This window comes from Grampus griseus (assembly GCF_964374135.1).
Source record: "Grampus griseus genome assembly, chromosome: 5".
NCBI classification, from domain to species: domain Eukaryota; kingdom Metazoa; phylum Chordata; class Mammalia; order Artiodactyla; family Delphinidae; genus Grampus; species Grampus griseus.
The window spans coordinates 83,952,924-84,097,102 of record NC_138998.1 but is presented as its reverse complement, the minus strand read 5'-3'; the positions used below and the strand labels follow the sequence as shown (position 1 = coordinate 84,097,102).

At 37.9% G+C, this 144,179-nt stretch overlaps 3 protein-coding genes across 5 annotated transcripts; 1 reads left to right on the top strand and 2 right to left on the bottom strand.

Moving 5' to 3' along the window:
* Positions 1 to 3,529: 3,529 nt before the first annotated feature.
* USF3 (upstream transcription factor family member 3) lies at positions 3,530 to 48,057 on the bottom strand. Its single transcript, XM_082655703.1, has 7 exons — positions 47,951 to 48,057; positions 28,188 to 28,312; positions 26,705 to 26,769; positions 24,786 to 24,814; positions 22,603 to 22,685; positions 15,121 to 15,217; positions 3,530 to 12,492 (listed from the first exon to the last, which is right to left on the bottom strand). The coding sequence occupies exons 3-7, from the start codon at positions 26,749 to 26,751 to the stop codon at positions 6,062 to 6,064; spliced, it is 6,687 nt and encodes a 2,228-aa protein (XP_082511829.1). The 5' UTR covers positions 26,752 to 26,769; positions 28,188 to 28,312; positions 47,951 to 48,057; the 3' UTR covers positions 3,530 to 6,061.
* Positions 48,058 to 60,593: 12,536 nt separating this feature from the next.
* On the bottom strand, positions 60,594 to 85,286 carry NAA50 (N-alpha-acetyltransferase 50, NatE catalytic subunit). Its single transcript, XM_082654206.1, has 5 exons — positions 84,985 to 85,286; positions 66,184 to 66,320; positions 65,648 to 65,767; positions 65,144 to 65,210; positions 60,594 to 63,774 (listed from the first exon to the last, which is right to left on the bottom strand). The coding sequence occupies exons 1-5, from the start codon at positions 84,990 to 84,992 to the stop codon at positions 63,597 to 63,599; spliced, it is 510 nt and encodes a 169-aa protein (XP_082510332.1). The 5' UTR covers positions 84,993 to 85,286; the 3' UTR covers positions 60,594 to 63,596.
* Positions 85,287 to 86,064: 778 nt separating this feature from the next.
* ATP6V1A (ATPase H+ transporting V1 subunit A) lies at positions 86,065 to 139,939 on the top strand. Of its 3 annotated transcripts, XM_082655569.1 has the most exons (16): positions 86,142 to 86,170; positions 110,569 to 110,673; positions 111,303 to 111,397; positions 118,457 to 118,585; positions 120,396 to 120,610; positions 120,890 to 121,027; positions 122,293 to 122,444; positions 126,025 to 126,187; positions 126,716 to 126,824; positions 131,111 to 131,233; positions 131,327 to 131,441; positions 132,256 to 132,319; positions 133,799 to 134,002; positions 135,347 to 135,441; positions 135,824 to 135,995; positions 137,752 to 139,939. In XM_082655569.1, exons 3-16 carry the CDS (start codon positions 111,313 to 111,315, stop codon positions 137,842 to 137,844), a joined length of 1,857 nt encoding a protein of 618 aa, XP_082511695.1. In that variant the 5' UTR covers positions 86,142 to 86,170; positions 110,569 to 110,673; positions 111,303 to 111,312; the 3' UTR covers positions 137,845 to 139,939. The 3 variants fall into 3 exon arrangements, with proteins under 3 accessions (XP_082511694.1, XP_082511695.1, XP_082511696.1); XM_082655568.1 differs by lacking the exon at positions 110,569 to 110,673 and having other exon boundaries at positions 86,065 to 86,170; XM_082655570.1 differs by lacking the exons at positions 86,142 to 86,170; positions 110,569 to 110,673; positions 111,303 to 111,397; positions 118,457 to 118,585 and adding an exon at positions 120,247 to 120,295.
* The last annotated feature ends 4,240 nt before the right edge of the window (positions 139,940 to 144,179 follow it).

The window sequence follows — 144,179 nt, the reverse complement described above, 5'->3', positions numbered from 1 at the left end:
CTTTTTACAATAAATATAGAGGTGTACAGTTTACTCCAAAAATATAGCACTGATCATAATTATGATTTATCTGAGGTTGACTTGTTGATCAGAAACACAACCCCATGGGAAATGTGTCATGGTATCATTTTCAGACATTTTGGCAAAATTTAAAGATTACCTGAACATGAATCTTCAGTATGTAAGACAAATCATTTTAATACCAGGTTTGAAGCGGCATGGGCAATGATGAGAAAAGGCAGAATTCACAATGCAAAAATGCAAAGTTTATTTTCTTAAATAAAATACTATATTCATATCTATACAAATAATTATTACAACCATTAAAATGTTACATTTACCAATAAAAATTTCAAAACTTTAAACAAGAGCATGGTTCAGAATATTCACACCCTAATACAATGCATTTGTAAAAAGATGTCAAAATAAACAGGACCTATTCTTATTTACAACTGTAGGACAATCCTGACCATATTATACATATCTGCTCTGGATTCTATTACAAAACAAATTAGTTCCCATTAGAATTATAAACCAGGTAATTTACAGTAATAGGACACAGTGCACAGCAGATATTGCTGGCGTGAGAATAGTTACAAATATTACATACACTACTGAAAGCACTACAGTTAGATTTTTTTCTGGTGACTGCCCTACAGTAAGCTTCTCACCCAGTGTATCTATAAATAATTTGTGAAGGTAACTATGTTCTCAGATTTTTCCACCCACTTTTACTGAAATGAATATATATGTGTGTGTGCGTGTGTGTGTGTGTGTGTGTGTGTATATATATATATATATATATATATATATATATATATATATATATATATATAATCTCCTGTTGAAAGTGGAAGCAAATCTTTTCTTCACAGTAACACAACTGCAGCATTTTAAGCAACACTGTCTGGTCCCTTTCTTCTTGGAAGATCAACAGTTCAACTCCCCCTAAAAGTTACCAATATACTCATGTCCAGTGCCTCACAGATGAAAAACGGTTTTAAGACTTAGGGGATGGAGGAACAGAGGTCCAGAAAAGTGAAGAGGGGACTGACATGGAGTAAACTTTAAGTTCCTATGACATAGTATGGTGTATAGCTGTACACAACTGAGGGGAAAAAAATAATCATCTTTTCAAAAAAGTGTTAACAAATGAAGAGTTGTCTTCTATGTCTCATGAGATCCCTAGTGACAGGTTATGTGGTCATTCAAAATAACACCAATTTGGATACTATCCCCAATATTTTCAACCCAGGTTGGCTCATGTTTATGAAGCATCTGAACACAGGCATGTGCCAGAAAATGATTACAGTTGACAGGGTTTGTGCAAATCTAGAAAGAAGAATGTTGAATGGCCACCACATACAAGCTCTGAGTTTAAAAGGAGTCTTGCATCTAACTACTAAGTGTTTTACAAGATCGGCTTTAAAGATGGCTCAGAGAATGATAAGGCAACAGTGAGAAACATCAGCTGTACTTGTCGTCTAGGTGTTTGATTACACAGCATGGACCATCCCGGCCGGTCCTTTGCTGTAACAGAGGAGTGAGTGAGCAGTATGTTCCAATGGCTGGTCCTAGGACCAGAGGCACAGTTGCAGGTAAAGTGCAGTCTCAGGGTAGTGGCATGGGGGCACAACTAGAAGCTCTGTGTCCAAGAAGTTCCTCAACACTTCTTCCCAGAACACCTGGATGGCCTCAATCTGAACCTTATGTCCCCCACAGACTCTAGTAGAAACACTCTTAGGTTCACACAGGAAGTGTAGAATGCAGGGAGGATATTAAGTAAAAAAAGGACCCTTTTCTGTTGAACTCTGGAGGAAGGAGAAATGGTATCCTTCAGCCAAAAAGGTATCGGAGAAGAAACTAATTTCTGGCCATTAATTTGCATAAAGGTATCATAAAATCATCATTTATTATTGCCCTCTGGAAGTACACAGCCATAGGTCGTTATCTCTGGGCAAAGGCAGATTTAGAGAGACAACAGAATTAGAACAACGACTTCCAGGTTCCGAAGGATATCAACCCAAAGCCGTCTGATTTTGGTACCACATTTGCCCTTTCTTTACTCCTCCATGGGGGGAAACAAAAAAACCTCTCCCAAACAAGGGACAGAACTATATGGCACATTAAACATTTTCAGTCGGTCGTGAACTACTTTTGTTTTGAGAAATTCTTGTTGCCCCTTAATAGAATAGGAGATATAATGGTTTCCAAAGGCAGACATTTGGGAATCACTGATTTGGAAGTATGAGTCCCTATCACACGCCGATCCAATAGACACTGGACTCAATAAATGTTTCAAGGCAGAGGAGTAATCATCCTTCTGAGGAAATGACCAGATTCCCTGCCACCTGTTTGACATGGAGCAGACGGAAGAAAATAAGAGCCTAAGTACTCATGTATCAAAGGAAGGATAAAGCTAAGAAGATGCATATTAGTGAGTCTTTACCCTTCCTCAAATTTTAAAAACTTCACTCCCATTAAAATGTATTTCTACATCTTTTTGGGGTATAAATCTTAGCCTCTCCATGAAATGGCCAATGTTAGAAGGCAAGAGCAAGGCAAATGAATTATCTTTAAAATGTTTAAATAATTTTGTATATTAAGAAGCCTGATTTTTAAAAGTTGATCCTCATTGCAGTTCACCCTGATATGTGACTGAAAATCACTGAAAAAGAACATTCCTTCCTCGTCCTTCTCTCCCCAAAGTTCTGATACATTACATTTTATAAAGCATGATCACTCTGGAATTTGCATTCCTTACTTAGAAAAAGGGTGCCACCTCTGGTACACCCCAAAGGTCTTAAAATAAAAATAAACTTCCTGGAGCAGTATAAAACACCCCGAAACAATCTGTATGTACCAAAAAAAAAAAAAAAGAAATGACATCAAAGTTGATTTCTTTTATCCATGATTGACACATTAGAAGTTTTTACATGATGAGAAATCTGAAAATTTTCACCTCATCAGAAGTTGCTGTGTAAAATGTCTAGAGGAATCAACCACTTTCTGAAACTGATTCTATGTGATCAATAACACTACAAGAGAGAGAAACAATTTAATCAATGACTCTCACTTATGACTCCTACCTGTTAGTGTATTTCTAGAAATTACAAATTTATCTGTGGAAATGGATTTACATTCTATAGACATATATTAGCAAGCCATGAATAACATTAAATTTACTATAACAAAAATTGACTATGTTTTCTGCCATTCCTTTGCCAAAATTATATCCAGAGCTCGTTAGATATTAAATAATAAATTTCCTCCCCCAGATCATGTAGCTCTAATTATCAAATACTTAATACTGCTGGTAAATCTCATATACTCGCGCTTCCCCGGTGGCGCAGGGGTTGAGAGTTCGCCTGCTGATGCAGGGGACACGGGTTCGTACCCCGGTCTGGGAGGATCCCACGTGCCCCGGAGCGGCTAGGCCCGTGAGCCATGGCCGCTGGGCCTGCGCGTCCGGAGCCTGTGCTCCGCAATGGGAGAGGTCACAACAGTGAGAGGACCGCGTACTGAAAAAAAAAAAAAAAAAAAAAAAACCTCATGTACTCGTGCTTATAAATCAAGTAAGATTACTGTGCTCTGAACACTTTCAGAATTGAGTTTGTGTATAAAATGATCTCTTACATACATACATACATGTCTGTAAGATAATTAGAGCTATATGTAAGCAGGAGCCAAATTATTTGCAGATGCTCATATCTTTCCTCCAATGGTCAAATAAGCCTTACTTAGGGGGTAGAGACTCTTTCGGGATCAAAGTGTTATATTCCTGGAATGAAAGCTCTGAGGAATGTAAATGCTACCTCTGAACAGAGCTGAGCAGAAAAATACAATCGAGGCAACAGAGAAATATCTGCAAGTACCAGGCTTGGGGCCTTTCCACTGAATGTTCAAATCGAGCTTCTTCTTAGCCTGTTACCTTAGTTCCAATTCTAACAGTCCCCAGTTCTTCAGAACTCAACAGCCACTGTGTGTGTGTTGGCGGGTACAGGAGGAGGAGGGGGAGACAGAGAGAGAAAGACAAGGTAAGAAAGAGAGAGGGAGGAAGGGAGGGAGGGAGAATGAATAGCTGAACACATTGAAACCAGTCCTTGCAATTAGCAGACTGGACCTTTCAAGAACAAAGAAAAACTTGAATGTTAAAGCTTAAAACTCAGTTAGTTTTTTTTTTTTCCTTTTTTTTTTTTGCGGTACGCGGGCCTCTCACTGTTGTGGCCTCTCCCGTTGTGGAGCACAGGTTCCGGACGCACAGGATCAGCGGCCACAGCTCACGGGCCCAGCCGCTCCGCGGAACGTGGGATCCTCCCGGACCGGGGCACGAACCCGCGTCCCCTGCATCGGCAGGCGGACCCTCAACCACTGCGCCGCCAGGGAAGCCCCAGTTAGTTTTTTTTTTAAGTTATAGGCACAGATGACCCTTTTGCTGAGTCTTTAATAGAGGTATTCACTGGAGTTAACTGCTCTAACCAAGCCTTAGGAGGTTTTTTTTTAAGGAGAAAAACACAAAATTCTGGTCCGTGGGTTCACTTTGCTAACAGAGTAGACAGAACAGTTTATATCTCCCACTCCATCCCATTTTTGGCAGACTATAACAACAACGAAAATTAATGGGCTTGAGAATGTGAGTACATATGTTTTCTTAATTAAATTTTCAAAATTCAATTCATGAATTTTGAATATATTTTTAAAATTCATTATTAACTTCAGCGGGGCTTTTAAAAAACGCTACATCAAGTTCTTCTACACTTCAGCAGGTCTCAGGTCCCACTTCCTCATTTTCAGATGGCAGGCCTATTTTTAAAGAGCCAGTTTATACTTTAAAATCTATGTACGAGTACACACACGCTCACACACGTGGACATATGCAAAGACAAGGTTTTGAAGCACCATTTCCCATCTACCATCAGGAAAAATAATGAACCAATTCATCTTCTCATTGTAATTCTACTATGAAGGGTAATAATGCAATATACAATGCCATACTTTAAATATAAATATCAGTAATGAAAATACTGACAGAGCTTAAGACTCTGTTCAGAAATATTTTAAAAGTAAGGCTCAAATAACTGTGTAGATTCCAAACACGCTATTTACTGATCAGTCCCTAATGATTAAACAAATATAAAAGAACTTATTTCAAGATCAAATAAATAGAAGAGAATTCTACAACGAAACTCAATGGATCAAACAATCTTTAACTGAACACATGCAAAACTCCACAATACAACTGCTTTTATCCTTATGGCCTGATGCAAAATGCAAGTACAAAATGGAGAACATCTATGTACTCTGCTTTTTAGCTTTCCGCTTTTAAGGCTACTTGTTTAAGGAAGACCTTTGCTTTTACAGGATCTTGGCACATTAAAGGATAACATGGCTCCCTAATTTGGAGAACAAGACACGACATTCAGATAATTTATGAATTGTTATAATTAAGAAAGAAGCCTCTACCTAAACCAAACCTTGGGAACACAGGTTGATTAAACAACTCATTTATTTGCTAACTGCTTGACTTGAATCATGGACATTCATTCTACATTAATTCAACACCTGCCATGGGTAAGAAACTGTTCTAGATGCTGACACTGGCCCGTACTTGGTTATGAGCCATTGTGTTACATCGAACTGTCTGTATTTTTGGAAAGCAACTCAATCAGCTCAACTATTTTACAAATTATCAACAATCAAGTTTAAAATTTAGGTTCCTTCCTACCACCCAGGACACACCAAGATGATCTCCCTCAACTTCCAGCCGATTAATATCTAGGGAATGTCAGATTACAGATCAAACTTGAAAATGTAAATCTGCTTGGAAAATTTAAAAAGTACACCATGCAGTTAAAAATGAAAGATAATTTGTTTTCGACGACCCAGTATTTGCCTCATCTCTGACACGGCTTCCCTACATTCAGAAGATAACTGACAATTGATTATACAAACACAAGGAGATACACTCACACACTCTCTCTCTTCCTGTGCACACGTGTAAATACACACACAAATACATTTGTAATCTCACCCATTACATTTATGTACAGTCAGTCAGTATTTAAACAGCTGAACTGCAATCATGACCTAAAATATGGCTTATGTTGTGGGCAGGTCTGTTTGAGGACTGCTTGGAAGAGTCCGAGGCAGAGGAGTTTGCTATCGTAAGCAAAGGTGACATTGCTGAGCCGTCAGGGAGAGCTGTAGCTATTTCTGGAAACAAAGATGTCATATTAAAATTGGATAAGTGAGAGTTGGTCATGTGCATTGGGGGCATGTCAGGGAGAAGAGGAAAACTTGGTTGAGCAAAACCAACAGGTCTGGGAGGAGATAAAATTGATCCAAATCGGTTATTCAAACTTCCACTGTTTACCTTCTCTGTGCTAGGATTCGAGAACATTTGATTAGAAAAATAGGGGATTGAAATATCATTGGACAGTGTAGGATGAGCAGGAGAGTACGGGGGATAGAAGGAGGGGAGAGTATTTTGGGGATCTACAGGGATGAGGGCTGGAGTTCGAGTGGCACTAGGCTGAGTAACCTGTGGAATGAAAGAAGTATTCGCATTTATTGGTGGATTCATGCCACCCTCAGGAATAAACGGAAAACCAAAATTTTGTGATAGTGTATGCTGGTCAGGCGCTGAATTATCATTAGGTACTTGTGGGCCATCGGGCATGAAACGAACAATACTTCCTCTCTTTTCTGTAGCGGGTTGTTGGCGTCCGAGAATCATACTGCCACTAGTAGACAGAGGAAGATGGGGAAGACTTGGATCAAAGACATTACTGTGTCTTTGGTTTCCAGAGCGATTCCTTTCAGGTTGACGAATTTTGGAACCGCTGCTGTCTTGCAAGGGATGCCTTGATCGCTGGGGAACTGAAGAACTAGTTTGACGTACAGGAGGCCCTTGGTCAGCATTTCCGTGAGACACAGACGGATGCAGCAAACCTGGCCTTGCAACCCCATGCATGTTGGTTGTGACTGGAGGGTTCATGTGGCCCTTGGTCCCGTGACTGTCAGTAATCCTCATGGGATTGGACTTCTGTACAGAAACGTTGGGACTTGTGTTTCGACCTTGAATATCTCCTGAGGAAGAAGAACTCGAAAACGGAATATTCAAAGTGCTGTTCCTGGTGTTAATTGCACCCAGGGACATGTCACAACTCTCCCTATTCTGACTCTCACTCTCTCTTCTAATATGGACACTTTCATGAGTTGGGGGACAATTATATTCGATTGCAGAGGAGGGACCACACTGTGTATTCCTCTGATGCTCTGGCAGTGATCTCTGGCTCCCAATGACCTGATCACCCAGGTGAGGGGCAAGTAAACTCTGCATGAAACTTTGGTGACATGTATTTTCACTGTCCCTTGGTGGGACAGCATTTCCTGTTGGGATGCTCTGAACTGGTGGGTAAGGTAATCTCTTTTGGCGGTCAATTGGTGGTGGACCAGGGTTTTGACTAATTCGAAAAGCCTGGGTCTGCATACTCCTCAAGGATGACACAGGGTTACCTATTTCATTATTTCTTGAAGACTGTACTTCAAAATTACTCTGGGGCTGCTGACTGGCTCCGCTTGGCTTAAATGTCTGACAGTCAGAAAGGCGGATATCTGAGGTAACAGTATGGTCCACACGACCCTGCATATTATGAATGGCCAAACTCTTATTTCTGGGAACATCAAGGTAGCTTCTCATTTCAAGCTGATCTGAAATTCTGGAACCCTGAATCGATATACCCATTCTCTGCTCTGAGTTGGAAGATGTCTTTCCAATGAGTGCCTCTGCAGAGTAACTTGAAACTCTATTTCTCTCTGGCCTGTGTGGAGTACAAGTCATGTCTGAAGGTCTCGTCACGATACTCGGTTGGGACACCATTTGCTGCTCTATGCCTCTTGATGTCAGAAGCCTCTGCATTGGATTATGCCCAGATACGTGTTCAGAAGAAAGCCCCGCACCTTGCTGCCGGCTTCCCACCTCCTGCTGGTGCATGATGTCTTGACTGAGATGGTTATGGTGACTGCGGCTTGTGGAAGGATTTTCACGACTCTTCTCTGGCTGGGAGCTTCCAAAGTGTTGCTGCATCTGTTGCTGCATCTGCTGATGGTGGGGGTGTGGCTGACCGCTCTTGGGTCGGGATTGGTCAGTTCCATGGTGCTTGGGTTGTAGAGGAAGCTGAGAGGCCTGAGTGCCCTGGACAAGAGTCCTCTTTTTCTGCATCTGGACTTCCTGTTGCAGGGTTCTCTGTTGGTGGACGTGGGGCTGAGAGTGGACAGAGCTCTCCGCGTGAGGTGCGTGATGCTGCAGCTGGTATAAGTGATGCCTCTCTCTTAACTGCCCCGCCTGCTGCTGCTGCTGCTTCAAGTAGAGATGGTTACTATGCAGGTGAGGCGCCCCCTGAGCTGGCACATGCTGCTGCAGGGCCTGCAGATGTTGGCTGGCCTGCGTTTGCTGCTGCTCAGCCACGGAAGGCTGCGAATTGCACTGAACCTCAGTTTGCCTCAACGCAGGGGCCACAAAGTTGTTACCAGGTGGGAATAACCGCGTAAGGCCGTCTCCATGTGCTGGGTTGCTAATAGGCACAACTGAGTTTGACGAGTTGGGAGGGATCTGACTAACCATCATTTGAGTTTGATCGGAAATGCTGTCTGGAGTTCGGCTCATCAGGGACAGACCTTCAAGCCGGAGGGGAGCCGGCTGACAATGCTTTTGACGTTTAGCTGAAGACAGTAAAAGGTCATCTTGGACAGCACGCTTAGCAGAGTTTTTACGGCTTTCGTGACTTGGCTTTAAGAGTGGCTCCTGAATCTGTGGATTTGGTATGGTACCGGCCATGGTACTGAGCTGTTCTTGGGAGTATTCGGTCATCAGAGATGGGCCAGGAGGCTGACTGCCATAGGAGCTGGATGAAACCGTCAGATTAACCGTGGCAGGAACAGCTGTTGGCTCTGAAGTCTGGGCTAAACCAGCGCAGCTGACCAGAGGATGGCTGATGCTGCTCTGATGGATAAGATTATTCACACTTAAACTGGTGATGCTTGGCGGCTGAGAAGTCGAAACCTGTAAAGAGGCATTTGATGTTTTCATCCCTATAGAACAACTTGGTTTTTCAAGGGGCCGACCCACAGTTGCTTCAATTGACTCCTGAGAATTAAATTCATTTGGTGTCGCTTCTGCCTGTCCTGGGCCATTCTCTTTAGATATCTGGGTTTTGAAAGGCTGGTCTCCCTCTAAAGAGGATGCTTCGGAAGGCTTTGAAGGAACTTCCCTCATATCAGCCTGGGCGCCAGCTCTTCCCTTCTCAAGGTTCTCCTGGTCAAAAATAGCTCTTGCTGCAAGAGCAACTATATCAGTTTGCTCTACAAAGGTACAGCTGTCACACGTATTAGTCGTTGCACTGCTGGTGACATCCTCTCTAGTTGTTTCAGGAAGCATGGATGCAACTGAGAAACTACGACTACTGCCAGAGCTGGTTGACATGGGGGAGTCAGCCTGCCTACTGGTGAGCAAAGAACCATTAATAACCTCCTGATCAGAGATGCAGGAATGATGCTGTCCTGGATCTCTGTCATCACTGCTCATCAGTAATAGCTCCTGTTTGGGATGTAAATCAACACTTGAATGGACTATTTTAGAATTTTCTGAAGAAAAGTCAGGATGGTCCACCTGGACTGAAAGAGGTGATTTCTGAGGGTCTTTTTCTTTAGCAAGACCAGAGAGCAGTGCAGTTAAACCCTGCCCCTTTAAGAGACCTGTGGTTTGCACTGTAGCTGATGAACCTTGCTCAGCCCTGCAAGGTTCAGCAATGACTTCTACCTCAGAAACACAGTCAGTACTTGCAGTGCTCGTGGCAGACGACAAATCAGAAACCTGAGAAACCAAAACGTGGGGATCGTTTGCAGACGAAATCAACACGTTGGCTGAAGTGCAGGATTTGGCAGCAGCTGGCAATGCCAAACTAGCTGCTGGCTTATCCTGAGATGTCTCTCGTTGCAAAACGGGGAGAGAATCTTTGGATTTTGCTGGGGCCATTGTAAAATGTTCACTTGTTACGGATTCTTGGGAGGATGAGCTAGACTCTTCTGCTGACTTAGATTTGGGTATGGACTCAGGTATCACTGATTCAGAATTCAGAACATCCAAAGAATGTGAGCCAGAAACACTTACACTATTTACCTGGGACATAGTGACCGATGGTAACACACCAGGGAGGCTGTCCAGGAGTCCATCATTACACGATGGCTCTGTGGAGCCTTCGGTGCTGGGGCAGTCTAACTTACCCACATCTCTGGCTGGATTCAGGGTGCAGGCTGACTTATTAGTGGCTATGTGTTTCTTGACACTCGGCTTCTTATTCAGCCTTTTGGGCTTCAGGTTAGGCAAACAAGCTACAGTGTTCATTGAGGGAGTGGTCACTAGATTATACGTACTGGGTAGTGTGGCTGAATTCTCCGTTGTCATGGGAGATGCTACAGCTGTTGTTAATGCAACACAGTTAGCTGGGGTGGTTTGACTATTTGCAGCAGTTTGAGGATTGGCAGGCTGGCTAACAGACAGTTGTACACAGCTTTGCCCAGCCATCTGCGATATGCTTTGATTGAGGCTGGCCAAAGCGCCAAATGTATTCAGGGCAACATTGGTATTTGGATCTTCGCTGGTGGTGGGTTGAATAATTTGCATAGGGGTTTGACTTGTAGTTCCTGATGAAGACATCACAGGCTGCAAAGCAAAGAGCTGTCCATTTAAAGAAATCGTTTGAGGCTGTTGTTGGTTTGACATGGTTACAGAAAAAGTCTGTGTTGAATTAGATGCTGATAAAGATGAAGGTCTTGGTAATATGTGGACAAGGTGCTTTCCTCCAAAACTCTGTGGGGTCGAAACATTTTGCACTGAATTGTTAGACCCTATGATAGCACTGGCTCCATTGACAGGGAGTCGAACAGAACCAGGAGGTGGAGCGGAGAGGAGTGGCAAAGGGTTCTGATTAGTTGCCTGTATGATTACTATCTGTTGACCTACTGTTTGGTTGGGAACCTCTGCCCTCATCATTGCTGGGCACGGGGTGGTGCTGGGTGGCTGAAGAATGATAACGTTTTGATTAGCAGGAGCTGCGTTAACAGCCGACCCAACTGGCTGAGCCATCTGAATCACTTGCATTGCTGAATTCAATGGAAGGATACTTTTTGGAGGCTGAGATTTAACTTGTGGCTGGGCAATCAGTGACTGCATAGGTAAAGGTGGACAAGAAGGCAAGGTTACAACTACTTGCTCAACTGGCTGCCCATCTGCTGGAAAGGAATTATTCAAGTTGACGCCTGTAGCCACACATCTACTGTGGTTGGCCGTGGTGGGGCTAGTACCAGACTCATTTAATACCGGAGTCACAGCAGAAGATGGTGTCTGGCTTAAGGGCTGAATAGTGTTTCCCGCCAGTTGCAAAGTAGTCCACGTCGTCTGCGTGTTTCCAGCTGAGGAAATTCGGGTAAGGCTATTCATGTTTTTCAAATCTGAAGCACTAACAGCTGAAGAAGGCAAAGAACAAGAAAGAGTCCAACCACTGTCCACAGGGTTTGCAGAAAGGGTGCTCACAGGGGTGGTGGTCTCCCCTCCTCCAGGGGCAGACGGGGCCACCACCGCAGTAACACTTGTCAAGTCTGCACCCTTGCTGATGCTCGCTGGACAAGAATCACCTGCAGATCTTGGAGGCTGGGAGCAGACTGTCGTGGTAACGGAAACAACAGAGGTGGTTTGAAAGTCACTTCTGCACTCCTGTACGCCCAGGCAGGACTTGCTTCCTTGGTGTCCTTTAGTGGCAGTTGCTGAGCAGCTGGGGGAGATGCTTGTGGCACAAGGGACTGTTTTCTTCAATAATTTGGGGCTCTCTTGCCCATTCTTATTTTCAGAAGAATTTTGATCCTTTAGACATGTGTGCAATGAATGATGCTGGGGTGGTACAGGCCCGACAGGGACAGTCATCAGTGAGCCACTGCTGGCACCAAGCATACTTGACTCGCTTTCGGAGGTGGAAACCTCAAGAATATTTTGAGCAGAAATGGTAGCAGGAAGACAAAGAGGAACAGGCTGGTTGGCAGCCAATGCAGAAACCGTGGTCTGATGCCATGGCTTGTTTTCAGAAGGGTAAACTCCAGAAATAGACACAGGAGTCACAAGATTGCAAGTCCTCTGTACTGGTACCACATTGGCAGTTTGCTTCTGTAAATTATGCCCAACGTTAAAGGTTATCCCCTGAACAGCTGTTCCCTGGCTATTTCCACCAGGCTGACTCCCGCTGGAATAAACAATGATATTCTTTTGAACCTGGTCACTGGGAATAACAACCGAGACCTTTGAGTTTTTAAGATTTCCTTTCCAGTGGATTGTGGGGTCGTCATATAAACATATGTCATTTGCTTTCAGTAATTCAATATATCGGCCATTTTCTTTTTGAATTTCTTCCAGTTGTTTACGTAGCTTTTTAATTTCTTCAGCTACAATATCAAAAACAAAAATGAAAAAATTACCTCTAAGTGTCAATATTTATAATAATTTAAGAAACAGCTGTATACTAAACTACTGAATACTAATTTTAGCATTCTAAATACCTCAATTGAGAATCTTCAGCTCTTTTCTAATATAAGTTCTTTCTTCTTTTTAGAATGGTGTCTCAAATTTCTATCCTAATCCTTTGAAAAGTATGTATCTTTAAAGGTCAACAATTCAAAGGTCAGAAATTACTCATAATGTAGAAATCTCAAAATTCCAAAATTCAAAATAGGGCAGCAAGGAAAGACATACTGATGTCATGGTAACATGCTAGGAAAATAACACTGAATATCAATATAATAGCATTTAAATGTTGCAATAACTAACATTACTTTATGGTGGTAACAGAGAGTTTTTTTGGCCCCTCTGCATGACTTTCAGGATCTCAGTTCCCCAACAAGGGACTTAACCTGGGACCACGGCAGTGAAAGCCCAGAATCCTAACCACTAGGCCACCAGGGAACTCCCGACAGTCTCTTTTATAAATGGCTTTAAACTGGTTTCTATCTTACCCTTTGAAACGACAGAGACCAAGCAGAACATGTAAGAAGTAAGATGGGAGAGTGCTGAAGAAAGGACCACTTTTTCCTTGGTAGGGCCAATGTGTGTATGCTAGTGAGTAATGAAGATGTCCGTGATGCCCTACACTGTTTTAAAGGAGACAGCCTCAACCACGGATACTAAGGGTCAGCCTTGGCTGTTGGTATGTACGCTCTGTGACCCTGTGCATCCCCACCTGCCGTGCCATAGTAGGTATTCTCCCCCATTCCCTCCGCCAAAGGCAGCCGATCCTCAAGGCCAGTACCTTATGAGGTAGCCTGAAGTAACAAGCTCTGTTCCAACACGGAGGAGCTGAGACTATCAGATTGTTTTTCTCAGCTATTTAAAGAAAGAGCCACAGAAGAAAGATGCCAATGTGCTATGGACATTAGAAATTAAAGGACAATTATCATGGACCAAATAATAAAGAAGATGGTTCTCACTTATTGTGCACTTACTCTATGCCTGGCGCTTTTCATTCACTGTCTCATTTAATGATAATAATAATAACAACAACAACAACAGGTAACACTTATCAAGTATTTACTCTTGTGCTGCGCTTTAAGTGCTTTACCTGTGTTATCTCTTTTAATCCTCATAACAACCACGAGATGGGACAAACACCTTTGTCATCATCACTTTTAGCTGTAAGAAACAGGTTCAGAGTAGCTATATAATTTGCCTAAAGTCGACTAGATAGATGCTATGATTATCCTCATTTTAAGACAGGGAAACTGACACTTGGAGAAGTTAAGTAACTGGCCAAAGGTACTGAGTGAGCAAAGGAAGTCAAGGCTCAAACCCAGGTGGGCCTGACTCCCAGGAGCACTGCTGTGGCCACTGTGCAAGACTGTCATGTGGACAGTGAGTATGTGGAGGAAGCTGCTGGGAAAAGAAGAGAGAGCAGATACAAAACAGAACCAAAGAAAGGATCATGACCGCGATGACAACACGGTCGGACTTAAGGGGCCTCGGGTGCTGCCCCAACCCCTGGCCTGGCTGTTCAGCTCTTCCTGAACCGCCTGCAACTTGTATTTCTTCAAGTTTCCCTTTTCCCTAGGGTAACTCGATTGCCTCAGATGCTGGACTGTGAAACCAGAGGAGCCCTCATTAGAAAAGTCTATACATCACTCTAGCCTTACTATCCCTTTTGTGGGTGCCTCAAAATGGTTACCGAATATTGATTATGTATCTAATTGCCTGACAGCATCATAAAACAGGACCTGGACCATAAAAGACAGCTGACTGAGGGAGGGGTAAGTTGTCAGCTAACTGAAAGTAAACAAGAATTCAGAATGCCGACCTTCTGGATGTGCTTTCCAGCACTTCTTACAATAAACACAGCCCAGCATTGCTCCCACATCAGCAAATTCTGAGGTTTGTCTCCTTTTAAGGTGACCTACTGAGTTGTCACAGGAGATTCTCATTTTTCTTTTTAGCTGTTACAAGGAAACCTTCTCTCCAATGCAAATGGGAAAAGAGAACTCATCTGATAGCATAAAAAAGTCATCTCTAAAAATCAAATGTTATTAAATGACCAGGCAGTCTCACGCACACATTACATGCAGTATAAACAATTATGAACTGAATGTTTTGGCCTTCGGAGTTAACTCCTAGTTAAGTCCTGGCACAGGCATATCTTTATCTGTTTTAAGTTACACTGAGCAGGACTCCCGCTGCATCCTCTTATGGGATTCCCCTAGCTGGAAGATCCACCTGGAAGGAAGGAGATCCAGTATTATTTGCATCATGATCCAGTATTATTTGCATCATGAGTTTAGCAAACATGAAGTACAAGAAGAGTAAAAAATCAAAATTGTGTATGCCTACGAGGTTAGAGTTGCTCAAAGAAGGGGGAAAAGAGGTCAACTAGGTTGAATTTATTTGCAACACTATTCTCACAGGCCAACCCAATGCATGATCTTAATGAACTGGGGCAAGAAAGCCTTCTGTATCCTAATATAAGTTGCACTGTGACACAAAGGCCTGAACATTGAAAAAACAACAGAAAGTAAGAATCTTAAAATCTTTACCTTGTTCATTGTTTCCTCCATTAAGCAGGAGTTCATCGTTTTGCCTTTTCAATTCTGTTATATACTTAAAGGCTTGGTCCAGGATCATATTCTTGCTCTGCCAAAGAAAATCAACCATTTAAAAGTTTCACTGAAGGGTAAGAACTTGCCACAATAAAGTTAAAGCTTTGGTTTCACATATATGTGATACGTATCTTTTCAAAATTTAAAACTGCCACCATATTCAAAACTTCTACTGTTCCTCTTTCATTTAGTAAGTATTTATTGGGGCTCTGTTCTAGGCACTGGGGATATAATAAACTAAAGGGACAAAGTTCCTGACCTTGAGGAATATTATTTATTTATGAGGAACTATTATAAATTAATATCTATTTATATTTATAAATAAAATTAGGTGGTGATAAATATTATGAAGAAAAAGCAAGTAGGGTACTTCACTCACTGTTAATCTAGTCACCTCCCTTGCCCGGTCTAGGTTTGAGTTTAGATGCATCTTTCTCTAGGAACTCTTCCCTGGGCCTCTCTGTTCTAGAACTCTATATTTCCTTGGCTAGATGGTAGGTATTATTCCCCTCTTACTATGATATTTACTGTGTGCTTTATTATTCCAGATCACAGAAGAGCATAATGGATGGGAGCGCAGATTCCCCCACTTAGCATTTCTGTAACTGGGGAAAGTTACTTAGTCTTTCTAAACCTCAGTTTTTCATTTGTAAAATGGGGATAATAAAAGTACGTACCTTGAAGGGTGTGGTAAGGATTAAAGTCTTTAATATAGAGAGAGCATGTAACACTCTGAGAACACAGTTAGTGGGGTATGGAAAGTGCTTAATAATTGCTAGCTTCTTGTAGCTACTGTTTGTCAGGTCCTATGTTAAGTACGTCAAATGCATTATTTCTTGGACTCATTAGAAGAACTATATTGTTTTTCCTTATTTGTTCAGCTTTATTGAGGTATAATTGACAAATAAAATTGTAAGATATTAAAAAAATAATAGTAAAGTAGGGTAAGGAGGGGGCCAGAGAGATGGCAGAGGTTACTCTGTACTGTGGACTGAATGTGTGTGTCCCCCTACAATTCATGTTGAAGCCCTAATCCCTGATGTGATGGTATTTGAAGGTGGGGCCTTTGGGAGGTAATTAGGTCATGAGGATAGATCCCTCATGGATGAGATCACTGCCCTTAGAAGAAAAGACATGAGAGAGGTGATCATTCTCTCTGTCATGTGAGGACACAACCAAGAAGAAAGCCCACATCAGGAACCGAACCCGGTGACACCTTGATCTTGGACTTCCAGCCTCCAGAACTGTGAGAAATACATAGTTGTTATTTAAGCCACCCAGGCTATGGTAATTTTCTTATAGCAACCCAAACTGACCAAGACATTCTGCTACAATCTATTTAATATAGGGAGGCTGGGGAAGGTCTCTCTGTAAGGTGATATTTAAGGAAAAATCTGAAGGGAGTACAAGAAATTATGCCCTGTGGATATGTGGAGGAAGAAGGCTCAGGTATCAGGATCAGCAAGGACAAAGGTCCTCAGGCGGGGCTGAGTTTGGCATGTTGGAGGAATAGTAAGGAAGTGAGTGAGACTAGAGTCAAGTATATTGGGAACAGTAAGAGGAGAGAGGCCAGAGCGAGTCTTCAAGACCATGGAAAGATTTTAGATTTTAATGTTATTCTTTACTCTGTCAACCACAACTACAAACTGTTGAGATAACAATGTCACTTGATTGAGTTTTGGTGTCATGCTCCCAATATATTCCATTCCTAAGTTTTCTCAAAATGATCGTATTTTAGGTCAAAGTTCCTGTATTCTTTACTTAAATTTTTAAAATTGAAAATATAATATATGCATATGGCAAAAATATGTAAATAATATGAAGAGATATATAATGAAAAGTACATTCCTTTTGACTTTAGCCCTCCAAACCCCTTTCCGGAGTCAACAACTGTAAGTTACTTATGTATCTTTCCAGAAATATTCTATACCAATACATATATATATATATATATAAATCTTTTCTTAAAAACCCAGATAGAAGGATACTATAAACAGTATGTTACATGGATGCAACTAGAGATTATCATACTAACTGAAGTAAGTAAAAAAGAGAAAGACAAATACCATATGATATCACTTATATGTGGAATCTAAAATACAGCACAAATGAACCTATCCATGAAACAGAAAGAGACTCACAGACATAGAGATCAGACTTGTGGTTGCCAAGGGGGAGGCGGGGAGGGAGAGAGATGGACTGGGAGTTTGGGGTTGGTAGATGCAAACTATTACATTTAGAATGGATAAACAATAAGGTCCTACTGTACAGCACAGGGAATTATATTCAGTCTCCTGGGATAAACCATAATGGAAAAGAATATTAAAAAAAAGAATGTATATATGTGTATAACTGAGTCACTTTGCTATACAGCAGAGATTGTCACAACACTGTAAGTCAACTGTACTTCAAAAAAAAATTTAAGTATGTTACATTATTTTGTTTTAATTTTCAAAAATATATTTTGGGGACTTCCCTGGTGGTGCATGGTTAAGAATCCGCCTGCCAATGCAGGGAAACAGGTTCGATCCCTGGTCGGGGAAGATCCTACGTGCCGTGGAGCAACTAAGCCCGTGCTCCACAACTACTGAGCCTGCGCTCTAGAGTCCACGTGCCACAACTACTGAAGCCCGCATGCCTAGAGCCCGTGCTCCACAACAAGAGAAGCCACCGCAGTGAGAAGCCCACGCACCACAACAAGGAGTAACCACCGTTTGCTGCAACTAGAGGAAGCCCATGTGCAGCAACAAAGACCCAGTGCAGCCAAAAATAAAATGAATTAATTAATTAAAAAAATATATTTATATATCTTGGATGGTATGGTCATTTTATGGATCTTTGAATCCTTGAGCATGGTATATCTTTCCATCTGTTTGTGTTGTCTTTAATTTCCTTCATCAGTGTCTTAAAATTTTCCAAATATAGGTCTTTTACCTCCTTAGTTAGATTTATTCCTAGGTATTTGATTCTTTTTGATATGACTAAAAATGGGATTGTTTTCTTAATTTCTTTTTCAGATAGTTTGCTGTTAGTGTATAGAAATGTAACAGATTTCTGTATATTAATTTGTATCCTGCAACTTTACTAAATTCATTAATGAGTTCTAGTAGTTTCCTGGTGGCATCATTAGGATTTTCTATGAAGAGTACCATGTGTTCTGCAAACAGTGACAGTTTTACTTCTTCTTTTCCAATTTGGATTCTTTCTATTTTCTTTTCTTATCTGATTTCTGTGGCTAGCACTTCCAGTACTATGATGAGTAAAAGTGGCAAGAGTGGGCATTCTTGTCTTCTTAGAGGAAATACTTTCAGCTTCTTACCATTGAATATGATGGTAGCTGCGGGCTGTCATATATGGCTTTATTATGCTGAGGTATGTTTTCTCTAAACCCACTTTGTTGAGAGTTTTGATCTTACGTGGATGTTGAATTTTGTCAAAAGCTTTTTCTGCATCTGTTGAGATGATTATATGATTTTTATTCTTCAATTTGCTAATATGGTGTAACACATTGATTGCTCTGCAGATAGTGAACCATCCTTGCATCCCAGGGATAAATCCTTCTTGATCATTGTTTATGAACCTTTTAATGTACTGTTGAATTCAACTTGCTAACATTTTGTTGAGGATCTTTGCATCTATGTTCATCAGTGATACTGGCCTGTAATTTTTGTGCTCATGGATTGGAAGGACTAATATTGTTAAAATGAGCATACTACCCAAGGTAATCTACAGATTCAATGCAATCCCTATCAAAATACCAATGGCTTTTTTCACAGAACTAGAACAAATAATTTTAGTATTTGTATGGAAACACAAAAGACCCCAAATAACCAGAACAATCTTGAAAAAGAAGAACAAAGCTGGAGGTATCATGCATGATTTCAAATTATACTACAAAGCTACAGTAATCAAAACAGTATGGTACTGGGACTTCCCTGGTGGTCCAGTGGTTAAGACTCCATGCTTCCAATGCAGGGGATGTGGGTTCAATCCCTGGTCGGGGAACTAAGATCCCACATGCCGTGTGGCATGGCAAAAACAAACAAACAGTATGGTACTATCATAAAAACAGACACATAGAGCAATGAAATAGAATAGACAGCCCAGAAATAAACCTATGCACTTATGGCCAATTAACCTATGACAAAGGAGGCAAGGATACTTTGGGAAAAAAGACAATCTCTTTATTAGGTGGTGCTGGGAAAACTGGACAGCTACAAGTAAGAGAATGAAATTAAAACATTTTCTCAGACCATATACAAAAATAAACTCAAAATGGATTAAAGACCTAAATGTAAGACTGAAAACCATAAAACTCCTAGAAGAAAATATAGGCAGAACGCTCTGACATAAATTGTAGCAATATTTTTTTGGATCTGTCTCCTCAGGCAAGGGAAACAATAGCAAAAATAAACGAAAGGGACTACATCAAACAAAAACTAAGACAGTGTCCTTTCATAAAGCAAAAGTTGAGACAAAGGCAGAACCTGATAATGCCCACCTACTGCACAGTGAATGAAACTATCAACAAAACAAAAAGGCTGCCTACTGAATGGGAGAAGATATTTGCAAATGATATATCCAATAAGGAGTTAATATCCAAATATACAAAGAACTCATACAACTAAATATCAAAAACCAAACAACCCAATTAAAAAATGGGCAGAGGATCTGAATAGACATTTTTCCAAAGAGGAAATGCAGATGGCCAACAGGCACATAAAAAGATGCTCAACATCAGTATCATGAGGGAAATGCAAATCAAAACTACAATGAGATATCACCTCCCACCTTTCAGAATGTCTGTTATCAAAAAGACAACAGGGACTTCCCTGGTAGTCCACTGGGTAAAACTCCGTGCTCCCAGTGCAGGGGTCTGGGTTCGATCCCTGGTTGGGGAACTAGATCCCGCATGCATGCCACAACTAAGAGTATGCATGCCACAACTAAAGATCACGCATGCCACAACGAAGATCCCATGTGCCGCAACTAAGACCTGGAGCAACCAAATAAATAAATAAATAATTTTAAAAAACAGAAAAAACAAACAAACAGAACCCAAAAACAACAAATAAGAAGTGTTGGCGAGGATGTGAAGAAAAGGGAACCTGCATGTCCTGTTGGTGAAAATGTAAATTGGTGCAGTCACTATGGAAAACAGTATGGAGACTCCTCAAAAAATTAAACATAGAATGACCATACAATCAAGCAATTCCACTCCTGGATATTTATCCAAAGAAAACAAAAACACTAATTCCTAAAGATATATGCATCCCTATGTTCATTGCAGCATTATTTACAATAGCCAAGATATGGACACAACCTAAGTCCTCATCAATAGATGAATGGATAAATAAGATGTGACATGTGTGTGCATATATCTATATCTACGCTATACTTTCTAAAGGCTGTATTTATTTTGTTTACCAGTCTATTACTGATAAATACTTAAGCTATGAAAGAAGAATTTCGTTTTTTTTATTCTTCAGCTTTTAAAAATGTTACAGTGAATGTTCAAGCTCTACCCAGTATTTATACTATTAACTATCTCCAGTACTTTATCTGATAGCTCTCTTCATGTAGGAGTCAGTGATTTAGGGCTTTGGTTCAGCAAGTTACAATTTTGGGTCCCTTAGGCTGGGTCCCATCAGAAATCCAGTATAACCCAGGAAACACCGTACTTTAGAGAAAGAAACTAAGATAGTGTCCTTTCTTAAAGCAAATGTCGAGACAAAGGCAGAACCTGATAATGCCCACCTACTGCTTCTCTACTGCAGATGGGGGTGGGGACATGCGGCAATAGTTAAGAAAATCTAAATCTATTCAGCTTCTGGAGACCAAATACTGACTTCCATTGCACATTCTAGGGCACCAAGAAAGAGAAATGATTATGGTTTCCTTTCAGATAAACTTGTAGGAATAAAAGCCAAGGGGAGGAACGTTTTATTGGGCAAACACCAGTGCTTAGTGAGCAGCTACTATACATTGATATGTGGAGAAAGAAAAACAATCAGAAGACATAGTACAGTACCTGCCCTTAAGTTTGCCTGTGTGTTAAGGAAACAGAAAGTACCTTTTTAAAAAGACTAAAAAAGCACATTTATGCAAGACTAGGTATCATCTTGTAGGGGAGAATGAAAAGAAACTGAATTGTAAGACCTTGCTGAGGGAGACAGTGTTGTGAAGTGAACACATTGATCTGGCCCTCCCCACCAAAAGCCTGGGATGGTTTGGGACTGGGAAGCTCCAGCTACCCCAGAAGGTGGGGTGAGGCATGGGTTAAAACTGAGGGGACTGATAGAAAGATTCTTCTTTTGCAGTAATAAGAACTACACACACTCACACACACACACACACACACATCCTATGCAGCTGGATGACTTCCCCTCTTCCCCAACCACAGGAGACAAGTTTATTTTCTGTGAAATTTGAACCAGAAGATTTCAGCCTCAAGGATACTTACTTGGCACAGAAGTGGACAAGATGAGGCTCCTAAATGAAAACAGGGAGGTAAAGTAAAATCCTGCCTTCTAGAGCATGAGACTCTCCAGCACCCCTTCCCCAGCCCAGCTCCCAGAAAAATGGCAATGAGCCTTATAGTTCTTTTCCCACCATTCCCACTCCTAGGTAGGGTGCTGAAGGATCCTTCTCCGGAAAATAAAAATTAATAGCTAACCCCCAAAGAAGAAATCTACAAATACTGATATTGTTTAGTTCAGCAACAATAACAAAAACATCAGCTCACTAGCCAATCACCGGACAGTTAGGACCACCAAACCACAAGCCTGTTCAATCAGCTTTTTAATGCCTCGTTCTCAAATATGAAAAAGACAGCTAAGTATCATTAAACATTTAAGGAATGTCTCCAAAAAGAAAGACAAAACATCAAAACAGAGGAGGGGAAAAGGAAATCAGAAGAAACAAAGACAATATAGAAAATAGAAGAAACATTTAAAAAAAACCAAAACCCTATATAATATTCTCAAAGCTGAGATGATATTATATCCATAAAAAAACATGTATGAAAAGGAACAAAGAGAATAAGAAAAAAAAGACTTGGAAATTAAAAATATAAGAGCTGAAATTAAAAACAGAAGAGTTGAAAGAAACCAACTAATTGAGATTGAAAAGGAAGGGTAGAGGGTTCCAGAAGTAAAGGTTCAAAGGAAAAATTGGGAACATGGAAATTATGTGGCAATTTGACCATATAGAAACTGTAGTAAGAGACTGTTGGAGGTGTGGAAAGAATTAAAGATAGGCAGGTATATAGAAAATTGAGCAAATGAAAAACAATGAGGCATTATTAACTCTAAAAAACCATTAATGGCAGAGAACAAAAATAATCATTCTGAGCACAGAAACAACTTAGGGAATTATCTGATCACAAGCAATTGGTGAAAGTATGAGTGCATTTCTTACCTGTTTCAGCGCAGGGGAGCATGGGATCAGCTCTCCTATTCTGTTTATCCCAGCATTGATTTTCTTCTTTCTATGCCTCTCCACTAGATAGAGGAAAAATTCATTTATCAAACCTTACAATACTACTGCCAAAGTGTCTCATTCTCCCTGGGTAAAGAAATTTTAGGTAAAGAAATACCTAAGAAAGTCTTATCAAATAGTATCTACTGAATACAAATAACTACAATAAGATTTCTAAGAATGTCATATTCTAGGTTTAGTGTTATAGAAATCAATATAAGCCATACCATTCATTAGGATTTAAAATAATGGAATCTATAATAATTAAATTCAAATTATAAACACAATGTGCTAATACTACATTACTCTTAGGCCATTATTATATTTCAAGTAATTATTAGAGATTCTAATGATAACTAAATTACAAGAACCCACTAGCTATGTTACTAGAAAGCTGCTTCTTTATAGCAAATGGGCAAATTAGACCTTTCTAGACAGATTAAAGAACTTTAACACACCTTTTAGGCTGACTAGAAGGCATTTTTGGAATAGAAACGGCTATTAGTTGTGACTTAAAATAGACAAGAAAAGGCATTGGTTTATTTTTTTCTATGGGGTCTGTGCTGTTCACTTTGGCCCATCTAAGAAACTGAACAACTGACAACTTCTCAATTAACTGAGCAATGTTCCAGGCTTCCGTGCTACAACTTTAAAAGTTGTATGAAAGGGGCAAGAAGATACAAGCGATGATCTAAATAGTTTTTCTATAAGACACTGTAAATAGAAAAATCAGTCTACTTTCTGTCAGTTTTCTAAAACCTTCCTTTTTACAAAGGACTTCAGCGCTTCTAAGAGGATGATCTTTCAGATATAGCATAAGTAGGTCTTGTTTTTCAAAATATATACTTTTTGCTTCATAATCTAGCAGTAAGAACATCCTTTCAATGACATCCATTTACTCTCTCTTAATAAATTACTATCAGGACATATTTATGGTCCTATGTGACATTTGATTCTAATAAAAAGATTTAGTTCATATGGCCAAAAAAATTAGATTTATTGATGTGGCCCAAAAAAAAAAACCCCACAAAGCAATAAACTATAGCTCACCTTTCTTCTGAATTCTCTAACAATAGTATTTGCTGTTATCTAAGAGCATATTTTTTAATGTGTGTAGATAAAACAACAAGAACAACAACATTAAGACTCTATCCACAGTGATAAAAGGGAATTCAAAGGTAGTAAACTCCCATTCTGGGGAACAGCAATGTCCTACCAGTGTTCAACACAACTTCCCATAGATAAAGTTTTCCCCAGGATTCTTTCCTTAGGGAAGGGAAGAGATTATTTATAGAGTAATAGAAATTGAGTCTAAAATATATATTTTTAGATCTGACTGTAGTCCTTGATGGAAAATAAAATGTTAAAAATGTACCAAATTGTCAATGTATGCATAATTACTTCTATAAATGTTTACCTGGCTGTGGCCTATAATTTTGATGTTTGAGATAAAAATCAAATATTTTTTTCTACATTTCTTCTTATAATTGAGAACTCCACAGCTTAATTTAAGACTGTTCACATTTCAAGTACCTTTAAGATTTACAGCTACTCCCCATTTCTTCCCTACTCCTGTAGGCAGCTAGCCCACTCTAGAATTTCTGCAGAGGTACATACTCTTCACTCTTTTCAGGAGGAGTATATCTGGAATTCCTCAGTGGGTGAAATCACTTAAAACACTAGCTCCAGGGGTATATTAATCCTTAAATTATTTAATAGACTGTGAATCAGAAAATGATAAGCCATCTTCATGAGACTTAGGGAGTATTTTGTCAACTAAAAACAATACAGAACAAATTATTTTGTATTAAATAAGTAAGATACAAGGGTGTATTGTACAACACAGGGAATACAGTCAATATTTTATAATAACTATAAATGGAATATAACCTTTAAAAGTTTGAATCACTATGTCATACACCTGTAATTTATATAACATTGCACAAGTATACTTCAATATAAAAAATGCAAAATAAAATAACCCAAACAATAAAGGAACACTTTCCTAAAATGTAATGAATAATGATTCTGTGCTTATAACATAAAAACACAATCAACTGCAGTATAATTTCATTTTGAATGCAAAAAGTGCTAACAAATAAAACTTAAATTGCTGTTTCTACCTGCATTGTGTGTCTCCCGATTTTTCTTTCTGAAACAAAAAGTACAGATAAAAGGAACATAAAAATAATAGGAAAACATTTTACGTTATATTTTGAGAACCATAAAAATTAATTTTATGAATTTGTATTTGTTGTATCAATGAGAAACCATTTGAAGGAAAATTTTCTTAATAATATATTATGGTATAAAAACCTAACTGCAGATACATCAATATAAAGTTAGAATTCACAATTTTCTCAAAGTAACTACAATTCTCCATTTTTCCATACCCAGAAGTCATTGGTTGGGAAGTAAGTCAATCCTTGAAAATCTTACCTATTTGAAAAATGTACTTAAGGGGCTAGTCAGCTCTCTAAGTGATGTGCCAAGTACAGCTGCCCCTTGAACAACATGGGTTTGAACTACACGGATCCACTTATACTTGCATTTTCTTCAACAGTAAATACTACAGTACCACAGGATCCACAGTTGGTTGAATCCATGGATATGGAGAACTGTGAACAGGAAGTCTGGCTATACCCCTAGCTACACGCTGTTCAAGCGTCAACTGTTGGTGATTTCTTTTTTTTTATAAATTTATTTTATTTTTTTTATTTATTTTTGTCTGCATTGGCTCTTCATTGCTGCATGCAGGCTTTTTCTAGTTGCGGTGAGCGGGGGCTACTCTTTGTTGCAGTGCATGGGCTTCTCATTGCAGTGGCTTCTCTTGTTGCGGAGCACGGGCTCTAGGTGCGTGGGCTTCAGTAGTTGTGGCTCGCGGGCTCAGCAGTTGTGGCTCACAGGCTCTAGAGCGCAGGCTCAGTAGTTGTGGCGTATGGGCTTAGTTGCTCTGGGGCATATGGGATCTTCCCAGACCAGGGCTTGAACCCATGTCCCCTGCATTGGCAGGTGGATTCTTAACCACTGCACCACCAGGAAAGTCCCTGTAGGTGATTTCTGATGTTTGCTCTGGCACCTGGCCAGGGGTAGGGATGAGTATGTACAGAAAACAAGCAATGGTACAGAAGAAACTTGTAATCCCCAGGGAGGGAAGTGTGGTAGTCACTAGCACTCACGCACTAACAACTGGCATCTGAGCCATCTTTTGCATTTATGTACCTTAGGTTATCCAAACTCTTACATTTTCTTAAAAGCTAATTACTAAAAACACCAATTTTCCCTTTTATGTACAATTACTCAATACATAAGAATTCTTTAATAGCTATTTGGTAAGGAAAGAAAATAATGATTTTAATATTTAATAATGGAAGTGTTGGCCATGCAATTCTAAGCAGAAACATTGCCCAAAATGCTAGAAATTTTGAAGGAGGTATTATACAAAGAACCAGAACTAATACTGTACTAATGTGCATATTGGCATTAATGGTTTGTAATGTCACAAAATGTCTGTTGAAACTGACTGCAGCCTAAGTGAACTTAGTATCCACCACAAAGACTAATATTGAATAAAAGTAAAAATTTCAGGAGAAACTAAACATTTAGCATAGATTAGGTATTATTTTAACTACTATTTTAGTTAAATAGTATTTAACTATTTTAACTATTTTACTATTTTAACTACTATTTTAACTACTGATAGTAGTTAACTACTAGTAGTTACTAGTAGTTACTAGTAGTTACTAGTAGTTACTACTAGTAGTACTAACTACTAGTAGTTAGTTAACTACTGATAGTAGTTAACTACTGATAGTCATTTTATTCCTTACAGTGCTAGTAGAATTTAAAGGACAGGTAAATTTTAATTATGTACCCCTTTCAGTAAATCTATTTATATTCATCCACACCTATTTTTGAAGAGTAATGGTTTTCTAGGCATCCAAATGAAAGTTCCCTAAAGGACTACCTATTTAGCAAAGTGGGGACTAATTCTGCCTCTTATCTGCCAAACTATTATTATTTTTGGATTGTGTCTTCATACCTGTGCTGCTTTTTTGTAGGAGTCTCATTCTCTGTCATTTCTGGCATGGTTACAGTGATAGGAACCTACAAGGCATGGAAAGACATGTCAGAAAGTCTAAAGGCATTCTAGTATCTTGGAGAAACTGATTAATAGCAATTTGGTTTGAATACCAAGACGCTAAGAAATAAAAGTGACATCATGAAAAAGCACTGGATTAGGTGTTGTAGATAAGTACAAGAAGATAGGACAAAAAATATTATAACCAGCAGGTGGAGAACATGGTGAATGTCAAATGTGAGGTATAGCCAGAAAGTGCTTGAGAAGATTGGAGGAGAGAAAGGTCATTTTAGGTTTGGAAATCAAGAAAAGCCTAAAGGGGGTGTAGATATGAGCAAGACCTGGAAAGACAGGTAAAACACACTTGTTGGGAGAGTATGTTCTTTGTTAATGATACTGTTTGTTCATGACACAAAATTTAAAACAATGGTCCTCCTCTCTGAATGCAGAAAAAATAAAAGTGACAAGTACACAAATAAATAATATTCCATACATGGAAGCAAGCATTCATTCATTTATTCATTCACTCATTTGCCAGGCTTCTTTCATTTCAAACTGCTAGAAGTCTTAAACATTACCACTTGAGAATCGTTAAAAATCTGAGTTTGAAAATTCTATTTATATTTAAAATACCATGATACTAAAGAATACATGTACAATATGGAAATATAGACCTATGCCAAAAAAGCCTGAAAGCAAATACATTAAAATATTAATCACAGTTATATAAGGCCAGGAATATTATAGGTGACTTCTTTCTCTTTTCTGATTTTTCAAAATTTTGTAATGACAATTTTAATGCTTTTAAATCCCAGGGATTGACAACTTTTCAAAAGAGGTCTGTCAAGTTGGGATACCTGTTCTGATACACTGGAGGAGGCTGCAAGAGCAGTTTCCTATTTTCTCTTTGAGAGAAAAAGAAGGCAGCAAGTAAAGAACCGAAGTCAGCGTGAGTTTAAAATCTGGTTCTGCCATTTCCTAGCTGTGAGGTCCTGGGCAAGTTATGTAACGTCTTGGAACGTTAGATGCTTCATCTCGAAAGTGGATCATAATCACAGTATCTAGATTATTGGGCTGTTTCAAGAAAGGAATGATGAAATAATGCAGGGAGAGGACAACAGCATGGTGCCTAGCTGGAGTAAGAATTTAATCAACATTGGCCATGGATATTAATGAGGTATTTCAGGTTAAGGCTTTAGCTCTAGAAAGGAGGGGGAAGGGTCCTGGGAAAGAAAGAAGTAGATGCAGACAAGGTGCTGACAGAAAAGTACTAACTGAAGCAGCCTGAGGAGAAATGTGTGCTCTAGACCCATTTCCAGCAGCTTATTCCAACCTTCTCCCTAACATTTATGAAGGTCCAGATCAGCCTAAAAAACAAGTTCACATTAGATAACCACAGACTGACAATGCGGGACACGTGAGTAAATAAATCAATCCCTGTCACCTTTCTCACCCAAGGGCTTGCAGAATTTCTTCACTTTTGATTCCTGGCTTCCAACGCCTCCCGTTTCTGATCCAAATCTATCATCTTCTGCCAGAAGATGGTCTATAAGTTATGTTTTCTTCTTACTACACAAGAGAAAAATCAGTGAATGTTTATAGGTTTCCATTAGCAGCATGGAAAACAAGGACTAGCAACCTAGAGCAGGCAGGCAGATTTTCTGTGGCATACAGAATGATCCTGAATTCTCCCCACCTCTCAAAAGTTAATGAACCTGGTTGCTTTCAAAAGTCACTTCCCCGTGGGTTATGAGTGCTCCGCCCTGCACAAAGATGGTAGCACAGCAACCACTGGACAGTCTCCAGGAGGTGATTCTCCCCTTTCTCATGCATGCTCAGTGTTCCTTGCCCTCTGCTGTCCTCAATTCTAAAATTATCTTTCCTTCAATCTCCTACTTCCCCATTCTCTCTTGTGCGAATGACTGAAAACTTACTCGAGGACCTACCACTAAGACCCCAGGAAGACAGCCCTCAGATCTGCACATTGTCTGTGCTCTTAAAAAATGCAAATATGGGGAGGGGAATTCCCTGGTGATCCAGTGGTTAGGACTCAGCACTTTCACTGCCAGGGCCTGGGTTCAGTCCCTGGCCGGGGAACGAAGAGCCCACAAGCCTTGCACCATGGCCAAAAAAAAAAAAGCAGACATATGGGGGCTTCATCCCAGACAAATGAGAAGTGCTAGGTAGGGCCCAGGAACCTGTATTTTCAACAAGGTCTCTGGGTGATTTTTTTCTTTTTCTTTTCTTCTTTTTTTTTTTTGCGGTACGCGGGCCAGGCCTCACGGGCCCGGCCGCTCCGCAGCATGTGGGATCTTCCCGGACCGGGGCACGTACCCGTGTCCCCTGCATCGGCAGGCAGACTCTCAACCACTGCGCCACCAGGGAAGCCCTTCTTTTTTTTTTTGGACAAACTTAGCTCCTCTTTAGGGCAATATTTCCTAAACATTCCTGATCATCTGAAGGTACTAGTTTAAAAATACAGATTCTCAGCCCATCCCAGACCCACTGAATCAATCTCTAATGAAGGAATTCAAATCTCTGATGGAGGGATCTGAAATTTAATGAGTGCCCCCAGGTGGTTCTTATCAGGACAATTTGAAAGCACAGGCAGGTATCTTGGTGAAATTTCAGGGACCTGACCGATACTCTACTGTAGGAGAGATTGTTTGGGATGTGGTATGAGAGTTGACCAGATAATTTTACCTATAAACCAGTAAGGTCAGATTTGCCTCATACCCACATGAGTCAGCATTTGGTCATTAATATCACAGTTCCAGTTGTTCCCCTGTAGTCCTTTTGCAAGTCTGCAGATTCATGTTACAATTAAGATACATGAAGTAAAAGTTTTAATTTTTTTTAACATCTCGAATCTTAAAGTAAATGACACTAGAGGCCTATCACATAAGTAAACACATTCAATAAACTTCACTGTGGTGAAAGCCAGTAGTTTACTGAAAAAGGAATATAACGGCAAACCAAAATCATCCAGTTTACCAAATGTCACTATAAATACCCATCTCAAAGCACATTTTAACCAATTCAATTAATCTAATTCAGTGCAAAATTATTTCCATGTCCATTACCTCCTGATATTAAAATTGCATTCCTTACACTGAAAAAGAACATTTACTGGCATGAAGAACTATATAATATTGTCATAAATCCTTGTCCACTTATAATTAACCTACTAATAAGGAAATGGCACTTTTAATAAAATATTTATGTAACTAAATACAAATATACCCTTTAAAATATTTAAAGTGCCATGAATTTTTGAAATTGTCAAAACGTTACATTAGTAATCTATGGATTACTGTTTTTCACGGTAAGAAAGAATTATTTCTGAAATCAGTCAAACCCAGTGGTTCTCAAAGTGTGGCCTTCAGATCACCTGCATCAAAATTACATCTTTTAAAACTTTTTTTCCTCTCAGGGTAAAGCTTACATATTAGTCAAATGCACAGATTTTAGTGTAACATTCAGAGAGTTCTGACAAATGCATACACCTGTGTGACACAACCCCTAGCAAGGTACGGAACATTATTATCATCAGAGAAAGTTCTCTCATGACCCTTCCTAATCAGTGCCTTCCCCCTAGTCCCAGAGAGGTGACCAGCCTTCTCATTTTTTTCACCACAGAGCTTTATAATGTATTAACTGAGAATGCTACTGTTTCAAACTTTTACTCAACATGTTAAAATTCATTTGTAGTTTGTTCCTCTTTACTCCAGAGTATGAATATATAATTGTGTGTGAATTTATAACCCAATTTGTTCATTCATTTTTCTGTTCATGGCCACCTGGATTGTTTCCATGTTTTGGCTACTATGAATAAAGCTGCTACCCAAGAACACTGTTGTGTAAGTCTCTTTGTGGATATAGTCTTTCATTTCTCTTGGTAAATACCTACGAGTATGATTGTTTATCACGTCCCCTTAAGTTCCACTCCTAGGTATTTACCCAAGAGATGTCACACTTTCTCCAGAGTGGTAGTACCATTTTGCACCGCCCACGATGTAGAAGAATTGCTCGTTGCTCCACAGCCTCGCCAGTACTGGGTTTTGTCAGCCTGTTAATTTTAGCCATGCTGGTGAGTATATTGCGGTATCCCATTATAGTTTAATTTGCACTTCTTCATGACTAATGATATTGAATGCTTTTTTTTTTTTTTGCTGCATCACGCAGCTTGCGGCATCTTAGTTCCCCAACCAGGGATCCAGCCCATGCCCCCTGCAGTGGAAGCGTAGTATCCGAACCACTGGACCGCCACGGAATTCCCTTGAATGCTTTTTATGTGCCTATTAAGACCATTTGTAGATCTTCTTTTGTGTGTTCATATCTTTAACCAGTTTTTCAATTGGACTGTTTATCTTTTTATTATTGATTTATAGGAAGTCTTTATATATTCTGAGTTATTAACTGATATATCTTCTGGACACCTGTCCTTTGTCTGAAATATATTTTGCAAACACTTTCTCCTATTACGTGGCTTGCCTATGCTTTTTCTTATTTTCTTTTTTTCTCTCTTCAAGTTCATTGATTCTCTGATTTGATTGATTTTTTTGGCTCCACCTCCAACTAAGGGCACGTGGGACCTTAGTTCCCCACCCAGGGATGGAACCTGCACCCCCTGCACAGGAAGCAAGGAGTCTTAACCACTAGACTGCCAGGGAAGTCCCTGCCTATGTATTTTCTTAAATGTGCCTTTTGGTGAGCAAAATTCTTGATGAAATATAACATCACTTTTTCTTATCTTTTTTTTTTTTTTTTTTGGCGGTACGCGGGCCTCTCACTGCTGTGGCCTCTCCCACTGCGGAGCACAGGCTCCGGACACGCAGGCCCAGTGGCCATGGCTCACGGACCCAGCCGCTCCACAGCATGTGGGATCCTCCCGGACCAGGGCACAAACCCGTGTGCCCTGCATCGGCAGGCGGACTCTCAACCACTGCGCCACCAGGGAAGCCCCTCAATTTTTTCTTTTATGATTATTTCTTTTTGTGTCCTGGCCAAAAAACCTTTACCCATCCCAAAGATATTCTCCTATGGTTGCTTCTAGAAAGTTTATAATTATAAATTAATTACTAATTAATTATAATATTTAGGTCAATGATCCATATTATTTATGGCATGAGGTAGGGGTCAAAGTTCTTTGTTTTTCATACGGATATTTAGTTGTTCCAACACCATTGCTTGAAAAGATTTCCTTTCTTCAATGGCATCTTTGTTAAAAGTCAAATATCTGTAACAGTGCAGTTCTGTTTCTAGGCTCTCTATTCTGTTGCTCTATATTCTGATCTATCCTTATATTATCACCACACAGTCTTGATTAAGCTTATGTTTAAAATATAGATTCCTACACCCCACCCCAGACCTAATGTATCAGAATCATGGGAGGGAGAGGTCCAGGAATATGCAGTTCTAACAAGCTTCCTGTTGATTCTTATACACCCCAAAGTTAGAAAATATTACATTACTTTAACACTCCTTCCTCTAAAACTGATACAAATTGGTGAGCTTACACATTAGGGTTCACTTGGAAAGACCAGTGAACTTGGATTTAGGAAACCTGAGCTCTGTCTCAGATTTGCTACTCAATAGCTATATTCCATTTTATTTACCATAACCCAGGGCCTAAGTTTTTTCATGTGTAAAAGAGGGTAGGTCTAGACTCAACTGTTCAAGTATGGATTGAGTATGTACACTGCCTAGCAATTGCAGAAATAAAGATGAATACAGTCTAGATCAGGGCTTTCCAAAAAAGCTTTGTGCAGTGGAAAATCTACTTTCCATATGGTCACCACTAGTCACACGTGGCTATTAAGTGCTCGAAATGGGGCTAGTGAGACCATGGAATAAAATTTTTCATTTTCTATATTTTTAAGTAATTTAAATAGCTACTTGTGGCTAGTGGCTACTGTACTGGACAACACGGGGAATGTAAAAAATAAGTTAGAAGGTGAAAGATGAACTAAAAGATAGGTTAATGAATGTCAGCTTCCTGGTTTTGGTATTGTCCTACATTTATAAAAGATGTCACCTTTGGGTGAAGCGGGGTGAAGAGCACATGGACTGTTTGTACTGTGTTTGTATCTTCCTTTGAGTCTATAATTATTTTTAAAATAAAAACTTTTTAAAAGTGAGTTTAGGGAATTCCCTGGTGGTCCAGTGGTTAGGACTCCGCACATTCACTGCCGAGGGCCGGGGGTGTGGAGGGCAGAAAGAGAACCTGGACCAGACTGTAAAGGAATTTTCTATGCCTAGTGAATGTGTTCAGATTTTACCTTAAAATCAGTGGTTCTTGAATAGCAATCCAAGAAACTAGCCTAGCACCACTGGTCTGAAGTAAAATGAAGTCCCCCGGTCTACAGTAAAATAGAAAAAAGGACAATGCAGTTAGGATATTTTTTCTTTTTTATTGGTAATATAACTTACGTACAGTAAGTCACTAACTTAAGTTCACTGCTCCATGCTTTTTTGGAGGCCACGGCAGTGAAAGCCTGTGATCCTAACCACTAGGCCGCCAGAGAACTCCTCATGCGTTTTTATACATGAATACAACTATGTAACCACCACTCTGATCAATATACAGAACATTACCAGCATCTCAAAAGGCTCTTTTGAGGTCACTGCCACTTAATTCCCTGAAGTTTCTTTTAAAAGTATATATTCAGGGATTTCCCTGGCAGTCCGGTGGTTTAAGACTTCGTCTTCCAATGCAGGGGGTGCAGGCTCGATCTCTGGTCGGGGAGCTAAGATCCCACATGCCTTGTGGCCAGAAAATCAAAACATAAAACAGAAACACTACTGTAACAAATTCAATAAAGACTTTTAAAATGGTCCATATAAATATATATATATATATATATATATATATATATATTTTCAAAGAAGAATATATATTTCCAAAGAAGACATACAAATGACCAACAGGTATGTGAAAAGATGCTCAACATCTAATCATCAGGTAAATGCAAATCAAAACCACAAAGAGATCTCATTTCACACCTGTTAGAATGGCTATTATCAAAAAGTCGAAAGACTGTTGGTGAGGGTGTGGAGAAAAGGGAACCCTCTTGCACTGTTGGTGGAAACATAAACTGGTACAGCCATTATGGAAAACAGCATGGAGGTTCCTCAAAAAATTAAAAATAGAACTACCATATGTTCCAGCATCACACTTCTGGGTATATATCCAAAGGAAATAAATCACTATCTCAAAGAAATATCTGTACTCCATTCATTGCAGCATCATCCACAGTAGCCAAGATATGGAAACAACCTAAGTGTCCATTGACAGATGAATGGGTAAGGAAAATACTGTACTATATGAATGTATTATTTTGTATATTGTATGTGATATATATATGTGTATGTATATATCATTTGGCCTTAAAAAAAGGGAAATCCTGACACTTGTAACAACATGGATCAGCCTGAAGGACATTATGCTAAATGAAATAACCCAGACACAAACAAACACTGTATGATCTCACTTATATGTGGAAACTAAAAAAGTCGAACTCATAGTAACAGAGGGTAAAATTGTTGTTACCAGGGGCCAGGGGGTGGAGGAAATGGTCAAAGTGTACAATCAGTTATACACTGAGAAACTTCTGAAGACCTAATGTACAGCATGGTGACTATAGTTAATATAAGGTATTGTATATTTGAAATTTGCTGAGAGAAAATCTTAATTGTTCTCACCACAAACGGTAGCTATGTGAGGTGACAGATATGTTAATTAGCTTGACTATGGTAATCATTTCACAACGTACACTTATATCAAAGCATTATGTTATATACCTTAAATATATATAATTTTTATTTGTCAATCATACCTCAATAAAGCTGGAAAAAATATATGTATACATTCAGAAGTGTGCTACTACCTCATACATTGCTGGTGGGAATGTAAAATGGTGTGGTCACTTTGGAAAACAGTCTGGCAGTTCCTCAAATAGTTAAACACAGAGTTGCCATATAATCCAGCAATTCCACCTAGGTATATACCCAAGAGAACTGAAAACACATGTTCACACAAAAACTTGTACATGGATATCTGTAGCAGCAATGTTCATAATAGTTTAAGAGTTGGAACAAGCAAAATGTCCTCAAGTGACAAGTAAATAAAATGTGATATATCCACACAGTGGAATATTGTTCAGCAATAAAAAGACATAAGTACTGATACATGCTACAGCATGGGTGATCCTTTATATTATAAACATTATATTAAATGAAAGAAGTCTGACACAAAATGTCACATATTGTGACCTTTATTTATTCCATTTATAAGAAATGTCCATAACAGGTAAACCCACAGAGAAAGAAAGTGGTTGCCAGGGGTTGAGAAGGATGGGGAGTGAATGCTAATGAGGAAGGTGGGGTGGGGGGTCTTTGGGGGATAATTAAATGTTCTAAAATTAGATAACGGTGATGGTTGCACAACTCCATAAACATACTAAAAACAAATGAATTACTCTTTAAATGGTAAACTTCATGGTAGGTGAATTATGTCTCAATCAAGATCTTCAATTAAAAAAAAACTGATAGAAGTCTCTTTGGGTAATTTGAAACTCTACCCATTCACCTTTTTCATCACTTTGTACATCTGCTTTCTTTCAGCATATAATTTCAAAATTCTACTTAGTTACCAGTCATCCCCAATTTCCCTAACACAGGGAAAATGTGAAGCCACCAAAAAGTACTGGCATTTACTTAAGAGAAGATTTAGTTTAACTTTCAGTGGCAAGTTGCATTTTCTTCCCACCAAGAAGCAAATTAGTGGTAAAGGTTAATTTTAATTGTGTCTTTAGATACTATGAAGAGAAAAACCTAATTCTTATAAAAATTTCAAGCTGGAATTAAAGTGTCTTAATTGAAAATATTTTATGGCACATTGCTTAAACATCATTTGTCCATGGGTTGAGAAAGATCTTTTCAATCTCGGTATTTGTCTTGCTGCTGTTTAACGCATTCCTAAGCATTTTACAGTTACTTAAAATGTTTTAAGAGTGGCTACGTAGATATGCAATTTTAAAATATGTTCCATTTCTTTATATGAGATCTATAATAAATCCTTAGTCCTCTCCAATCAAAATAATTTACACTACTGAACTAGAATATGATCCATGGAAATTACAACGCAATTAAGCATTAATTCCTGGTCTGGGTCACAGTCATTAAAATGTTAGGCCATAGGCAATGCTATGTTCTGTTTTTTACTTAAGGTGGGCATTTCTCCATGTCATTCAAAATTGTGATTACAGCATTTATGTTTAGTATCTTGGATATACGTATGCTATCATCTTATTTAGTGCTTTGAGGCACCTTTGCTCTCTGTATTTTGCTAGATGAGCTACAATTTGCATTTATCTTCTCCAGCATTTTAGGTTAATAACCTCCTACCTGGTCTACGGGGTTCAACTCATTAAATCTTGAAATCTGGCATATATGTATTAATAGTGGGAATAGCACAGGGGTGCTTTTCACACCCAAAAGAATCCTTCTTCTATGCATGTGGTTTCAGCAGTTGCTTTCCATCTTGGTGGGAACTTGAGGAGCTGTTTATGAGTGTGCTGTGTTGTCTTCTGCTTTCTGTAACTACTATCAGAAGTTCTAATTTTCTCTGCCATTAAAGAAATATTACGTCCTTTAACAATGTCTATTGGCTCCCACCATCATGTTCGGTGCAATCAGTCATGGAGTTTTCATAAATGTCAACCTTGAGATGCTATGACATATATAAGAATATGAAATAATGAAGTCCTGCTTTTACTGGGCAGTTGAGTGAAACTATATTTCAAGAAAAAGAAATAAGCCAAGGGCATAGTAATTTGCTGAATGCAGTTTTAAATTTTTATTTTTAAGCTACACAAGTAAACTGTTTGTATAAAAAAATGGTTTTGTTTTGTTTTGTTTTGTTTGCGGTACGCGGGCCTCTCACTCAACCTAATAGCTCCACCCATACAATGTAGTTATATGTACTGATAGTCAAATTTATTTATTTACCTATTTATTTGTTATGTATTGTATCTCCCCCAAATTCACATGTTGAAGTCCTACTGCCCAATACTTCAGAATGTGACTGTATTTGAGGATAGGATCTTTAAAGAGGTAATTAAGTTAAAATGGGGTCATTAGGGAAGGCCCTAATCCAAGATGACTGGTGTCCGTATAAGAAAAGGAGATTAGAATGCAGACCACACAGACATAGGGAGGACCACGTGAGGAGAAAGCAACCATCTACAAGCCAAGGAGAGGCTTCAGAAGAAACTAAACCTGCTAACACCTTAATCTTGGATTTTGAGCCTCAAGAACTTTAAGAAAATTAATTTTTCTTGTTTAAGCCATCCAGCCTGTGTATTTTGTTATGGCAGCCCTAGCAAATAAGTCAATAAATAAATAAATATTGATAAATAAATAAATGTTACAAGTAAACTTGTATAGAATACCTATCCTTTGGGATGGGGAGGAGAACATATGTTAATAAATGATGCACAGAATTTCTCTGGAAGGACTGTCTTTGAGGAAGGGAAATGGGGGACACAGTACACAGGAGACCTAGTGTATATCTTCAAATGCAATTTTAATTTTTGCCACATGTATGCATTATGAATTAATTTTTGTCTTTCTAATAAACGCATTTAAGGCTATAATATTTCCTCAAGGTACATCTTTGTCCACAGCCCATAAATTTTGATAGGTAATATTTTCAAGTTATTAATTTCTAAATAGTATACAGTTTCACTTAAATATTATTTTTTAAATGCTATACTGAAAAACAAAAAAATAAACATTACCCCTAACCACATCCCTTTTTTCAAGGAGGAAAATCAAAGTCCCTATTACCACCTATTCATTGTACCCTCTCCCAGTTGGTAATCAAATTTGAGATCAATTTTCTTGATCTTTCTACAGAGTTATTTACATATATGCATTATCACATGCACAACTTTTTTTATAAAAATTAAATCATGCTCTATGTCACTCTGAAATATGCTTTATTTTTACTTAGAAATACGTTATGGACATCTTTCCAGTAAGTACATATCAATTTAACTTACTCTTTTTCATACCTGCATAGCATTGTGTAACATGGATGAGCCATCATTTATTTAGCTGTTACCCACTGATGAATACTCTTTATCCCTCTTTCTTTTTTATTTATTTTATTTTATTTTTAAAATTTTTATTGGGTTATAGTTGATTTACAATGTTGTTATCCCTCTTCCTTTTTTACTTCTGGGTTTTGTTTTGTTTTGTTTGCTATTAAAAACAATGCTGACAAAAAAAGGGTATAATCAACATCTTTTAAATTTTTCAGTCCAAAGCAACACAAAATATCTTATTATTGCTTAACTTGCATCTCCTTGAGGACTAATGAGGCTGAATACCCTTTCACATGTTATAAATCATTTATATTTCTTTTTTCCATGATTTGTTTGTTTTTATTACCTTGACTTTTTCTTCCTTGTAATTTCAACTTTTATATCCTCTTCAAACTTAGGTAAAGTAAAAAGCTTTCCAAGAAGTTATATTTCTTCTTTTTGGTTCCACTTTTGTTAAGAGTGTGTGTGTGTGAGAGAGAGTGAGAGAGTGAGAGAGAGTGAGAGAGTGAGAGAGTGAGAGAGAGAGAGAGAGAGAGAGAGAGAGAGAGAGAGAGGGAACTATTTCCTTGCATTACAACTGGCAATAAAAAATTTTCAATTTTCAGAATTTGAGATTTTCTGTGTAGCCCTGTTACATGATATATTTTTGTTAAGTGTTATATGAGTATTTGAGAAGAGTGTGTATTTTTAGCTCCTTAGGTATAAAGTTTTATCAACTATTTTAAATTAAATGTTTGTTGTCTGGAATTAAATTTTGATAACAAGTTACTATGCATTTTCTTCCATTCAACATTTGCCTGGAGTATGTATGTGTGTATTTTACTTTTAACCTTTCTGCATTATTTTGTTTATATTTGTCTAAAATAACACAAATCTGGAGATTTGTTTCTACATAATTTAAGAGCTTTTTTTAAAAAAATGAGAATGTATTACAGTCACATTTATTGTAACTATTGCTACATTTGGTCATATTTCACTTTTTTTCTCTTCCCTCCTCCACTAAGTTTTTACTTTTCCTTGGCTGGCTTTTTGTTTATTTTCCTCAATATCTTCTTCCCTTCTATATCTATTCTATTCATAAATATCCTTAACAATTTTAAGAAACATACTGTAGCGGACATTTGTTAGACATTTTCTCCTCTCCACTCCATGAACTTCCCCAATTCTCACTTAGGTATGTACCCCTCCCCAGCACAGCCCTTGTGCTTCAGTAGTAGGCTTTGGCAGGTCTTGGCAAATGATTTTTTTTCTGACAACAGTGACTGGTCTCTGACCTATCCAATCAAAGCAAAGCTCAGGACTTTTCTTTGATGATGTGGGTAGCTGTGCCCTTTCTCTCTCCAATTTAAAGAGAAAGCAGGTAATTCCAAATACTGAACTTGCAGACATCTTGCAAAAAAGGGAAGCCAGTATGAGGATGAAACTGACACACAAAGAAAAGCAAAGCTGAGAGGATAAAGCTGACAGAAAAGGAATCACATATCAATAACTTAAGATATACTAATATTAAATTTAAACAAATTTTCTTCCTATTAAAAACAGTATCTATGGTCTCCTCTTCTACCACTACAGAAGTTTTAACACACTCTAATTCTTACCCACCAAATGCCCACCATCTCCCCTCTGCCAAAGACTTACTGAAATTGTGCAGAATTTTAGTTCTAGAGTATTAGTTCTCCTCCTAGATATATATTTCATGTCCAACAGCTCATAGTTTTCTTCTTTGTTCTTTTGTACCACATTTTGAAAGAACTCCTTGGTCTGATCTTCTAGTTCATTAATTCAGTCATCTATTACAACCATGCTGCTATTCAGCCTGCTATTAATGTTTTTATTTCAGAAAACATGTTTTCAATTTCCAAAAACTGTCTTGTTCTTGTTTCTTTTTCATAGCACCCCATTGTTATTTTATGGAAATTATATTCCCTAAAATCTTTCAGGATTATTTTTGAATAACAAATATTATCTTTTATCTATTATATTCAATTTGTTTTCTCAAAAATCAATTCCTCTGTTCAGCTTGGTGTCCCTCTTTCACCCTCTTGATTTTCCTTAAATATTTAGTGAGTCTTGGTTAATCGAACTGATAGCTAAAGTTGGTTTCCCCAGCACAGTGGTTCTCAACTCTGGATGCACTGTAGAAATCATCTTTTAAAAAAGAAAAGAAAAGAAAAGAAAAGCTCCCTAGGTGCTTTTAATGGGCATCCACCACTAACAACCACTGCTTTAATATACGTGAATATCACTCTTCTCCCCATCATGAAAGTGTATGCTGATTATGAGAGTGCTGGCTATCCAGAGAATCATGCAGAGATGGAGGGGAGCAGCTAGATGGGTAACTTCTGAAGGAAGGAACCCTACTTTCACAGGGGCACTTAGAAGTTCTCTGAGGTATAACCCTGATTCTCTCCCTGGCCCTCAAGCCCAAGATGGAGACACACCCAATTTATATAAATAAGTTCTAGTAGCTTAGCTCGAGAGTAAACACTGTAATTAGCTATTCTAATTAGGCCTAGTACAGTTGTTCTAAAATCCAGTAACTAATTACCTTTTGACCATTGTTACCATCTGAATATTTGCTTTCCCCACCCCCCACCCCCAAATTCATATGCTGAAATCCTAATCCCTAAGGTGACAGTATTAAGAGGTGGGACCTTTAGGAGATGATTAGGTCATGAGGGATTGGTGCCCTTATAAAACAAGGCCCAGATAAGTCGCTTGCCCCTTCCACCTCGTGAGGATGCAGAAAGAAGTAGGCGGTCTGCAACTCAGAAGAAGGCCTTTACCAGAATCCAACCATGCTGGCACCCTGATCTGGACTCCCAGCCTCCAGAACTGTGAGAAATAAATTTCAGTTGTTTATAAGCCACCCAGTCTATGGTATTTTGTTATAACAACCAAAATGGACTAAGACAACCAACCGCAACTTTTCAAAGTCTCTGAGAATTGGGGTTTTCCACAATTGTGTTGGCAAAACTCACTTTTCTAGTGTTTCTGCTTTAAGCCTGTATCAGGTTGCAGATTTCTCAATGCTATAAGGTTTGTCACCAAGCTGCTCCTATATGCTTTTCATTTCTCCTAAAGTCCTCAATGTTTTTCGTCTTTAGATGACACCTTTCCCAGCTTCTCAACACTAATAAGGATGTGTCCTTATTCTCCCATTTTCTTATTCTTGTTATTTAACTGGATTTTTTCGTTATACAAATAAAACACCCTTATATTAAACTACTCCGATCATTCTGAAGGATTTAAGTTGTAAAAGTAGTAGTCTTCTCCACCAACTGTCCTCCCCAAATTTCCTATTAACACTCTTTAGTACTTTCTTACTTTTTGGCACTGTAAGATGCTCCAGACTCATCTTGTGACATATATCCTATTGTTTCTCTGGAGAAGCCTGACTAATATAGTGGGTAATCAGTAAGGTGCAGGCAGGAGCTTTTTAAAGTTCCTCAAGTGATTGTGAGGCACGGCCACTGTAATCAGTAACACAGATTCTCTCAAGTTCCCCATATTCTTCACCTAACATTAATGAATGAAAGGTAGAGTGGAACGTGACTAGCCTTTGATATCAGACTGAGGATCAAATCTCAAAGTTGACATTTACTAGCTATTTGCTTTTAAAAATAAGTATTCCTTGAAGTCTTAGTATCCTCACATTTAAAATTGGGAGATTATCACCAACCCCTCAAAGAACTCTTAGGAGTTTACATGATAATACGTTTAATGGATCAAGCAAAGTGCCTGGTATGTAGCAAGAGCTAAAGACACTTTACTTGCCTTTCTTCCATTTCCCCCCTAATTCACTGGGAAGATGAAGGTCATCTGGTTCACGTTCCTTAACTGGATCCTACATTTATCATAACAGACCTCTGTCTATACATCTGTCCTTTCAGGCTACCAGAACATCCTAAAGCTAATTCCACCACCTGTGGAGAGAGATTCTATACTTGATTCTTTCCTCTTTAGTACTATATTCCCTCCTTAACCATTTCTCTCTTGTTTCCAAAATACAAAGAGTTTCCTCATATTAAACTGGAATTTACTGCCTTTTCTGTCTATCATTCCGTTTCTTTCCTCCTTTCCTATGAAACGTCTCACCGTTCCTTCACTGGCCAGTCTCTTCTAAAGCCCGTGGCAGTACGCCTTCTGATTGCTCCTGCTAGCCAAAACTGCTTTCTTAGAGGTCAGGGACTATTTTTCACCAAGTCAAAGGTCTTCTCCTCTCTGCAGGATTTGAGGCTGCTGATCTCTGCCTTTTCTTGAAATTCTCTCTCCCAGGCTGTCTTCCTCTCTCCAATTATGCATCATCTTTCTCTAACATGAATCCTCGTCTTTCTCTCACTTTGACTTCGAAGGCTGAATGCTTTTTTTCTATTTGCTTTTCCCCTGCAAAGTTTCAAATTGTTTCTGTGTAAAAGCTGTTATGTTTTCTACAATAAAGCTACATTTCAACACTGATCTTACTCCAAATCTTTGGTTAGGCAAAGCTCTCTTCAGAGCAATTCATTTCAAAACCAATAAACAAGAGTCTGTGTGCAACATGTCAAATGGCCTTGCCTCTTAAGAGACCTATTTCCGATTTCTCCATTTTATCAACGACACCAAAATTTTAACATGGCTTTAAACTCAAAAGTAACCTTCAGATCTTCTCACCGAATCCTATCAATTTGTTGCACAATGTTCTTCTCATGTTTGTTACTACCACCTTAGATGAGTCCCCATTTTACACAGCTCTGGTTCTTTCTTGCTCCCAGCCTTTTCCCTATTCTTCAATGGTTTTATACTCCAATGTCTCATTCATCTTTCCACTGCGCTGTATCCTATCACATGCCTGTCCTGCTCCAGAATCTACAGTACCATTTTCCAACATCTACTGTATCAAATCCAAACTCTTGGGTCCTACCTTTCATGACTCTACCTCACATTGCCTTCTTTATTGCAGGGCTCACTCATCCATTTCTACCTAGTACAACACACAGAGGAGCAGGGTTATATAGCTGATCACATCATCTACTCTTCCCTCCTCCCCAATTCAGACAGATGTTTCCCTGTGCTCCTTATCAGCTAGTTTATTTTTTGCTAAATCTATGCTATTTTCCCACTGACACAACCTTTCCACTTTGCTCTGCTCATCCAAATCCTGCTAACTCTTTAAAGCCCAGTGCAAATACGTCCTCTTCTATAAAACCTTCCCTAATATTTCCAGCTAACACTAAACCTTCTACCTTTGTTCTGGACTCTATCACTCCCACTTCTTAGCAATTTTGTTACAAAAATATATCCTTTCTCTCATATATTATTAATTTCTCCTTCCCTATTAGTGCTTTTACATTAAAATATATTATTCATTTTTTTCCTATTTAAAAGATTAAAAAATTTTTTTTTCCTTTTCTGACCTTGCCACAGATTCTAGATGTTCCTATTCTCTTCTCCCTTCCCACCATCAGGCTCCTTGAACAAGTAGTTTATACTCACTGTCCTTTCATCCTCTCACTTCCCATTCACTCTTCAACTCCCTGTTACATGGCTTTTATTCCTAAAACTGTTTACAACAAGCTCACACATCAAGATCTCCACACTGCCAGATCCTACGAACTCTGTAGGAAATATCTTGGTTTTGGCCTTCTGGCAATACCACCTCGCTCTTCCTTTGGACAGCTTCTCTGTCTGATTCCTGAGGTCTGATATGACTATCAAACATGGGCTCACCTCTGGGGTGGGCACAGGGCTGACCAACAAGACTCTGTGCACAAGGAGGAAAACTGGCTGAGGCTGAGTTAGCCCCACAGACCCATGTGATCCTAGAAGCTGCTTTCTCTGGTCTTCCCAAGGCTTCATTATTCTACCTTCCTTCACTTCCATGAACTTACCAGTATCTATCCATAAATCCCCCTTTTTTGCTTAGGTTAGCCAAAGACAATTTCTGCTGCTCTAACCAAAGAGAAATTGATCCTGCAAGTGGAGTTGAGGTAGAAGTGGTACCTCTCATGGTTACACTACAAATTTCTTCTCCCTGTCACCTTCACTACAGGCTTCTGCTGTTTAAGAAATCATAGTAGCTAAGGGGAGACCGCTTTTGCCAAGGGACCCAATAATGGCTTCATTAATTTGGAGGGAAGGCTGTCTGGGGCTCCTCATGCAGCCAGGTAATAGACAAAAGGGAAGTCACAGGGTGCATAGGTGGGAACTGGGAGAACCCTGGGGCACCTCTGTTTACTAATACTAGCAGCAAAATTACCACACTACTGCTACATTACACAGACAAGGTCTGCCAGGGCTCAGACCTCTCAAGAATAAAAGTTTGCATGTCTGACTACACATGTCTGACCCCAAAGTCCATGCTCTTTAACATACCACTTTCTACCATGACAATCTACTTGTAGCTCCTTAATCAAGAAATGCCCTCTCTCATCTCCATGCCTTTGCACCTATCACTGTGTTTGGAATGCTCATATCAACTTTCCAACTGGGAACTCCTAATTATCCTCTTTGAAACTTTCTCTGACCCCTACAGGTTAGTCCCAAACATCCTGACATAATACATACTCCACAATATCTTAACAGGAAATACACTCTATATGCTTATTGGCTATTCCCACTAGACCGTAAGCTTCTAAATGGTAGACACCACATCTTCCATATTTGTATGCTCAACAACTAGTACTCAGTACGGGAATAATAAATGTCTATTGAAGGAATATCTGGTCTTTCTTAATTTTACATGGTATTAATCACTGCATCATCAATTTTGAGTACTTACGTTTAAATTAGCTAATGAATATTGTGTTCAGTCCCTTATTTGATATGATGCTCTCCAATCCTCCCAATAAGTCTAAAAACTTCTTGAGAGCTGAGTCCACACCATTTACTACTTCTGTGTTCTCTTTAGCACCTAAGAGTATTTGGACACGTGGTAAACACTCAATAAATACTTGATGAACTGAATTAAAAACAGGATATTAGCACATTAATAGGAGCAATTTATTATGCCCTACTGATCTAATTAAAAGATCTGGACTTCTGAAGTAGTGCAATTGTACCCGTATGGAAAATTTAATGAGAAAAAGAAAAATTATCTAATTGAACAGTTAACAGCTTTTCTCTTAGAGTTCCACAAATATTTTACAGATAACAAGAGTCGACTTCCAGAGCTCAGAATAAAAGACTCAAGGCATATACTTCCATGCATGTTGGAAGGATGATTACATGTTTAAGCGATCTATCATAACCATAATTACTTAAATTCCACTAATCCCTAATGAATCCATAATAGGAGTCTAGGACATAAAAATATTTAATAGTGAAATCAGTTAATGCCAAATCAACCTATGCTAAAGATGTATATGGTTATCTTTGCATAATACATAACACAACAGTCATTTACTCATTTCACAAACATTTTTTGAGTGCCTACTAATAAGTGCTATGTTAGGTCCCAGAAGTACAAAGATGAAGAGAACACAGTTGCTATGTTCACGGGGTTCTAGCTCCACATGCTGCAATGGTATTTAAGAATACAGTGTGAATCATACCTCCTGGAGCTCTCAATGTGGATGCTCTAGGGGTAGCAGGCTCATGGAGAAGGTGGATAAACACATACTCAACGGCAATGTGATTAGTGTTAACACAGAAATAAGCACAAGCTGTTATGGGGCCACAGAAAATCATCAACCTACTGAAGAAGTCAGGAAAATACATGGAAGAAACTGACATCCATACATGAATTCAATGTGAGTTAAGGTGTGAGGAAGCTACCACGACAGAAACATCTGGGATGGAATCAAACCTGAAACTATGGTTGCAAGCAGAGTGGGGAGGTTTCAAAGCAAATCAATCCAACCTAGAGCAAACTATTGTAGAAGAGCGCAAAATAAAATACTCCTTGCCGTTAAGTTTGAGAATAATGAAACACATATACAAAAGAAGTTATAAATAAATGTATTAAAGAAAAAGAAAGTTAAACCACTACATGATGTAACCACAAAGGGAGTCTTTTAAACAATATGTGGATTAAAAGTTCAAAGGGAGCCAATCACTGAAGAGAAAGGGCTGTCCAGGAAAACCTTCATTAAAGTTTAGGGTTAGAACTGTTGTCACTGGGGAGAGGGCGCACAGGGAGGGGCATCCATATGCTGAGAAAGACCAATGTCATTAACAAAAGCAGGGATCTGAACTGCATATCTGTGGGACCACAAGGAGGCTCATGCTGGGAAGTAGCGGGGGGAAAGCTGGACACATGAGTGAAGGCCTAATTTAGAAGAGCCTGGAAGGCAAGCCTAGTGGATTGGACGTTGCTCTAGACACATAGTAGTTCTCAACCCTGACTGCTGAATTGAAACACCTGGGGAGCTTTAAAAACTACACCTACAGCTGAGGTTAACCCCACATCAAAAGTAAGAGACTCTCTGGGGCAAGCAGTCTGGGCATTAAAATGTAAAAGTACATAAGATGATTCTACTGTATAGTCCAGACTGAGAACCACTGGGTTAGAGATTAAAAAGGTAAGACATGAAAGATATGGTTAAGACCCAAGCTTGATTCAGTCTCTGTTTATAAGCAACAATTTTGAGTTGATTGCCTGTTGAAGCCTATCTCCTAACTTGAGTTAAACATTCTCAGTTTTCTTATGTTTCTTTTCCCTTGTTGACAATGCTAAGGTCTGAAAATAGGAAAACAGCAGATCAATTTCTCTTACCTGCCTATTTCACTGACTGCACAGTCTGCAACTTTAGAATTTTATTTCCATGAAATAAAATTCATGGAATATTATTTATAGCATTTCAATCCTATGCTGCCCTTGAATCCCTGCAATGAGGTGCTTTTATTCCAAAGAATGTTCTAGGCTGCATGCATATCTGGATTTTATAAAATTTCTTTTTTAAATATAGAGAGAATGTAATACCTATGTATAAAAAAGTCATACTGCTTAGATTAGAGAAAAACGTGAGATTAAGTTCTTCTTTACACTGTTCCTGAGACAGGATACTGTTCCTGGTTTCATTAGTGCAATGATTACAAAGTATTTTGCTTATTTTGTAACAATTACTTTTAACGTACTTCACAAATAAAGGGAAACACCAAATGTATCCCATACAGCAACTCTGTACTACATTAAACACGCGTCCTGTGTAGGAGGAAAAAGTCATCAAAGTGATTAGAGTGCATGACAGCCTGTTGATCCTTCAAAAAGCAGGTTTGCTTGTTTGATTGCTTTTTAAGAAAAAGCAAAGGTACAAATATGCTTCAGAATCTGTTACTCGCGGAAGGGTTTATTCAAGAAATCTGTACTTTGATAAGTAAGCAACTCTCTTTTTTCCGCAAACTTAAGTTACCCACAACTGTCTAGTTTTGTGTGGTGTTAGGTCAATATATCTACTTAATAGTAAAAACAGCATGAGAACGTAAGCTGGAAGTCATCAGCTGGGATCCCACATATAGGTTTATGCATTCTCTTATCTCCAGATAAAGTTAATAAATTCGAAGGACCATATCCCACTGTAACCGTAGTGGGGGGAGGGGGAAGGGGCCAGCGGGTATGGGAGAATCGTTCCTATTCAGAAAGGAAAAGAAAGGCTTCTAAAAAGAAGACGCAAGCCTAACTCTCCGACACAGGTGTCAGAGTTAAAAAGCAAGTCACAGGAGTCTGACCAGTGGGTCCGAAGGAAAATCGGAGGGCAAGGAAAGAAGAGGGAATGAAGGAAACAGGAAAAGGTGAAGGAGGCGGGCAAAGGCCATCCGGTATGAACCTGAATGCCCAGCTCTTTATGCACTCGGGGCAGCGTGGAGCCCTTCTCGCCCCGCGCGCATGTCGGGGGTCGGTACGCAGCGCGATCCCCCCACGGGCCTGGCACCAGGGGACGCGGGCGCCGGGAGGTCGGGGAGAAGAGGGGTGCGCGCACCTTCGGCGCTCGCGCCCCACTAGGCTCCGCACGCAGGGGTCCCCAAGAGGAAGACACACTTTGCGCAGCCCTCGCCTCCGGGAGCGGGGAAGGGGTGGGTGGAGCAGAGCCCGGAGCCGCCCCCCGGAGCCGCCCCCGCAGCCCCGGCCCCCGCCCCCCGCCCCGGCTGTCAGCGGCCCCCTCCAGCAGTCACTCACCCCGGGGCTGCGTGGGCTCGGCCGCGGCGGCGGCGGCGACCCCAGCCTGGGTCATGATCCCAAGCGGGTTCCACAGGGTTGTCCGACCGCCCGGGCGAATCTCTCAGTCTGCGGCCGCCGCTTGCTCCTCTGGGGCTGGGGGAGCGCGGGCCCAGGCCCTCCTCTCCCCCCGCCCCCGCCGCCTCTTCCTGCGGCCACTGCCGCAGCTGCGAGCCCGAGCCTTCAAGGCCGGAGACCCGGCGGCAGCACGGCCTCAACTTTCCCAGCCCCCCTCCCCCCGCCCCTCCCGACCCCTCCCCCCGCCCCTCCCGCGGCCGCCGCTCGGCTAGCTAACAGCCTATCCTGGGTGCACCGCGGTCCCGCCTCTGCCACTCATGGCACCAATCGGATCCCGGGGAGGCTGCCGTGGTAGCCGATCAGAACCCGAGACGCCGTTGCGCTCTGCTAGAGGGCGGGAGGAGGTGGAGGGAAAAGTGAAGAGTGAACGGGCCTCTGGCGGCCCAATGAGGAGGGCCGGGGGGCGGAGGTGTGCAAGTTGGGTTGAAGGAACAGGAAATATTCTTAAAGGTAGAGTGATGGGCAGGACGGAAAGCCAGTAGGTGAATGGGAAAGAGGTGGGCCTGGTTCGTTAAAGGGGACGCCTTGAGAACCTAGAAAAGGAGGTGTTTTAAGAAACTTCTTTGTATCATGGTCTCTGTTCTGCTTCACACGTCTTCGGTAGGAGTTTGGAAGTGGAAAAACTGGAAAGGAGGAGGGCACGGAAGGCTTTCAGAAACGATTAGAGAGATCCTCTTAGCCTAGAGGGCAGGAAGGCGGGATGATGCCTCTGTAACACAGGAGGTGGGGAAGAAAAAAGAGATTGCAGACGTCTCCGGCTGCCATTTCACTGGAAGATCGTTGCCGACCTGACGCTGCTCAGATTTGTTGGCTGTGGTCATCTGTCATTTTTCATTAGGCACAAAGGCGGATTCCTGCGAACTGGAGATGACAGTGTTCAGAAATGTCCTGGGGGCCTCCTAGCTGGGGGAAGCGAATATGTGACATTCGGGGATGGGATTTGGAACTTCAAGCTTGGGTTCTTATAGACCTAGATCTGGGAGGTACAGAGCCGCGGGTGATGGCATGGAGACCTGAGGGTCCGCTAATTCCAAGATGGGTTTGGGGCCCTGGAACCGTGGTCACAACTCCCTTTTCCTGGTTTTACTTCCTATTTCGTAACCCCTCCTCCCCTGAAACAGGTGTCCTCCACCTAGTGGTGATGAAAGATTTCCAAGCGCTTCCACCACCAGGTTCGGAAATGTCCCAGATCTTACATGTCCAGGGGCTAGACCAGGCAACTTCCAGAAGGTGCACACAGGGCATGGCATAGTGGGAATTACTTGAGCCTGTGTACAGAGGAAGCTGACCTTGTATTGGGAAAAGGTGTAAAGTTAAACAGTAACCACACCTTATGTTTGTACAGCAGTTTAAAAGCTATGATGAAACAGAAGGCCTTTAGTGTTACTTGTAAACTATGGCATGATAAACAGCCTGGAAATTTTCTTTAACTCTTGCATCTCAGCATATAAAGTTCTAGCCTCTGAATGCATTTAGCATACCCAAATCAAAGCTGCAGATAAGACCCTAGGATTCAGAGCCTAATAGTAATGCTAATATAGCGCCCGAAATTGTATAGTATTAGTTAGTATGTCCAGCTGTAGGAAATAATTTCCATTGTGATCAGAATATAAGGTATTCTTGTTAAAAATTATTCTGGTTAATAAACATCATATCTCGGGTATGTATGATTTTCCAAGGAAGTGCAATGCATCGAGCCTAAAGTAAAATAACACAAATAGTTTTGACAGTTCAGAAAACAGTTGTTAAGAGTTTCTTTGGACCACCATTGAAAACATACATGAATACCTTTCTGGCACAGGGTAGAAATGTTAAATTTCTATTTGATAAAAGGTGGGGGTGGTAAATTGGGAATTTGGGATTAACAGATACAAACTATATAAAAAAACGAGGACCTACTGTATACTACAGGGAACCATATTCAATATCTTGTAATAAGCTATAATGGAAAACATTGTAAATCAGCCATACTTCAATAAAAAATTAACAACAACAACAACAACAACAGAAAGGTCTGAATGTTTGCTTTTTAATTTAATCCTCATTCCCGACTGAAACCCAAGTCCCAATCATAGATCTCTTCGTTGACTTTGCCTATTCAACGTTGGTTTACGGCTCTAGATGAGAGGATGACATCAGAATATCGCACCAGTCCAATTCCCGGCTAGCTGACATGTGCTTATAGTACCTACACTGATAATAAAATATGGTGGCCAAGTGAAACTGGTCTCCCTGCCTCTAGGCCAAATCCATTTTTCACACCGCTGGAGTAAATATGATTTTCACCCACGTACTTAAGATCCTTCAGTGGCTCTAAAAGACTCTCTGCATGACTTACAAGCCCCTTGCTTGCCTCCCCAGTTTCATTTCCTGACACCTCTTTTTTCCTGTTCCTGGGGATGAAAGACTAGGGGACGGAGGGGCTCTCTGGGCTCTACTCTACCCAACACCTCCCTGCTCCCAGAAGAGGGGGCCGCGCAGAGTGTGCCTCCTCGCAGGGGACCCCTGCGTGCGGAGCCAGGTGGGGCACGAGAATGGGGGTGCGCACGCCCTTCTTCTACCCAACCTCCGGGCGCCCCGCGTCGCAGGATGCCAGGCCCGCGGGGGGCTCACGCTGGGCCCCTATCCCCAGATGCGTGGAGGGCTAGAGAGGCTCCAAGCTTGCGTGCTCTTTTTAGAAGCTTTCGGAAATGAATGGCAGCGGTACAAGCGAACGGTCAATTGTTTTCCAGGATGGTTGTAGTATTTCGCATTGTCAACAGCAATATATGCGGATTCCAGGTACTCCACATCGCCAACCTTTGATATGGTCAGTCCTTTTCATTGTAGCCCTATGGTGAGTGTGAAGTGGTCTCTCGTGATTTTAATTTGCACTTCACTAATTACTACTGGTGTTGAGCATATGTTCCTTGTTTATTGGACAGATACACATCTTATTTGGTAAAGTGTTCAAATCTTTAGCCCATTTTAAAAGCAGGATGCTTGTCTAGTTATTGAGTTGTAAAAGCTCTTTGTACCCTCTGGATAAAAGTTCTTTCTCAGATATATGTTGTGCAAATATTTTCACCTAGTATCCTGGGGGGGAGGGGGACAAAACCAAGATCGCTTTTTTAAGGAATCTTCAATAAACTGAACATATTTAAAATGTACAACATGGCAGGTTTTGAAGTTTGTAAGCACCTGTGGAACCATCTCCACAATAAAAAATGAACATATCTAGCCTGCCCTCAGTTTTCCTCATCCTCCTTATTCACTCCTTCCTCTTGCCCTCATCCTGTTCTCCAGGCAGCCACTAATCTGCTTTCTGTCACTACATCCGTTTCATTTTCTAGAATTGTAAATAAATGGAATCTTTCTGTTTATACTTTTTTTTGTCTATCTTCTTTCATTCAGCATGGGGGGGGGAGGGAGAGGTTCATCCACTTTGTTGTATCAATAATTCATTAGCTTTTGTTGCTAAGTAGTATTCCATCATATGGATATATCATATATATTCACGTTGGTGGACAGTTAGATTGTTTGCAATTTTTGACTATTACAAATAAAGATGCTAGAACATTTGTGTATAAATTTTTGCATGGACATTTGCTTTCATTTTCCTTGGGTAACAATTTGGTAAATATCCAGTGGAATGGCTGAGTCAGGTGCTAAGTGTACATTTTTTAAACAACTGCCATATTGTTTCCCAAAGTTGTTATACTATTTTATATTTTCACTAGTAGACTCTGAGGATCTGAATTGTACCATAGCCTTATCAACATTTAATATGGTCAATCTTTTAAAATTTTAGTCATTCTAATAGGTGTATAGAGGTATTTCCTTGTGACCTTAATTTGCATTTCCATAATGACTAATGATACTGAGCATTTTTCATGTACTTATTAGCCATTTGTATATCTTTTATGAAGTTCTGTTTAAAGCTTTTGCCCATTTTTATTGGGTCATTTGTTATTTATGGGGTTTTAAGAGTTCTTTATGGATTCTGACTACATAGCCTTTATCAGATGTGTGATATACAATATATTCTCCCAGTTCTGGGTTGTCTTTTCATTCTCCTGTTTTTCAAATAGTTGTTCTTAATTTTAAGTCCAATTTATCAATTATGGCTTTTATGAATTATGCTTATGGGGTCATATCTAAGAAATCTTTGACTAACACAAAGTCACACAGATATTTCTATTTTTCTTCTAGAAGTATTATAGTTTCATGTTTTATATTTAGATCCACGGTGCATTTTAAATTGCTGTATATCACAGAACTATGGATGAAAAATTCTTTTGTATCGGGAAGTCCAGTTTTTCAAGCACCAATTGTGGTTTTTTTGTTTTTCTTTCTGGCTGCACAGCACAGCATGTGGAACTTCCCCAACCAGTTATTGAACACAACCTGTGCCCCCTGCAATGGAAACATGGAGTCCTAACCACTGGACCACCAGGGAAGTACTCAAGCACCAACTGTAACAACCATCCTTCTTCCACTGAGATGTCTTTGTACCTTGGGCAAAAATCAGTTGACCATATATGTGTGGTTGTTATTTCTGGACTCTATTCTGTTCCATTGATCTATTTATTGATCTGGACACCAATACCACAGTTTTAATCACTGCAGTTTTTTTTTTTTTTTTTTAATTCACTGCAGCTTTGTAAGTCTTGAAGTCAGGTAGTGTATATAAGTCCTCCAATTTTCTTGTTCTTTAAAAAATTGTCTTAACTATTCTAGGTCTTTCGCATTTCCATATAGACCTAAGCTTGTCAAGAAGAAAAAAAAAAGCCTGCTAAAATTTTGAGTGGGATTTATAATTCAATTTGGGAAGAAATTACAACTTAATATTGAGTCTTTGGATTCATGAATGTGTTCTCTCCATTTATTTGGGTCTTTTAAATTTTTCTCTGAGGAGTGTTTTATAGCTTTATGTATACAGGTCTTGCATATATTTTGCTAAATTTATCTCTATCATATGTTTATGCTATTGTAAATGTTATTAAATTTCTAATTTTAATAGCTGGATATACGATTGATATTTGTATCTTGTGGACTTGTTACTCTCACTTATTAGTCCTAGTATTTCTTTTAAGTTATCTTAGCATTTTCTACTACATCGTATCATCTGTAAATAAAGACAATTTATTTCTTTCTATCCAATCTACATACAGGCTTATTATTTCTTTTTCTTGTCTTACTGGACTGGCTAGGGCTTCCAGGGCAATATTATATAGAAGTGGTGAGAGCAGTCATCCTTGCCTTTTTCACAATCTCACACATAAAGCATCCAGTTTTTCACTATTAAGTATGATGGCAGCTGTAGGGTTTTTACAGATACCCTTTCCAAGTTAATTTTCTTTTTATTCCTTTGTCATTGAAAGTTTTTATCGTGAATGAGTACTGAATTTTTCTGCATCTACTGAGATAATCATGAGGGATATTGGTCTACTGTTTTCTTGTAATGTCTTTGTCTGGTTTTGGTACTAGTAGAATGCTGTTCTCATAACATGAGTTAGGCAATATTCTTTTTTCTACTATTTCTTTAAGAATGTAGAATTGGTATTATTTCTTCCTTAAATATCTTTTAGAATTCACAAGAGAAGCCATTTGGGCCTGGAATTTTCTTTGCAGGAAGGATTTTTACTACAAATTCAATTTCTTTCATACATATAAGGCTATTCAAGTTACCTATTCTTTATTTTTTTCTAATATTTGGCTTTTTTCTTTTGGTATCAGCTTTATTGAGATATAATTCACATACTTAAAATTCAACCATTATGGTTCAATAATATTCCATTATATGCATATGAAACATTTTGTTTATCCATTCATCAGTTAATGAACATTTGGGTTGCATCCACTCTTTGGCTATGATGAATAACACTGCTATGAACACTCATGTACAAGTTTTTGTGTGGACGTTTTAATTTCTCTTGAAATTATATACTTACATACCTAAGAGTGGAACTGCTGAGTCATATGTTCAACCTTCTGAAGAACTGCCAAACTCTTATTTCTTTTTGGGTGACATGAGTGACTTGTGTCTTTCAAAAAAATTTGTCCATGTTATTTGTTGAATTTATTGAATAAAGTGGTTTGCAATATTCCTTTATTATCTTTTTATTGTAAGTTCTGTAGTGATGTCCTCTCTTTCTTTGCTGATGTTGGTAATTTGTGTCTTCTGTGTAGGGGGTCGGGGGGAGTGGTCAGTCTGGCTAGAAGAGAGGTCTATCAATTTTAGTTTTTGGAAGAAGTAGCTTTTAGTTTCATTTAATTTTCCTACTCTTACTGTTTTCAATTTGATGGCTTTCTGCTCTTTATTATTTCCTTCCTTCAGCCTACTTTAGGTTTAACTGGCTCTTTTTCTAGTTTCTTAAGGTAAAATCTTAGATCTTTGATTCAAGATCTCATATACAAGCAACAAAGATTTACCATATAGCACAAGTAACTAGATTCAATATCTTGTAATAAACTATAATAGAAAATAATCTGAAATAAATAACTGAATTACTGCTGTGCACCTGAAACACAATATTCTAAATCAACTATACTTCAAGGAAGAAAAACAGATCTCATATACACACTTAATGCTATAAATTATCTTTTAAGCATTTAATCCTACAGCTTTGACATATTTTGTTTCCTTCTATTCAATTTTTTTCTAACTTCTCTTGCAATTCCTTTTTAGACACATGAGTATTTAGAAGAATGTTGCTTAATTTCCAAATATTTGGGGGATTTTCCAGATTTACTGATTTCTTGTTTAGTTCTGGTGTGGTTAAAGGATGTGGTTTGCATAGTATCAATCCTCTTTAATATATTGTGACATACTTACCAAGAGTTCAAAATCTCTATAACAGAAGATTTGTCTATTTCTCTTGTCAGTTGTCTATTATTAGGTTCATATTCATTTAAGATTATATTCTCTTGGTGGATTCCTTTATCATAAATATCCCTCTTTTATCCCTGGAAATATATTTTGTTCCAAAATCTACTTTGGTATTAATTTAGCCACTCCAACTTCCCTTTCATTTTTGTTTACATGGTGTATCTTTTCTACCCCTCTTCTGGTTCACTTGTATTTAAAGTGGGTTTCTTATAGGTAGCATGTTGTTTTGTTTAATTCAGTATGAAAAATCTCTGCCTTTTAATTGGTGTGTTTGGACTATTTACATTCAATATAAGGATCAATATGGTTGTATTTGAAGTTTCCATCTTGCCATTTGTTTTCTATTTGTCTCATCTATTCTTTGTTGTGTACATTTTATACCTTGCCTTCTTCCACTTTAATCATATTGTTAGTTTTTAAAAGCTGGGTAATACTGAGATACCATATTTTATCATATTTATTGTGAGCATTATAGAGCTCAGCCCCTTAACTAACTGTGACCTTGAGAAAGTTACCTTTTCTAAGCCTGTTTCTGAAACTGTAAAATGGAGCTAATGAAAGTTCCTACCACAAGACTGTTGTGTGAATTCAGTGAGAGCATCGATCAAAGTGCCTGCCACATGGTAATCTTTCAGTAAGTGTTATAGTAATGAATGAATTCAGTGCCAGACAGTGGGGTTAGGCCCTGAGGATGCACGTATTTTCAAATTCTCATCATTTAGGCAAAAATAAGGACATACTTTTGTAAGCTGCCTTATTAGAGTTTCCTTTTCCATTAATTGTATTTCCTTTGTGAATTATGTCCTTTCACCATCAAAAGATCTCAATGTTTTTCTTAGGTATGAGCTCTTTAGACAGAAAAACTGTGTTAATGCAAAATTTTGCAGTCCCCTTTCTAATACAATTATTTGTAACTGTTAAATCTGACCATATTTTTAAAACTATGATTTTTGTAACTTTCCTGGAGGATATGCCTATTAGAATTTTTTTAAACTTCACTCTTTCAGCCATTTTTACAGGCATTTTATATTCTTCACATTCACGAATGTGGTATATCACTTTATCTCTTCCATTAATTCATTCAGTTTCAAAGGAACTTCATATTTTGTATAAACTATAGCTTTTACTAAGTTAGTCTCTCTCCTCTGTGATCACTGTGAATGGGTTAGTTTCCCATTATCTAGCTGGTGAGCGCTGACAGTATGCTCCTGATACTTGTGTCTAGCTTTTATTAAACTTAGTTGGTTCTGTATTGAAATGTTGAGATAACTTGGGCTTTTCAATTCCAAAGTTTTACAATGATCATTCATCTCTCTTTTTTCCCCCCACTCTTAGGTATAAAAACATTAACAATTATTCATTTTGTATTGAGAACCAAAGTAAAAATTGACTGAAATGTTTTCTCCAAAATTCTGTAAAATGTATTATACCTACCACTCCAACACAGTACCTCATGGCAATTGAAATAATGTAATGTTGTTCCCTGTTAAGATCACCAGGGCAGGTCTATGCCTATCTTTTTCACTGTTGTATCGTCAGTGCCTGAACCATTGTGGGTACATTCTTTGACCTTATCTCTGTACTAAGTCCCACAAGTTACAAGAACATTTAAAAAAAAAAAAAAAAACTTTAAGGACTGGCAGTAGTCCAGAAACCATGCTCTAAATTTGTCCCAGGTTACATATTACTAGCTGGATTTCAATTTGGAGTGAAGAGACACTAGACAATCTTATGTAGGGAAAGAGGGTTTTACAAGAGAAGGGGAAGCTTTTAGTATACGGTAGTTGCAGTTAAAATTGCAGGAGTGGGCTTCCCTGGTGGCTTAGTGGTTAAGAATCCACCTGTCAATGCAGGGGACACAGGTTCGAGCCCTGGTCTGGGAAGATCCCACATACCATGGAGCAACTAAGCCCGTGCGCCACAACTATTGAGCCTGCACTCTAGAGCCTGCAAGCCACAACTACTGGGCCCATGCGCCAAGAGCCCAGGCTCCGCAAAAAGAGAAGCCACTGCAATGAGAAGCCCACGCACTACAACGACGAGTAGCCCCTGCTCGCTGAAACTAGAGACAGCCCGCACACAGCAATGAAGACCCAACGCAGACAAAAAAGAAAATTTTTAAAAAATTGCAAGAGTTATCAGTGTTTCAACTATAAGCAACTAAATAAGACGTCTGATGAAACCTGAACAGTATGAACAAAGGTCATATAGATTTACTTCTACGTAAAACAAATGAATTGAATCAAGTCCCTAATAGGTAGTCTTTCCTAGTGTCTGTCATCAGAAGAAATTTGTTAGAGAAGAGAAACCAATGATGAAGGAAGACCTACGGAGGTAGAAGTTTTCTTTGGATTTTGAGGCAAAAGGTCACATTTTGTGGAAGGTCATTCTTAATTTGGCTAATAGTATAATCTCCAGCTAAGGTGCCAGTTGAGCTAGTCTGCTGTTTCTAAATTGTAGCTTCCTCAAGGCAGTTTAGAATGGGATAGGCTGAGAACTGGGGGACAAGCAGAAACTCTACAAAATGTAACTTAGATGGTTTCTGTTGTATAAATTCTGAATTTGTATCCCTTTTGCACTCCCTTTCATATTTTTAGTCTCAGTTCTTCTATGGGAATTAGGCTTTTTGTTTATACTCAAACCAATGTTAAAGACAGCAAGTCAGCATAAAGAATATTCCTCTCCACCAAGCTCCTTCCAAAGTTAAGGTAAAGTCAAGGTCCTTGGAGGCTCTGGTTGTTATTTTAGTAAAGAAGCTGGCCTCTACTTAGACATGAATTCTATGCAAATTAATTAGAATTTTACTTTCCTTTAAAGAGACTATGATTTTTATCTGCCTAGTTCATTGACATATCCCTAAAGCTTAGAATAGTAGGTGTTCAATAAATTTGCAAAAAGTTTTCAACATTTACACCAGCGAAAGGCAGATAACTTTCTCACATTGGAAGATGGTAAGGATAAAGAAAGTCATTAAACTACTTTTAGACTGCTATAAGAAAGCCTTCATCTTACCAGATTTTACTGCTCTATATACTAATTATTTCAAGTTGTGTATTCAAATTTCATCTGCATAAGCAGTTATACTTGTGGTGCCTGTTTTTAGTAGTTTTCACTTTAGTACAGAGATTACTAGTGACAAATAGGATTTAAGATTGTTCAAATCTTTATAGAGAACTTTTGATATTGCCAGTAAGTACAGTTTCTAAAAGACGAACTAACGAAGTTTGGTCAAGGAAACAAAGAAAAACATTATAATCAGTTATCTTCTTGAGGGTACAGCCATTTAACGTGATTTAATTTATACTACTTAGATTCCTTTATAAAAGGATGTCTTGAGGGTTTTTTAAAATATTTATTTATTTGGTTGCACCAGGTGTTAGTAGCGGCAGGTGGGCGGGCTCCTTAGTTGCAGCATGTGAACTCTTACTTGCAGCATGCGTATGGGATCTAGTTCCCTGACCAGGGAACAAACCTGGGTCCCCTGCATTGGGAGCGCAGAGTCTTGCCCACTGCACCACCAGGGAAGTCCCAAGGATGTCTTGAGTTCTTGAAGACAGTAAATAAATAAGAGTAAAAATCGGGACGAAATTCAGCTATGTGGCAGATTAGTTTCAGTATATCAGGAATAACTAATTCCAAGTTCACTCACTCCAAATATCCCTGCACAATAGACTATTCTCCCAAATGTTGGATTTAAGCTTCCATCACAAATTAATATTAAAACAGGCTATAGGGGGCTTCCCTGGTGGCGCAGTGGTTGAGAGTCCGCCTGCCGATGCAGGGGACACGGGTTCGTGCCCCGGTCTGGGAAGATCCCACATGCCGCGGAGCGGCTGGGCCCGTGAGACATGGCTGCTGAGCCTGCGTGTCGGGAGCCTGTGCTCCGCAACGGGAGAGGCCACAACAGTGAGAGGCCCGCGTACCGCAAAAAAAACAAACAAGAAAACAACAACAAAAAAAAACAGGCTGTAAGTCTTTGAGATTTAAATTCCAGCCTGTTTAAGCAGTGATTGATTCATATTAGCTTTATGCTCCCAGTTATTCTTGGAGTAGGCTTTGATTCTAGATACTTTTTACTGAACTGTTTTAGAAAATTGAAAAGGTGAGAACTTCTGCCCCAGTAACAGATTACATATTCTCTTCACTTTACATTCCTCAATGTTCTATCAAGATAACTATACCTATCGATACATTTAAAAATCTGACTCAAGCCTTTTTTTCCATATGGCTATGCTACTTGGCTGTATCTTGAACTAGGACTAAATTCCTGTAGTACAGCACTGTAAAGAAGTCCAATTCAGGACCCTCTGTCATGGTTTATTCCCTGAAAAATTCTCAAAGGCTCATCACTCCTACTCATCCCCACAGTACTCAACTTCCCAGGAATGTTCAGATCACACAACTAGAAAAGCACCAACCTGGGAGACAGATTAGTGAGCCCACGCAGTTGAAAACCCAACCATAAGAACAGAACTTTTAGGTCCACTCCCTATTTAACATTTTTTTTTCAAAATTAATTTATTTACTTACTTATTTGGCTGTGCCGAGTCTTAGTTGTGGCACGCGGGATCTAGTTCCCTGACCAGGGATCAAACCTGGGTCCCCTGCACTAGGAGCACAGAGTCTTAGCCACTGGACCACCAGCGAAGTCCCTTCTTTAACATTCTGAATAACGGTAAAGTGCAATGTTTTCTAACCCTCATTTAGGAAATCAAGCCCTTCAAAGAGTAAGATTAACAGAAACTTTCCAACTTCCCTGTGTTGGCTGTCAATAAAGCCCAACATTTCCTCCAAACATGACATGGTAGCCAGGTCCACTGATTCCCACCTCCTGGTATTAATGTCCTTGTGTATCCCCCTCCCATACTACCGGGCTAGTACAATGGCTGGTCTGTGTGACCAATGCAATATGGCAGAAGTAATAGGTATGTCACTCTGAAGGTAGGTCATAGAGGAGTACGGCTTCTGCTTACTCTCTTGGATCACTCGCTCTGGGGCAAGTCAGCTGCCAGCTGTCACTCAGGCAGCCCTGGAGAGACACCCACATAGTGAGGAACTGAACCCCTCCAACAACCAAGTGAGTCAGTCATCTCAGAAGTGGCTTCTCCAGCCCCGGCTGACAGTCCTGTAACCTGATGAGACCTTAAGCCAGAACCACGTAACTAAGCTGCCCTTGGATTCCTCACTCAGAAACCGGGTGATGATGCATGTTCATTGTTTTAAGCTGTTAAATTTGGGGATGATATGATTAAGACACATCGGGCAAAGATCACCCATTGTTTCTTGAATGGAATAAGCAAAATTCTAACACTTTTGACTAAGATACTGAGTTAATTTTGTTAAAGACAAAATTCTAAATTCATATTTGTTTGGTACTCAGAAAAAACTTAAAAAGCAATTCCCAACTCACTCAACTAAACTCCTTCCTCACTGTTAACAGAAAGAAAAAAATCTGAATATATGTTCTCTCTAGTCAATGCACACTGCTAATTAGCTCACAGCCTAAAGTGTCAGGTGCTTTTAACAATTGCGTTCAAAATATAGTAACAGTAAGACAGCTCTTCAGATCTTATTTTTTCTCTCATTGGGACCGAACTGCAGATACCAGGCAGTGTTTCTAGCAAGTTCCAAAAGGTCTGAATTAGGAGGCCTTGATTACACTTGGCCTATTTTAATTAGTTTTAAGTTAGGTCTTAAAGAAAAGTGAAAGTACATAAACCAGTATGGGCAACAGTAAACAATGACTACATATATAGTTGCTGATCTCAGAATTCAACACAATGCATTTACATTTCTTTGACATTTACCAGACATCACAGATTACTACCAGAACATCATGTAAGTTTATTTCAGATGTAACAGCAATGTTAAAATCAACAAGTTTAAATCTTAACTGCACCAAATAAACTCAGCTATTTAAGTATTTTTAAAGTTATTCCCTCCAAAAAACTGAGGGAGCTTTTCTTTTCCACCCCATATGTCATGGTTTCCCAATAGTTCTATTTTTGGAGGACTTTCAATTGATGAGTAAGCCACTTTGGGGATATTTCAGAACTTCTTTCCCCAAATGAAAACTAATCTGGACAAATTATATATTGCATAGATTTCTCTGCTGATTCTTTTCTTTAGAACCTAAATGCAATTACCATACAATATAATGTTTATCTATTTGCCCTACAGAAAAAAACTATCTACCCTGAAAAATATGATGGATATATCCTGTGATCTTCCAGTTAATAGAATTTACCTCAACGATAATTTTTATCAAAATAACCAACTGAACATGGGACATTATTTCAGTCTTTACTGACTCATAGGCACGTGAACTAGTGCCCAGCTTCCACCTCTTCTACATCCTCCTCCTCCATAAGTGGATGGAATTATTTCATGTAAGTTTGATGTAGGACAATTCACCCTTTACAAACACTTACAATTTAGGTTAAAGTCAGTGACTAGTGTGGAAAAAGAAACACTAAAATGATAGGGAGCCTACACACTCAATTCAAAATTTAATATTTTTTCCTCCATAAATAATATGTACTTAATTGTCATGAGGCAGCTATTCGGTTTTCATTAACCACATTCAGGGATACATTCATAGGACTGATTAGATAGTCCAGGTGAAATGGTTATAGAAATAGAGGCAGTGTCATCTCACAAAACTCATTTATATATCAAAATCTATTCTGATATGCGAAGTTTACAAAAAGGCTGAATCTTCAAACTAATTATGCCTTCTGTAACTCAAGCATTCTTCTCTTGGCAAGAGCAAGCTGAAGCTTATCCATGAAGGTAAAGGTGCTTAATGCTAAACTTTTCTTCTAAGCTTAGATTTGGACTGCTTAAGAAACGGATACCCAAGAAACCAGCATGGTCTTTCTACATTTTTACTATCTTAAGATTATAACCCTATAAATTCATTTATCAACTATCTTCCTTTTCTATATTATACTTGGCACTCAACTAAGACTGCTGAAGTCTATTGTACCTTGTATTTTTACATTCTCAAATAAGAACTTAAGATTATAAAATGTGCATAAACATTGTGTAAAATAATTTTGTCATTCAACATATTTGAAGAGATGAAACTTTTATGCCAGAATTTACATAAGAGGATAAATATTATGAATCAATCTTCCTTTTAAAGTCAAATGACAGAAAATTCAAGCTCTGTGCATTGTTTTAAAGTCTAATGAAAACATTTCTTGGGCCACCAGTATTGGCAATGTAGAAAATTTTAAATATTGGAGATGGGATTATGGAGGAAAACATGAAAATTTCAGATGTCTTCTATCTTACAAAAAGTTATCGACCCGTCAAAGCCACTCCCTATGTGCCAGGAAACGATCTGGCATAAACCAGTCCTGTCAGTAGAGGAGGTCACAGTGACATTTGCGTTATTAACACTTCTAGACTTCTACTTTTTCCAAGAATAGAAGCAATATGTTTAATAATTCCCCCACCCCCAAATCCTTAAACTCAATATCACAGGCACAGAATGTAAGCAAATCTGGGATGTTCTCCAACAGATAAGCAATTAGCACAGCTATGTTATTCTCAAAAATACTGTCTAGATATTCCTTCCTCTAAAATCAAATGCTCAGTGGCCACACTTCTAACCGTCTGCATTAGCTGACATTAAATGCATTTATTGTGCCACAAGTCCATCTAAGCTTCCTTTTAGGTATTTTTTAATATGTCCAAGAGACAACACCTGCTTCAGGTTTATTTAGGGGCATTGACCTATAAGGACATCAACTCCATTTTTAAGGTTTGACTAACTATTGTGGATTTACTGAAGAAAAAGGACAGGAGAAAAAAAAGCAAATCACAACAAATCTCTTTAGGTCAGTTAAAGGCCATTATCTCTAGCTGGGATATTAAAAAAAATTAATCTCACCAGCCCACACTCCTAAAGTTAATGCCACTTCTAACAATCAACAGCAGGAAAAATAAACCTGCTAACAACCAGCCCACTCATTAGCAAAAAGCAGTTTAACTCAAATGCTGAGACCAAAGTATAATACTACTTACTCAGACTGTCCCAGCCACCGTCAGCCACCAGCGAGGAAGGAAGAAATAACTGCTTAACAGAACAAAATAAACTTAGTATTTCTTACAAGGATAACAATGGTCCAACTCCTGAGATAATACTCAGAAGGACAAAAGGTGGAGTGAAGGCAATGTATAGGGATTAGTATCCCACAAAATCTTGAAAACCCCAAAGTACCACAAACACACTAAACTTGTCTATGAGTTAGAGAACAAGATATTGCTGCTGCTGCTTCTTGTCCTTTGAAATATACAATATTTTGTAGGCTCTGCCCTTCAATGTGAAAGCAGGACATTAAAAAAAAAAAATGAAATTGACACTCAAGTTTTCGGGACCATATATCTTAACTGTGAAACTAAACAGATCTATACCTTCTCCTTCCTACAATCAAACAACCTCATAAAAATAAGAAAACTAAAACAATCCAAACATGATTAATAAATCCTTAAAAGTTTAAAACTTTTAGAGGAAAGGGAAGGAAGTTTTGAAAGGAGGAAACACAAGAACGAGGAAGGGGGAAAGGTTTAAAAGAAAGGGGGGGGGATCAATGGGCCTCTCTTTTATTTGGCGACAAGCAAGTGCAAGAAAGTTCATCTGTAATTTGTTCAGTTGTCTGTCTTCTGCACATCTGCGTTCTGGCCAGAAGGGACTTTGAGGTTTTTCTGCAGCACATGAGCATCAGCTGGCTCTATCCTCTTATAGTAGTTCTTCTTTGTCTCAATAATCTCAAAGCCAAACTTTCTGTAGAAGTCAATTGCAGACTCATTGCTGATCTGGACATGCCTGAGATACAAGAGGGTATCGGAAAAAAAAAAAATTAAGATTCCGTCAGCTTTTATGTGTCCTCCACAAATAGCTATTGGTTGGAGCTGGAATACTGCAGACATTTGTTAGACTCTCTTTACAATTACTAGTTATCAACAAAGATTAGGTATTCATTTCAGAGAAACTTTGATGACAAATTTATACTTCTAACTCTTTTTTTTTTTTTTGCAGTACGTGGACCTCTCTCACTGTTGTGGCCCTTCCCATTGCAGAGCACACGCTCCGGACTCGCAGGCTCAGTGGTCATGGCTCACGGGCCCAGCCGCTCTGCGGCATGTGGGATCTTCCCAGACCGGGGCACGAACCCGTGTCCCCTGCATCGGCAGGCGGACTCTCAACCGCTGCGCCACCAGGGAAGCCCTCTAACCTAACTCTTAATCTAACATTTGGAAGACAGCTAGCTGAGATGAGGAGATGCAGGAACAGCATTTATTCTTAAAATCCACAAAGGTTAAAGTATCATAACATTTTTTATTTCAAGAGGAGAAAAGGTTTCTGTAACTAAAAGTACGTAGATAACTATAGGGATGATTCAAAGACCATAGTAACACATTAAAAAATAAACAAAACCTAGGGTCTCAAATGCCTGAATATATCTTTCTGATTGATAAAAAACATGTTAGATTTTGAAAATAATTTGTGCTTTCTCAATTACTCCTCAAAACAGCATTATATAATTTAATCTCTCCCAATGCCAAAGTGAAAATGAGAATAATCTCAATATCTGTATTATAAAGAATCCACATAGGGAACTATATTCAATCTCCTGGGATAAACCAAAATGGAAAAGAATATTAAAAAAGAACGTATGTATGTGTATAAGTCACTTTGCTGTACAGCAGAGATTGGCACAGCATTGTAAATCAACTATACTTCAATGAAAAAAAAAAGAAAAAGAATCCATAGTTGCCACCTTAGCCTTACTCTTAAGATTCAAGTATAAATCAGCTAGGTACTCTCTGATTTTGATGATTAAATTCTACTACTAATGAGCATGTCACTGAGAGTCTTGAACAAAACTCAGAGTGCAAATAGATGGCATGATAAAAGTAATATTAATGGTATTAATTTCTTAAATTCTGAAGATCTGAGTTTTAATCTTGGTTTCACATATGTGACTTTGGAGCTCCCACCCCAATGTAATAAAGCAAAACAAGAATGTTTTATCACAGGTTCATTATCTATTATTAAAACAAACTTCATAACTACCACTTCCATGGTATTCCCAAAGACAATAAGGGACCAGATTTTAAATTTTCTAGTAAAGATTTCTATTGCCAATTTATTAAATTCTTTAGATAAGATCATTAAATATGACTTTACTTACAGATAGATGTTGTCAAAAGTGCCATCTTTTTCACAGATGTTTAAGACATGATTTAACATTTTAGTTCCTATTAACAAGACAAACAGCAAATAAGTAATCTCATAAAAATCAATCTTTAAACTGAACATCTTACTGAGTCCTAGTAGAATTTGAGGTAAACACCAGACATCTTGATTTTCCACAATTTTTTTCTCTCTACACTACCTTCTGTGTTTAAAACTGCTAGCAGACAAGCAATCTTTATATACAGCCCTTCCAGGAAGAAGGAAAACAGAAAAAGCAAAAGGGGTATTAGTAACAAATCTATTTATATATAGGGCTTTCAATTCAATTATGTTCAACTGACATATAAAACAGTTCTTTTCCACCTTACTTTATATAATTCAGTAACCCTTTCCCAGTATTCCTAGAAGAAATATTGCCTTAGTGGGGTCAGGAACAGTACCAATGTATTTATGCTTCTTTAAAGAAAAAAACAAAACCAAAACCCACAAATAATTTTACCTATTCCTAGCCTTCGGTATGGTGCCAGACATCCTAGTGTCATGATGTAAAGTCTCTTCTGATTCTGTGAATGATCCACCCTACAGCATACTGCACCTACTGCAATATCATTGAAATAGGCTGCCACGGAAAATATAAAGATACAAAGTTTAGCAGACAGAATAACACATTTTACTGAATCTTTCCCTGCCCTTGTACAACGACTGAATTGTTGTAATTAGCATTAATTAAATTTTATCATGTACTCTGAGTATCAATAGCCTCAAAAATATCCTATACCTTCAGAATTTAAGACCCCTCTTAAATATGTGAAAACACAGACACAGTCTAAATAAGAAAACATATTTAGCATTTCCTTTTGAAATTCAAGTATTTTATTTTATCTTGATTTTTCTAAGAACCTGGATCACCCCCATTTCCTCACTTGTAAAACAAGGAGATTAAATCAGTTAACTCTTTTTTTGTCCTGATATTAAAAACTAGAGGTCAAGAACATGAATAAACAAACGAAGGGAAGAAGAAAAACCATATCATACCAAGTTTTGCTAGCTCGCCAACCTCCAGCACATCCTTATAGAACTTGTCATTGTAGCTGACTGGAAAGATCACCTGGTTTAATCTCTTCAACTGCTTAATATTGTGTGGTGTCACATCTCCCAGCTCGATCCGGCTACTGGAACAAACCAAAATGTACTCAATAAAATATAATTAGCTTCATTTGTTAAGATGGACATATTAAAAGGGTACCAAGTCTTTTTTACATGACTGATAAATCCAACCCTTTCACAGTAACCTTACACTCCTATGAAGATCACCACTAATAAGCAGATTTTGCCAGTCATTCCATCCAGGTTCCAACTCCTAGCTTTCATACAATTGTATACATTTAGAGACAAATACAGTAAACAACAATTACTAAGAAGGCCAGAATAATAATCTACATATAATGTTGAAATTTTCAGAAAAATTTAAAGACATCTATTACTGATCAAAAAGACTGATGATACCTAATTGGCAAAGGGGTGGCAAGTAAGATATTTATACTCTGCTGGCAGGGATGTAAATACAGTATCTCTGGAAGACAATCTACAACTATGTACTAAAAAACCTAAAAAGTACACCTCCTTTGTCAAAGTATCCCCACTCTAGGAATTTATTCTAAGAAAATAATTAAAATATGCAAGAATCACGTGTATTCTGGTCACTGGACACAGGAACCACATATACCAGAGTCACAGAGGGTGGCGACCAAATCCAGATTCCTGGACGTCCCACCCCCACCCCCTTCAGAAGCAGTCTCTGGAAATGGAACATGGGAATCTACATTTCAGAAACAAAACAAAACCAACCAATCAAACAAAACAAACCCCAGCTTGAAAACTACTTATCAAGAACACAACAGTAGCATCGCTAAGTAACCATACTTAACCAAAACAATCGGCTCCATGGGAAAAGGGATAACCACTAAAAAGTTTCAGACTCATGGTAATAAAGCTGATTTGCCTACAGAGCTGTCAACAAATTTTTAAGCGCTCAAATCAATCTCACCACCACATGCTAAAGGTTGATCAATAGTGACAAGACAAACCTGAATAGCATCTACACAATTTTTCTTCCTATTATCACCAGCACTATCATTTGTAGAGGTTGCTTATATACACTATTTGCCTTCTTAAAAACCTTAACACACCTGAAACTAACACAACATTGTTAATCAACTATACTCCAATATAAAATAAAAAATTTTTAAAAATTAAAAAAAAATCTTAACAGTGGGTCATAAAAACATTTAAAGAAAACAGTGTCATCCACCTGCCAATGCAGGGGACACAGGTTCAATCCCTGGTCCGGGAAGATCCCACCAGGTGCCACAACTATTGAGCCTGCGCTCTAGAGCCCGCGAGCCACAACTACTGAGCCGACGCGCCACAGCTACTGAAGCCCGCGTGACTAGAACCTGTGCTCCGCAACAAGAGAAGCCACCACAATGAGAAGCCCGCACATTGCAATGAACAGAAGTCTCCGCTAAGCGCAACTAGAGAAAACCTGAGCACAGCAACGAAGACCCAACGCAGCCAAAATATAAATTTAAAAAATAGTATCTTATAAAAAAAATTGTCAAATCAAACTAAAAATGAGTTCAAAAATAAACAAAACAATCTGATGCCAACCAAGCAGCTAGAAAATGACGTATGCCCTACACTAGGTGCTAGTTCCACATCACAACTGCATTAGTCAATAGCAGGAAAATGCAAACAATGCACCCTAATTAACCATTTACATCATATGCACAGAGGTTTTGAAAGCTCTCTGTTACAGAAACGACTAAACAAGAAAGCTAATCATCACACTTTTATAATGGTTAAAAAAAAAAAGGAAAAGAAAAAAATCTGAGTGTCCACCATTAGGGGACTGGTTAATTAAATAAAGCATGATACATTTATATTAGAAAGACATTGATATAGTTTCCTGGGAATATATATAAATGTATCTCCAACTTTTGTTAACATACAGAAAAATGTTTAAAAGCACATTCAAACAATGCGTGGTTTGTGGATAACTTTTATAACAATATTCTCTGAAATGTTAATAAGATAATCAGAAACGACCAGAATGTATTACAGTTCTTAAAGAACAAAAAAACCTGATTACAGACCATTATACTCATTTGGAACTTTAGCCTTCCTGCCTCAATTATTTCATTTGTATCTACTGTTTTTCATTATTCACTATTGTGACCAACCACCCTTGTATATCTTGCATGTCTTCTTAAAATGGAAGCGCACTGAGTTTCTTAGCAGCCACACAAAATTTTAAGATGCAGGCATCTTAGTAAAAAATATATAGATCTGTTATATTCTCTTTCAATTTCTAGCCACATGAGTAAATATGAAGTAAATATGGCCTTCTTCCCAAGTATTTGACTAAAATGAATTCCCTTCATGACTCATGTCTCTTTTTTAAAATTTATTTAATTTGTATTTATCTTTGGCTGCATTGGGTCTTCGTTGCTGCGCGTGGGCTTTCTCTAGTTGCCACGAGCGGGGGCTACTCTTTGTTGCCGTGCACAGGCTTCGCAGTGTGCGGGCTTCTCATTGCAGTGGCTTCTCTTGTTGCGGTGCACAGGCTCTAGGCGCGAGGGCTTCTGTAGTGGTGGCACGTGGGCTTAGTAGTTGCGGCGCATGGGCTTAGTTACTCCATGGCATGTGGGATCTTCCTGGACCAGGGATCGAACCCATGTCCCCTGCATTGGCAGGCGGATTCTTAACCACTGTGCCACCAGGGAAGTACTGAGTCATGTCTTCTTTACTAGGTTACGTCTCATTCACAGAAAAACTTCCCTTTTCATTAAAGCACACCCTGGCTTTCTCTTCTTTAAGGCTGAGGTAAATGACATTTCACCTTAAAATACAGGGATCACATCTTACCTGCACAGTCTCTTCTTTTTTTAAAAAAAAAGGATTCCTCCCACTTAATTAATACATCCATCACCTACCTTTTTTTTTTTTTTTTTTGGTGAGAACATTTAAGTTCTACTCTCTTAGCAAATTTAAATTATACGATACGGTGTTATCAAATATGTTACACTTTAGATTCTCCGAACTTATTCACCTTATAGCTGAAAGTCTGTACACTTTAACCAACCTTTCCCTATCTTCCCCACCTGGAAACTACTTTTCTACTCTCTGTTTCTATGAGCTTGCCTTTTTTTTTTTTTTTTAAGATTCCACATACAAGTAATAAAGTAATACTATGCGGTATTTGTCTTTATCTGGCTTATTTCACTCAGCCTAATGCTACTCTTTAATATCGTACCACAGATTGGGTGCAGTAATTTATTTTAAATATAAGATAGCTTATTATATTGATTATATTTAGAACACACCATTTAAAAATTAATCCAGGGGAATTCCCTGGCGGTCCAGTGGTTAGGACTCCTTACTTCCACTGCAGGGGGCTCAGGATCGATCCCTGGTTGGGGAACTAAGATCCCGCATGCCACACAGGAAAAAAAAAAAAAAAAAAAAAAAAATTACTCCACTGCACTTAAAAGCCAGTCTCTGTATTTTAATAGTGATTGAAAAATTACATTATGAAATCTAATAGTAAAAAACAATAAAGGAAAACTTCAGAATCTAGGAAGTTAAGATTCTAGATAATAAGTGAAAGAACTTGAGTTTTTAAGAGTTTAAGAATAACTTCTAGGTAATTACCATGCTTCAAGTATAAGTTTTAAAAGGATAATAACCAGGTATTTCATGACCTCATACAGAAGGAAAAGGTGGTCATGGTGCAGTGTGGTAGACTGAAACTAATAAAAGGTAACTACTAAAAAAATTTCCATTAGGGTGAGCAGATCAAGACTAAATACAGAATACAATATTGCATCATTAGAGAATAAGCAGCTTAATCTTACCATGCCTAATTTAAAAAAAAAAAGTGTCTTGATTAAAAAAACGAACAAACCCAACACCATAGAAATGAGTTAGACATATAGTCTTCTAATATTCTTCTATGCACATATATACTGACAAGTTTTAAAACAGAATTGGAATACTGTATCGTTCGGTAGCTGTTTAAGAAAGAAATTAATCAAGTTTGATTTTTTTAAATTGAAGTATAGTTGATTTACAACATTGTGCCAATCTCTGCTGTACAGCAAAGTGACTCAGTTTTATACATATATACATTCTTTGTTTAATATTCTTTTCCATTATGGTTTATCCCAGGAGACTGCATATAGTTCCCTGTGCTATACAGTAGGACCTTGCTGTTTATAATCAACTTTTATTATTACCAGACTGTCAGCATATACTAGAAACAGAATTATTAAATGTCTATTAAATATAACTTTGTCAGCAAAATTCACCTTCAGATACAGTTTAACTCTCCTGAACATGATATGTCTGACTGAAATGGAACTTTTCTGTAATCCTGATCACTTAGCTCCAAATTATTCTAAGATGTGGATATTCTAAATATATCAGAGTAATATCATCAACTTGTAAATATAATTCAGTAAAGAACATGTAGTACCAAAGGCATAAACATAGTTATGTAGGAATATCAAGTAAATTAGAACATCATTTGACTGTAAACAACCAAAAGCTTTTAGAAGTTAAAAGAACTTGATTAGAAAATTAAATAATAGAGATTTTAAGAACTCCATCATGAATCTTAAATTTTCTATAGTTCTTATGAACATAATAGTTGCCTATTCAAAGCATAAATCAGTTCTATTTCAATAAATATTTCAACACCTATGTGCTAACACCTGGAATGCAAAGGAGTTTACATTCATGTATTCCCCAAACCACAGGCAGTTTGCTATAGTAAAACAAAGTATGCTTTGTGTACATGTGGAAGCCGGGGCTGGAGAGGAGGGCCTTGCACATCAAGATGGTACTTCATTGTCTTCTCTACATTCTCTCGGTGACCTCAATCTATATATAGTCCTATGGATTTAATGCTGCCAACTCCCAAATTTCTGTCTCTAGCCTAGAAATCACTCCTAAATGCCAAAGCATCTCTAGTAGACAGCTCAAATTAAACATATCCAACACTAGCTATCTGATCTTCCCCACAAAATGTGCTTCACCTGAAGCTTTCCCTATCTAAGTTGGTGGTCTTTCCATTCTTGGCTGCAAGTTTACTCTCTCACCTCCTTTAGGTCTGTTCAAATGATATGTCAGGAAGTCTTACTCTGACACACTCTTTTTTCCCCTTATAATATTCTTGATAGGTTTTCTTATCAATAAGGTTTCTTGGCCTCAAAGAAAGTTTGGAAGTGTTCTTCTTGCTCTTCAGTTCTGTCAATGCTTGCTTTTGTATTTTCAAGTTATGTTATTAACAGCATAAATATTTGGGACTGTTATGAGTTGATGAATTGATCCTGTTATCATTTTGAAATGTCCCTCTTCGCTGTAATATTCCTTGCCTTAAAGTCTACTTTGTTTATCATAAATATAGACACACTGTTTTCTTCTAATCAATGTTGCATGGTATATCTTCTACCACCCTTTACTTTGAACTTCTGTGGCCTTATATTTAAAGTGTCTTTTTATAAACAGCAAATGCATAAGAGTCTTGTTCCTTTAATTTGGTAATCAGAGTATTTAGTCTGTTCAGATTTAATATAATTATTGTCATAGTGTATTCAAGTCCGCCAGCTTGCAATTTTCTAATTTGTATCAACTATTAGTTGCTCCTTTATTTTCCAGCCGTTTTGGGGGGTCAATTTACTTTCTTAGGGAAAAAAAAATTTCTTAGCTAAAAGAAAACAAAAAAAAACTTTTAAAAGTTCACATAAACCTTTTTTTAATTCCTTTTTTTTTTTTTTGCTGCATGGCTTGTGGGATCTTAGTTCCCCAACCAGGGATCGAACCCAGGCCCACAGTAGTGAAAGCACCAAGTCCTAACCACTGGACCGCCAAGGAATTCCCTATATAAAATTAAATTAACTTCAGGCATATAGTTCTGAGTTTTGACAAATACATATAGTCACCTAACTACCACAATTATCAAGAAACACAATGGTTCTATCACCCCAAAAGTCTCCCACATGACCCTTTGTAGTTCAGCTCTACCACCACTCCCACAGAACCATTAATGTTTTCTGTTTCCCATAGTTTTGCCTTTTCAAGAATACCACATAAATGGAACCACACAATACATTCCCATTTTCTTGGCTTCTTTCATTCAGCACAATGCCTTTGAGATTCACCACACTACTGTATCAACTTCATTCCTTGCTATTGCTGAGTAGTACTCCATTGTATGGATGTACCATGGTTTATACTTTTGTTGAAGGGCATTTGGGTGTTTCCAGTTTTTGGAGATTATGCATAAAGCTGCCACAAACAATTTATGTACAGGTTCTTGTGTGAACATAAGTTTTTCTTTCCCTTGAATATATACATAGGAGAGGGGATACTGGATCATTAGTTAAGTGTACAAGAGTTTCAGGTGTTCTGCATCGAAACCAGTGTTTGGCACTATCAACTTTTAAAATTTATGCCATTCTAATAGGTGTGTACTGACATTTCACTGCAGTTCTAATTTGCATATCCCTAAATAATGGTGAACATCTTTTCATGTACTTCTTTGCTACCCATATTATCTTCGTTGGTAAAGGTGCTGTTGAAATCTTTTGCTCTTAAAAAAATCCTGGGTTCCAATTGAGATTTGTTACTGTGAATACATGTCCTTTGCGAGTTATGTATGTTGCAGAGGATTTCTCCCAGTCTGTGGCTTTTTTCATTTTCTTAACAGTGTTTTTCACACAGCAGAAGTTATACATTTTGATGAATTTCTTTTGTGGATCATGCTTTTCAGGGTAATATCTAACAAATCTTTGCCTAACCCAAGGCCACTAACATTTAGATTTTTGTTTTCTTCTAGAAGTTTTATTACATTTAGGTGTATGAGCCTCATCCCCTTACAACCCTCTCATTTATTTTTCTCTTAAACAGCCCTCTTGAGGTATAATTTACATACTATAAAATTCACCTATTTTAAGTGTACAATTCAATGATTTTAAACTATTTATAGGGTTGTGAAATCATCACCTCAATTCAGCTTTAGAGTACTCACATCACACCCCCAAAATCCCTTGTGCACAGCTGAGATAGATCCCCTTACCTACTCCAAGCCAACCACTAAATCTACCTTCTTTCTAAAGACTTGCCATTTCTGAACATTTCATACAATAAATGTGATCTTTTGGACTAGACTTCCTTCACACAGCATAATGTTTTTGAGGTTCATCCGTATTGCAATTTGTGTCAGTAGTGGAACAGTACTCCATTGTATGAATATACCACATTTTGTTTATCCATTTACCACTTGATGGGCATTTTAACTGTATTTACTTCCTGGCTTTTATAAACAATGCTGCTATGATTACTGCATACAAGTATGTGTGCAGACATAGGCTTTAGTTTTTTTCTGGTAGATACCTAGAAGTGGGACTGCTGGGTCGTATGGCAAATATGTTTCACTTTTTTTTTTAATTGGAGTTTAACTGCTTTACAACGTTGTGTTCGTTTCTACTGTACAATGAAGTAAATCAGCTATATGTATACCTATATCCCCGCCCTCTTGGACCTCCCTCCCACCCCACCCATCTAGGTCGTCACAGAGCACCGAGCTGAGCTTCCTATGCTTTATAGCATGTTCCCACTAGCTATCTATTTTATGCATGGTAGTGTATATATGTCCATCCTTATCTCCCAATTCATCCCACCCTCCTCTCCCCTGCCCCGTGTCCACATGTCCGTCCTCTATGTCTACGTCTCTATTCCTGCCCTGTAAATAGGTTCATCTGCACCATTTTTCTAGATTCCACATATATGTGTTAATACATGATATTTTTCTTTTTCTGGCTTACTTCACTCTGTATGACAGACTCTAGGTCCATCCACATCTCTACAAATGACCCAATTTCATTCCTTTTTATGGCTGAGTAATATTCCATTGTATATATGTACCACATCTTCTTTTCCATTCATCTGTCATTGGACATTTCAGTTGTTTCCATGTCCTGGCTATTATAAATAGTGCTGCAATGAACACTGGGGTACATGTTTTACTTTTTAAAGAAACTGCCTCTGGTAGGCTGAATAATGGCCCCTGGAGGCTGTCCATGTTCTAATCTCAGGAACCTTTAATATGTTATTTTACATGAAAAAAGGACTTTTCAGATGTAAGATCCTGAGATGGGAAAATTAACCAGGATTATCTGGGTGGGCCCCTTGTAATCACACAGGTCCTTAGGAGTCAGAGAAGATATGATTAAGAGCAGAGACAGGAGAGACTTAAAGATGCTATGCTGCTGGCTTTGAAGATGAAGGCTCATGAACCAAGGAATGCAAGTGGTCTTAGAAGCTGAAAAGGCAAGGAAACGTTACATCATCTTGAGCCTCTAGAAGAAACACAGTCCTGTTGTATCAGTTTCCCAGAGCTGCCTTAAGAAATTACCACAAACTCAGTGGCTTAAAACAACAGAACTGTATTCTCTCGAAGTACTGGAGGCTGGAAGTCCAAAATCAGAATGTCAGCAGGGCCATGCCCTCTAGGCTCTGGAGCAGAATCTTTCCTTGCCCTTTGCCAGCTTCTGGTGGCCTTAGGTGTTTCTTGGCTTGTGGCAGCATAACTCTAATGTCTGCCTCTATCTTCACATGATCTTCTGTGTGTATGTATGCTCTCTTCTTAATAAGGACATTAGTCATTTAGGGCCCACCCCAATTGAGTATGACCTCATCTTAATTACATTTGCAAAGATCCTATTTCTAAATAAGGTCACATGCTAAAATTTCAGGTAGACAGGAGTCAACTATACCTACCATCATCTTGATTTTAACAGAGTGAAACCCCTTTCAGACTTTCGGTCTCAAGAACAAAGATGGGGCTTCCCTGGTGGCGCAGTGGTTGAGAGTCCGTCTGCCGATGTAGGGGACACGGGTTCGTGCCCCGGTCCGGGAGGATCCCGCATGCCGCGGAGCGGCTGGGCCCGTGAGCCATGGCCGCTGAGCCTGCGCGTCCGGAGCCTGCGCTCCGCAACCGGAGAGGCCACGGCAGTGAGAGGCCCGTGGACCACCACCAAAAAAAAAAAAGAAGAACAAAGATGATACATTTGTGTTGTTTAAGCCACTAAATTTGTAGTAATTTGTTACAGTAGTAAGGGAAAACTAATATGTTGCTAAACTGTTTCCCTAAGTGGCCAGACCATTTACATTCCCATTAGCTATGTTTTAGGGTTCCAGTTTCTCCACATCCTCACCAATGCTTTTTACTGCCTTTCTGTTTATAGTTATTCTAGTGGTGTGAAGTGACATTTCAGAAGTAAAAGAGTAGGAGCCCATAAAGATGTCTGAGAAACAATGTTCAAGAGAGTAGGGATAAATCTGGAGAAGCAGTGTCGTAAAATCCAAGACTGGGTTCCAAACCTGGCTATACACCAGAATCGTTCTGCCGGTTAAAAACTCAAATTCCCACATCCTACCTTGGAATCTTTACTTCTGTAATAAAGCTTGTTCTTTTAACCATACAAATTAAACACCCACTTTAATCAAGAAACTTCCTACTGCATGTGTGTAAATTTCTAAATCCAAGGAGTCTGGTAAGGGAAATAGAGACTAAAGACAGGCACAGGGAAGTGGAATAGACCACTGCAAAAAAAATACACTGTATGATCAGAGTGGGTTTCCATAAAATGCTAATCATTTCATCATAAAATGTTAATCATTTCCCTTATGCAAGCAGTACAGTATGTTACACTATAGCTTTAATGTATGTGACATAACTGGTATTGAGGAACTGTGACCCAAACTCAAATCAGCCTAACTCTGAAAGCTGGGTTTTTAAAATCACTACACTGACTGCTTACTTCAGGTAAGATTTCAATATAATTTAACAATATAGACTATTTTTAATTTATTGGTTCAAGACCTCTGTTCTGTAGATAAGCCCCAAATTCCTAGCCTAGAAGTCAAATCAGCCATGTGGCCACATCTACTTGACTCAACAATTTTTTGTTTTTCCAAATTAACTTGGTTGCTAATACTTAAATCAGAAGATTTTACATAAAGCCTACGTTTCTTGTTTTATTCATTTACCTTATCTGCTTGGTCCCAGGTCCTGGGTTCCTGTTGGCACTAGAGTTCACAAACTCTAAGTAAAAAACTGAAGACAGTAGTTATTAAAGTAACTAAATTATTCTCTTAGCTCAAGTAAATTCATGTGACATGTTATTTTTTCTTGTTTTTCAAATCCATAACAAACTCTAACGCATCTTCATACCAAAGTTTTGAGACTAAGATCTAAGGAGGGGCGGACAGATTCATACAGCACAAGCATCCACAGAAATGTGAACCAAGTCCTTAGATCTGGAAAACACAGCTACTTGCCTCCTACTTTTAGAGAGTAGCACCACAAGATTAGCCTGTCACTCAGTCAAATCTCAAATAATCTTTGCACTTAGAATATGGTAGTAGGAAACCTTTACCCTTGGCTTAAAAAACAAGTGGTATTTATCATGGGAAAAGTATTTAGTACAGCAACATCAGATAATAAGCACTCAAATGTTTCTAGCTCTTAAGGGTAATGTCAATTATGGCCATAATTACAAAAACAAAATTTAGTGGCAATATTCTGAAAGGCCACAAGATGGAGATACGACTACACAAAAGTGGGTCTTTCTTGGGCAAAGTCTGACTGCTAAAGTTACATAGCAAAAAGAGGAAATGATGTATAGAGAAAGCTTAAAGTCTTTATACTTTAGATAGGTATTTAAGTGCACCCTGGCACAAAATTTTAACTGTCTGGTCACTTCTTATGAAGAGTGTTTGATCTGGAAGGGACCTTAGAACCACTGGCTCTCTTCCCCTTCATTTTGCAGATGATGGAACTGAAGCCCAGAGACAGATGTGCCTGTAGTTATACAGTCAATTATCAATAAAGCCAGAATCAGGCTTATGTCTATGAATTCCATTATAGTGCAAGATTAGCCACACCATATGACTTCCCTCAAAGGAGTCATCTTTACTTCTCAAGGTTAAGAGAGAGAGAGAAATACCCAACATTTATCTAAGGTGTACTGATAAAGGACTTTTGCATAAAATTTAAGTCTTCTGGCAAGGATCAGAGTATGCCCATGGTCCTTTGATTAAAAATTTCAAGGGGCTTAGAGATAATTTTTTCTTAGCTAGCAGTAATGTGGTTCTAAACTCTTGCCTTCAAGTAAATTACATGAAAGAGTGATTCCTCTAAAGTATAAATTCCTTCAACCTAAAAGTAAGCCCTCTCAGCATTTATCAAAGCACAGCTTAAATACTAACTGCTCATGAGGCCTTAACCTGTCATCCTGCTGAGATTTCCACCTCATTTGAACTATATTACAGTTGTACTCTTCCAAGGCACAGAACTTCTGCACTGCTATAAGCATCTGTTTTCGAACCTTACCTCTTCTACTGAACTACAAGACTTAGGGCAGAACCTCAACTATTTCAAGGATTGCTAAATTACTTTTAGTAAATCTAAGAATCTCTAGGACCTTAGTAAAACCAATGAGCTCTCTTTCATCTCATCTAGATTTTAGAGCAGTTTCTCAATCTTGGTACTACTGATATTTAGGGCTTGATAATTTTGTTGTGAGGGCTTTCCCAGAGCACCCTGGGATGTTTAGCAGCATTGCTAGCCTTACCCACTAGATGTCAGTAACCATCCCATCCCACTGTGACAACTAAAAATGTCTCCAGACATTATCAGATGTCCAGAGTGGGGCGGGAGGTGTACCGCTGGTTGAGAGTCACTGTTCTAGAGGTTTAGCAGGTTATCAAAAAAGCAGTGGTGGGTGAATCAGTCCTCCAAGCTGTGTGATTGCAAGTATCAGGTGTGTAAAAATCTCAGTAATTATTTGGTTGGGTACCAGAAATGCTAAACACACACAGGGACACAATATACTCAAGGTTATAACCTAAAAAAGAGTAAAATTATCCTTTGAAAAATTTTTCCATCGTTATCTATATGTTAAATTAGGAGAGCCCCTTCCCAGCTACGGCTCTTTCCCTACTACTACCTAAACACTGATGTTTTTACTTACAAAACTCTGAATTCAAGCACATATTTCCAACGGCTTACTGGCTATCTCTACAGGAATCACAAATTCAACACATCAAAAACTGAACTCATCGTTCTCCATAGGAAATCTGTTCTCTACCTTTCCGAACAGCTCCATCATTCATCCAATACAGACACTGAGCTTCAGATGCACTCTAACATCCCATTTTAATCCCTGATAAGTCTGCCTCCCAACTAACCTTATAACCTGTTCCTATACCCTTTCTCTTAGCAGCATGGTTCAGGCCATCATTTCAACCCCTCATTTCAACACATATTTTAATAGCCTAATAAAGGGGAATAAGACTAGAGCCAAGGAGACAAAGCCATCACAATGCAGTCAGAATAATCCTTCTAAAACACAAATCTGACCACTTTACTTCTCTGCGTAAAATCTTTCAAAAAAATTGCGCATAATCTACCAAATAAAATTCAAGTAGTCCTTCATCGCCTAGCTGTGGCCACTGGCCTAGCCTTCTCCCCAACACCCCCCCATTGTTTTCTGGCCATATAAAACTACTCAAAAACCCCACCACCCAACAAGCTTTCTTCCCTTCTTGGCCCACCTCTATATTTGTTTTATACTATATTTACAGATACATTAGTAGACTATGGATACTATCTTAGAGCTACTGTGAGGATTAAATGAGACTACTGCCTGGCACATTGCCTTAACAGTGCCTCCTCTGTAAAAGGTAATAGTAGCGTGGGGAAGGGATGGGAGAGCAGGTCCCAAAAAGCAGACACAAGAGCAAAATGAAGAGTTCAGCTTAAAAGAGAACAATTCAAATATGATTCCAAAGTTTTGTTTCTTGCTATCATAGAAAGCTAGAGCTGACAGAGACCAGGAATGGCAAACGTGCGACACACGTGCCATTAATAATCAATGACATCACTTGTTTTCCCCACAGTCTGAGAACTCATCAAAGCTACCAACAGACTAAATACAATACTGATAAGATACTATCAACAGATTAGAACTGGCACAAGAACTCAAACCTTCAGCCTTTCCTATTCAGGTTCAAGCTGTTCTCTTTAAAGACAAAGAAATGAGGGAATTCCTGGTGGTCCAGTGGTTAGGACTCAGTGATTTCACTGCTGGGGCCTGGGTTCAATCCCTGGTTGGGGAACTAAAGATCCCACAAGCTGCAAAAGAGACAAAGAAATGAGGGCCCAGAAGCCAAGAAACTTATTAGTCAGTGTCCCTACTATTGCTAACTATTATTGGTGGCACACTGAACTATAAAATGTGGTTGCTTTTAGTTCAAATGCCTTCTGCATTATAGTAAGTCTCCTTTTTGAAGATAAATTATGCTACAAATAACAAACTACATTCTGGGGGGTGGGAGGCATCCAAATATTTCCTTAAATATATCTTAGTTTTCTGGAAGGAGAAATAAGAAATATTTAAAATGCATACAAATGGCCAGTAAAAGTGGGAAATGTCCAACTCCACCAAGTAATCAACAGGAAAGGAAGAAAGAAAGGCCATTTATCACCTAATCAGCAAAGTAAAATTAGAATTAAGGGTATATGTGTATATGTCCTCCAAACCAACTTGTCAAGACACTATTAGTTATTTCTATCATTTTAGAAATGCTCAATGTATGCCACTCATCGCAGACAAAGGTAATTTACATCACCCATCACTGAAATGGCAGCCACAATGTCTTCCTCCATTTTCCTTTAAGTTTCTGCAAGTGCTCCTCCCTTTCTCCACTAGCCCTTGAAGAAGAGAAGGGCACTCTCATACACTGCTGGCAGTATAAAGTGTTACTATCTTTCTGGAGGTCAGTTGGCAACAAATATCGGAGCTTTAAAAATGGCAGTACTTTCTGATCCAAAAAATTCTCCTCTAGTGAATTATCCAAAAGAAATAATTAAGGATGTGTGTCCAGTAGTTCTACAAGCAAGCATTCTGCTCTACTGAAGACTGAGAGGCGAAGTCTGAACTTGGGAAACAAGGTTTTCCCTTAAGAACAGCTTCAGCAATGACAGAGGTAGAATACAGGTTGTACTAGCTCAGGCAAGGCAAATACATACTTCCAATTACCCCTTCATTTACCCAGAGGATACTACTGGATTATAATATCTTAATTGAAAACCAGGAGTGGTTACCACAGAGGTATAAACAGCCACACACTATGTGTTGTCCCACATTTGAAACATTTACCATCCAGGAACTAGATCCTAAGGGAAGAGATCATGTTTTAGACAAATTTGTTTTTTTCAGGGTCTAGCACAGCACAGTCCAACAGAAATATAATTTGAGTCACATATGTAATTTAAAAATTTCTAGGTCCAGGGTTCAAATCCCTGTTAAAAAAAACTTTTTTCCCCTAATATCTACATTAACAAGGCATAAAGAAACAGCTGAAATCATTGCAACATGTAATCAAAATAAAATTAATGACCTTTTAAAAAAATCTTTTTTTCATACTAAGTCTTTAAATCCAGTGCACATTACACTTACAGCACGTCTCAATTCAGATGCTAATTTTCCTTGGAAATGTTTTATCTGTACTTATATTTCATAAAATTTACAGTGGATTCACACATCCAAGTTGTTCGAAACACACATAAAAATTGTCCAACAACTGACATTTTAATTCAGCTCCTCAGTAACACAAGACACATTTCAACTGCTCCACAGCCAAACATAGCTAGTCACTACTGTATTGGACAAGACAGGACTAACGTTCTGCTAATAAGTCAGGCGCTGAATGAATGTAAACAGCACATGATGGAAGAGAACAGCTCAAGAGAAAGGAGTGTTCTGTGATAGCACAATTATACAATTTTGTAAGTTATTAAACTATAATCATACAATTCTCATTTCTATGACGCGAAGGACGTTTCTATTGATTAGTACTGGTATTCTAACGGTTTCTGTAGGCTGCACTTTTAAAACAAGAAAAAAGGACAGCCATTTAAATAATTAAGAAGGTGTATCTTTCCAGATGGCACAAAGCTGGAAGCCATAGCTAATACCTAGAAGAGAAAATCAGGAGTCAAAAGAATTTCTACAGACCAAAAGAGAGGATTTAGCAAAGTGAAATTTAATATAGATATTAGTTTCGTCTGGCAAAAGCACTGGCTTTGAAAGATAATGCTTTATGAGTGCCTTTTAAAAATCTTTCCCAACCCACAGTTCTTGATTATTGTGCGTTTTGTTCAGAACTTTACCAACAGTTGTCCACAATTTGGGGAAGAAATCACAACACTGATGGCAACACAGCATTACTCACCAATGCACACATCTGTACTGGTAGCAGATATACTTTTTAAATTATATAGTTGATTATATTTACAGATAGATGCAAACACCTGGTCTTATGATTTATGGTGTTGTTGTACCTGCTCATCTGCATATTGAAATAGATATCTTACTGCAGTTTACTTTCCTTTTATTCTCCTTTATATTAGTTAGGATATTGATTTTTTAAAATTATGGTACAGACAGATTATATTTTATATGCATTCATCTGAACAAAGCAAGGGAACATTACAAAGTATTTGTTAAAATCCAGTAACTTAATCAACATCCTACAAATCATTGGCTTCACAGAAGCAAGGAGTATGAATTGCAGTTTTACAAAAGTTCCTGAATTCTACATACTTCGGCCTTACTGGCTTTCTTTTTTTGTTTTTTTTTTCCCCTGACAAAAACAGCAATAAAACCTTTAAAAAAACACTTTTATTGACATATAAGATACACTCAGTAAAGAGCACAAATCTTGTTACAGCTCAATGATTTTATACATATGTATACACCTCTGCAACCAATACCCAAGGTAAAGATACAGAATGTCTCTAGCACCTCAGTAAAGTTATTTGTGCCCTTTTCCAGTCCATAAACTCTCAGAGGTACCAATTATTTTCTGAGTTCTTCAACATAGACTCATTTCTACTTGCAGAATCTTATACTTTAACACTTCAATTAGGAAACTACACTGTTCTATATACTATATTATTGCTGTCATCTTTATTTTGTTCACATCTAGTTAAAGACATCTTTATTAGAATTTACACCTCTTTGCTACAATTGAAGGGCAAATGGACTCAGTTTTACTTTCTATTATATCGACTATTACACTGCCATCTCATTTCAGTCATGGCTGTGTATAGCATACCTTCTTGCTTGAATATCACCCTCCCTACAGGGGAACAGATAAAAATAATCAGCTTACTATCCACAAATTCAACCTATAATGTGCCTGGTTCATAAAAACAAGCAACCTCAGTACAAGTAACACCTCATAATATACTTCAAATTTCTAAACCATGCATATAAATGCATGCAGTAATTAACAACTGGAAGCTTATCTACTATGGAGGAAAGGCAAATACATGCCAATACCATGGAATGTCCTACTGCTACTAATAAAAAACTAAGTAAAAATATGAAGAAAAAGCCAGGTAAAATAGTTAAGTTTTAAAGGTTTCAAAACGATAGACAATATAGGCAACGATGTAAAATATTGAAACAGTAGACTGATTCAGAGTGAGGAGTTCTGCATGTTTTCAATTTTAGATATTTGTATTCAACTTACAGTTGAATTAGCTCAATATACAATAAACACTTAGCAAATAAAATTTCGTACAAAAACCACATAATCAGGACCACTGTTTCATTTTCACAGGCCTTCATAAACCAAGAGTCAGGACTATAACACTGACTGCATTGTACACGGTGATACAAATCTTTGAACTCAAGAACCTTAAAATCTTTTAAATAATATCCACTGTCTTCATTTGTTCAGTGCCTTAAGGGCAAGACTAACAAATGAAAAAAATTTGCAGTCCCATCTTACCTGGGAGTTAGTTCACCTTAGAAGTTCCTCTGAAATCATCTTAAAAGTTTACCATTAAGAACATGATCTTAAGCTCCCAACAGTAAAAGGTGATAGGAACTAGACTTAAGGACTCTACATTTTAGGCATAGTTGCTGGCATAAGGTACAGGTTCAGTAACTATAAATTTCCTCTAAATTTGACCAGTTACTCATTTCTGGAGATTGGCCTCCATCAGTTTGTTACATATAAAATAACCATTTTAAATAAAAAGATAATTGCCTCATAAGTATGTTAACTGAAGGTAGATTACTTCTATTGCCAAGTTAGTATCAGGAAGAGCATTACATCCTAGGCAGACTGAGCTAGATCAAAAGATCTTGGATCTAAACATCCAGAATAATTCCTTGGAGGCATTCCTTTATAAATCCGTGCACAAGCTCAACACCAAGAACTCTTCAGCCTCATTTTTATTACTTTAACAAAGACAAATAAGCACTGAGTGCCAATGAGAACACAAAAACAACTAAGAGACAGCATCCATACTCAAGGAAAAAAGAGATAAATCTCGCCAAGTTATATTGGATCATATACAAAACAGCCAAACTTCCTAGATCATGATTCAAGTGCAGCACGTACTTCAAATACCCCCTCAATTAGTATCCTGATTGGAACTCTTTAGAACTTGATGTGAATTAATGCAGGTACTGTGAAAATTTCTTCATGATTTCTCAACTTGATACAAAACACGCAATTCGACATTACAATGGATTCTCAATATTTAAAGCAAAATCAGAGTAAGGAATCACGCTACAGACCTTCAAATTAAACTTTCTTGGACCTCTTCTGCGACCTCAAACACATATACACACCGAAGTAATATACAGACCCTTGTTTTAGGCAGTATGAGATTACTTCGAACAGACTTCTACTTCATCTTCAAAAGGGCTGCTTAACAGTCTGAAAGGCTTCGCTAACTCAAAACAGTTACAATTCTTTAACTGACTTGCTATCGTAGAAAACACTCAGCACCTCAGAAAGCTTTTAACACTGATTAAGATTCCATTTCGTTCTTTAAGGAGGATAAAGGCAAGCTTCAAAACGGCTCCCTCCGTCAATATGTTAAAACACAGTGTTAGGTAATTAATACTTTAACAGTATGCAATTTAATAGTAAGATGACATCTTATCCAAATGGAAATAGTCGAACCAAAATAATCCCTAACTTTGTCCAAGAGGGAACCTGTGAAAGAATATTCACTTTGCCAAACCCCTGAAGAAAGCTTCACTAGGAACCCAGGACCCCCTCGCGGCACAAGGGCAACAGTAAACGGCTGGAGCAATAGCTCCACCTACTGATCAGCAACACTTCCTTAAACATTTTGGCACCCCAAGTCTTCAGTGCTCACGCTCTCTCCCCCTCCTCCACTCGCTCTGACCCAACCCAAATCCAGTTGAGTCACTAGCTCTTAATACTCCTTTCCGTGCTCTTTATTCCAATTCCTGCTCCCTCTAGAAGGTTCTGCACGGCTTCCAAGTGTGAATAAGCCCGAAAGGTGTCAAAGACCACAGTTCTCAGTGTCGAGCCGGGCTCTGAAGAGGACACCCAAACCGCTTCACTCGGAGGGGCGGGCCGGGGGTGGCTCCGCAGTTCGCGCCCGGGCAGGAGGCCCCAGGCGCCTCACGACAGCTTTTCCCCGCTGCCCCACTCAGCAGCTGGTGTGCACTAAACCCGCACTCGTTCTCCAGGCCCAAACCCTAGGCTCCCCGGGTCTCGCCCGCCAGCAGCCGGAGCCGAGCCTCCGCCCCCTCCATGAGCAGAGAAGCCCAGAAACCTCCCTCCGCCGGGTCTTCGCCCGGAGTCTCTCCCTTCCTTCGCAGCCCCTCTCCCCCGCCGGTCGGGCCCTGCCCGGCTGCTCTTCCTCACCCTTTCATCTTCCCCGCCTGCTGAGGCCGTTGTTACCACCGATATCAACGCCGTTGTCGTCGCCGCCCTGAGCTCTCCGCGCCCTCAGCTCGGGCCACTCCACCCCGCAAGCCGGCCTCCTCGCTTAGGGCAGGGAGCTGAGCGGGTGACGGAGGCCGCGAGAGTCGAGCGCGGCCCTGCGTCTCCAGAGGGGGCGGGGGTGCCTCCCGCCGCCGCGCTGGTGCCGCCGCTTCTCCACACGTGCACGCGGGGCACTCGCCTCCCGCCCTCCGCCACCGCAGCCGCCAGCCCGACCCGCCGCCGCGCTGTGACCTTTCACCCCGCCCCCTCTGCGCGCCGGCGCGTCGGCAGCCCGGCGCGCAGCCGCACTGCAGGCCTCCGAGTACCCTTCCCCCTCCACTTGAGGACCTCCATCTTTCTACTGGGCTCTGCCTTCCGGCGTCATCTTCCTCCTCCCATATCTTACAACGCAACTTGTGGGGCTTGCCGGGTAGGCCTTGGCGGTAAAAGCCAGATTTTTCCACCCCTCCCTCACCTCTCCCACTTCAACAAGATCAGTCTTCCCCGACCCTGGTCTTCCTAGCTGGTAGTCTCCAGTATGACCTTCAAACGCTCCTGTCTCCTAATAAGATTTTATAAAGCTGGTTCCTCTAAATGTAAAGAAGCCTGTGGGAGACTTAAGTAAATTAGTGCTTTTAAGACAAATAGGTGTATTTAACAATTGGCCGGATAACTTGGCTTCCGTCCAGCACGTTTCGGTTTCGATATCACGTGATGGCCCCAAACCCATAAGCCTGGGATTTTGCCGGCGGGCCCCAGGGGGGCGGAACTTTTATCTCCATTTCCGGCCCCGAGACCACTGCGTGAACGTCACTTCCTTAGCAATGCACTTTAGCCCGTTCCACCCACGCCTTCTACGTTGCAGTTTACAACATAATCTTTGCGGACATTTTTGTTTTGTTCTTGCAGTCCTAAAATCTAATCGCAAGAAAATTAATGTTCAAACGATCCGCAAAAATACAGGCGCCGGAGATGCAGCAAGCCCGGTTGGGGAGAACAGGGCGGAGCCCGGGGTCACGTGACTGTCTAGACCCGCCCCCCTCTGCAGCTGAAGGCTTCCCCTCCCACAGTGACAGAGCCTCTGGGTAGGTGATCGGTACAGTTTCTGGACCTCGCGCCCCGGCAGGTGAGTGGCGACCGGTAACCGGCGGCTGGTTGGGATAGAAGAGAAGAGGTGAGAGGATGAAGAGAAGAGAGAGTGTGAATGGTGGCTTCTGCTGTCCCGGGCTTCCCCCCGCTGTCATCCTGCACCGGCGATCTCATTTCTCCAGTTATCTTGACACCCGCTCCCCCAATGTGGTCGCCCCTGCAACCTAGGAGTTCACATGTCCACGCTTCCCGGGGCTGGGGGGTGAGTGCCGCCATTATGGTTCCCCTTTCGAGTCTTTGGGGCTTCGGGTAGTGGGATTGGTTCAGGCATTTTTCGGGGTCTGCAGTAGCCTCCAGGTCTCAATCCCCCGTTCTTTGGCAGAGGCCTTGTAAAGTCTTTACCTTCAGCCCGGGGCTGGGGAGCGGGGAGATAGGAAAAACCCCGGAGGCAGAGGCGTCTCCTGTGAGACCGGCTTGGGAGAGAATGTCACCGATGTGGCCCTCACTGCGGTGTCACTGTAAATCTTGCTTCCGAATGTGCATTTTCAGTTAATTCTTAGCTTTTATTTAACATCCCTGCGAGAGGCGTTTTATAGATGTCCACAAGCTTTGAATGGATCTGGAAGGGTAAAAGGTGGCCGTTTACCTTTCTCTTCTCTGACTTAATGGTGCAGAAAAGGAGAGGACAGTTGAAAGAATAAATATATACTACCTTCAAAACAGGAGGTGTTGGTAATGCGACAGTCTAGATTGAATGGGGAGGCGTTGAAAGATGGTGTTGCGGTGTCATGATCTGCAGGAGACCCAGGCTAGCTTATGGAAAAGTGACCTCCCTGAAAGGGAAGTAATTCTTAAGAAACTAATTGGGCTGGAAAGATAATTAAACTAATGTGTTTGACCATAAACTTAAAGGTAAGGAGGTTAAGTTGAGATATTGCTGACTTCATATTTTCTGCCTTTGACATCCTCTTGCCATTTCTCCCTAAAATCCTACGTAATTGCCACTCCCAGTCAATTCCTTGACTAGTGGTAAATTTATGTTAAGTAGCATTTGTATCCCTCCTTAGCTTTCCCCATTTGTAAAAGTCCAGGTGACCTCTTCAGATTTTGATGAACAGTATTTTCTGAAAGTGCAGAAAAGATTGTTTAGGTTTTTGCCCAACCCAGTGTACTCCCATTTCACATGTAATATAGTAACCAATGTTTTGACCCCAAACAATGTGCCTTAGGGAAGAGTGTTTTTCTGTTTGGGGTTAAACTCTTGTTTATACTGCAAACTCAAAGTCCCTTGGTTCTTTTAAATTGAAAGGCCTTACAGAAATTACAAATCTGATTTTTTAAATTTAAATTACACTTTTTCTTAATCTGAAAAAATTATATTCTTAGTTAAACCTTAGAGTTTTCTAACCCATGTCATTGAAGAATCCATTAAAAAGACAACTGAAAAATGAGGAAGATGGAATCATTATCTTTGAGTGGTGGGTATGAATGACTTATTTTTGTTTTTCTGGTATCTTCCAAATTCTCTGCAATAAACTGGTCTTATTTTGTTAAGGGGGAAGTTAAAATTCTAGAGTAACATCAATTTAACAAAATGTTTTATAGTAAGTTCAAAATAGAGAAACTCGCTTATTGATGCTCGTTACTAGAAAACATAACCTTAAAAATCTTTTTTGCTTTCTCTAAGTAATGATGAAGGCCACTGTTATGATTTACAGTTTTAGCATTTTGTGCATATAACTTATATTGGACAAAAGCACTAATTTGTTTGAGATGTTTAAGTATCGGTATGCTTGCTACCGATATAAATATAGTTTTATCCATTAGTTTGCTCCAGAGTGAGGTTCCCTGATCACTAGAGGAGAGAAAAATGTAAGCAGTGTTGCTTCATTGCCCAGGTAACATTCCACCAAATAACAGGAGTTCTTGAAGTCTAAACCAGTCCTGTCTGGATGAGACCAAAATGGAATAGAGAAAACAGGCTAAAAAGGATTGAGCACTAGAGGAGAAAATGTCAATGTGAAAGAGGTTGAATGAGTTTGCAATTTTACTTCACAGTTCCCCTGATTTTAAGGAACTTGCAAAAGCAATAATTTAGACCACTAATGAAATCTGGAAGATTGGCAGCAGGAATTGGTGACTAAATTGCTACTAAAGTTGAATTTGAAAAAGAGCTTTGACGTTATACTCGATTTACACACACAAACAAGTGATGTGAAGTGTGGAAACCATTTCTGAGACGAGCTTTTTATCAATCTATGAATATTATATGCAGAAATCTTTTTTTTTTTTTTTTGGCCTGCCACGTGGCTCGTGGGATCTTAGTTCTTAGTCCACTGACCACTGACCAGGGACTGAACTGGCCCCCCCACCCCCGGCAGTGAAAGCACGAAGTCCTAACCACTGGGCAACCAGGGAATTCCCTATATGTACAAATCTTAACATTCATTAGAGAATTGTGCTGTAGTCCAACATTAAATGGCACACGGGGGTTTTTGTGTTCGGGTCCCTGACACCTCTTGTGTGCTTACTCTGAGGTCTTTCTTATATGTCACTGCCTTTGTAGATTATGGCCACCACCAAGATGCTTTCTTCCTCTGTGGGCAGAACTAGGCACTAACTTCTATAGACTACTACACAATATTTTCTATTCTATTTTCATTTCTAGCACGTTGTATTTAATTACTGTTTGCTGGGCTGTTCCTTAGTAAACTGTAAAGCTCCTAGGAATTCAAGGACAGTGTCTCTACTGTTGTGTCTTTAGTACCAGGATGCAGAAGTACTTGATAGGCATTAAATAAATTGTTCATTGAATGAGTGTTTGACAGTTGGACAGGGAGATTAAACTACTTTTAAAGTTCTTGCAGATCATAGCTCCTACTGAGTTTATGCACTAGGTATTAGCTTTAAGATATAAATTGTTAATAGTAACCATCCAAATCATGGTCAATAGAATAGATATAAACCTCAGATGGACTTTATTAATGTAGTGATCAACTTATTTTCACAACATATGTGTTTGCATGATAGGGAAGGGAAGAGGAGTGAGTTGTGTTTATTGAAAAAAGGGGCACTGTACAGGCTACACGTGATATAGCACTAGACTAAAAGTCAGAAAATCATCATTAAGTACTGCCACTTTAGCTATATGCTTTTAAGTAAAGTTGGGGGTGGGGGCTTATGGTTTGATACTTAGGAACCTTTCTATCAAGGGTATTATGATTTCAAGTGAGATAAACCCTAGGTAATCTATGTGAAAGTATTTTTAAAACTAAGTGGTATTTCCTGATCCTATAGACCTGGGTTCAAGTCTGGCCTTACCATTTATTTAAGCTGTGTGACTTTGGACAATTTACTTAATCTAAGCTTAAATTTCCTCGTGTTTAAATCTATGCCATAGATGCTATTAAATTAGATCATGATGCAGAGGGCCTAGTACATACTTTGTACGTTTAAATAATTAACTTTGCTGATACCTAGTTTGATTTTATATACTGAATTTCTACAGGAGACTTTTAGATATCCTATAAAATTGAGCAACAAGTTTGGGGTATGGAGTAAAGAGTAGAATTTGAAATGAGGCTTATTACCAAAAAATAGCAAGAAAAATGTACTTCTAGCAAAGATTCTAAAATAGATTTATTAATAGGAGCTAAGAAATATCAACATAAAGTCTATTATTTTGGCAACTGCAGTGACTTAATATTTTCTATATAAAGATTTTCCAGAGCTCATGATCATTAATATGTAGAATCAATTTAAGGAAGTATTGTATTTCTAAATTATTATCCCTACACAGGATTATAGAAATATATTAAAATTACACCACCCTACAGAGGTGGAACTTTTGAGTTTAGCTTATATTTAAAATTTCTGCCTTTTATTCTAACTGTTTTTATGCCTTATTTTTATCCTCATTTGAAGTAGACATAGGAATATAGAGAACACAATGGAGACGTGAACTAGAGTAAAACTTTTCCCTTCCTAGGTTGACGATTCACAAGGTTTAGTGGTTTTGTATTGGAAAATATCAGTAAATTAAACAATAATTGAAGTGTAGCTATCATGAGTTTATGTTTCACCTTAGTCCTGAAAAAAATAACTCATTTGTTCTAAGGAAAGATTTTATTAAGAGATTATTGAATATTTAATGTCTTTAATGTCAAGTTTTCTATTATAGTGAAATAAATTATGATCAATAACCATATTTTCCATTTAATTTTTCTGTAGAGACTTTAAAATTTTACTATTTTCTTTGTTTCCTGTTGTGAACTGAAAGTGACTTCGGTTTATATAAGTGTATTATTTTATATATATATAGTATATACATATTATATGTATAGTAAATACATATACATTGTGTGTGTGTTTATAAAGATAGCTGAAATAGATGTATATTTTCATAGTAATAACTCTTTATTTTTACCTGTAACTATTAAAGTCATCTTTAGAATTAGTTACTACTGTGAATAAAATTATTTAATGATTAATTTTTTTGAAACGCCCCTTTACATTTGTTTGTAGTTAGCTCTGTTTAATAAATTTCACAACTGCACTTAGCCTTCAAAATTGGTGGTATTTCATAGATATTTTGAGATTTAACCTGTGTTTTTTTTGTTGCTATTTTTTTGGTGTCAATATTATGACTAGTTACTACAATAAAATTTTCACTTTTTCTGAATCTTAATGCTATCTGTAGAAACCATTGTTCTTTCGTTGACAAACCTTTTTAAAAATTATATCAACAGCATGCCATGTTTTATTTCTTTTCTGAAAAATAGTTAAGCTTATTTCATTGAAAGTAAAACGGGTAATGCATGATATAATGCAGAAGAGCTGCACATGTGCTTGAGCAATGAAAAACAACCAGACTTTGTTTTGTTTTAGTTATTTCTTAGTTTAATTCTTTTAAGTGTTTATTTAACAATAAAATAGAGAAGACTAAATTAGAAAACACTTATAAAATTGAAGAAAGGGCATGATACAGAAACTGTATGTGTAGTAATTGTATATACATATTGAAAAAGATGGACAGAAATGCATCAAAATAAGTCATCTTAGATTAGGAGATTTAAGAAAGTTTTAAAATTTCTATTTGAGTTCCTACAATCACTGTTTATTGCTTTGGGCAATAATTTTTTAATTTGGTATGGAGAATTAGGCATTTAAATGATGATTTCTTCTTAATTACTTGGATATCCTAAGTGAAAATGTTTTGACTTATCCAGATAACTGAATACGTTATTTAAGTTTATAGGTGCAGGTATGTTTTTAGGCCTCTGTAAGCTCAGCAGAATTTTAAAAAGCAGAAGTAAATCCCAGCATATAAAATAATTTAATACATGGTGAAGTGATATTTCAATCCAGTGGGAAAAACGGGGACATATATAGTAAATGTAACTGACACAGCTTGTCTGTCTGGAAGAAATTAACTTGAGCCAGTACTTTGCAGCATATGCAGAAACTAGTTTGAAGATGGATTAAAAACTTAAATATTTAAAATATTAAAAATATTCCTAAAATTTTTTTATATATACAATCTAGATGTAGTGATGACCTTTTAAACCAAGATAGGAAATCTGAAAGTCATAAAAGTAAACATAGGTGTATGAGAACACATAGAAATGAAGAATTTTTCAGTGGCAAAAATAGAGGACAAAAGCCAGATTGAAAACAAATTGAAATATGTATAACAGATAGAGTTAACATTTGTCAGAACTTTTACATATTAAGAAAAAGTCCACATAATAGAAACATGGCTAAAGCATATGACCAGAACTTCAAGAAGAGAAATCCAGACATTCAACAAACTTATGAAAAGATGTATAACTTCACTAGTAATCAATATACTAACAATGAAAAATTTTTTTCTGATTAGCAGAAATTAAGTGGTAAACCTACCGCTAGTGGTAAAGGATTTTCTCATAAAATGCTAGTGGAGATGTAAATTGTTACAGTTTTTTTAGTAAACAATCAGGCAATATCTGTTAATATTAAAAATACATATTCTTCCATCCAACAATCCCACCGTATGGACTCTTTTCCTTAGAATAAAAACACCAGCAAGTAGCAAGTGTTCACATGAATGTCGATTGAAGCAGTGTTTGAAGTAGCAAAAACCTGGGAACAAAGGGAATGCCTGTCAGTAGGGGTATTGGTGTATAACTTATAGATTTTATGTTTTTAAAATCCATTAAAAGTAGGAGTTAAAAAAAAAATTGAAGTTAAATCCATACTGGTGAATCGAAAGGATTTCCAAATACATCCTAAAAAGATCCATCATGTATCTTAAGTGAGAAAGGCAAAGTTTAGAGAAAAATATGTAACGAGATCCCATTTTTGTTAAACAGCTGAAAAACACCATGAGTTTTGTATATGCCTATATGATTGTCAACACTGGAAGGAGGAAGTAAGCAAAAGAAAACAGAAAGACAAAGGAAGAAAGGCAGGGTATTCACAATAACACATGCATAAAACTACATGTTTGTGCATATCTGTACAAGTTGAATTGCGGAAAGGATAGTCACCAAAGTGTATGTTTAGTGGTTACCTCAGTACATGGATGGGCATTTTGGGTGGTTTTTATTTTCTTACCCTTTTCTGTATTATGTGTTTTTATTTTTACAATGAACATGTAGTGTTTCTGTAATTAGAAAAAACTACCTTTTTTGAAAAGAAGCGACTTCCCTGGTGACACAGTGGTTAAGAATTCACCTGCCAATGCAGGGGACACGGGTTCAAGCCCTGGTCCGGGAAGATCCCACATGCCACGAAGCAACTAAGCCCGTGTGCCAAACTACTGAGCCTGCGCTCTGGAGCCAGCAAGCCACCACTACTGAGCCCACACGCCTAGAGCCTGTACTCTGCAGCAGAAGCCTGCGCACTGCGAGGAAGAGAAGCCTCCTGCTCGCCGCAACTAGAGAAAGCCCGCGCACAGCAATGAAGACCCAACACAGCCAGAAATTAATTAATTAATAAGTTAATTAATTAAAAGTAAAAGATCTGTTAGGGCAAAGAAGGAATTAACAAAAGGAAGAATTCCATTTGAAATTGCCAGAAATGGCAATTGTCTGAAATTTTTTTTTGTCTTAATTACTTAGGTATCTGAGGGGAAAGTGTATAAATTACCCTGCTAATTCCATAAACTCTCCTTAATTTTTTTGTGTATGTGATAACCCATGGGCATCCAATAAGAAGTTGTCATTAAAAATGTACAGAAAAGTGATAGGCATTACCAGATAGGGTTACAAATTTTATTTTTGGTATGGATATTAAGTCCTCCAGAAATGTTTTCTGCCTTGGAGATAATAGAGCATATTGCACAATTATGGAGTCTGTTACCTGACATAATTGTTTGACGGTCAGCATAAGGGAAAGTCCACATTTGTGTTTTGGTGAATAAAAAAACTAAATACAACGTTAACTCTCCTTAGAAAGCTTCAAATAAGAATGCCTATAAAGAAGCAAAATTAAGTTACTTAATACTTGATTTCAGTCCTTTTAAGAATCTGAAATTAATATATCATTCAAAGCCGTAATAGAAAATAACAGATGCTTTAGAGCAGCGGTCCCCAACCTTTTTGCCATCTGGCACCGGTTTCATGGAAGACCGTTTTTCTGCAGACGGGGTGGGTGGCGGCGGTGGGGTGGTGGTGGTGGTGCAGTGGTGGGGGGAGGGTTCAGGCGGTAATGGGGAGTGGCAGATGAAGCTTCGCTCACTTGCCTGCCACTCACCTGCTGTGCAGCCGGGTTCCAAGGAGTTAGGGACCCCTGCTTTAGAGTGAGATTTGTTATATGTTTAAAGTATTTGTATTTGTTTCTCATGTTGATATTTTTTGTTTCCCCTTTTCCTTAAAAGTTTTACTAACTTAATCATGTATATGTTCTTTATTGTAAACTGTACACATTTTTCCCCTCCATTTTTATTGAGATATAATTGACATACAGCACTGTATAAGTTTAAGGTGTACAGCATAATGACTTGACTTACATACATCATGAAATGATGACCACAGTAATTTTGGTAAACATCCATCCTCTCATATAGATACAAAATTAAGGAAAGTTAAACAAATTTTTTTTCTTGTAATGAAGACTCTTAGGATTTACTCTCTTGACAACTTTCATATTTAACATTCAGTAATGTAATTATATATCATGTTATACAGTACATCCCTAGCACTTATTTATAACTGGAAGTTTGTACCTTTTGACCACCTTCATCTGGTTACCCCTTCCCCTGCTCCCTTATTTCTAGTAACCACAATCTGATCTCTTTTGTTTTCAAAGTATAATTGACTTAAAGCGAATACTATGTTAGTTCCTGCTATACAACATAGTGATTCGATATTTCTATACATTTTAAAATAATCACAATAAGTCTAGTTACGACATGTCACCATACAAAGATATTACATACTTATTGACTATATTCCCCACACTATACATTTCATACCTGTGACTCATTTATTTTGCAACTAGAAGTTAGTACCTCTTAATCTCCCTCACATGTTTCTTTCCTCCCTCAATCCCCTTCCCTCTGGCAACCACCTGTTTGTTCTCTGTATCTATGACTTTGTTTCTGTTTTGTTTTGTTTGTTCATTTGTTTTTTAAATTCCACATATAACTAAATCATACAGTATTCGTCTTTCTCTGACTTATTTCACTAATACCCTGTAGGTCCATCTCTGTTGTTGCAAATGGAAAGATTTCATTCTTTTTTACAGCTAATGTTCCATTGTATGCACACACCACATCATCTTTATCCATTTTTCTGTTGATGGACACTTAGGTTGCTTCCATATCTGGGCTATTGTCAATAATACTGCAGTGAACTTAGTGGGGTGCATATATCTTTTCTAGTTCGTGTTTTTGTTTCCTTTAAATAAATACCCAGGAGTGGAATTGCTGGATCATATGAGAGTTCTGTTTTTCATTTTTTGAGGAATGTACAAATTCCTTTTGAAAAGAGTTGGGATATATGTAAATAAAAAGTAATTTTAGAGTAGTGTTGGGAGGCAACATAGCAAGCAAGGAGGTTAGGGGTGTAGGTACTGGAGCCAGACTGGCTCAAACCCTGGCTCTGTTACTTCTTAGCAGTGTGACTTTGGGGAAGTTTCTTTTATGTCTCTCTGTTGCATTTTTCTCAGCTTTAAAATAAGGATATTAAGAGTATATTTATTTCATTAAGTGTTGTGAGGATTAAATAATATAAGAAAAGTGATTAGAACAACGACTGTTACATAATAAGAGCCATGTACATATTTGCCATTATTATTTAGTTACTATGCTCTTTACTCAGTTAATTAGTTATATATAGTAATTTTATCACTTGGCTTAATTGGTTTAGCACTCATCAAATCACTCAATATTTTTAACTAAGTTGAATGGATAATACATGTACAAATACAGTAAAATTTTTATATTCATACATGTGTGCGTTTTCTCCCCGTCTCTCCATCCTTACTCTTTTTTCTCATGTATTTGTTCACAAAGGTAGCATCTTGTCATGTTATTCCCAGGCCTTACATTTTTCATTTAACAATGTTACCTTGGAGATTTTTCCACATTGATACAGTTAAAGATGCCACATTCTTTTAAATAGTAGTCTAGTATTCAGTTGTACTAATGTACCATCATCATCCTACACAACAATTTTTTGAGAGTGTACTCCTGTATCAGGCACTTTTCTTGAATTAAATCATGCAAGTTCGCAACAGCCTTATAAGATAGGTGTTAGTTTTATCCCCATTTAACAGATGAGGCAGTTTAGGCTTTGAGTGGTTAAATGCCCACCAATGTCACCCAGTTCATAAGTAATAGGACTCTGGAGTTGAACCCAGAGAGTCTTTTTCCAGAGATTACTATCTTAACACCACAGCTCTCAAGGCGTCGTCTCCATATTAATGGACATTCCAGTCTTTTGCTGTAAGAAACAGTGCTGTAATAGATTATTTTGTTAATAGCACATTTTGTACACATAAAGTAAATTCCTAAAAATGGAAGAGGTGGGTCAAAGGATTTTGAATTTTGGTGGGTATTGCCAAATTATTGTCCAATTTAGGGATGCACTGAAGGTCAGGTTTGTCGTCAGTATTTTGCCAAAATCTGCCCATTTAGCTTGAGTCTTAGGGAAGCTGAATAGCTGAATGCCTTTAAAATTTCTAGCATTCCTGAATTACGTGTGACCTACCATCATGTGATAGCATAGGTTACCCCATATCTAATCAGTATCTAACAGTGTCAGTATGAGATCAAGGTCTGACAAATGTCATGACTTTTTGTTACTTTCAAATAATGGAAAACATTCTAGATAACTTGAAGTGCTGTTTATGTGACTCATACATTGAAATTCTATCAATTGAAGTTTGAATGTAAGTTATTAAAAGTAAAATACTACAGTTGTTAATAATTGTGAAAGTTGCTGATTTTGTGAACCAAAACAATTATGTTAGAGCTCTCAAATAATACATAGGGAATCAGATTGCCAATTAATACGAACATTTAGAGTGTGATAGCTAGCTAAATGTGAGAATAACTGTATCTTGTGAAAAATGGGTTGTCACTCTATAAGTACTAGTCTTAGGTAATGCAGAATCAGACAGTGAGGGACTTTATTAACATGAGTTACAATATCCACAAATTATTTTGAATATAACATACTTCTGTTCAGTGTCCTCTATTTCATTTGTTTCAAGAAAGAAAAGTATCTCTTATTAATGCAAAGAATAGGCCAAGTGACACCCAAACTCTTCAATGTGATCCAAAGCAGACAATTAAAATACAGAATGCTCAGGTCCCAACTTGGTACACCTGCAGTGCTTGAATGTAGATTTATAGTACCTGCTATTGTTCAGTGGTGTGTGCGTATGTTAAATATGATCTCATCCTCACCCAAAGATGCTGTTGGATAAGGAGGGTGGGGGAAGTACCTAAAAATAGGCAATGATAAAGACTATTAATTCTTTATTGTAAACTATTTCTACCTCAGAGAAGAATAAAACAACAGACAATAACTCCCTCTACCTTCACCCTCCAAATGAATCATTGCACCGTAGCAACTTTGATATCTAAAATAGTAGAGCTGAGCCTGAATCTTGGAGGTCAAACCCTTCTATGCCCCATGCCTCATGGCTCGACAGTTCAAGATAATATTCCTAAATCCTCACACAAGATATTGCCATTAAGCCCTGTTCTGAAACAAAGATGAGTAAGTACTTTAGAGGCATTTCTGACTAATATACTCCTGAGCTGTTAACGGACTGGAAATTCTCAGGATTTGCCGAACTTGACTGGACAAGTGGGTGCCCACAGCCTTATCAAGAGCCACATTAGTTCATTCTAAACAGACAAAAGCCTGTGTGGTGGTTTTCAGCTGTTCCTAGGGTTAAGGTTCTCTTATTAGCATCATAGGCATACATAGCATCATGTAGTCTTCTGTAACTGTTAGTTGACAAGTAAAAACAAAAGTGAATATGATGTATTCTGTGTAAGCATTATGCCCTTACAGGAGTCATATTGTCAATACTTTGTGCTTTTTAAAAAAAGTTTTATTGAGGTATAATTGACATAATTGCAAACATATTTCAAGTGTACTGTTTGACATATTGATATATGTATACACCCATGAAACCATCACTACAGTCAATATAGTGAACATATCCATCACCCTCAAAAGAAATTTCCTCGTGCCTCTTTGTAATCCCTTCCTTCTATACCTCCCCACTGCCCATCCCCAAGGAACCACTGATCTCTTTTCTATCACTATAGGTTAGTTTGTATTTCCTAGAGTTTTATATAAATGGAACCCTTTGCCTAGGGCGGTGGGGGGGGGTGTCTACCTCTTACTTTTACATGTTTCAATGATGCATTTCTTTTTATTGCTGAGTATTCACTGTATACCACAAATACTACAATTTGTTTATCCCTTCACTTGTTGATAGATATTTGGGTTGTTTCTGCTTTTTGGCTGTTATGAATAAAGCTGCTATGAACATCCATGTAAAATTCTTTCTTTGGACATAAGCTTTCATTTCTCATGGGTAAATACCAAGGAGTAGAATGACTGGGTCATATGATAGGTGTGTGCTTAACTTTCTAAGAAACTGCCAGATTGTTTTTTTAATGGTTGTACATTTTACATTCCTACCAGCAGTACGTGAGAGTTCTAGTTCTACATCCTTACCAACACTTCCTGTGGTCAGTCTTTTAAAATTTTAGCCCCGCTAGGTATGGAGTGGCATTTCATTGTGGTTTTCCTTTGCATTTTCCTAATATTAAGCATATTTTCATGTATTTATTTGCCATTCATGGGTCTTCTTTGTGCAGTATATCTTAAGATCTCTTGCCCATCATTTTAATTGTGTAAAATTGTCCGTTTTAGTCAGTTGTCCATTTCTGTGTGTGGTTCTATAGCCTTTTTTTAAAAAATAAATTATTTTTTATATTTTTGGCTGCGTTGGGTCTTCGTTGCTGCACGTAGGCTTTCTCTGGTTGCGGCGAGTGGGGGCTACCCTTCGTTGCAGTGTGCAGGCTTCTCATTGTGGTGTCTTCTCTTGTTGTGGAGCACGGGCTCTAGGCACGTGGGCTTCAGTAGTTGTGGCTCGTGGGCTCAGCAGTTGCGGTACTCAGGCTCTAGAGAGCAGGCTTAGTATTGTGGTGCACAGGCTCAGTTGCTCTGCGGCATGTGGGATCTTCCTGGACCAGGGCTCAAACCCGTGTCCCCTGCACTGGCAGGCAGATTCTTAACCACCACACCACCAGGGAAGTCCCTGTTTAGCCTTTTTGAGCTAATATTTGTTTGTAAAATTTTAAATAATAATACCAGGCAGAATAATGGAGATAAGATTTTATCTATTCTTTGTATAATTATTTGGTGTTCTAGCATTTATAACATCAAACAAAATAACCACTAAGGGCTTCCCTGGTGGCGCAGTGGTTGAGAGTCCGCCTGCCGATGCAGGGGACACGGGTTCGTGCCCCGGTCCGGGAGGATCCCACATGCCGCGGAGTGGCTAGGCCCGTGAGCCATGGCCGCTGAGCCTGCGCGTCCGGAGCCTGTGCTCTGCAACGGGAGAGGCCACAGCAGTGAGAGGCCCGCGTACCGAAAAAAATATATATATATATATTTATTTATTTATTTATTTATTTATAAATAACAAAAAGTGGGGTGCTGTAGTTTAAAGAGAATTATTACATAAACTATGGTATCCATTTAATGGAATATTGTACTGTTTAAGATGATACTTATTAAAAATATGTCAAGTTGTATTATAGTATTGATTACAGTTATATAAAAAATTGTGAGGAAATAACATCAAAGTCAACAGTATTCAAGTTGTGAGACTTTTCTTTGGGTATTTTAAAAATTATAAGCATATTGCTTCTGAAAATAAATTTTAAGCAGACGTATGTAACAAATGCTTATTTTCTTTACTGTTTGTATCATTTAGCTATCTTTTTGGCTGTTTACATTCTTGGTAAGTTAAAATATAAAATCAGTGACTCGTTTTTTTCTTTGTAATCTGAAATCAAGAAATCTTGTAAAAATTCACATAGAAGTCTTATGGGATATTAATGTTAGCTTCACTATAACTTTTAACTCTTTAATAAGTTTTGTCTTAGAGATAAGAAAAATAAGAGGAATTTCTCAGATACTGTTTCAGGTAAATTTATTATTCCAAATTTATGACAGACTATTAACCAGAAATTTTCTACTACTATTCCCTGTAGCAAAATTATATTGGGTCTGTTTTCATTAATATTCTTATTAGTTCCAAATATGCCCATTTACTTTACAGTTAAATTTATTTTTACTATTATTATCAGTTATTTATGTTTGTGTTATAAAGCTAGGCATTAATAAAACACAGCATTGTGTGTTGTTCTTTAAAAATCTTAGTTCTTTAGGAGATGGATATTCTAGAAACAGTCAATTCTTGGTTGTTATACTACTTGCTCTTTAGTTTGTGAATGATCTGTTATATCATCTCTTTTTCATCTTCTCCCTTTTGCCTGCATATTATTCTTTGCCATTCTAACATAGAGTCAGTTAATAATGGAAAAGAGGCATCCTGGGCTTTTTTTTTTTTTTTAAGATAATAGAGGTTAAAGCTACTGGCTAAATAAGGTCTTTTGAATTATTTGTTATTATTATAAATGCTTAGATGTTAAAATCAGACTAAATTCGGACTTCTCCACTCCATAGCTCTAATCTTGAGCGAGTTGCTTGAAGTCTCAAAACCTGTTTCGTAATCAAACAATACCTGCCTCCTAGGACTGTTGTTAAAGGTTAAATGAGATGTGTTTATTTTTTAACATAATGCCTGGAATGTGATATGTGCTTAACAAGTAGTAGTTTATCTGTTTTTAATATCAGAACATTTTATTGAGTTACTGCTGTGCAAGGCTCCATGCTATGTGGAGGGAAGAGAGTTAAGAAAATGATAAATTTATGCCCCTTGAAGGCAGGGATACTTGAGTCTGTTCATATGACAGTTCTACCATTGGTCATAGGCTTCTAGCCTATAAATTTCAAACCATAGAACTTATACACTAAATACAGTATTTTGTTATTCTGGTTAATGCTTTGGATTATCACCTCAGTATAACTCACTTTTATTTATAAAATTTTGAAGTGAAAAGAATCTGTGATTGTTTATTTCTAGAAATGCTATCAAAATTGTTTATGGATAAGCTTGTCATCAAAGCATAAGAATATGTAGCCAATAAGATTTGAATTCTATTCCCAGCTTAATTGTCCACCCTACCTTTTATCTTTACTGTTTCTTTTACAGGATTAGTTGTACTTTAATAAGTGAAAGGGTGTTATCTGTGTGTGCCCTCAAAAAATTTTATTGTAGTAGGAATAAATTTTTTCTGATTCTGTTAGTCTAGTTTGCCATCTGTGATCTTTCCATACTTCTCTACTCTGATTCCCACTTTTGTCTGCATATTTCCTTGTAGTCCATCTCAAGTAATTTTTTGTGAACTATTTAAGTAATGACCTTATAGATGCCTTTATTCTTAACCTTTTGGCCTATCCTTTAAAAAAAATAACACTATGAAATATGTATACCATATAAAAATATTTATTCTTGAAATCCTCTCCTTTCTGTTTTGTTATAAAGGCAACAGGGACCCAGATGCTTTCTGTCTTTCAGTTTTGCTGTCCTTAGCAAGGTGGCCTGGCTACTTAGATTTGCTTCTTTCAAGGTCCCAAGATGGCTGCATGTCCCACGCAGATGACCAGATCCCAAGGGAAAAAGTGTTTTTCATGGCCTGTATTTTTTAAAAGAGCAAAGAAATCATTCCCAGAAGCTCCCCAGTAGACTTTGCCTTACCTCTTATTGGTCAGAACATCATAACATGCTCATTTCCAAACCAGTCATTGACAGGGGACCTGGAATTACCTTGATGTGTCTACCAAAATTTCAGCCAATTTAGGATTTTGCTAACAAGATAAAAAGGGGGAACTAGTTATGCTAGTCAGTAATCTGCCACGTAAGCCTTTTTTTTTTTTTTTTTTTCGCGGTACGCGGGCCTCTCACTGTTGTGGCCTTTCCCGTTGCGGAGCACAGGCTCCGGATGCGCAAGCTCAGCGGCCATGGCTCAGGGGCCCAGCCACTCCGCGGCATATGGGATCTTCCCGAACCGGGGCACGAACACGTGTCCCCTGCATCGGCAGGCGGACTCTAACCACTGCGCCACCAGGGAAGCCCACACATAAGCCTTTCTAATGGTGTTGCTAGGGAGGTAGGTTAAATAAAATGAATAGAAAAGTACTTCACAAAATGATTGTGTACTATACTCTGTGAATATAAGGTAGTGCTATTAGCTGGAATTCTACCAATTCTATAACTTTCGTTATAATTTATAGCAAGTATAAAAATATTAGATTCTTGATGCCTTTCCCCAAGAAGGTAAACTGTGTATGAAAATAAGTATTTGCTTTTAATCAACTAGATTCTTCTTCATCTTAAAAAAAAAATCTATTATTTCCAAAGATAGTCTTCAGTCAGTTGGATAGGATGTACATTTCCAAGTGTTATGTTAAGTATCAATGAAGTGCCCCGGTATCAATTAAGGATTTTGTATGTAAATAAATCTTGTCTTAGAACCTTGGTATTTAGCTTTTACATAACACCTTACCCTTGCCTCCAGCAATTGTATCATCCAAGACTGGTAGTGAAAACATTTCTCTGGGTAATGAAATTACTAGGTATAGTGCATTAACCAATAGCAATTTGTAAGGGATCTTGTAAAACAGAAGGAACAAACTGGGCCTCTGGTGTTGTGATTTGCCACTGCAGTGTTCTGCAGTGTTTGGAGGAGAGACTGGTGACTCATTAGATCTGATGGTTGCCTGTGCTATCTGGATTTTTCCCCTTCTACAGCAGGGTTTTTTGTTTTGGGGTTTTTTTTTTTTAATCTTTCACAAATATGGGGGGTGGTTACAGTTTGTGACTATTAGAATTTTGGAATTTTTTTGTTTTTTTGGGTTTTTTTGGCTGCACTGGGTCTTCATTGCTGTGTGTGGGCTTTTCTCTAGTTGCAGTGAGTGGGGGCTGTTCATCTTTGCAGTTTGCATGCTTCGCATTGCAGTGGCTTCTTGTGGAGTGCGGGCTTCAATAGTTGCGGTGCGTGGGTTTCAGTAGTTGTGGCTCGCAGGCTTTAGAGCACAGCCTCAGTAGTTGTGGCGCACAGGCTTAGTTGCTCCGCGGCATGTGGGATCTTCCTAGACCAGGGATCGAACCCGTGTCCCCTGCATTGGCAGGTGGATTCTTAACCACTGCGCCACCAGGGAAGTCCCCAGAAGCTTGGTTTTAATTGCATTTACTTTTTATCTTTAAAAGAGGAGTCCAACAACTAAAGCCAATTTTAAAAATATAATCGAGTTGATTTCTCTATGAGCGCAGGTACATATAACACATTGTTTTATCGGAAGCAACTGTTTTTAAAGTAAATATCATGCTTTTATTTTTTAAACGATTGAAAGCAACAATAATAGCTGCATATCGTATTAGAAAGGAGTTATTACATAGCACATAAAACTTCATGTAGGATTAAATCATATCATGATAGTTTGGATCTTATGGAGATTTGGCATGAGATTAACTTTCAGTATAATCTGACTTGCAGTATCATTTGCTTATAGCAAGTTAAACTGTTTTGGGAGGTTGTTGTCTTAACATTTTTAAAAGCCTACGTTGGGAATTCCTTGGCAGTCCAGTGGCTAGAACTCCTCGATTTCACTGCCAAGGGCATGGGTTGAGTCCCTGGTTGGGGAACTGAGGTCCCGTAAGCCGCTCGCGCAGCCAAAAAAAAAAAAAGCCTATACTTTTTCGCATAGATACATAAGGATTCAGTAGTGAAGCAGAAGATTTTAGTGGGGTATTTTTATTTTCACTCTTTTCATAGATAACAATGAAGGGTGGTTAATGGATACAAATTAGTACGTTGTATGACCATGTCTATCAAACTGCTATATGCTTTGCCCTGTTCAGTAGTTGTCAATATAATATGTCTACCTAATTTATCATTTTTATTTTATTTGTGAGGAGGAAACACTTCCATATTTTTCTTGTAAAACACACATTGTGTATGATGATGTAGAGGGCAAAACTTGTTTGGATTAAGAGGGTATACAAGAGCAGACAAAGAAACTTGGCTGCTTACAGTAGACTGCTGTAACATCCTGTTGTCTGTCAAGATGCTGGGAAAGTGGTGGGGAGGTATTTATTACTTTAGTGCTTACTTGTTCTTCTGCAATTGGGGTGCTTTGATGAAAAAGCTTTAGAAGTATATTATCTATATGTGTGTGTGTGTGTGTGTGTGTGTGTGTGTGTGTGTATCCTTATGTCAGTGCTGTGGGAATTGCAAATTTTAATGTTCAAGAAAGCCTAGTACCTTGGACTGATCCTTGAAAGTTTCTCAGTGTTTAACTGTTAAGAGGTTGGAGCCTGAAACTTATGGACCAGGAAAACATATTTTCCAATATCAGAAAATAGTACTTTAGACTTCTTTTCCTGCGACTGCTGGTGATGGGCTGTATCTAAGGTTTATGTTGAAGGAGGAGGAGCAAGTTCCTTTCAGAAACTAAGGCTTTCGTTGCATGGGAACCTTAGCCGGAGAATTGCCTATTGGGCTGTGCTTTCTAAACCCACTTTTGTATTGTTTTTTCCTTTTCCCAAAGTAACCAGTTACAAGATTACTAAGACAGAAAACAGGCCAAAAATTGTAGTACTTCAAGTGTGAGTCTAAGTTTCAGTTATCCAGGAAGGAATTATTCAGTTTGTTCATTGTAAGTATTTTAGGTTCTCTGGAATCAGATGTCTAAAAGGAGTCTGGTGTATAAGATTTTCTTAAGGATCAACACATGTGAAAGGAAGGGGACGGAAACAGAGTTGGTCTGGGGAAGAAGTGCAAATACAATGCAAGCCCGACAAAGCCTCAGCTGACCAGGTGGGATGATCTGGAGTGAGCATTTATTGCTTGTGACCTCCGCATTGGGCTGATAGGGCTGGGCCTTTCTTTATACCTCCACTTTGCTCAGTCACCTGGTGCAGTTGCTCTGTGAAGGGTGTGAATGTGGGCAAGGCAGCTCTCTGCATCCCTGAAGGGCTGACAGCTGTTGGCTATCCACTTCCTTGAAGTGGAATCTGAATGTTGCAGCTCTGTGTCTAATAAAATAAAACATATAGTCTTGAGGTAGAGACTATTGTCCTCTGTACCACATAAGATTGTTTGGATGTATACAATAGAAATCAGCCTAGTTAATTGAGGAGGCAGAGTGCAGTGCTTAAAGAGCATAGGCTTTGATGTCAGACTGCCTCGGTTCATAATCCCACCTTTACTGTTTGCTGGTTTTGTGATCTTGGGCAAAGTTACTTACATCTCCATTCTTTAGTTTCCACATTTGTAAAATGGAGATGGTATTAGGGGGTATGAAGTTATTCAGTAACTATTCACTGAGTGCTTTTTTCTTTGCCCAGGCACTGTTTTCTATACCCTCATGAAACTAAGTATTCTAGGGAGTGATACAGATGCTTATACTAACCACAGTAAACAAGTAAATTAAAAAGAAAAAATATTCTTTCAGGTAGTTAAAAGTTCTATGAAGAAAAGCAGGGTAAGAGCATCGAGGATGACAATGGGAAGAGAGGGACTATTTCATGAGAGTGAGGAAAAGACATTCTAGGCAGGGCACGCAAATATAAAGGTCTGAGTTGAAGCCGAGATTAAAATTTAACATGTTGAAGCATCAAAAATGGACAAAAGTGCCTGGAATTCCTACATTTTATACTTTAAAAACTGGTGTTTTCATAATATTCTTATTTTATCATGAAAGATGTGTTAAGAGTTGGTTTTTGAATGTATTTGTAACCACTTCTCTGAATATCATACAGTGGTGTACAAAAAGCTAAATTACTTGTGACCATCATCATGTTTTTCTCCTCTTAACATTGACTTTTTTTCCTTCCAGTTTTATACTTACTGACTGTATTCCCCGCAGTGTACATTCATGCCTGTGACTCATTCATTTTGCAACTGGAAGTTTGTACCTCTTCATCTCGCATTTCTTTCCTTCCCCCACCTCTTTCCCCTCTGGCAACCACCTGTTTGTTCTCTGTATCCATGACTCTGTGTTTTGTTATGTTTCTTCATTTGTTTTGTTTTTCTTTTGGCTGCGCAGTGCAGCGTTCGGGATCTTAGTTCCCTGACCAGGGATGGAACCTGTGCCCCCTTGCAGTGGAAGTGTGGAGTCTTAACCACTGGGCCACCAGGGAAGTCCTGTTTTGTTTTTTAGATTACACATTTAAGTGAACTCATGCAGTATTTGTCCTTTTCTGTCTGACTTATTTCACTAAGCATAATACCCTCTAGGTCCATGTTGTTGAAAATCGCAAGATTTCATTCGTTTTTTACAACTGGGAAATATTCCATTATATTTGTATACCACATCTTCTTTACCTATTCATCTATTGATGGGCATTTAGGTTGCTTCCATATCTTGGCTGTTGTAAACACTGACTTTTTATTTTATTTTATTTATTTTTTATTTATTTATTTTTTTGCGGTAGGTGGGCCTCTCACTGCTGTGGCCTCTCCCGTTGCGGAGCACAGGCTCCGGATGCGCAGGCTCAGCGGCCATGGCTCACGGGCCCAGCTGCTCCACGGCATGTGGGATCTTCCCGGACAGGGGCACGAACCCATATCCCCTGCATTGGCAGGCGGACTCTCAACCACTGCACCACCAGGGAAGCCCAACACTGACTTTTTAAAAAGTAGAATCATCTTGATTTGTTATAAGAATATTAATCAGATGAATGGAAATTTTTGGATCTGGTGAAAAGCATATTTAAGTGAATTTATAGAATTATCACTTAGGCTCTTGGTTCACTTAATAGGTTGATATCACTGTTCCTAACACCTGCTGCCTTTGGCATAAATTAAACAATATATGCCTAAAAATAAAGTTTAAAACTGTAGAATCATCAGTTTCCTATGGTGGCTAGGATTATCCAGCTGAGTGATAAATTCACAAGGCAGCTGAATCATGAACAAACTCATTTGATTTCCACTAATTATTGCTCATACATTTGGAGGCTCTTGTTGTTTAAAAGGGAAAATATGTAAACACCTGTTTTTAAAAATCAGAACTGATACTATTATTGCCTCATGAACATTCTAGAACACCTTCATGAACCCTAGGAGATTTAAAGCATCTGTAAGAAAGTTCTACTGTATACTCTAATGCCTCCTCATCTTTCAAGTTTCAGCTTAGCCTCCTCTAAGTCACTCTTGTCCTGCCCAAGTCAAGGTTAGATGCCTCTTCTAAATCACTCTGCACTGCTCTATGAGAGCACATTTGTTACCCTATTGTAACTATTCTTACTCCACTGTATTTTCAGTCTATGATACAGCACCTGGCATATCACTGATGCTTAAAATAAAATCTACTTAGTTTTAGAAAATAAAGTTATGGTAAAATACACATAATAGCTAAGAAAAAAACTAGCCACTTGACTAGATTTGGTTCATATAACAAGAAGATAAGAATATGTTAGGTTCTTTTTAGAAATATAGGCAATATTAGCTTGTACTAACAGAATAAAGTTAGTAGTCATCAGTAATACTTTTCTGTTAGGCTTACTGTTAGGTGCTTCACAACAATCCCAGTAGATTTTACAGATGAAATGAGTCTCAAAAGGTTGAAAGAATTTGATTTGCTCAAGGGCACAATTTATAATTTCAGACTTCATTTGTCTGACTCAAATCCTTGGTCTCTGTTTCTCAATAAAAAGAAAGCAGCCAGAACAGATGAAAGTGGTACTCTTCAGAACTTACTCATATGACATTTAGAATACAGTTTTTAATTTTGTTTGCTCTGTTTTAAAAGAAACATTGATATCGTGAAATACTTCCGGAAGAGGGTAGCCTCAGGGGAGAAAGATCTGAAAAAGGCTATCCTTTGAGGGACAGTTGACACCAAAGAGAATTCCTCCAGGAGGGAAGATACTGTGTGTGGCTACAGTAGTTGGAAGAAATGGCCAGAGGGTAGAGGTTGGGGAAGTAGATTTAGGCTGGATACAAAACAACTCTCTAAGAGGCGATTTCTGAAAATAGAATGGCTTTTTCAAAACTGAAGCCCTCTTTAGATGGTAGGTATTACAGATGAATTTTTTGTGAGCATTTTACATCTCACAGGGAACATTTTGACAAACTGTAATTTAATCATAGCCCCAGGGTAGGTGGTACTTGTGTTTTTCAAATGAAGATATTAAGAGATTTTGATTTGTCCAAGATCTCCTGCAGTGTGTCACTGGTAGAATCAGGATATTTCCTAAGCCTGCTGACTCAATATTTCATGATATTTCCACTTTAATAGGCAGATGATCATGTATCATAGGAAATACCCATATTTGGGGAAGAAGTTAGACTGTATTATTATAAAGTTCTCTTCTGACTTTGAAAATCTTTGATTTTCTGGAGATTAAAATTTGACCTCCTTTGCTTATTTAGTACTTCTTTGAAGACTTTGCCCAACCCATTTCCCAAATAAATGCTTATCTTTAAACTTTGTTTTTTCCCCTGTTATCTAAGTAGTTTCTAGAAAAACTTTCATCTTTTTATATTCTAATCTTTTGCAGTCCCATTCCTACTTACTCAACAGTTCCCTTCTGCATCTTTAGGAGGCTGGAAAATCCTAATAAACCAGTTTCCCCTTTTCTTTACTTCCTCCCTCAACTGCCCTTCCTCCAATTTTCCTACTGACACCAAAATCCTTGTCTCCTTTACATTGACATTTGTGACTGTAATATCAGATTTATTATTATTTTTCCATGATTTCTAAGGACTTATACACTAACTTCATCTTTATCAATAAATGACCAAAGTGATGATAGTCTCTACCTTATCACTGATACCATCTTTAAGGTGTTGGTACTTTTCTTGCCCCTTTGATCATATTCTTCTCACTTGGAAGGTCTCCCATATCGCCATGTGGTTGATTTTTGGGTTTTTTAACATCTTTATTGGAGTATAATTGCTTTACGATGTTGTGTTAGCTTCTGCTGTATAACAAAGTGAATCGCCATATGGTTTTGATCTTTAATTGTTTTTACTCTTGCTTGTTTCTTTAATCACTCTTTAATTCTTCCCTGTTATCCCTGTACACCGTCCTGCTTCTGAAGGCACTAAGTGTATCAAACCAGAATTCCACTGTTAATGACTTTATTGTTACACACCCTTCCCGAATTCTTTGATACCTTGGTTAATGGATTACAAATTGTATTCCAAGGAGTGTAGGGTTCTGTAGCCATCCTTCAATGACTCCAGAAAGACTGAAAAACACCACTGTACCCTGCCTGAATTAATACCTAAACCTCAGGGTTTGATTTTCCTCTCTTTCTGTATTCTTTCTATTTGGACTCAACTCAGCCTTGAAACTTACTTTCCAGTTCTTACCTGTTCCCCTAACTCATCCCCATTGCTTTACACTTCTCCCACATCTGAATCAATTTCTTCTTTTCTCCCAATGTATTGTCATTTTGAACACTTAAGTAATTTTGTCTTATGGTACAGTTGTTTAAAACCAGTGAAATCTCCTTTTATTCATAGTCTTTATTCCCTAAGTTTAACACAGTACCTTTTCCTTGGTAGGAGCTCAGTAAACATTTAATAAATTGAGTCCATTTGTTACCAGTTAAGTTGTATGGACCCGTGCTCGGGCCCTAGCCCACTGAGGCCCTCTGCCTCCACAGAGAAGGTTTTTTTCCATTCGGGTTCCAGCAGCCAAAAAATGAAACCAAAGCAGAAATTGAAGCAACAGAAGCTTTATTCAATGGCCAGAGAATGGATAAGTGGGAACTTAGTTCACAAATCAAGCTCTCGCCTTAATGGCAAGACGGATTTGCTTTTAAGGAATAAAGACAATGGGGGGAAGGAGTGAGACTAATGATGGTGATGCATATGCATTAGTTTTCTGGGAAAGAGGCAGGCTTTCCTGGAAATGGGATGCCACCACTTTTCTGTCCTTTTTTGGTCAGTGACTTCCAGTCACGGCTGCCAGTAGGTGTGTCATTTGGTACACTAATGTAGTAAAATCAGTGTAGAGACTCGGGGTCTCTTGGAGTTAAGATTCATCGCCATCTTGGTTTCAGCTGGTTCTGTCCGGTTTTTGTTTTTCTCTTCCTATAGCTTCCTTTCTTTGTGTCCAGACCCTGTGATGAAAGATATATGTTAGTTCCTATTCCAAGGAGGGGTTGGTGGGTTTTGAGCAAGGTTTCTGGTGACAACTCTGGTAACATATTGACACTCACCCCATAACTATTTCCGGAGCTTTTCAACTTCTCTTCATGCCTGCATCCCTTCCCCTACTTAACGTTAGATTGGTTAAACATCATTATTCTCATAACAGTTCTCCCTCAATCTTCGGTTATTTCCTATTGTTTGTAGGATAAAGTCCAGTAGGCATTCATTTCAAGACCCACAAATTAGTCTCCCTTATCCTTATTTCTCACTGTTGCCATAACATAAACCTTTTATTCCAGTCAGGCTGTTAACTGTTCCTGAAATTTTTATTTCCCTTCTTTTGTTCTCGTTATTTCCCCACCTGAAATGCCTTTTGCTCTCCTTCTTTTCCTATGCTAATTATACCTGACCTTCAAGATGTTTTCCCCAAACATTCTAATCGTTGAACTTTTAGTAAATAAGTGTGTATTATTTGATACTTTATTACATATTGATCTGTGACCTTTACTTTATGGTTGTTTGGAGACATTATTTAGCTTTTTAAATGTACATATATTTTATCTTCTTTATTAAATTGTCAGTAATAAGTTAGACCAGCAGTTACATAGAAACATTCTGCTTTGGGGTCTGTAACCAGTTTTCTATTTGGACTTGAATAGTTCATTGTTTGGGTTTTTCAGATTGCACATCTCTAAAGTAAAGAAGTTGAACTAAATTTCTTACACTATTCTGTGTTCTGCTAAAAAAAGAAAAAAGGGAAAAATGATCCCAGAAATATTTTAAAGGTAAATTTTACATTTAAACATTTTTTAAATGTAAGATATAACTTGTTAGATGATAAAATATAAAGCAGAGAAGGAGGGGAGGTATTTTAAATAGATGGGCAGATAGGCAGAGAAGCCTCTCAGAGAAGGGGACATTTGAGGAAAGACCTGAAGGAGGTATATAGAAGCTGACATCTGGCAGAAGAGTACTCCAGACAGGGGGAACAACATGTACAAAGACCCTGAGGCAGAATGTGTATGTGCTTTGAGTAATGGCAAAGAGTTCAGTGTTTATGCAGCCTGATTAAGGGGAAGAGTAGTTAGAGAGGAGGTCAGAGAAATAATGGGAGGGCAAGATGTTGTCAGGCTAGATAAGAGGTTGGAAAGAATTCACAGTCTGTTACATTCCATGGGGTATTTTCTATTGAATGTCTTGCATACGGATATATAATTCTGAGTTTTAATAACTGTAGACTATCCAAGAATGAGGTACTTTTAACCAAATCTTAAGAATTTTATATTTTACTTTGAAGAAGTGGTAATAACTCAAGAATACACCAAAGTTCACTACCTATATTGGTTCTTTTGCTTTAAAGTTTGTAATTATAACTTAATTCTTTTTTTTTTTTTTTTTTTTTTTTTTACCATAGGTAAGTTAACATGATGGATTTCTCCAAGCTACCCAAAATACGTGATGAAGATAAAGAAAGCACGTTTGGTTATGTGCATGGGGTCTCAGGACCTGGTAAGTAATACATAATAATCTCAATAGTAAAAATTCCTAACATCAATTAATGTCTTTTCAAGATGTTTTAGGCAGAAATACACAAGTTTCTGTTCACCTACGTAAATTCTGTCTTTAAAAGATTTCATAGCTGCTGTAAGACTGAGGTAATACCTCCATCATAAGGGCTACTGTAACATTTATTATCTAAATTTGATAATTATTGAGGTACTAATTTGTGATATCCTGTTTATTATATAAATGTATAGTTGGTGTTATATGTCTTAATTTTTTTGTTAAGCGTGAGGTTAAAAAACTATAAAGTTTATAGGTTTTAGTATGTGATACCTAGATGTCTGTTAATTGGATTTGAATTTTAATAATTGCTTTTAAAGCATTTCTCAGAAATATCAACCTTGGCTCTTTGCATGTATAAATCTTTCTGAATGGTTATTCAGATATCACATAACTAGCTACCTATAGGAAAATAGTCTTATGACATGATGATGAGAATGGAAAGCAGTTTATGTTTGTTCTGCCCACACTTGGGGTACTGCATTTTAAATAATAAATTTTGTTCTAGTATTCATTTTATTATTCCACACTTCTATTGCAAAATGTGGTTCATAGTTTCCGTAGGTAAAGCTGCTCATTGATTTGTATCTTTAGTGCCATGGAAATTCATTTTTCCTTATATCTTTTTACAAAGTCATGTTGTAGTCTTTTTCTTGTTCTAATCACAGAAGAGGTGATGACACTTTTTGGTGTTAATGCAAAGAAAACACTGTCAGTCACTGTGCCTATTTCTCCCTAAGAAGCTTCTACCACTTAGAAATTGGTGTTTGAGTTTGAACTTATTAGCAGATAATATATTTCACTGTTTTCAATCTCTTTTGCTATTCGGAGAAACAATTTTTCCCCTTGAGGATCGTAAGGTCTTCAGGAAAGACAGGCTATACACAAGAACTCTTAGGGAAAAGGCAAAAGAACACTATCAAAAGAGTTTAGGTAAAAATATTTTTCTGAAACTTGTAGTTAACTGCTCTTGGAACCTATTTATAATTTTTAAGTACTTAATGAGGTAGTAGAAAAATGGCATACTTTTGTTTATGAAATATGATTTCAAACGTTAGTGATCTCTGGTATTTTGGTGCATCTTAACTATTCTTATATATAGGTTCAGAGGTAAGTATTTAAAAAATTAATAAATTTCCATTGTTCAATGTTAAATAAATATTAACATCTTAATAGTTTTCACTCGAATATTACCTAATTCATAGATCTAATTAATTGTATCAGAAGGCTAAATATTAAAATAGACTTATTCCATTGAGGCCTGCGCAGGTCCCAACCTATCTGTGGTTTGGGGTTGCTATCCGCCTCATAAAGCACAGTAGAGGCTTTGTCTTCTGGGAAGACAGAAGTCGTCTTCTCCTGAAAAGGCCTCTTACATAGCTGGCTTTGGCATCTACCAGGAATAGGAGGGCAGGGATTGAGGCCTCATGAGTCTGGTAGAGAGATAGATAGAGGTAGATGTAGAGAGGTTGAGGTTAGAGAGAGAAGACAGTGGTTATAACCAGAAAGTCCAGAGTGGGATGTTGTTACTTCCATAACTTGTCACTGTTAACTCAGCCTGGGCTTCATGACAGTCATAGAAGTGGATTCCTTAATTAAAAAAAAAAGACTTATTTCTACATATCTGAAAATGTACAACATTCCCCTCATTCCAGAAAAGTAGTTTTTGCTTACTAGACAACATGATCAGGACTTCTCTGGTGGTGCAATGGTTAAAAATGCGCCTGCCAATGCAGGGGACACAGGTTCCATCCCTGGTCCCGGAAGATCCCACATGCAACTAAGCAACTAAGCCCGTGCACCACAACTACTGAGCCTGCGCCCCAGAGCCCACAAGCTACAACTGCTGAGCCCGTGTGCCGCGACTACTGAAGCCTGCATGCCCTAGAGCCTGTGCTCTGCAACAAAGACAGGCCACCGCAACGAGAAACCTGCGCACCGCAACGAAGAGTAGCCCCTGCTCACCGCAACTAGAGAAAGCCCGCGCACAGCAATGAAGACCCAACTCAGCCATAAATAAACAAACAAACAAATAAATAAACCAAAATAATAAGTGTAAATTCTAGTTCAATATTTATAAGAAATAGGGATTTTTAATTAGGATTTCACCCAGTGGTGGTGACTGATTATACACGTCCTATGGGATATGAAATAAACATCCTATGGGATATGAAATAAACATCCTATGGGATATGAAAAAAATCTTTGATGCAAATGGGAGGTTTTCTAGATAGATCTGTCATTAGTTTATCAAGAGTCTTTGTTCCAGAAGAGTTTTAAGAACCACTGGTATAAAGTGTTAGAAAGTAAAGATGTTGTTTTATATAATATTTCTCAAAGCGATGGTGACAACACAGCAAACTGATAATTGTGTGGCATTCTATCATGCAACTAGCTAAAGCTCTTGTTCTCATTTTAGTTTTAAAGGTTTTTTTTATTACTCTTGTTCCAAAACCCATCATTCCATATATTATAGCAACCTAGGTTGATCAAAACTTGCCTCAATGCTACTAGGTAAGAGTTTGTCATATAGAACTTCAAAATGAATATAGTTTTCATGTATATTATGTAAATAAGTAATCTTTAGCCTAACAAATTTTATTGTTTACCCCAACTATGTCATATGCTAAAAATGTCTCTTTTTTTTTTTTTTTGGCTGCGTTGGGTCTTCATTGCTGCGTGCGGGCTTCCTCTAGTTGCAGCGAGCGGGGGCTACTCTTTGTTGTGGTGCACAGGCTTCTCATTGCAGTGGCTTCTCCTGGTGCAGAGCACGGGCTCTAGGTGCACAGGCTTCAGTAGTTGCAGCACGTGGGCTCTAGAGTGCAGGCTCAGTAGTTGTGGCGTACGGGCTTAGTTGCTCCATGGCATGTGGGATCTTCCCAGACCAGGGATCGAACCTGTGTCCCCTGCATTGGCAGGCGGGTTCTTAAACACTGCGCCACCAGGGAAGTCCCTAAAAATGTGTCTTTTGATCAACAAAATGAAAAGACAACATATGGAATGGAAGAAAATATTTGCAGATGATGTGACTGACAAAGGGTTAATGTCCAAAATATACAAACAGCTCATGCAACTCAATATCGAAAAACCAAACAACTCAATCAAAAACTGGGCAGAAAAAAAAAAAATGGGCAGAAGACCTAAATAGACATTTTACCAAAGAAGGCACACAGCTGACCAACAGGCATATAAAAAGATGTTCAACATCACTAATTATTAGAGAAATGAAGATCAAAACAACAGTGAGGTATCTTCTCGAAGCAGAATGGCTGTCATCAAAAAAGTCTGCAAATAATAAATGCTGAAGAGGATGTGGAGAAAAGCGAACCCTCCTACACTGTTGGTGGGAATGTAAATTGGTGTAGCTACTATGGAAAGCAATATGGATGTTCCTTAAAAAACTGAAAATAGAGCTACCATATGATTCAGCAGTCCTACTTCTGGGTATATGTCCAGCAAAGAGGAAAACTCTTAATTTGAAAGATGCATCTACCCCAATGTTCATAGCATCACTATTTACAGTAGGCAAGACATAGAAGCAAACTAAGTACCCATCAACAGATGATTGGCTTAAGAAGATATGGTATATATATACAATGGAATATTACTCAGCCATAAAAAGAATGAAATATTGCCATTTGCAGCAACATGGATGAACCTAGAGAATATTATACTTAGTGAAATAAGTCAAAGACAAATATTGTATGATATCACTTAGATGTGGAATCTAAAAAATAATACAAATAAATCTGTATATGAAACAGACTCACAGACATAGAAAACAAATTTATGGTTACCAAAAGGAAGAGGGAAGCAGGAGAGGACAAATTAGGAGTATGGGATTAACAGATACAAACTATTGTGCATGAAATAGATAAGCAACAAGGATTTACTGTATAGCACAGGGAATTATATTCCATATATTGTAATAATCTATAAATGGAAAGTAATCTGAAAAAAAATGTATATAACTGAATCCTTTGCTGTACACCTGAAACTAACACAGTATTTTATTTTTTTATACACTTTGAATTTTTGCATGTTATTTTATTTTTTTATACAGCAGGTTCTTATTAGTCATCCATTTTATACACATCAGTGTATACATGTCAATCCCAATCTCCCAATTCATCCCACCACCACCTCCACCCCACACCCCCCACTTTAGCCCCTTGGTGTCCATACATTTGTCTTCTACATATGTGTCTCTATTTCTGCCCTGCAAACAGGTTCATCTGTACCATTTTTCTAGGTTCCACATAAATACATTAATATATGATATTTGTTTTTCTCTTTCTGACTTACTTCACTCTGTATGACAGCCTCTAGATCCATCCACGTCTCTACAAATGACCCAATTTTATTCCTTTTTATGGCTGAGTAATATTCCATTGTATATATGTACCATATCTTCTTTATCCACTCATCTGTCTATGGGCATTTAGGTTGCTTCCATGACCTGGCTATTGTAAATAGTGCTACAATGAACATTGGGGGGCATGTGTCTTTTTGAATTATGGTTTTCTCTGGGTATTTGCCCAGTAGTGGGATTGCAGGGTCATGGTAATTCTATTTTTAGTTTTTTAAGGAACTGCCATACTGTTCTGCATAGTGGCTGTATCAATTTACATTCCCACCAACAGTGCAAGAGGGTTCCCTTTTCTTGACACCCTGTCCGGCATTTGTTGTTTGTAGATTTTCTGATGATCCCCATTCTAACTGGTGTGAGGTGATACCTCATTGTAGTTTTCATTTGAATTTCTCTGATAGTGATGTTGAGCAGCTTTCCATGTGCTTCTTGGCCATCTGTATGTCTTCTTTGGAGAAATGTCTGTTTAGGTCTTCTGCCCACTTTTTGATTGGGTTGTTTGTTTTTTTAATATTGAGCTGCATAAGCTGTTCATATATCTTGGAGATTAATCCTTTGTCCATTGATTCGTTTGCAAATATTTTCTCCCATTCTGAGGGTGGTCTTTTCATCTTGTTTATGGTTTCCTTTGCTTGCAAAAGCTTTGAAGTTTCACTAGGTCCCATTTGTTTATTTTTGTTTTTATTTCCATTACTCTAGGAGGTAGATCAAAAAAGATCTTGCTGTGATTTATGTCAAAGAATGGTCTTCCTATGTTTTCCTCCAAGAGTTTTATAGTGTCTCGTCTTACATTTAGGTCTTTAATCCACTTTGAGTTTATTTTTGCCTATGGTGTTAGGGAGTGTTCTAATTTTATTCTTTTACATGTAGCTGTCCAGTTTTCCCAGCACCACTTACTGAAGAGACTGTCTTTTCTCCATTGTATATCCTTGCCTCCTTTGTCATAGATTAGTTGACCATAGGTGCATGGGTTTATCTCTGGGCTTTCTATCCTGTTCCATTGATCTATATTTCTGTTTTTGTGCCAGTACCATATTGTCTTGATTACTGTAGCTTTGTAGTATAGTCTGATGTCAGGGAGTCTTATTCCTCCAGCTCCGTTTTTTTCCCTCAAGACTGCTTTGGCTATTCAGGGTCTTTTGTGTCTCCATACCAATTTTAAGATTTTTTGTTCTAGTTCTGTAAAAAACGCCACTGGTAATTTTATAGGGATTGCATTGAATCTGTAGATTGCTTTGGGTAGTATAGACATTTTCACACGATTGATTTTTCCAATCCAAGAACATGGTATATCTCTCCATCTGTTTGTGTCATGTTTGATTTCTTTCATCAGTGTTTTATAGTTTTCTGCATACAGGTCTTTTGCCTCCTTATGTAGGTTTATTCCTAGGTATTTTAGTCTTTTTGTTGCAGTGGTGAATGGGATTGTTTCCTTAATTTCTCTTTATGATCTTTCGTTGTTAGTGTATAGGAATGCAAGAGATTTCTGTGCATTAATTTTGTATCCTGCAACTTTACCAGATTCATTGATTAGCTCTAGTAGTTTTCTGATGGCATTTTTAGGATTCTCTATGTATAGTATCATGTCACCTGCAAACAGTGACAGTTTTACTTCTTCTTTTCCGATTTGTATTCCTTTTATTTCTTTTTCTTCTCTGATTGCCGTGGCTAGGAATTCCAAAACTCTGTTGAATAATGGTGGTGAGAGTGGATATCCTTGTCTTGTTCCTGATCTTAGAGGAAATGCTTTCAGTTTTTCACCATTGAGAATGATGTTTCCTGTCAGTTTGTCGTATATGGCCTTTATTATGTTGAGGTAGCTTCCCTCTATGCCCACTTTCTGGAGAGTTTTTATCATGAATAGGTGTTGAATTTTGTCAGAAGCTTTTTCTGCATCTATTGAGATGATCATATGGTTTTTATTCTTCAGTTTGTTACTATGGTGTATCACCTTGATTGATTTGCATATATTGAAGAATCCTTGCATCCCTGGGATAAATCCCACTTGATCATGGTGTAATCCTTTTAATGTGTTGTTGGATTCTGTTTGCTAGTATTTTGTTGAGGATTTTTGCATCTCTATTCATCAGTGATATTGGCCTGTAATTTTCTTTTTTTATGGTATCTTTGTCTGGTTTTGGTATCGGGGTGATGGTGGCCTCATAGAATGAGTTTGGGAGTATTCTTTCCTCTGCACTTTTTTGAAAGAGTTTGAGAAGGATGGGTGTTAGCTCTTCTCTAAATGTTTGGAAGCATTCACCTGCGAAGCCATCTGTCCTGGACTTTTGTTTGTTGGAAGATTTTTAATCACAGTTTCGATTTCATTACTTGTGATTGGTCTGTTCATATTTTCTGTTTCTTCCTGGTTCAGTCATGGAAGGTTATACTTTTCTAACATTTCTTCCAGGTTGTCCATTTTATTGGCATAGAGTTGCTTGTAGTAGTCTCTTAGGATGCTTTGTATTTCTGCGGCTAACACAGTATTTTAAATCAAGTATAATTTTTTAAAACTGTCTTTTTATGAGATAGTGTGTTCCATAGTAGGTATTTTATTTTTCCTATGAATATATGAGAGAAGTGTATTATAGTATTTATTGGATGTTTTAATTGTCTTAATACTCATTTGTTCTTTTCAGTGGTTACAGCTTGTGACATGGCAGGTGCAGCCATGTATGAACTGGTGCGAGTGGGCCACAGTGAGTTGGTTGGAGAGATTATCCGATTGGAGGGTGACATGGCCACTATCCAGGTGTATGAAGAAACCTGTATCCTTTTTGGTTCAATTTCTAGCCATTTTCTATAAATCAGATTTGAAAGATTTATGGCAAAGGTATAAGCAGCACCAATGGTATCAGAAACGTGGAATATTGGTGTTTTGAAGAAACCCGATATATAGGAGTTTATTGAAGAAAGGTACTAAGAATTAGTGCTCTTATTTTAAGAAATTAGTATTATCTCCTGACCTTTCATTGCTCTTAATATTTCATTGCTCTTATTCTCAAGATCAGTATTACTTCTTTGGCTACTTAATTAAGTTTTATTTGGTACAGCTTTTTTGCCATATTACAATATATGCTTATGGTACCTGTTCTCTCTGTCAGTATTGGAGTGCTAATTCTAAACAAAATCTGAAAATTTTTAATAAAATTAAATTTTTTAATTTGAAATTTTTAATAAAATTAAGAGTCTTCATAGCTATGAAATCATCACTAATCAAAAGGATTTTTTTCTATTGTTAGGTTTATCTTTTATTTAGTCTTCTACATGGCTTGAAGATTTAAAATAAACAAATGACCATGTGTATAGTGAGAACCCGCTCTGCCTTTGTTATCCTGTATTTGGCCAGTTTTCAAAACAGACATGCATTCATGCAGCCCATTTTGTTAGTTCCATTTATTTTTTATCCTTCTAGTTTGTTATATGAACCAATATAAATATATACTTTTATTTTTATTTCCTTTTTTCCCCAAAAGATAGCATAGCATATTATATGCACTGTTCTGCACCTTGTTTTTTTCACTTAAAAATATATGTATGGTGGAAGATGGATAAATATGTGATAAATATAGTACAATGTTTATGGTAGATCACTGTAAAATTCTTTCAGCTTTGCTGTAGGTTTGAAATATTTCATAATCAAATATTGGAAATATATTTTGGAGATCTTTCTTGAAAAATTCGTAGAAGTGCCTAGTCTTTTTTACGTCTACATAGAATTCCAGCTTATGAATATACCAACATTTATTAATAAATCTCTTAATGATTGTTAAGTCTGAAGATTTTTTTGGTTGTTTCTTAGTCTTAAGCGTTTAAGTTTTTGTCCAGGTCCTAATATCCTTTTTAGGGAACTGATACTCCTCACCAGTATAGTTGAAACAAAGTATGATGGAGAGGCTTTTGCTTCTATTTTTAAGCCTGTGGCTCCCAAACTGTGCCCCAGGGCACTCTGGGCAGCTGCAGCAAACTCATGTGGGTGCCCCAGGATATTTTAAGGTTTTACGGTAAACACGGGGATATTAGACATTTTGTCAGACACCATGAGAACTAGTAGCTTGAGATAATAAACACTTTTATTATTTGACTGTACTATATTCTTGTTGATGATATCATATCTTTGTGAAGCTGAGTTTTGGCAGTTGCTAAGCTAAAAACCAAGTGTCATACAAAAATGATGTGGGATGAGTATTCAATCTGACTCCAAGGTTTGGAAATTGTAGAATACCCAACAGGCACATAAATCCCATTTGTAAGAATTGAGATTATTTTATAATGAAATTAAAATGTTCTTTTTTCTTTCAATTTATGTGTATTTTTCAAAGTACCACTTAGTTGTTAGGACATACACATGTATTAAGATGTTTGGACATAATTATTTAATAGATGGAATTATATATATATATCTTTTGTTGTAGGTCACTATGAAAAAGTTACCGAAACACTAAGGATGCTGTGGACTAAAAGTTTGAGAATCGCAGGTTTAGCGCCTTATGTATCATTTCCTGTTAAACTGTGGTATTTCCTTTTTATAGTATCTCTAATCTTTCATAGTGAGTTTTTCTCAACTGCCATTTCCAGCTGGTGTGTCTGTTGGAGATCCTGTACTCCGCACTGGTAAACCCCTCTCAGTAGAGCTTGGTCCTGGCATTATGGGAGCCATCTTTGATGGTATTCAAAGACCTTTGTCGGATATCAGCAGTCAGACTCAAAGTATTTACATTCCCAGAGGAGTAAATGTGTCTGCTCTTAGCAGAGATGTCAAATGGGATTTCACACCTTGCAAAAACCTACGGGTATGTCTTTGTAACCTAAATTTCTAAAATTGGTGAAAGAATGTGAAAAGAGTGTTTACTGAACTATTTTGTACTCTTAGTCAAAATAAAAATAGACCACAGAAGCATAGTTTACATCTTTTTTTTAGCTCCACTAGAAGGATTATAGAACAAATGTGTTCTATTGATAAGTGAAGCAAATGATTTAAATAATAGCAAGGGTGAGTCTGCTTGACGTTTATTAAACATTAAATGGTTTGACATTTATTTGAACATTAAACAAGTGCATTTGTTCTCTAGGTTGGTAGTCACATCACTGGTGGAGATATTTATGGAATTGTCAACGAGAACTCACTCATCAAACACAAAATCATGTTGCCCCCACGAAACAGAGGAACTGTCACTTACATTGCTCCACCTGGAAACTACGATACCTCTGTAAGTATCATATAAACTTTATCTCACAAGAGTGGCCCCCCTTATATGTGACAGTTGCCCCGTTTTAGTACTCTGAATAGTTACAGAATTCATATTTAATGTGTATGTTTTAAGTTACTCCCATAATTATTTTTTTATTTAAGATTTTTTTCTTTAAAACTTGAGCTTGGGAATACAAAAAGCAAAATATATTATTTCTTTTTGAAGAGAAATAGCTAGTATAGTATTTTCCTACCTTCTTAACTTATGCTACATTATTTAAACCTCTGATTCTTTAGGCATAGAATAGACTGATCTTTTTGTCAGTCTCTATTCACATAATGAATTGTAGAATGGATTATATAAGTTCTTACTCTGGGTGAGCCACTTAAAACTTAGTCCTTTAATGTTATTGATAGTCACATCACACCAAATACAGTAGATGCATGATAATCTTTGTGGGTATGAAGATAGCTTTATTGAGAAGATCATTATAGCATATAATTTTTTCCCAATAAAATATGATAAAAGATAATAATTTTCTAATCATTTCACAAGAATCAGTCTGTGCTCTACAACATATACAGAGCAAAAGAATTAAATCGGGATTCTGGGCAGTCAGCTAACCTTACTCACTAGCTTAGGGACTCACCTATACTTGAAAGAAAACCCTGAAGTAGACAGTTCAGATTCATGCAGCAACAAGATTACAGATTTCTATAGGTCTATGGACTTTGAGATTGTTTGTGAACAGTTAAAACCATCTCAGTGTTCACAAATGTTAGAGTATTACTCATTATCTTTTTGCTTTTGTAAATAATTTAAAATATTTAACTTTATTAAATATGTTAGGGTTCTTAATAGATTAGTATTTTTCATTAAAGCAGTGTCAGAGCATTATAATAAAGTAAGCAAAATAAAGAATGGAAAATAAATTATGAAAGCTTTCATTTCTTCCCTCCCTCAGTCCCAGGAGTATCTTCTGTACCCTTCAAGAATTTTTCCTATGCATATTCATGTAATTTATTTAACTATCCCTCTATTACTTGAGATACTCCTTTCTCCAAAACTTCTAAGCTTTTTTAAAAAATCATTAAAATAGTAACAATGCACCTGGTTTAAAAAAAATTAGAACAGTATGTAAAGATTTACAATAAAAAAGTATAAATCTCCCTCCCCACTTTCACATACCACCTCCCTAACCCCCCAAGAGAAATCTGGCGTTACTTTGATTTTAGAGGAAGAAATGTTTATAGTGTACTTAAAGTCCTGCTGTATTTTTGTAGGATGTTGTGTTGGAGCTTGAATTTGAAGGTATAAAGGAGAAGTTCAGCATGGTCCAAGTATGGCCTGTACGTCAGGTTCGGCCTGTCACTGAGAAGTTGCCAGCTAATCATCCTCTGTTGACTGGCCAGAGAGTCCTTGATGCCCTTTTTCCGTAAGTTTGATTTGTGTCCCGTGGTTTTCCCTCAGAGTTATTATATGTGCTTATTGTTTCACTTCTTTATAGATAAAGATTTTATGTGCTAATCCTATAATACATTTTATCTAGAGAAATATATTTTACCAGTGCTTATTTAGAGAATCAAACTGTTGAAGAAAATTTATTTTTTCACAGTTGCAAAAGGAAAGCATTATTTCTAAAACTTTCTGAAAAAATGAAATTTCCAGAAGGAAATCTGTGCCAAAATAATATAACTATTTTTCTTAAGTTATCCTAGAATTAGTAGATTGGTGTCACTATAAATTGATGATTTCTAACATCAACTGGGTTCTCTATGCTACCCAGCAATCTTTCTTACTTTGTAGTCTGCTCTTTGGCATTTTCTTCATCACCTGCTTAAAAACCTCCTTTCTCTTTAAATCTTAGGCATTTTTAACAGATAACTTCATCATTTAATTCACAGAAAGGACTGAAGCAGTGATGTAGTAATTCTTTCAACTTCTGATCACCAACCCATGTATGTCTCACTTACTCTTCAGCCTCTTACCTTTAAACCTACTCTATGAGTTGTTCTCACTATTCCTCTCTCATAAGATCTTCAGTACTTTGACTCTTCTTATTTAGTCAGTACCTCCTGTTTCCATATCCTTCACTATCCAGTTTAAGTTTAATAGTCTATCACTTTTACTAACATCTGTCAGTATATTAAATTTTCTTGGTTCCTTTGTCTTCTGCCACGCCCACCTGGCGAAATATCAACTGTGAATCAGTCCTGCTATCTCCTTCTCCCAAATCTACACACAAGCTGCTGAGAAAAATAAATAAGGCCAAGTTGGTATCTCACCACTGTGGCACAGTCGTTCAGCGTTTCCTTAATTATCATTCTCCTGCTCTCCTCAGTGACTATTTCAAACCTCTCCACTTACCTCAGAGCTTCAACTCCAGTCTTCTTTCTCCTTCATTCTCAACAAATGATCATTCTAGATCCTTCACAGAGAAATGACAGGCCATCAGATTTGGAACTCCATCAGTTAACATACATTCCCATCCATCCCTTACTTCTCTCCTTTTTCTGGAGTTTATCCCACCTCATGTTTCCTCAAAGACCTCCCATTAAGTGATATTCTCTTTATCTCCCATCTAATGAGAAGAAATCTACCTTCGACCCTTTTCCCCTTTCTACCTTCCACTACGTTTCTCCCTATCTTCACAGCCAAACCTCTTAAAAAAAGTAAATTAGTTGTCTCCACTTTTCCCACTCTAATTCACTGTACTGATCTGCCCATGGTGCCACCCCTCAACCGAAACTACTCTCACTAACATCATCAGTCACTCCCAATTCAATAAGTACGTTTTAGTGTTTTCCTAATTCCTACAACTTTGGATATTGGATATTGCTTTCTACTCCTTCCTCTTTGAAACACCCTCTTTCTTTGCTTTTCCAGTTAGCTTCTGTCTACAAGAAGCTATTGCTTATTCTCTGTTGCAGGTTCCTTCTCCCTTAATTTTGATATTTCTTAGAGGTTTTCCCTTTTCTTTCCTCATTATACGTCTTACCCTCTGTGGATGACTTCATTCTCTCTCGAGACTTAAATGTTCATCTATATATGATGATTTCTAAACCTGTATCTCCATCCCAGATCTCTTCTGAGTTCCAGACTCATACATCCACTTCTGATTATACCTCTCCTTTTGAATATCTTATAGGTGCCTCAAAGTCAGTATGTTTAAAACTAAAATCATCATCTTAATCACCACTCCTTTCCTTGAAACTTTGCTGCCTCTCTCAACCAATGTCATTATCATACATACAGTGAATGCCTAATCTAAAATCTATGACTTCTCTCAAGTATCATTTTTACCCTCCCACATCTAATTAGTGAACTAATGCTGTTATTCTATTCCCTAAATATTTTTTATCTGCATCTGTCATCTCTACTCCATGACTATAATTAAGGATCTTACCCTAATTCCTGTAATAAACTCATTTAATCAGACTTCCCATCTTCAGTTTTGCCTTCTTTCCAAGTGGTTGTCCATATTACATAGTGATCCAACTAAAACGCATATGTGATCCTGCACAATATTGCTTGAAACCCTTCAGAGCTCTTTATTGCTCTCAAGACAAACACACACTCCTTAACTCCTTACAAAGCCACCCATGATCTGGCTGTTGCTTACCTTCCAGTATTGTCTCAGCCATTTGCCTGCCCAACTGCTTCCTTATACACCATCTTCCAGACTTAACGAAGGACTTTTAATTCTTCAAGCAATGCTCCCTCTTGCCCCTGGACCTTTGGGCATTCTGTTCCCTCTATGTGGAATGTTATTTCCCTGTATCTGGCTAATTTCTATTTTCTTTCAGGTCTTAGCTTCTTTCGGAAAGAATTTCCTAATCCCACTCCCATCCAGTGTCAGACTTTGTACTCCTTCCTGTGTACTCCCACAAACCTTGGATGGTCTCTATGATAGCACTTTTCACATTGGATTGTTGAACTTCTAAAGTGGGGCACACCCAGCCTTGCCTCCCCACCCTGGCTTAAAGGTGATTTGAAAGACGTATACAAAGCCATAGGCTGAATGGACATGCCTTCTTAGTGTATCAGAGTCACTGAAAGGTTTGAAGGAGAAAACGTTTTAATGCGTATTAGTTTCATATGAGAAAAGTCTGTTATTATTATTAACGATGCAGTGTTTGTGTGAATTTTATGATAAAACACACTATTACCAAGGAATTTCCCTTAGCATTATGTCTCATTTCTCCTGCCCAGACACTCCTGCCTGACACACACATTCACCCGCACACACAAACACACCTGTGACATTCACTTCCCTCTGCTCTTAACTTCCTTCTGCCCTTAACGGTATTTCACTCTCCACTGACACTTTTTAGGGGAAGTTTGAAAGTGGTTGCTAAATGGTGCTGTAATCACAAGCTGACTCTCTAGTTGACTCCACTGGAATGTGAGCTCTTTGAATACAGAAACATAGCTATTTTCTCCGCTGTTGTCTCTCCAGCATCTCCAAGCATAGTTTGTAGTACCTTGGAAGTACCTCATAAATCGTTATTGAATGGGTAAAAGGGGGTTGACTTAACACCTTAACAAAAGTCTTCATTTATTAACCTCTGTAACAAGATAGGAATTTCTTAGATCTTATTTTTTACCTCAGAAGACAACTTTCAAAGTGTTTATATTTTTCTTTCAGCTTTAATTCTTACATTGTCCTTTCATAAACTAATTGATTTAAGCATTCAGAATATCATTAGTACTATTTTATTTATTTTCATATTCCTCTTCCTCAGTTACCTTATGGAATATACTTTCACTTTTTGCTATTAAAGATGATAGAAATGATTAATTTATAATAAACAACATATACTACTATAGGTGGAAACTAGGGGAGCAATTGTTATATATCTATCTGTATATCTATCTTTGTAAGTACATATATAGATACAGATGACAGTATTATAAAGTGCTTTCGTTCTTTAACTTGTATTTCTGTGTCACCTACTTTATTTATTGGTATGTATTAGCGAGTAAAGTAATCCATGCTTGTTTTATTTGTATAGATGTGTACAGGGAGGAACTACTGCAATCCCTGGGGCTTTTGGCTGTGGAAAGACGGTGATATCACAGTCTCTATCCAAGTATTCCAACAGTGATGTGATCATCTACGTAGGATGTGGTGAGAGAGGAAATGAGATGTCTGAAGTCCTCCGGGACTTCCCAGAGGTCTGTATTTATAACGCTTCCAATACTAATCTAGAGAAAATACCACTAATCAACTTTAATTGGCAATTAATAAAGCTTTGTGTTGAATCTGGAGCAATGCTCTCATTTGTCAAGGATCTTTTAAGGAATTTTTCTAATTATATCTGTGATTCAGTTTGTATACTCAAGGAGACGAATTTGAATTTTTCAGTGAAACACTTGAAAGTTTCTTTTTGTGGTCTGGTGGTTTTCAGTTATTGGGAGAAAGATACAATAGGCAAAATATTTATAGGTGTGAACTTTACATAGCCTTTATATGATCTACTAGGTTACTGTAGTAATATTCCTTTTTCCATAAAATAATGGGCTTCATTTATGAAATGGAAATACTGGCTGTTTTCTTTACCACACAGTGGGATAGAGGGAAGAGGTTGGAGTGATGGGAATATGGCTTTGGGAATACAGATTATAAGAGAGATTAAATATAAACAAGTTGTGAAAAGGGGACTGAAATGTTCTAGGGATCACTAATAGATTGTTTGCCTCTAGCTCACGATGGAGGTTGATGGTAAGGTAGAGTCAATTATGAAGAGGACAGCGTTGGTAGCCAATACCTCTAATATGCCTGTTGCTGCTAGAGAAGCCTCTATTTATACTGGTGAGTATATGAATTGGAATAAAAGCGATTAACATATCTGTTCTTAAGTTTAAATCTAGCACCAAACTTTTTCTTTGCCAAAGAACTTTTCTTTCATTCTAAAGTACATACAAACAACCATGTTCCTAGAATATTTTTTTTAATATTTCACATATTATTATATCTTGAGAATATGTCAATTTAAGACATTAATAGAGCTGCCACAATCTTTTTGATGACTTTAAAATGATGTATCTTCTACTACTGGTTTTCCTTTTTTCATTACCTGTTTTACCATTGCTCTATCTCTGAATATATCTGTATCTCTATAACTTGAATTATCAGCTTTGAACTGTAATACTTTGAATATCAGTATGTTTATGTATTATCTTCCATCTTTGCTCCCACTTCCATCCAGCTTTTGGTGCTTTGATTTCTACATTTTCAGGATTTATAATGTTCGTATTCTGTTCTATAACCATAAATCCAGTATTTGTATTAGCCTTAGACCTAGTGAAATGGAGTCATGCCCACTGGCAGTCCCTTGACTACAGTTTTTCCATTTGTTTCATGGTTGGACAAAATTTGAATTCTTGTTTCTTTGTAAGTCTGGGTTTTTTCAGCTGCCTTTAAATTTTAACAGTTTGGCAGAGTATAAAATTTTTTGATCAGTATTTCTTGCCTAGAGAACTCTTATTTCAGCATTAAGTGCTGGGGAGAGATCTGATGCTGGCCTACTTTTTTCCTTTTATAGGTGATTTTTCTTTTTACCCAAAGGAATGTCTCTTTAACTTTGAAGTCTTTTTTTTTTTTTTTACTTATTTTTTGGCTGCGTCAGACCTTCATTGTTGGGTCTTCGTTGCTGCGCACGGGCTTTCTCTAGTTGCCACAAGTGGGGGCTACTCTTCATTGCGTTGCACGGGCTTCTCATTGCAGTGTCTTCTCTTGTTTCGGAGCTCGGACTCTAGGTGCGCAGGCTTCAGTACTTGTGGCACACGGGTTCAGTAGTTGTGGCTCGCGGGCTCTAGAGCTCAGGTTCAGTAGTTCTGGCACACGTGCTTAGTTGCTCCGCGGCATGTGGGATCTTCCCGGACCAGGGCTCAAAGCAGTGTCCCCTGCATTGGCAGGCGGATTCTTAACCTCGGCGCCACCAGGGAAGTCCTAACCTTGAAGTCTTATAACTTTATTAGGATATATCCCAGTATTGATAGTTCTGATAATTTTTTCCTGAGACATAGTATACCTTTTCAATCTATGAATATGTCTTTTATTTTGGAAAATTTTTGAGAATAGTTTCTGAAACTTTTTCTCTTCCATTATGGTTATCTTCTTGAAGCTAAACATATAGCGTCTCCTTTAGCTGTTTCCATATGCATCATTTCCTCTCTAATTCTTTTTATTTAGCCTTTTATCCATTTTTTAACAGGGTAATCAACGTGTATTCTTTGTATTGCTTCCAGTGAAGCCTTTATGTTCTTCTAGCTCTTTGCTGAGTTCTGCTGGCTCATGAAACATCTTTTGTGATCTTACTGTATACTCCTTGAGATTTTTATTTTGTGGTAGGATGCAATATTAAGATTTTCTTTTATTAATTAATTGTGGTCACAGTTTTCATTTGTTTCTTGGCAGGTTCATTGTTGTACTCTGCTCTTCTGTCTCTTTTTTTCTTTTATTTTTGTTCCTGTGCTGAGGTTTATTATTACTATTACTCATCTTTGCAGGAGATGGGAGGGAATGGTTGTTACTATGGTCCAGGGTAGCAGGAATTCTTCCTGGTAATCTGTGAAGTTTGTTATAGCATAGAGTTGTGTAAGTTATTTTACTTTTTCTTTCCTGCCAGCAAAAATCCGCAGCTACAAGGCCGCTTACAATGAATTCTTTCTCTTCTACCCTGCCTTATTCACTTTTTACTTACTGAAAAGGAGTGCCTTCCTTTTTTTTGGGTCCCCATCTCTCTACTTCTCCTTGATGCCAAACTAGGTCCAAGGAACCCCTGCCACTAGCCCTGTACCCCTTTTACTGTGTTCCAGACAACGGATTCTTGGTTTTGCCCCTCAGGATGTACCTTCTGGTTTACAAAAGCTTAATCTGAGATGTGCAACCTCAGGTGAATTCTTGGTGTGTTTCCACCCCCTTGTTTGTTTTTTATCTCATTTAGTTGGCTTTCCTCATTATTTTGTTGTGAAGCTAAACATGGCCCCTAGTTTTTGACTATGGAGTTTGTGTTTCTGTATTTCTTGTTCTCCTTGTTTGGTGGTTACTCTTATGAGAAGGAGAAAGTGACATACTCATCTACTATTTTAGGACAAGAAGTCTACCTACTTCTTTTAAATGGCTGCACAGTATCCCTTTGTATGGATATATCGTAATTTATTTAACCAGCATCCTTTTAAGGGGCATTTGGATTATTGATAATTTTTTTGCTCCCACAAACTTCACACCATAAAACATTCTTAAGCATGTTTTTTACACTGTGGCTTTGTATGTTTTATGCACGTTTCTTTGTATTTTTGTCAGGTAAGTTCTTAGAAGTAAAATTGCTAAGAATACAACTGTTAATATAGATTTTAGTTTCTAATAGCTCTTGAAAAGGAATAACAGTGGACAAGAATTCTGCTTCTTCACATACTCACCAATGCTAATTTCTTCAACACTTTCTTATGATCATTATCATACAGAAAAGTTGAAAGAATATTACAGTGAATACCCATGTACCCCACACCTAGATCTGATAATTAGCATTTTACCGTCCCTGCTTTATTAGATGCCTATTCGGTCTGTATTTCTTACAGTGAGCTAGCATCTTTTCTGTGTGTATTCACCATTTGAAAACTGCCTTCTGTCCATTTTTGTATTGGTAGTAGTTGTTTATCATATGGATTGGTAAAGTTCTTTGAAATCAGTCTTTCATCTGTTATGAGTTGCAGATATTGTCCTAGTTTGCTTATCTTTTGATTTTGTCTGAGAGTTTTTTTTTTTTCTCTCGTAGGCACTGATATCTTTAGGTCTATGAAAGTGGTCTATGAGACTTCTTTGAGGTTTAGTCATGTGTATCTGTCTCTTCTATCAAGTCTTTTTAATAAATATATACACACAGGCATTAGTGAATGTTATCACAGAGACATAGCGTATTTGTATAAGAGAGGATCTGATTCTACCATCAGATTGAAATATGTGATAATTACTGTGTTTTTTAAGCCTTAATAATGATAAGTGGATTTCTTAAAGACTTTGTTCCTTGGATCATATTTTGGAAGCCTAAGTCAGTATTTTTTATTCTGAAGGATGTGATAAATAGTAAAGTTCTGAGTTTTCCAGCAACTATTTTGTTTTACTTATATAAGCATCTGTTTCTTTACTGGTAAAATAAGGGAATTAGGGCAGTAGATTTGCTGGAATCTACTGTTGCTTATGATGTAGCAACAAATGTACATTTCTAATATCTTAGAGTTGTATAGTACGTTGTACTTTGCAGAGGGCATTTATAGAAATCTTTTCATCTGATATGTGTAGATAGATAGGGTGAGAGCTATTCCATTTTCACAGATTAGGAAACCACACTGGGAAATGAAGTTATTTTGCTAAGATTAATGACAGAATAGGAAGTAGAACCCAGGACTTCTTTCTGTGTATTAGCTTCTTCTAAGTGGTTTACTGTATGTGATTTTACAGGAGAGGACCCAATCTGCATAGCAGAATGATCTGGATAATTAAGATTATTACTCACGTTAATAACATTTGTTACTTTTGAAAAATAATCAAACAAGCTAATTAGTTGAGGATTTTTTGATGCCTATGTCTAATTATCTCAACAATGAATGGGAGGCAAGTCTTTTCCTACTTTTAAAAATGTATACTAGGCTATGATAAACCCAAACATATAATTGCTCAATATAATAGACATTTATTTCAGATGATCCAGGCAATCTTCATTATTCTGTCATTTTTGGGCTGGGACGCAGGCTGAAAAGAGCTCTTTCATTTCGACACATATCTTCCATGGGTCCTGGGAGTTCTCGCCCTCTCAGTAAGCCAGAAGGAAGAAGTAGCATGGAAGGATGTGTGGCTTGCCTGGTGGTGGAACACATGACTCTTACATTCCATTAGATAGGGGTCAGTTACTTGCCACATCTAAATGCAGAGGAGGCTAGACAATATAATTCAGCTGTGTGCCCAAAAGAAGCAGCACAGATTATGGTGAACAGCTAGCAGTCTTAGGAACTTATTGCTTTAAATTTTTCTTAAGGGTGAAAAAGTCAGGATTATACATTATAGGATTATAACTTGTAATATTCTTCCCAATTTAGGAATTACACTGTCAGAATATTTCCGTGACATGGGCTATCACGTCAGTATGATGGCTGACTCTACCTCCAGATGGGCTGAGGCTCTTAGAGAAATCTCTGGTCGCTTAGCTGAAATGCCTGCAGGTAAGTCTTTGTATTGCTTATTACATAAGCAAGACGGTTAGGATTTGGGGATTGGTTTATAACCTCTCCTTAAAATTTCTTTTCATTTTTCAGATAGTGGATATCCTGCATATCTCGGTGCCCGTCTGGCCTCATTCTATGAGCGAGCTGGCAGAGTGAAATGTCTTGGAAATCCTGAGAGAGAAGGGAGTGTCAGCATTGTAGGAGCGTAAGTATCAAAACTGTACTTTTCATAAGAAAAAAGGTTATTTATTTTAAAGAGACAATATTTAGCCCCCCTGAGAGCAGTGATTTTTTTTTTTTTTTTGCGGTACGCGGACCTCTCACTGTTGTGGCCTCTCCCGTTGCGGAGCACAGGCTCCGGACACGCAGGCTCAGCGGCCATGGCTCACGGGCCCAGCCGCTCTGTGGCATGTGGGATCCTCCCGGACCGGGGCACGAACCCACACCCCTTGCATCAGCAGGTGGACTCCCAACCACTGTGCCACCAGGGAAGCCCGAGAGCAGTGATTCTTAACCAAGGTTGCACTTGAGTCATCCAAGAAGCTCTTTAAAATGCACATGTTTAGGTCATCTCTACATGTTCTGGTTCTATAGATTTGACTTGACTGATTTATTACATTCAAGTCACAATATCATAGAAATAATTTAGAAAATTATAGACATGTTAAGGTAAGACTGTATCACGATAAAAACAATGTGAAGATTCACGATCCCCACATAAAGCCATACTTTGTTCTCAGACCTTTTCCTTCCTTCCTGTTTCATCTGTTTGATCAGAATAGTGAAACAGATTATAATTAAATCTGTCTCATTTCTCAAACTAGAAGATGTTTAATAGTTGTCATTCTTAATTTTCAACTTAGTACTGGTTTTTATTTAAGATTTTTGTATAAGATTTTCTTTCCGAAGGTCATATTTCTAAAGTTATTTACATTAAAATTGACTTGCAAAAAATTGCTTTTATATACAAGTTATTTTCCATAAGCATTTCTAATGACTTTTTCTTCTTTTAAATTTAGAGTTTCTCCACCTGGTGGTGATTTTTCTGATCCAGTTACATCTGCTACTCTTGGTATTGTTCAGGTATATCTTTCCCTAGTGTAGTCAGCTTCTGAGCTCCACCCCACCCCAGGCTGTCCTCATGTTATCCACATCACTGTGAAGTATTTCATTTGGTCACTGAAGAGTAGGCAGCGGTAAAGTCTGTTTTAGCAACATTCTTACTACTGAAAGTCTTCAGTGCTGTCTGTTCTTTCTTAGCTCTTTATCTAGAGTTTATAATAGATTTAATATTCTGTAAGTGGAAAATACATCCGGGTAGCAAAGTTTTATTCGTGTTAGAGTAATACTACACTTTGAGTTAGAGTAACCCTAGGAGTAGAAACAAATGGGCCCAAAAAAGATATAATGGCAAAAACCCCACAGAAGTTTCTCCTCGTGGTATGGTCCAAGGCAGGTAACCCTATTAGAGGGCCGCTCTTTTCCATTCCACAGTAATCCAGAACCAGCGCTTCTTCTACCTTGGGCTCCACCTAGCCTGGTAGTTGTCTGCATCTGGCTGGTACAGGCGGACTGTGTAGAAGGCACACCTACTTTGGGCTCAGGCCTGGTCACTCCACTCATTCTGTTAGCCACACCCAGATGAAAGCAAAACTTGGAAAGTGTAGTTTCTGCCTAGGCAGCTTCCCGGTGACAAGGGCATGAATTCTAGTGGATAGCCAGCCAACTTGGCCATTAAAAGTAAGCCTGGGGGGGGGGGGGGCGGGGATGTACTGGAAAATTGGGATTGACATGTATACACTAATATGTATAAAATAGATAACCAATAAGAACCTGCTGTATAAAAAATAAATAAATAAAAAATTTTTAAAAGTAAGCCTAAATGAAAGATGTATATAAATCAGAGCTATTATTTTTTTAATGTTGATACATTTATAAGCATATGTATTATTCATATGGGAAAGATAGAATATTTGCCTATATTTCTGTCAGTTTCAGATAAAAGGAAGTGGTAGAGGCTAAATTTACAACTTTCAAGATGTTTAACCTTTGCTGAAATTTTGAATTTTTAATTGCAGGGAAATGGGGAGCAAAGTTAGGAACGCATAAAATACATATGAATGTTTGGCCTCAGAAAAATGACCGTCACATCTTTTAGGATTGGCCCTTAATGATAGGGAACTGAATTTATTCAGAACATTTAGAGGTTTTCATTAAAGTGAAGTATCTATCTTAATAAGCATTTTCTGGTTCATCTGTTTATATTGCACTGTCATAATCTTCAAAGGAGTCAGTGTTTTTGCTATCAGATTTGACATACTATTAAGGAAATTTTGATTTGTAGATATTACCCATACTGAAACTAAAAGAAATACATTTTCCTATTTGCAGTTTTATTCTATTTCATGTATACTTGTTATATACTAAAAAGATAAATAATTTGACCAGAAAAGTATAGAATTGCATATTTAGGACAAACAAATAAATACATTTCAATACTTCAAAAAAATTGTATTTAAGAAAAATTTTTATGTTTTGTTTTTGATTTTGTCTTTAAATCAGGTATTCTGGGGCTTAGATAAGAAACTAGCTCAACGGAAGCATTTCCCGTCTGTCAACTGGCTGATCAGCTACAGCAAGTACATGCGTGCCTTGGATGAGTACTATGACAAACACTTCACAGAGTTTGTTCCTCTGAGGACCAAAGCTAAGGAGATTCTGCAGGAAGAAGAAGACTTGGCAGAAATTGTACAGCTTGTGGGAAAGGTAGGTTGTAAAATCTTGTGGAAGACAGGTCTGTGAGTTGCAGTGAAGCTTTTTAAGGACAAACAGAACCTTGGATATGCGGATTCTTGCTGGGAGAATTAGTATTTATTAAATATTTTTTAAACTAATAGGATTTTAGATTATTCCTTTATCCAGAAGATATTTGAGGGACCTGCTTGTGTTATGGAAAGTAGAAAGATGATTGGTGTTTAGATTATTATTGAATAACAAACCACTCCGACATATAGTGGCTTAAGTAGTGTTTTTTTGCTCATGGTTTTTGGGTTTAGTGGACTCAGATGGGAAGTCTTGCTTGGGTCCCCTCATACAGTTTTTGCAGTCATATGGTGGCTGAGACCATAGTCATTTGAAAGTTTCTTCCCTCACATGTCTGGTGCCTGGGCTAGGATGACTGGAATAGCTAAGGGTTGGCTGGGCATTTCTCTCTCTATGTGGTGTTTCAAAAAAAATCAGCCTATTTGTGTACCCACGTTCATAGAAACATCTAAGCACTAAAAGGTGGGAGCAACCCAGATGTCCTTTGCAACACACTCACGTGCGCACACGCACACACATGCACACACAATGGAATTAATATTCCATTTCAGCCTTGAGAAGGAAGGGAAATTCAAACACATGTTGCAACATGGATGAACCTTGAGGGGACATTATGTTAGGTGAAATAAACGAGTCACAAAAAGACAAATACTTATATGTAACGTATCTGAAGTAGTCAAATTCATAGAAGTAGAAAGTAGAGTAGTGGTTAACTGGGACCGGGAGGGCAGAAGGGGAGTTGTTGTTTAATAGGTATAGAGTTTCAAATTTGAAAGACGAAAAGTTATGGAAATCTGTTTCACAACAATGTGAACATACTTAACCTACTGAACTACACTTAAAAATGGTTACGATGGTAAATTTATGTTATATGTTTTCACAACAAAATCCAAAAAAGAACATCAATCAGGAAGCAGTTATGAAGTGAATTTATTATTTTTAAAAATTTTTTTTTAATTTTTATTTTTTTTGCGGTACGCGGGCCTCTCACTGTTGTGGCCTTTCCTGTTGCGGAGCACAGGCTCCGGACGCGCAGGCTCAGCGGCCATGGCTCACGGGCCCAGCCACTCCACGGCATGTGGGATCTTCCTGGACCGGGGCACGAACCCGTGTCCCCTGCATCGGCAGGCGGACTCTCAACCACTGCGCCACCAGGGAAGCCCCTGAAGTGAATTTATTAATGATAGGTGATCGTGTGTTGATTGGTTTCTGCATGCTAACTGGTTAGAACTATTGGTCCCACGTTGTGGCAGTAAATTTCTAAAAATGTATTTTTTCCTCTTCTAGGCTTCACTAGCAGAAACAGATAAAATCACTCTGGAGGTAGCAAAACTTATCAAAGATGATTTCCTTCAACAAAATGGATATACTCCTTATGACAGGTAATCTAGCCTGATTTTCTTTTTTTAATTTGAGGATATTCTATCAAGTTTTGAAGAAGGAGCTGCCTACACATTAAAACCCTCCCCTCGGGAGGGTTTTAATAAACCCTTCCCTTGGGAGGGTTTAAATAAAAGAATACATAGCTCCATCTCTCCATCCACCCCCTATTCCTGAGACATCTCTGTCCAAAAACTCTGGTTAAGTATTATTGATCTTTTCCACTATTCTTTTTTCATTCCTTATGTATCATGCAATAAATGTAAGTAGTGTGCATATCTAAATAAAGAAGTTAATGCTCTGGTATTTTACAGATGAAGTAAAAACTATGAACTTGCTTTGGATTTTGTTTTTGTTTATTATTTTGACTTTCATTTATCCTAGGTTCTGCCCATTCTACAAGACAGTAGGGATGCTGTCCAACATGATTGCATTTTATGATATGGCCCGCAGAGCTGTTGAAACCACTGCCCAGAGTGACAATAAAATCACATGGTCCATTATCCGTGAGCACATGGGGGAGATCCTCTATAAGCTTTCCTCCATGAAATTCAAGGTATATTTGTTTCTACCATAAACTTTTTTAGTAGTTTCTTTTTGATTTTTTAAAATATTTGGGTCCCAAACCTGGTGTGTGAAACTGGCATTTATCATTTTCATACATGCTCGGGTTATGTAAAACCAGAAGAGACCTCAAAGCTATGTTCAAATAGGAATTCACATGGTAAAGACTATAGTATGTCACGTCTAAAATAAACGCTGACGTGTTTTCCCTTTTGTCTTAACTGCCAGGCAATTTAGAGCTAAAATCATTGCTAAGCAGCAATTACGTTACCTCAAGTGCCTGTTAATATCTAATCCCGATGCTCCTCTGAAACGATTTCTGCTGCTTACTTCAAGTATCCTATTACACATCATTTTTACTTTTAAGTAGACTCTCATTCTTTGGGAAGTACACAAGACATAAATAAATAATTAAGTGAAATTATCTGTAGAAACTAAAATGTGTAAGATTGTTTTTAAAATACTTGATCAGTTGAGTTGTATTTAATTATTTCTAAGTCATGACATCCAAGTATATTTACTAATCTCCTACTGAGAAATTAAGAGTGATTCTCTGAATGTGTATGTTATGTATATAGTGTTTGCATTATAGATTGGAAGTAAATTTGTATAGATACTCACTGTATCAAGGATTTTAAAATATTCACACCCTTTGAGTCCTGTCTTTCCATTTCAAAACATATAGCCCAAGGAAATAATTAGAGATTTTGATATGGATGTATGTAAAAGATTGTATATTAAACTTTTAAATGTCATCCAAAAGTGAACGGAGCCATTGTGGCATGTACATTACAGCAAAAATATTATAAAGGCATTGACATCTTTTTTTCAAAGAATATCCAAAGACACAGGGAAACGCTTATGGTATAATTAGTGAAAAAAGTTGGTTGCAAAGAAATTCCATATGTAATTTGATCCAAATTTTATTTTTTAAAATTATACATTCATAGGAAAATGATAAAAAAATATATGCAATAATATAATAGTGATGACTTCTGGTAGTATAACTAAAGGTGCTGTCTTTTTTCTGTTTACAGGTATATTGTATCAAATTAACATTTCAGTTGTTCTTTAATATCATTAAGTATTTTTCTATAGCACTATTTTGTGACTGGAGAATAATATTTTCCTATTCTTAGGCATTTAGGAAATTTCCAGTTGTTGGTATGGACAACTTTGTTCATGTAGTTGGTTTTGTGTATTTTCCTAGTATATGTTCTCAGAAGTGGAATGATTGGGTCAGAGGGCTTAAACACTTTAAGGTTTCTTTCATACATTTTACTCAATTAAGTTGCTTTCCATACAGATTTTAAATGGGGTGCATTTTGAGGTTATTTTAGAAATTTTACTCCCCCCGTCCCAAGGTGGTACTACCAGACCTTGAATAGTAAATTCTGTTTTGATTAAATTCCAACTATCATATACACAGAGAGGAATGCATCTAATACACATTGCTGCGTAATTCCCTAATATTTTGCATACTGTTGAGGGTAAATCCATTGGTTGTTGAATACAGTTAGCAAAGAAGACACAAAACGGAAATTTTGTCTTCTGTTTGGTTGGACGACTACTTTATACATTTCTACCCTTAAAGGAAAAAAGAAAAATAAGGTTAATTCTGCCTCCTGCCTATGTTTTACCAGTGTACCTCAACCTAGTACTCAAATATAGTAAATATAAATAACTCACTATGTGTTCTGAAAATTATTTTCCAAAGGTAAATTGAATTCTGTCATGTCTTCTTTCAGGATCCAGTGAAAGATGGTGAGGCAAAGATCAAGGCCGACTATGCACAGCTTCTTGAAGATATGCAGAATGCATTCCGTAGCCTTGAAGATTAGAACTGTGATTTCTTTCCTCCTTTTCCTCAGCAAGCTCTCATATGTGTATATTTTCCTAAATTTCTCATCTCAAACCCTTTGCTTCTTTATTGTGCAGCTTTGAGACTAGTGCCTATGTGTGTTATCATTTGTTTCCCTGTTTATTTGGTAGGTCTTATATAAAACAAACATTCCTTTGTTCCAGTGTTTGAAGGGCCTCCCTGATCCTTTCTCCAAAGTGGTGAATGTAGTAAATAGGATATACAATGGCTACACTACTGTAAACGTGTATGTAGGATGACGTCTCTCCTTGTCCTAGGTTTGCCCTTTCCTCATCGCCATTAAATTGTAAACAGGACTACCGCGTGTACTCTCTTTGCAATGGCTTTGGAATGGAAGGCCAGACTTCTCTACATTTTGTCAGGTTCATTGTGAAATGACTCAACATCTGTCTGGTAAAGTTATTTGCAGCTTAGCATTTTGCTAAGTAACCTGCTTTGTAGGAAATACTTACTTTTTTAAAACGTGAATAATTAATGTTTCTATTATGTGTTGCTTCCCCCAGTATAAATCAAGAATATTTGTGGGAAACTGTTGAGAACTGTACTGTTTTTAAAGCAGGCATTTGTGGGACTCAGCACAATAGATGAATCAGTGACCTCTAAAAAAGTGAAAAAGAAGCCAGGTGATCAAACTTAGATTAACATCATCTTGTTAAAGCCTATTTTACTTCACTAGGAAAAATTCGGTATCAAGGACTATTATACTACATTACTAGGAAATTCTTTTTAAAATTATGTTTAAAACAATCACCGAGAACTTGATCCACATCACACCCTCTTTTTTTTCCTCAAACATCGTAGAACCCTAAGCTTCTAAGAATCATGTGGCAATGTGATAGGCAGTAAAATGCCACAGAGAAGATATTTAGTAGTGGTTAAAGGCTGTTTGCACCTTTAAGGACCAGCTGGGCTTTAGTGATTCTTGGGGCCAGAGTGGCACTATGTTTTTACAAGATAATGACATGTGTCACATGTTTGTTTGTTTGCTAATTGAATTTTTGAACAACCAGCTTCCTGATTGTAAAAAATATTATTCTTTCACATGGTTTTTGATTCACTGGCTCAAAAGATTTCTCAGAATACCTGTAGCTGTAGCAGCATAACAGTTTCCATTCTGTTTCATAGGGATGAAGTTAATTCTTATATCTGCTGATAACAGAATCTGGGTCATGTGAAAAAAAGATCATTTCTTCCTATCTTTTAAGTATATGTTTTAAAATAAAAGTTTCTGTGTTTGTATGATAAGGCACATTAGGTAATGTATTTCTTTTGGTCTGTTAAGGAAAGATGCAGTTAGAGAATTCAGCTATGTTTGTTTAAATCCTTGCAGATTACATGTTCTTACAGTGGCCTGCTGTTCAGGATAAGTATTCTGCCATGTATCTTTTTTTAACCTTTCAGAATATTGGAAGATAAAAATTGTGCAGTGATTTGTTGAGACGTGGATGTAATGGTGCTGCTGAATCAGTTTGCTTTCCAATGTGGCCTCCTACCCAGAGGCCCTAAGACCAGTGGAAATTAAAAGAATTTCAAAAACTTTCAATTCCTACCTTAAACCTACCAGCAAACTAGGATTGTGTTAGTAATGAATGATATGACGAAGAAAGTTTGACCAAGTTTCTTTTGTGTTTTTCTGAATTTGCAATGTACATTCTTACTCCTTTTTAAGAATGTTGATGTATGGGTGTGAACATGCTAGAGAAACTGCTCAGAGCCTCACTGTAAGTGTCCCTTCACCCATATGTTGTAGAATTTCACATTGGTCACTGATCATATTTCTTTAGTAAGAATGTGTTAAAGTTAACAACAGTCTTTTAAAAAGATGATGCAGTTCTATATTTATTGTGCTGTGCCTGATCCTAAGTGGAGCCAGTTAACAAGTTTCATATGTATTTTTCCAGTGTTAAATCTCACACATTGTACCCTTTGGAAACTTCCTTCCATCCTGACGAACGAATAGAAGAGGTCATATGTATTGCCTTCTTATCCTTGAGGTTTCACTATCTTTATGTTAAAAGTTGTGTATAATTGTTAAAATCTATGAAAGAATAAAAAGTGGATTTAAATTAACATTTTTCCTTTTTTTTGTGGGTGTGGCAAGATCTGCTAAAAAAACGTGCCACCTTATTGTATTTCGGCTTGTTTTCAGTATGAACTTCAAAGTTTTTCATTTCCCTCTTTATAGATTGTTACTTAAGATCATGAAATTGAGTTGGCGCCCTCACTATAAGACTGCAAAAAGTCCTATAATCATGTACCACTGTGATTTGGAAATATAGTACATGGAATCCCATAGCATTCTGAATATTACTTTAAATTGAAAAAATGAATGGTTTCTAAAAGTAGACTTATAAATGAAAGGAAATCAGTGTACTCATCTCTACTTTTGGCAAATGAACGAAAGCTTTGTAATTCGTAATTCTGCAAGCCAAATTATTTAAGATCCAATGTAGCAACATGGTTTTTATTTCCTTAAGTGTATTTTTAACAATTTCTAAAGGAGTAAGAAGCAGTGTGAAATGAAAAACTCTACCAACTTTATGTAGAGAAATACTTAAAAATTCATGAGAAAGCTTATTCATTATAGAATGGGTGATTTTTATTTTTTGGTAATAATCCAATATTTTCAGGTTATTAGTTTTAATGTATTGCCACAATATAAGAGTATGAAGAAGGGAACCAATTTTCCCAGGTGAGGTATGATAAAATGCCTCTGAAGTTGTTCTAAGGGCTCCCTTTTAGTTCGAGTTCCCCTAGAAGTTGACACTGAGACATGTATTTGCGTGCAGACAGTTTATTTGGGATGAGATCCTAGGAAAGCACCAGTAGGGGAATAGAGAATTAAGACAGAACTGAAGGAAGCCAATACGTGTTCGTATCAAGCAAGTCAACATTTTGGAGCACCATCCTGCTGGGGAGTTGTGGGAACAACTGAAAAATATGCACCTCGTTATATTCCACCTGGGGTGCAAAGGAACTAGCGTCCTTTCAGCATCATTGATTGACAGCCACCTGCTGTCAGTCATCCACTGAAGGCTGTTCCCACAAAGACAGGGAGAGTCAGTGCCCAGCACATGAGGATAAGTAGATCAGGCTCTGGTGGCCACAGGAAACCCTCTGCAAAGAGATTTAGGTGCCGGCAGTTGGGAGGTCAGCTGGTGGGCACTGAAATGGTACTCATGGCTGAAGAGATTTGGGTGGGGAACTCATAGCATCTGCTTCAGGGCTCTTAAGACACAGGAAAAAAAGATTGTTCAATCAGTAACTGAAAAGCCATTGTTCTGCAACATAAAGAAGCACCCTGTAAAAGGATCGGGACACTCTTTGAAAAGAGTTTTTAAAAGAGCATCTCTTCAAAGAGAAAAGATGTCTTTTAAAGAGCAGATAGTACACACACCAATTATGATTATAAATAGGCAGATGTGGGGTTTAATGCTTCTGAAAGTAAAGCAGGTTCTTGGATTAGTGGGGATTTTGATCATATATTCCAACCCCCTCATAATACAGAAGAGAAGTGGAAGTTTAACTGATTTGCCCAGTGTCACACAGCCACTTAATATCAGAATTCAGACCCCCTGATTTCTAGTGTCTCTTTGTACTCAATCATACTGTATATCTTTTCCTTATTATGTACTTTTCATTCAGAACCAAGAAGTTGGGTTTATAAATGTGAGACAGATAAAGTAATCAGAAGGAAAGTAGGGAGAAATGACTGGCTAGCCAAGGTGCTTGTGGACATTGTCATGACTCAAGTCATTTTTAGAAGGAAAATGTGTTTGAGAAACTGTTGAGTTTGAGCCAGAGTTTAGGAAGGTGAGTCTAGAAATAGCCATTTTTACCAAAATTATATAACAGAAGTCTTTAAAGTGGGGAGGAGTAAAAACATAAACAATTATAAATACCTTATTAAGGATTTATATCCAGAATATATGAAGAACTCCAAGTCAAAAAAAAGATAAATGATGACATAAATGGATGAAAGACCTGAACAGGCACCTCACAAAATTGTTGAATAATGATGGTCATCTTCTAGTCATCAGGGAAATGTGAATTAAAATTACCACAAGATACAATTTTATATACACTAGAATGACTAAAATGGAAAGGACAGAGAATACCAAGTGTTGATACAGATGTGGAGCAACCAGAACTCATACATTTTTGGTGGGAGCATAAATTTCTACAGCCACTTTGGAGAACTACTTTGGGTGGTATCTACAAAGTTGAGTTAGTAATACCTAATACACAATAGAAATGCATACATACATGTTCACAACCAGAAGATATGACCCAAAACGTTTATAGCAGCACTGTTTGTAATAGCCCCAAACTGGAAAGTACCTAAATGGTAGTATGGAAGAATGGATAAGTGGGTTGTGGTATATTCACACAGTGAAATACTATAGAGACATGAGAGTTAATGCAACAACGTGAATGAACCTCACTAATAACGTTTAAAGAAGCTAAACAAAAGAAAGTACACTGTATGATTCCATTTATATAGAATTCAAAAGCATAAAACTAATATATGGTGTTTGAAGTCAGGATAGCAGTTACACATGTGGGGAAGGGAGTGTCATCAAGATGGGGGAATATGGGGGCCTTCTAGGGTGTTGGTAATGTTTTGATTCTTGTGGATCCCGCCATACATGGGTGTGTTCATTTTGTAAAAATTCACACACATGACTCAAGCACTTCCCTGTATGTATATCATACTTAAATAATGTTTACCAAAAACATTACACTTAAGGGATTTCTATTTATTTAAAGTAGTTTCACACTAAGATATGTATAGTGGTGGTTTTAAAGTGCTTTTGAATTTTACCTAGTAAAATGATCACATTTTTGTTTGTTTGATTTTTAAATGTGCACTTTTCTAGCAGTGGTGATAGATTTGAATTTTTCAATCCAGGAGCTCTCAGTTCTGTTTGCAACAAGTAACTTACTTTGCCAGACAGCTGACCAGGATTTGGGGAAAGTATGTTCTTGGAACAGAATGAAGCTAACCAGACCACACAGTCATAGAATGCAGACACTGTTGGCTTGTTAACAGTGCTATAGCTGGTTGCATGCAAATACGGATTCATGTGTCCCTGAATACACATCACAGCCCTTAAAGCAGCAGTGGATGACTGTTAAAAGCAGCTTTGATGTTTTAAATATAGATGTCTTAATGAGCTGTTTCTCAAACTTGTCTGACTATAGGAAATATGGGACTGTGTTAATGATACAGATTCCTAGGCCCTGCACTAAGCCAACTGAATTGGAATCCATTCTAGGGAAAAGGTATAGGAGTCAATTTAACAAATAACCCACATAATTCTCACTATGGGGCAAGTTTTAGGACATAAGTATCTTTATTCAACGCTTAGATATAAAAGGTAACCCAGGAGACTTAAATAAGTATTCTCTGAATACTAACAGTTTTACCACAATCTATCTCAGTATTTTAAGATTTTGCTGAACCATTTATCCTTTAAGACATCCCCTGTTATTGGTCTTAAACAGTGCTCTACTGATTCATGTGTATTCTGACTAATTTAGATCCAGAATTGTCTGGCAGTAAGACAAAGTTTTCCTAAATCATGAAATTTGAGCAATAATAATTGTTATACCTATGGATTTCAAACAGGATTCTGTTACAGCGGTTTCAGGTATTTACTGAATGAACTAGCAGTTTCTCTTCTGCTCATTTCTTTGTATGCAGGAGATTTCAGAAAGGAATCAAAATTCTGTGATATATTTGAATTTTTTCATACACAGGCTTAATTTGTAAATAAAATGATAGAAGAATATAATTTAGTCTCATTTTTAAACAGCATTTGTCCTGGGATTTAACATTCCTTTTTCTTTAATTCATTACAATAATTTTTTAGTTTGATTTTCAACCATCATCTGAACAGCTCTTATACTTTTATAACTTCCAAGTAGTACATCTAACATTTACTAGATGACTTAAAATTGCAGAGTTTTAGACACCTTGTATAAAAGCCACGTTACTTTCAATCACATAAAATCATATTCATGGCCTTTATTTTTATTTATTTATTTATTTATATCTGAGTTGGGTCTTCGTTGCTATGCACGGGCTTTCTGTAGTTGAGGCGAGTGGGAGCTACTCTTTGTTGCAGCGCACGGGCTTCTCATTGCGGTGGCTTCTCTTGTTGTGGAGCATGGGCTCTAGGTGCACGGGGCTTCAGTAGCTGTGGCTTGCGGGCTCTAGAGTACAGGCTCAGTAGTTGTGGTGCACGGGCTTAGTTGCTCCAGCATGTGAGATCTTCCTGGACCAGGGCT

Bases quoted from the DNA above. Each gene is read 5' to 3' on its own strand.
- ATP6V1A (XM_082655568.1), top strand. From the start codon at position 111,313: ATGATGGATTTCTCCAAGCTACCCAAAATACGTGATGAAGATAAAGAA. The intron at 120,611-120,889 runs GTATGTCTTTGT...TTTGTTCTCTAG, and splicing joins CACCTTGCAAAAACCTACGG to GTTGGTAGTCACATCACTGG. The intron at 134,003-135,346 runs GTAGGTTGTAAA...TTCCTCTTCTAG, and splicing joins TTGTACAGCTTGTGGGAAAG to GCTTCACTAGCAGAAACAGA.
- NAA50 (XM_082654206.1), bottom strand. The intron at 65,211-65,647 runs GTAAAATTATTT...TCTTGTTAATAG, and splicing joins ATACCGAAGGCTAGGAATAG to GAACTAAAATGTTAAATCAT. The intron at 63,775-65,143 runs GTAAGTAAAGTC...CTTGTATCTCAG, and splicing joins ACTTTTGACAACATCTATCT to GCATGTCCAGATCAGCAATG.
- USF3 (XM_082655703.1), bottom strand. From the start codon at position 26,751: ATGCCAGAAATGACAGAGAATGAGACTCCTACAAAAAAGCAGCACAG. The intron at 15,218-22,602 runs GTAAGAAATGCA...TTTCTTTGGCAG, and splicing joins GCTCCCCTGCGCTGAAACAG to AGCAAGAATATGATCCTGGA. The intron at 12,493-15,120 runs GTAAAGATTTTA...TTGATATTGTAG, and splicing joins TGGAGGAAACAATGAACAAG to CTGAAGAAATTAAAAAGCTA.